Consider the following 118,996-nt stretch of genomic DNA (forward strand, 5'->3'; position numbering starts at 1 on the left):
AGGTGGACTTCTCGAGATGATGAACGAGAGACCTTCAGTCAGAAAGGACTTTCCACTTACTCTCATTGAAAAGGATTATTTGTCCCGACCATTAATGCGGGAACATCGAAAATACTCAATCTGACCGTCATCACATTAATAAGGGTCTGAGTTTTCTTGCAAGCGGTACGATTTTACCAATCTGAGAGGTCTTTATTAGGATTGTAGTGCAGGCTTGGTCAATGGCTTAACAAAGGAGACTGTTCTAGTCAAAGCCATGAAAGAAAATATTCTGCAATATCTCCAGGTTTACAAGTCAAGAACCCTGCAAAATGAGATAGAAGTAGTCTTGCTCGCACTTCCATGAGCGATACTTATAAACATTTGAAATTTCACGTTAATTCAAGTACCCTAGTCAGAAGACACTTCATGAGGGATGTAATGTAGGCTCGGTTCACAGTTTGAGGAACGAAATGATTGTTGGGCTAAAAAATGTGTGTAAGGGTGAGAATTGGTGATCATCTTGGCATTGTCACCAGTCTTCTTCTCCACCATCAGGATCCTCTTGGAAAACTTCCTAGGCAATCCCGTATTTTTGCTTCTTGGACTTTTGTCCAACAATTGCAAATTCGCTTGGGGGTACAAATTCCTTCGCTCTTTTTTTTTATCGGCTTTTTCTTGAGGAGCTTCTATGTCAAGCATCTTCCTCGATACCATTCGATCTCTGTCCCAATTGCTTTCTCCAGAATAGGTTCGTCTTCATCTATCATGTGATAGATCTTTATCAAGACAGAGTTCTTAAAGGAGGGGTTTGTATCGAAGAAGAACTCAAGTTTAAACCCTTTGGAGTCGTCTATTCTACACCACTTAATATCTTTGAGGTATTTGAGAGCGCCTTCATCACGCTCAGAGATCTCCTCAGCTAAAACTTCATTATTTTTTATAGCAGCTACCCAGAAACTAAGGACTCCTTTCTCTTCATTTTTTTCATCGTTTTTCTTCTTCTTCTTTTTCTTTTTCTTTGTTTTTTATTGATGGGCATTGGCCTTGCTTTTACCAGGAACACTACTTTTTTATGCCCCTAATTTTCATTGATTTCATCATTTTTTGCTGTTCTTTTGGTGTTGTCAAGACTAGCTTAAACAAGTTTGAATAGAATAATATTATTAGGCTTTTGGACTCTTCATCTTTATTTGGTAGCTTGGACCACAATGCTCAAACTGTGATGACTTTTTCCTTGCCCCGGTATGGGAGATGATCACCAACTGGGTTCATACGAAATGAAATTGTCGGCTCAATTGGGCTAACAAGGGATATAAGTGTATGGGATTGAAGAAAAACTGCTCTTCGTCATCCTAGGGCACTTAAATTATTGTGAGAGTTCATCTGTAATAATAACACTCAAAGATTAATGCAAGTGAGAGCAAGAAAATTTTTATTCATATATTTTCACCTTGTGCGAGCTGTTGTGGCTGATGATTATAGAAAATTTTAGATATTATAAACTCCTCATCCTTTTTATCCTGATCAGTTCCTAGGTAAGAACATCACTGTTATCGATGATATGTTGGCATTTTGGACAGGCTCTAGTTAGTTTGCTGCTCCTCTCTTGACAAAGGCCTCTTAGCCTCGACCATCTTGCCATCGATGGTGTGCTTGTCCTGGAGGACCCTGTCGAGGACCGCCGGATCCGTGAAGATGATGAAGCCGAAGCCGAAGCCGCGGGGGCGGTGATTGAAAGGGAGGGACGCTCTTCTTGCTCCCTCTGAATTTGAATCCTCCCTGTGATGCCGAATTACCTCAAGCTGCCCTAGTGTGGGGTGGTTCTTAACGGGGGTAATTTAAAAGGAACCTCCAAGTGTATGGGCTCAAAATGGTCAAGCAAAGGATCAACGGTAGTGTATGAGGCAGAGAAATGAACTGCCTCTCATCATTTTGGCTACCGTACCTTATGCGAGAAATCCCTTTACCTTGCAGAAATGGAACCTTTTTGCTCATCTTGCTAGGGTTTGGTACGTGAGAATGTGTATAGACTAAGGATTGCCTCTCATCATCCTGACATCTCTCGTTCAATACATCGGAGTAGTTCGACACCATTTGTCGAATTGTCAAAATTTTCACAAGGAATTGGTGAATTAAACAGGTAAAATTACCATGCAAAATTTCTTTCCAAAAGACATGCGATGCATTTGGGGGAGGGTTAAGCATTCATTTGCTTTAACATGTTTCCTCTTTCTTTGTTTCTTTGTACTCTTATGAGAAAAGTTTTTAGGGAAAGAGATGCTTACCTATGCTGCAATAGTAAGGCAAACCTACAAGGTGATAAGAAAGACCGTGTTAATGAACGGCTCTTTGAGGGACAAGAATTGGGGACGATACAACATTACCCTTCGTGATTCCCTTCATTTGAGTTTAAATTGACAACTCCTTGAGTTTTCTCGGATGTTGACAATTTCTGTTGACAATAGCATGAGTTTATGTTAGAAATGAGATGACAAAGGGTAAATTGAGAACGATACGAAACTACCCCTTGTGTCTCCCTTTTGTCTTCAAAGTTAGTAGAGTCTTTTCTCCTCTCATGATTGGTCTCGAAGCTCAAATGAAATCCTCTATAATTAATGGTGCTTCCAAATAGACGGTCCTATTGTCAGCGCATGCTGTGTCAATACGGTCCCGGCATATTGAGGAGTTTCTCATAAATCCTCTTATTCCTGACTGCATAGGGCATGTGCAATTGCTTGCATGGGGATCTTCGCAGTAAAGCTAATTTCTGCTTTAAAGGTCTTTGACGGATATGGGCGTGACTACCATTGAAACTTCTGTGGTTGTCAAGATCGACCTTGATGCCATTTTGTCATGTGCGAAATCCCTTTTGGTCAGACTTGCCACCAAGAGTGTCCTTATCAATAACTTTTCTGCCAATTCCCTTGTTATCAATAGGAATATAAAAGTTATTTCAAGGGTAGTATTTCTTCATAGCATCAAAGTTGACCGGGTTGGAGAATTGACGCCCGTCCATCTCGGTCAAAATCAAAGCCTCTCCAGGGAGTGCCTTTTTCACAACATAGGGACCTTTGTAGTTTGGAGCGAACTTACCTCCAAGCTTAGGGGGTAGTGGTAGCACCTTTCTCAGGACAAGATCGCCTGCTTCGAAGTGTCTCGGGTGGACCTTTCGGTTGAATGATCTGGCTACCCTCTGTTGATAGCATTGCCCATGACAAAGAGCCTTCAGCCGCTTTTCATCAATCATATTCAGCTGCTCCAGTCTTTACTGTTTCCATTCTGCATCAGACAGTTTTACTTGGGACAATACCCGCAGCGAGGGGATTTCTACCTCAATAGGCAGGACTGCTTCCATGCCATACACCAAGGAAAAAGGGGTTGCCCGGTAGATGTCCGAATTGATGTTCGGTATGCCATTAATGCAAAAGGCAATCTTTCATGCCAATTTCGGTAGTTCTCAGTAGTTTTGGCTAAGATCTTCTTGATGTTTTTGTTGGCAGCCTCAATAGCTTCGTTCATTTGGGGATGGTAAGGAGACGAATTCAGATGAAGAATTTTGAAGTCACTGAATAAATCATCAACAAACTTGTTATTCAGATTTGTCCCGTTATCTGTAACAATGACTTCAGGGACGCCATAACGGGCGATTATATCTTGCCTGATGAATTTCATCACATTCCGAGCGGTGACATTGGTATACGACGTGGCCTCGATCCACTTGAAAAAATAATCAATTGCGACCAAGATGAAGCGATGCCTATTTGATGCTTTCGGATTAATTGGGCCGATCACATAGATGCCCCACATTGAAAATGGCCATGACTCGGACAACTGGTGTAATTCAGTTGGTGGGGCATTTATCTTGTTTCCATGGATCTGACAACGATGACAATTTCGAACATGTCGAATGCAATTGCCTTCTAGGGAAAGCCAATAATAACCCAATCTTGTTATTTTCCTAGCCAACATGTGTCCATTCATGTGTGGACCGCATACTCTTTCATGCAATTCTTGCATAATTCGAGTTGCTTCAGTTACGTCCACGCATCTTAGCAGAATAGAATCATAGGACCTCTTGTACAAGTTCTCACCATTGATGAAGAACTTCGTCGCCATCTTCATTATATACTTTCTGTCCGCAGGGGTAATCCCTTCAGGGAATTGTTGTTCTTTGATGTAGTTCATGATATCGTAATACCATGGTTTACCATCGAATTCCTCAGTCACGGCCATGCAATGGGCCGGTCTGGTCAGGACTTTAATCTTCAGAGATTCTATTTCCAAACCACTGGTAACCTGTAACATGGATGATAGCGTAGCCAATGTATCGGCGAATTGGTTATGAGATCTAGATAGGTAGTTGAACGAAATCTCATCGAATTCTGTCACCAATTCTTCCAAATAATCATGATAGGGTACTAACTTAGCATCCCTAGTCCTCCATTCACCCACAGTATGGAGGATGATTAAGGCAGAATCACTAAACACTTTTAGTTTGGTTATTTTCATGTCAACTGCTGCTTGTAGATCGAGAATACATGCTTCATACTCAGCTATATTGTTGATGTAAGGAAACACCAATTTCGCAGCTACAGGATAATGCTGCCCATCTGGGGATATCAAGACTGCCCCGGTGCCAGAGCCAGATAGGTTTATTGCTCCATCGAAGAACATAGTCCATGTGTGTTCTTCTGTTGATAAAATGCGATCATCTGGGAGATCATCTTCATGTGTTTCCCCAGGGCATTCAGCTAGCATATCAGCGATCACTCGACCTTTCACTGATTTTTGCGGTGATGTTTGGATGTCAAATTCTGAAATTAGAATTTGCCATTTGGTTAATTTTCCCACTAATGCTGGTCGGTTAAGCAAATACCGGATGGGATCATTTTCAGTTACGAGGAACGTCTGGTGGTGCAAAGTATATTGTCGGAGCCTATGCAACACCCACACATGTTTTTTCTAATTCGGAATAATTCTGTTCCGAAATGGTGAATTTCTTACTCAAATAATAGATGGCCCGTTCTTTTCCATCATAGGGGTTGCTCTGGGCTAACAGTGCTCCCAGCAATTCACTGTGGATCGTGAGATAGAGAGTCAGAGGATGTCTTGGGATTGGTGGAACTAGTACCGGGGGACTCATCAAATACTGCTTCAGCTTTTCAAATGCTTCCCGACAATCTTCATCTCAGTTGATCTGAGCGTCTTTCCTGAGAAGTTTGAAGAAAGGCTGCGCAGTCTCAAAGAGTTGGGAGATGAACCGAGCGATGTAGTTCAATCTTCCCAAAAGGCTTCTGACCTCCCTCACTGTGGACGGGGGTTACAGTTCACATATTGCTTTGACTTTCGAGGGGTCGACCTCGATCCCCTTGCTACTCACGATGAATCCGAGTAACTTACCAGAGGTCGCCCCGAACACGCACTTTGCAGGGTTCAAGGGTAATTTGAACTCGCGTAACCGGCTGAATAGCTTCTTTAAGGCTTCAATGTGGTTCTCTCCGCATCTGGTCTTGGCGATCATGTCATCGACATAGACTTCAATTTCTTTATGCATCATGTCATGGAAAAGAGTGACCATAGCACGTTGGTATGTTACCCCAGCATTTTTCAGACCAAAAGGCATAACCCTATAGTGAAAGGTCCCCCATTGAGTGATGAACGCCGTCTTCACCTTGTCTTCGTTGTTCATCCTTATCTAGTTGTACCCGGAGAATCCATCCATGAAAAAAAATAATTCAAATCCAGTAGTGCTATCCACAAGGACATCTATGTGGGGGAGCGGAAAGTCATCTTTTGGACTGGCCTTGTTCAAGTTGCGGTAATCAACACAAACTCGAATTCGACCGTCTTTCTTCTTCACTGGCACGATGTTTGCTACCCAATCAGGCTATTGCGAAACCTCGATGAACCCTACTTTCAAGAGCTTCATCACTTCTTCTTCGATTTTTTTCGACAGCTCGGGTTTGGTCCTTCGTAACCTTTGCTTCTTAGGAGGCATATCGGGATTGGTGGGCAAACTATGCTCGACAATCCGAGGGTCTAGTCCTGGCATATCAGAATAAGACCACGCGAAGACGTCTTGATAATCTTTGAGGAGAGCGATCAGACGTGTAGCCTTCTCTTTGGGAAGGTTGGCCGCAATCTTTACTTCTTTTGGATCTTGAGTACCACCCAAATTGATGGTAACAGTATCTTCGGTTGTAAGGGGCTTGATTTGTTCATATTGCTCACAATTTCTTTGGATTTAAGTGGTGTCATCACTTGAATCATCAGAATCGCTGTTGTCAGTATCTACATCGTCAGGCTGGACCGTACTAACTCCCTCGCAAGTCGCACGATTATGCCTAGAACACAGAGTAAATTGATCAGAAAAACAAATGGGGTTACGACCATATATATCCTTTCATTGTTTGTTTTCTCTTAAAACATATTTTTTGAAGAAACAGTGAAATGTCTTTGATTCTCGAAAATTTTTAGAAACGAGGAAGCATGAGATAGCCCGGGCCTCAGAATACTTTCCTTTTCGTGGCTGGATATCATCAGCGGGCCGGTTTAGGATACTACCTCATGCTCTCAAAACATTATTTATTTACAACACATGGATTTACAACCTCAAAAGAGGGAGAGTTCAAAAAGATATTTCTTCCGGCAGAAATGACGACAAAAAACAAAATACAAGGATAGCACCTTTTCCAGGGATTCATGTAGAAGAAAGGAGAGGAATTCTACTCAAGCGGGCTTGCGCCCATTCCCTCCACCGGTCCTTCGTCTATTGTGCCGATGAAGAAATCTTTGAAAGTATCGTTCCAGGAATCGAGCTCGTCGACTCCTCTCTTTACTGGTGTCAGCTTTTCCATGCCGTCCCATCCACTAGGAATGCTATTCTCATGGTCTTCATAAAAACTTGATGGCATCTGGTAGTCAACGTAATAGTCAAACTTACCACTGGGCTCGCCTAGGGTATCTATAATTGCCTTCCCCTTACGTGCCTTATCAGAAAGCTCAGGGGCAATGGCACAAATGCTAGGTATCACCAAGAGGTCATTCCTACCATGACACAGCCATGGGGCACGAAAAGTGAATGCCCTGACGTTCAGTAGGTCTTGAATTCTATTCTTCAAAGTATCGCAATCATCCAGCGAGTGCCCGATCTCTCCCAAATGATAGTCACAAGATCTGGAGAATTATAGTTAATGAAGTACTCAGGAGTATGGTGTTTTGGCATCCTTGTGATCAGCCCCTTCTGCAAGAGGATAAGGAATATCACATCTATAGATTTAGGGACTGGCGAGTATCGTCGTACGTTGCCCTGCCACTGTAAGAGTTGGATATCACGCCAAGTCATGTCGGGAAGGACTCCCGACGGCAGGTTTTCTTCGGGACCATTCAATTGAGTCAGTTTTTCTTGATCGGAAAGCAGTAGTGACATGTCCGGGATGTGGCCAATGATATCCATTAAGGATGTGAGCAAATCTCGTAGTTCGCCTAACTGATACTGCAAACGTGCAAACAAGTCAAGTGGGTTTACACTCATTTCTGGGGTCGAGTCTTCGTGTATGGCTCCTACGAAGATATCGTCAAATAGGGTGACCACGCTATCCAACGTTTCTTCTCGTCCATAATCTTTCTCAATCGGTAGCTTGTCTAAGTTTTCTTGTTGATCAACAGCAACATTTACAGGAAGCGTCGAGGAGCTCGAGTGACTTGAACATTCGGCAGGATGCTTGAACCCATCACCAGATTATCCTGAGAGGTTAAGATAAATTTTTTCATCCTGCAACAATTTAGTAGGTGGCGGAAAAGTCTTCCGGATATGGAGAAGTAGCAAACTAGCTTGACCCCTCTCGAGCCCCTTGTTGGCTTGTGGGTTTCCTCCGCGATACCCTAGACCAGCGGTACGGTGATTCCTAGCGGCCTGGATAGGCTCTCGGATGCCATGGCCTTCTCTGCCGAGTCCTCGACCTGGGGTGAAACCATTCCCAACCATAACCTTCCCTATCATGATTGTGGCTTTTGACATATCAGGGATGAGAGGAGAAGTTCCTCGATATTCGTGCACGGTTGACATGAGCTCGATAGACTGATAACTGGATTCTACCTCGCCACTTGGCTCGACATACGAGATGGCAGTTTCTTGATAGATTCGATGGTCTTCTTCTCTAACGACTCTGATTAGCTTCCCTTGGGCTACAAACTTCATACTTTGGTGAAGGCTTGAAGGTACGGCTTCAGCAGAGTGAATCTAGGGACGGCCCAGCAGAAAGCTAAACGCAGTGGGGATATCCATTACCTGAAATAAAATGCTGAACACGATTGGGCCAATCTGGACATTAAGGTCGATCTTACCAACAGTGTCTTTCTTCATCCCGTCAAATGCTCGGACGGATGTTTTAAAGGCACGGAGCTTAGACGTGTCTACATTGAGACGGTGTAAGGTTGCCAACGGGAAAATATTCAAAGCGGACCCATTGTCTATCAGAACTCGAGCCACATGGGAGTTTCTACATTTAACAGAGATGTAGAGACCCTTGGTATGCCCCCTACCTTCGGCAGGAAAATCATCCTCCGAGAATGTTATCTGGTCCTTCAACAGGATGGACCCCACGAATGCTTCTAACTTGTCATGCTCAATTGTCCCTAGGATGTTTACTTTGTTGAGTACTTTCATCAGAGATTTCTGATGCTTCACGGACGTTTGAAGTAGCTCTAACAAAGAAATCTGGGCGGGCAACTTGCGTAGTTGATCCACCACGTTGTATTCACTGGCTTTGATGATGGCCAGGAATTCCTTGGCTTCTTCATCGGTAACAGGCTTCGGAGGCTGCGCGTTAGCTTGGGCATACGTTCGACCTGACCTGGTGATTAGGTCAACATCCAGTTCGTAGGATCATGGGACTGCTTTGTCGTTCTCGTACTGGTAAGGCTGAGGTATCTCGATCACTAGTGCTCCTCGGTTAGGGGTACTTTAATCGTCAGTTCCTCCTCCTCGTCTGGGTTGTCAGTCAAAGGTTCGTTCACAAGTGTGGGGATGGATTCACTTGTTTCGGCATTCAATGCTGAGAGTTCTTTGTCTCAGTCGATGATAACCTCGGAGATGGTGGCCACTATGCCGGTGTGGTCACATACACAATCAAACCTACTTTCGCCATGCTGGCAACCCTTTCTTTCATTAGGGACAAGGGCAGTACTTCACCAGTAGGATAATACCCTGCTTTCACTAGACTGTTATAAACGTCAATGGTGTATACCCTCACATTCTTAATTCGACCAACGTCGAAACTGAATATGGCATTAGTTTTGCTTTCATGTTCGGGTAGTGGGTTGTTTTAGATATTTGGCTTGGATGTCTGAAACGAGAAGGCTTTGGTGTCGAGCAAGTTTTGGACTCGGTGTTTGAGGGTATAGCAGTTGTCCGTCGAATGTCCTACCTCACCCATGTGATAGTCATATTTCTTTGACGGATCGTAATTCGAAAAGCTTTTTGAGTTGGGCTATTTTGGCTCGGTAGAAAGCAAGTGTTTCTTCTGGAGTATGGCCAGGACTTGAGAAAGGGATCTAGGCAGTGGAGTGAATTGCCTTTTCTTATATCTCTTCAGAGGCTGGCGACTTGAGGTCGGCTGCTGCTCACCGCTCACCTGGACTGTCTGGGAAGGATGAACAATCTGGGTGTATGCGATGTTCCCATCCGTCAGGGACTCCTTCTCCTTTCTCGTATTGAGTCTCTTGCTTGTGGAAGTGGGGTCTGTGAACCACCCGTCACGCAATCCCATTTCAATTCGTTCGCCCACAGGAACAAGACGATTAAGGGATTCAGCAGTGGCACCAACCAGGCGGTGTCTGTATTCGTAGGGAAGAGACTTAATGAACAACTTCATTTGTTCATGATCAGTAAGTTCTAGGGTAACCTGGGCGGCCAAGTTCCTCCATCTGGTGGCATACTTTTTGAAGGACTCACTCTTCTTCTTCTCAATGCGTTCCAGGTCGTCACGAGAAAAGGTGACATCGAGGTTGAATTGATACTGCTTGAGGAATGCATCAGCGACGTCATCCCAAGATTTAAAAGCATCCACATCTTTTGACATATACCATGTCAAAGCTGGCCCCGTCAAACTTGCTTGAAAGGTCTGAATCATGAGGGGTTCATTATCAACATACTGGGTCATCCGCACATGATACATGTGCAAATGGTGTCTGGGACATGAGGTGTCATCATATTTCTCAAATTCTGGCATCTTGAACTTTTCTGGTACTTTGACCCGTTTGTATAGAGACAGGTCAAGTGGGACAGCATGTTGCGGTCCTTGTAGCTGTTTTAGCGTCTCCTCGACCTTTGCAAGGCATTTGTCATGTTTTGTCATCGGTGCACTTTCAAGTTCAGTCTTCTTGATGGCAAGTGGAAGCGGATCGTCCTCTAGCAGGGGCATTTTGCTGTCGCTGGCGGAAGCTTTATCTTTTCCAATAGACGGTGGCGGTAACACCACCTCGATTACTGCAGGGGCAGACGTGAGCTTGCCATTGATAGATTCTATCTGCTTGGTGAGATTTTCAAGTGCATTGAAAACCATCTTCATTTCGTTTTCCATATTATTTATTGAGACGGACATGTTCTTCGGCCATTTTTATAACTACCTGTGAAGACGTTGAAATGAATGAGTATATGGCCTCGTAAAGAATCATGACCTAGTCATAATATTATATCTATTTATTACATATTTTCTTTATTTTCAAAGAAAAAAAATAGGCAAAAGTTTTTATTAATATTAACATTACAAACGGCGTCCCCGGGGTTCGAACCCCGGTCGCCTCAGACCGCTTCCGCTCATCCCCGGATACCACTAGGCTAACGCCACGATGGTGTAATTAAAGCGCAAAATATATTATTTATATAACAAAAAGTGATCTGACTTATATTAACATTAATACAACCCATAAACACTTAAGACTAGAAAGCATAAACTCCTAAACATAAATACTAGGAAAATCTAAAAGACAGGGGCTTTTAACAAAAGGGCGCCCTTCTCGGACACTCATTCTATAAACGATGGGGAGGTCACAGTCTCTCGGAGCCGCTTATTTTCACGAACAAGCTCCGCAATAAGCGTATCCCTCGTCCCCACAGTCCTTTAGAGATGGTCGATCCGTGCTTGGCGACTGGGCTTGTTGGTTACATCTGGGACCTTTGGCTGTAGAGCTACCGGGATTTGATGATGTAGAATGTAGAATAGAGAGGCATGGTGGTCCTTTTCTTGCCCTTTCAATAGTCTAGGCACGAGAATGTTCTCAAGCTGACATTCAGTCTACACCCCCTAGATGGCACGAATTTCGCCAACGTAATTGTAGTTCGAGCGAGTGAATCGAACTCGAAACAAGTCTGTCTTGAGAGGCGGCGGGATATCCTGAAGGGCTCTGTACTAGCGGGCTACCCGGTAGGGGTAGTACGAAGTGGCGCTAGATAAACCGAGCAGTGGAACAGGATTGTGAAACCTGTGAGCATAACGAGCCTGACCCTCATGGAACCATTTAGCGTGCCATAAGAATGCCTTGGGATCGGGGTTTTTCAAAAAGTTTATCCAACAAGAGTAATCTTTATAAGGGGAATTACTTTTTAAGACCTCGAATCTTTGTATCGGGTGCGTAAGGTCATCAATTTCAAAAAGCTGCATGAGGTGTCCAAATCCTTTTAAGTGGGATAAAAACCAAATTTGTAAAATTTCTAGGGCAGCCCGCATAATTTTCTCGTCATTTTGTTTAAAACGGTTAAGAGACAAAACTGTTTCTGCCAGAACCGAATTAACATAACCCAAGCCAGCGCAAATTTGTTTAGCCACATACGCAATCGAGGGGTTTATTGAATTTTTGCGATGAGGGAAAATGACACACCAGATAAAAGCAAGGACAAAAATCTTAGATTTTTGGCTCATGGGTTGATTTTCAAACCATTCATTTAAAAAAAACCAGGGGCATGCATTACAATGAGCTTTAACAACTCTTTTCACGGCATTGCTCTCGACTCACAAAAACTACGATAATTCGGGTAGAGGGGACACACCCAAAAGTGGTTTGATGAGCTCAGATCCCAAAGACTTTCCAATGACAACACTATATTCTTCCAGAGTCGGGGTCATTTCAAACTTACCAAATATGAAAGTGGATGTCTGTGGGCACCAAAAATGTGCTAATGCCTGCATCATGCCAGAATGGACATTGATCTTCAGCAGTGGAAGTAGGCAACCAATTCTTGCTTTGACATACTGTTGGCCATTCTGATCGAGTCGGTCCCACCATGCCAGAAGCTCTTTCTTAGGAGTGGGGATGAATTGGACATCAGCTCTTCCCATCGTATATAGAATGCAATCAACGGGTTGCCTAACAGTAACAAATCAAATGAATAAGTAGGCTGCATAATAAAATAAGAAGGGATAGAATATATACCTTTCCTTGAATCATGGCAATCACAATTACATGCACATGAGCAGTGAGGTTTAATTTCTATCTAGACTGGTTCAGCAAAATGAAGTTAAAAGGGTGCCTGACCGTTGCAGTCTCGCGTTGGTGTCTAGGCCTTTTAACCTCGGCCAAATTGAAAGGAATATCTTATAGTCACGCGAATAGCGGCTAAAGATATTTCTTTACGATTTTTTTAGAAATAAATTTTGGGGAAAAGAAAGGCAACCTCTACATCGCGGGCTCGCGTTCGAGGTCGTATCTTTCTTAACACCATCCTGAAATGCCCTATCGCAGCCCAGGTCCGGCAGCGTGATTGTGTGTGCAACAGGGTAGTGCTCAATCATGAAAGCATGCACAACAATTCATAAACAATCAATTTGAACCTGCAAAAACAAATAACACCTTAATATTAGGGTCATACTTGGAGTCCTCGCTGCCAAACAAAAATTATTTTTGAACAGGGTAAAAAAAAAATTTGGCTTAAGTCCACAAAAAAAAAACAAGTCCCCAGCGGAGTCGCCAGTCTGTCGCGACCGACCTCCGTTTTTTATCAACATACAAAAAGGGGGTCTCGCCTGGTATGCGCTAAGTCTAGGTTCGAGACTTAACTCGGGCTCTCCCAAGCCCATACCATATCGCGACTTAGGGTTTAGGTTTTTAACCTGCAAGTGGTTTATATCAAGGAGTCGCCACTAATCGATTTGGGGTGGGTCGATTAGAAATCCAAATAAAGTTATGGGAAAATCACCTTATTCCTACGAACCAGAGATTAAATGAGTTCGGGGACTTGGTTACACTAGTTGGATAACTAATGCCCTTTCGGTACCTTTTTACCCTGTTCATTTCTAAAAACATTTGTTAGGCAATTTGGATTGATTTTAGGACATTTCTCCTAACATGTGAGGTGATCAAGCGAGTGCATAATCATAAACGATTAGCAGTCAAGATAGATATGCAGCCTAAGGTTCTAATCCTAACTAAGGCGGACAACAATTAAAACATAACAGTTCATGCAATTATATTCTAATTAAAAATATGCACAATAATATCACAACAGTAGTAAAAATAACATGCAAAATAATACCGTACAACCCTATAGGGTTATTTACTTTAAACATGGCAATTTGTGCAATTAAAATTTAATTAAAAACATGCACAATAATATAACAATAATTTAAAACATTCAGATATGTCACATAATTTAGAAAAATATTAGACAATATTATATCTAAATTATAACCTAATTTTAAAAATAAAAATAAAATTTTTTAAATAATTTTTTTAAAAAAAATTAATAATATAATAATATAATATTAAAAACCAGGTCGGGTCAGCGGATCAGGGTCTGTCGGATCCGACCCAAAATGTTGACCGGGTCGGATCTCTAGATCCGGGTCAAGTGATTGGATTCAGGTCCGGTCGAGATCGACCCGGATCCATGAAACCAACCCGAATTGATAAATTCGGGTCGGGTAATTGGATCTGGGTCGGGTCTGATTGACTCGAATCGATGAACTGGCCCTAAACCGATTTTTTAACAGGACCGGGCCGGTTCAGCCGGTTCCCAAGCCTTAAACACCGGAGGCCATTGACCGAATGAAATTTCAGCGATTCGCCGGATGTTTCGTCCGGCCAGTGGCATCATTCTCCTCAGCCCATCAAGCTGAGGAGTATTTGATGCCTGGTCGCCGGAGAACCGGCCTGAATGATCACCGGCTAGGCCCCGATCGGAGTTCATCAACCCGAACGCCGATCGGAGCTTGGCCGACGCACCCAGATCACAATTCGGCTTCCTCTGGTCCCTAATGGTCTCCACAACACAAACTCGAGCTGACCTAGTCACTACCCGACCACCTGACGTCTGGCGAAGCTCGGAACTAAACGGCCTCATTGAGGCATTTTGTCGAACACCTGGAGTGCACAATCAAAAAAGGAAACTTTTGACCAGTTTCGGGGCCCTGCCGTCCTCCGGCGACCTGTACCTACCTTCAGCGATGACATACGGGCTACGAGGAACGACGGTATGGGCCGGGATTTGCGCGAAATGGTCGGCGCGAGTCCCGGCCAAACCAGACACCAAAATAGGGGAAAACAGAGGCGGTCATGACCCGGGGAGGCTCACCGGTCGACGGCGCATCTGGGTGGCTTTCCGGCTGCTCCGCGGGTGACAGCGAAGCTTCTAGCAGCCCTTAGTGACCTGTAAACACTATGGACTCACTCTTTCTCTCTCTTTTCTCTCTTTTCTCTCTTTTCTCTCTTTGTTCTCTATTTCTCTCTCTGTCTCTATTTCTCTCTCAAAACTGCCGACCGGGGCTCTCTCTCTCTCTCCGGCTTATAAAGCCGACGATGACATGCCCCCCTGCTCCATTACACATGCTGATGACGGCCTGCACCGACCTGCTCTGGCTCGTGACTTTCGTGGCCATTTAGGCCGGTGCAGGGGGGCCGGTTCAGTGTAGAAGAAGAGAGGAAGAAGGGGGGAGTGAGGGCCGGGTTTTCGGGGAGGACGGGACTGGCCATTAATGCCAGTCCCGTTGGCGTGCTCCTTTGGCCATCCTCTGGCTTGATAGGGACGGCGAGGCGGCGCTCCACCGTTGGTCACTCGACGGTCAGAAACAGAGGAGAGCAGAGCAAGTGGGAGGAGAGGGCCGGCGCAGGGGAGAAGAAGAAGAAGGAGGAAGGAGCTGGGCCGGGCCGGGCCCAGCTCGCACGAGGGCGGAGAAAAAAAGGAAAAAGAAGGTGGGCTGGGCCCGTGCGGGGAGAAAGAAAAAAGAAAAGGACCAGGTCTACCCGACCCCGACCCGGCCCAACTCGGATTTTTTTTTTAATTTGAAATTTTTTTAAATGTTCTAATAGACCCTATTAATACAAATGTACCTAATATCTATATGCAATGTAATTAAATAGAAATATTTTTTTTTTAGAAACTAAAAAAATTAATTCCTAAATTTTGTGCAATTAATTTTTTTTTGCAATTAAAAATAGGTGTCAACAAACCACAATTCTGTGTCTATTGGAGATTGAACCCACATCCATTAGGCTTTCCAATGAGGTATGATTGGCCTCGATACGATATCGAATGATGGTGAAAATTGGGTTACCTTTGTGGTAATAGATTCTAAAAAGTTTAGTTGTGAATAGCTTGGGTATGTTAATGAGACATCTAATTGTTTGGTGAGACATGGTATCATTTCATATGAAATGTGTGCTGAATGAAATGAGTTACATGGTATGTGAATGTCATGTCATTACATACGTGTGATATACCTAAAATGTGTGTGATAGAAAGATGTTATGTGATGCCTAAGGCCGATAAACCTTGGAAGTCCGGCCAGTAATCTAGAAGTGAATGCCTCGATGATGCTAGGTAGGGGGTCAGCAAGTTCGGCCAGTAAATTGAAAGTGAATGCCTTAGCTAAAAACCAAGATGCCTTGGAGTTGGGATGCCCGCAGCTAGCAAACCGTGGCAGTCCGGACAGTAAATCGGAATTAACCCGCACGGACCGGCCAGCAAACCGGTTGAACCGTGAGATAGGGGTGGACCCGATGATATGACATAAATGAGAAATAAAACGTGTGATGCATATAATGCATGCTGGCATTATACATGTGACTATGAATACTGCACTTAAATCATGTGCGTTTATTATAGTGTGACTCAATTGTTTCATGCTAGATGTGTCCTAGGAACCGAGAGTTAGTCCGATCGATAGGTTTATAAGTTAGTCGTTTCTCTTGTTGATATTCATTTTTATAGAGTTTTAGACATGCCGCCAATCCCTGCATCTCCCATAGCCCGTTACAATGTGACATTCTGAATTTCGACCCATTTTTGGGATTTATGAAATGATTATCTCATCGATGCACTTTCAGTTAAATCTCACTCTGAATTGATCACTCATGAGATGACTAACCGTTAGGGAATGGCCTGTTGGGAATTTAGTACACACGACCTAAGAACATGACCCTGGATTGACGAGGGGATATTTTGAGCCATTATAGACCGATCCAAGGATGGTTCTAGAATGCTTTGCCAATGTTATACAATGGGGTCGCGGGTGATTTCGTTTGGCCATTGTATGAATTACGAACATTCCTAAATCAATTTCTAACGATCGTGTCCTTCAGAGCTAATGATTAACCCTCGTAATTACATGACAATCGAGGTCACCATGGTTTGAGTAAACTTAAACGTGGCTTGATATCGAATCAACCACGGGTTGAATACGTGTAACACTTAAAAGCCGCCCGTTAGTTTGAGATACACTAAAGTCGCAATTGATCGATTTTGACCATGAATTAGAATTCGAACTTGGGTATCGAACTTTCAAGGATATCAAAATTATTATATTGGACGTTATCTCTTTAAGCTCGCGTAGTTATCGGTTTGCTCGGAAATTCTTGAAAAAGTGAATTTTGGCCCGGGAATTGGAAAAGACCCTTTCACCTCTTAGTGTTCTAGAACTTCTTGGTTGAATGGGAGGCGTGTTGGTCTTTGTACGCCCTAGTGATTCCGAATTCATGGACAGATTTGCCCTTCTTGCTTTGGTTATTTTCCTAATTACCCCTTCTAGAAACCTTTTCAAGAATCAACCCTAGGCTTTGGATCTTGACTTGGGGAGCAAGAAGTGATCTCAACCCTTCATTTGGATGATATTATTCAGCCATTCTCTCTCTCCCCATCATTTTTTCATATCAGCCATTTCTTCACTCACTTTCACTCTCACTCTCACTCTCACTCACACTCACACTCCACCATACCGACCAGCCACCACCGTCCACCACCAACACCATCACGCCACCACCCCTAGCCGCCATTCAAGCTGTGACCGGCCGCCGTGTCAGCCGCCGTTTGTGGTTTCGCCGTTTTGCCGTCCGCCATTCGCTGGAGTAGCTGCTGCACGCCGAGGGCTGTTGCAGCTGGTTTAGTGACACTTTGGGCTTAGGATTAGTGGTAAGTAACTTCCTAAACCTTGATTTGGTTGATGGGTGACGAATGGACTAGTTTAGGGGCTGATTAGTGGTTAATTGTGGGCTAATTAGGCTACGAATGATAACCATTATGTTTCTCTATTTCTGTTCCAGAAATAGGTTTGGAACAGAAATCCGTTTGGTAACGCAATTTTAATTTCTATTTCTGGAACAAATTTTTATTCCAGAAATAGATTTGAAAGAGAAATCAGAAGTTAAAATTTTTAGCTTCTCTATTTCTGGAACAGAAATGAGAAACAAAATTTTTTTGTTCTTCTCATCACTTTCCCTCACTACTAGTCGGTCGCTCACCCGCCGCCCATCGCCGGCCGCCGCCACCCGCCGACCGCCGCTACCCTTCATTAGCCGCCGCCACCGGCCACCGTCTCCTGCCACCGGTTGCCTCCCACCACCTCCGGCTGCCGACCACCGGCCACCTCCCTCCACCATCGGCCGCCAGCCGCCTTCCGCCGGCCAAAAAAAAATTCCAAAAAATCCTTAAAAATTGAAAAATTCCAGAAAAATTCATAAAAATTTCTAGAAAATAAAAAAAAGTCAGATTTCGGGAAAATAGGAAATTTGTTCATTTTTTCCAAAAAAATTAAAAAAATTCAAAATTTCACATAATGGCTTAGAATACTTGTGGCCACTCACTTTGAATGAAATTTAAATTTTTTGAAGTGCCCAAAAAAAATAAAAATAAAATCAAAAATTTCAAAACTTTACATAATGGCTTAGAATATATGTGGCCACCCACTTTGTGTGAAATTTAAATTTTTTGAGGTGCCCAAAAAAATCTAAAAATCAAAAATTTCAAAACTTCGCAGAATGACTTAGAAAATCTGTGGCCACCCACTTTGCGTAAAATTTAAATATTTTGAGGTGCCCAAAAAAATTTAAAAATAAAAAATTTCAAAACTTCACAGAATGGCTTAGAATACCTGTGGCCACCCACTTTGAGTAAAATTTAAATTTTTTGAGATGCCAAAAAAAAACCAAAAAATTTAAAACTTCACAGAATGACTTATAATACTTGTGGCCACCCGTTTTAAGTGAAATTTAAATTTTTTAGGTGCCAAAAAAATAAAAATAAAAAAAAAAATTAAATTTCACTCAAAGTGGGTGGCCACAGGTATTCTAAAGCCATTCTGTGAAGTTTTGAAATTTTTTATTTTTTGATTTTTTTTGGGCACTTCAAAAAATTTAAATTTCACTCAAAGTGGGTGGCCACAGGTATTCTAAGCCATTCTGTGAAGTTTTGAAATTTTTGATTTTTTTTGGAAAAAATGAACAAATTTCCTATTTTCCCGAAATCTGACTTTTTTTTATTTTCTGGAAAATTTTATGGATTTTCTGAATTTTTTTAGATTTTTAGGAATTTTCCAGATTTTCTAATTTTTTTATTCTATTTCTAAAAGAAATGAAGCGATTGTCCGCCGCCCGCCGTCCACTCGCCGGCCACATGAGAAGGAGAAATTTTGTGCCGTTATCAAACAAATTTCTGTTTCTGAAATAGAAATTTTGTGTCGTTATCAAACATGTTTTTTAGCTTAGAAACTCCTCCAGAAACAGAAATAGAAAAATCAATTTTCTGGCCAGAAATTGATTTCTGAAACAGAATGGTTATCATTCGCAGCCTTAATGGCTAATTGTGGGCTGATCTAGGGCTAATTAGTGTATGGCTGATTAGTGGTTAATCATGTGGTTTGGATTGGTTGATCATGTGATCATAGTTAATCGTGTGGCTTAGAATGGTTGATCATGTCCTAATTGTTTGATCATGTGGTTAATTAGTTTAATCATGGATGATTAAGTGATTAATGTTTGATCGCGTGGTTGTGATTGATGATCATGTGGTTAATTAGTTTAATCATGGCTAATTAACCACGGCTGATTAAGTGATTAATGTTTGATCATGTGGTTAATTAGTTTAATCATAGCTGATTAAGTGATAAATGTTTGATCATGTGGTTGTGATTAATGATCATGTGGTTAATTAGTTTAATCATGGCTGATTAAGTGATCAATATTTGATCGTGTGGTTGTGATGATAATCATGTGGCCGAAATAGATTATTAATGGTGAATCTTATGCTTTGACATTAATCTTGTGGCTTGATAATGGATCATGTGGTTAATCATGGCTAATATTGGTGTAGCATGGCAATTTGTGACAAGATAATGATATTTGATATGATTATGAGTGCGATTCATGACATGTTCGTTCGTAGGAAAATGCACGTCATAAACACTCTGCATTGGCTAATTAAGAAAGATGAAAATTGGCAATGAGTGATTATTTGTGTACATGGCCATGACAAGTTCCGTCTAGGCAGGAGTTCTAGACGATGCCCGGCGGGAGTTCGGATGCCGTCTAGGCGGGGGTTCTAGACGTTGTCGATCGCGGTGGAGGCCGGATCGATGCTCCTTATTGGAATGCCGTTGGGTACCCAGCTTACCGGGGGGGTTCGATCCCCAACGTTGCCGCACCTGAAGTAGCGGGGCGATGCCCAGCTAGACTGGAAGATGGGCAGGGGTTCGGTGTGGCCCGAGGTGATGTGGACATCGTGCCATATCGAGGAGGAGGTGCTAGGGACCCATTGTCCTATCCTCTTGGTCCGATTACTCAAGCAAGGGCGAAGCAATTCAAGCAAGTTGTTGGCATCATGGTTCGAGATCTTTGGAGTGGAATCGATCTTGGATCGGAACTTGAAGAGTCTTGGACCTCTTGGCGCAACACGATCAAATTTGGTTAGTTGCAAGGAAACGGGCCGCTGATTAATACTCACCGCTAATGCCGTGATCGATGTCGTTTTTTTCGCGCTTCGGAGTAGTTTAAGTTTTTTTTTTCTTTATTTAAGCGCTTTTATTAATTCTAGTGGCGTTTTCGTAATTTGCATTTAGGGTTAACACCATATAAAAAGGGTGTTTAGGGTTTCTTTGGAGACAGATGATTCACTTTAAAACAACGAGAGGTTCTTCTCTTCTTTGAGTTCTCTGTGGACTTGACCTTATCAAGGCCTTCCTTGTGGCGGTCGATTCGACTAATCGAGCAGGATAGCGAATTCTCTTGTTCGTGGCGTCTATAACGTCGATTGGTTGACACAAGTTTGTCAACAGGTCACGTTTATACCGAGGTTACCAATCACAGGTTCGATTGGGGGTCAAGGTTTTGCGATTCGCACTTTCCAGATCTTCGTAGAACGATCAACTTCCGCTCAAATTCACTTCATCTGGTATCAAAGCCTAGGTTCTACAAGGTCTAGTTATCCTAATTTTGTTACTTTCATTCGGCAAATTGAGAATTATTGAACTAGGATCTCAGATTTTAATCGAATTAGGGATCCAAATCGTTCTTGCTGCATTTTTTTTTTCTTTTTGGTCCTAATGTGTCTTGATTGTATTTGAGTTCGTAAAAAGAAAAATTCAGCAAAAAAAAATTTCGGCCAAAAAAAAAAAGAGCAAGCCGAACAAAAAAAAATATCAGCCGAAAATAATCGAGAAGACGACTCGTTTGTTAGTTGGACCGAGTTGAATTAAAAAAAGTATCAAAAATTAAGTTTGAATTTGACAATTAGTGAGAGGTTGACGAATTATTTTGATCCTGCTTGGTGGTTTGGTCGATTGTTGTGAGGCGGGTGAGAAAACGGTTTTTAGTCCGATAAAGAGCTTGTGAGAAGGGAATACAAGAGGTAAAAGGCAAGAGTATGTGAGCTTAATTGAAAAAAAAAACCGACATTGAGTTTGAGTTAAACACGAGGGGGAGCGACAAATACCTTGAGCAAAACACGTGAGGGAGTGTTTGGTGAGATTTCTTTTATTTCTAACATTTTCTTGCAGGTAAATCATGTCACACGACCAAGAAAGCGTAAATCAAAAGGAGGAAGCTTCCAAATAAAGGGATGATGTAATTTTGGAATGCATTCAACAGTTGAGATTGCAACTTGAAGTACTTAGTACCCGAGTTATGGGATGTGAGACGAGGCTTGACGGAGATCGAGAGCCACCACAGGGGAGGCCGCGAAATCAGCGAGATGAATCTAGAACACGACCTAGATGGCAGCGGCAATTTGATGATGAGTTTGAGGCCGACATGGAGGAAGACCGAGATGGCCGGTTTGGAAGGTGGAACGGAGGACGAGGCCAAGAGGTTAGACATCGAGAAGATGATGAGCTTGGCAACATCAAGATGAAGATTCCATCTTTTCAAGGAAAGAATGATCATGATGCATATCTAGAGTGCGAAAAAAGAATAGAATTGGTATTTGACTGCCAACGATATTCCAAGCTTAAGAAGGTAAAAATCGTAGCTGTTGAATTCACTGATTATGCTATAATTTGGTGGGATCAGCTTGTGACTAGCAGGAGGCACAATGGTGAGAAGCCAATAGACACGCGGGATGAGATGAAAACAGTTATGAGGAGGCGTTTTGTACCGAGCCATTACCACCGAGACTTGTTCCATAAGCTACAAAATCTCACACAAGGCAATAGGAGCGTAGAAGAGTACCATAAGGAGATGGAGATTACCTTGATCCGTGCTAATGTGGTAGAAGACCATGAAGCCACGATGTCACGATTTTTGAGTGGTTTAAGCCGAGATATAGCGAGGGTGGTAGAGCTGCAACATTATGTTGAGTTGGAGAAATTGGTGGAAAAGGCCATCAAAGTTGAGAGGCAATTGAAGTTGGACCGAAATCACAAGAGTAGTAGAGGTTCAAGCTCGAATTGGAAGTCCCATTGGAAGAGAGATGAGAAGTCGAATTGGAAGGGAAACAACCCCAAGGCCGAAACTTTGAAGGAGAAAGAGAAGGATGGCAAAGTTGGTTTGAATTCGACTTCAAGTAAAATTGAAAACCCTAACACTAAGACTCGTGATATTAAATGTTTCAAGTGTTTGGGCAGGGGTCATATGGCAAATCAGTGCCCTAATAGGAGGGTGATGATCATGACTGGGCATAATGATGTTGAATCAGAAAGTGAGAGAGAGGAAGAGGATGATGACATGCCACCATTAGAGGATTATAGTGATGTTGAGATGCCAGTAAAGGGTGAATTGATGGTGGTTAGGCGTTATCTTAGTGTTCAAGCCAAGGAGGAGGATCAACACCAGCAACGTGACAATTTGTTCCATACACGATGCGTGGTGAATGGCAAGATTTGTAGTTTAATTATTGATGGGGGCAGTTGTGCGAATGTGGCAAGTTGTACCATGGTGGAGAAATTGGGGTTAAAAACTGCAAAACACCCTAGACCATATAGACTTCAATGGTTGAATGATAGTGGTGAGGTGAAGGTGTCGAAGTAAGTCCGAGTTCCATTTGAGATAGAAAGATATAAGGACGAGGTGATGTGTGATGTTGTACCTATGCAAGCGGGCCATGTTTTACTTGGTAGGCCATGGCAATATGATCGGAAGGTACATCATGATGGGTACACTAACCGATATTCATTGATAATGAATCAGAAGACCTATACCTTGGTGCCAATGACACCTAGTGAGGTGTATGAGGATCAATTGAAACTAAAACGTGAGGCTAAGAGGGAGAGAAAAGGTGAGAGAACCGAGGGTTTACGAGGAGAGACTGAGACGCAAGGAAAAGGAGAGATCGAGGAAAGAAGAGTGGTAAAAGCCAAGGGAAAAGGAGAGAGAAAAGAAGAGAGGCAAAAGAATTTCTATGCAAAAACCAGCGAAGTGAGGAGAGCTTTAATTCTGGATCGACCGATGCTTGTACTTTTGTATAAGGAGGCACTATTTACTACTAACGATCTTAACCCGAGTTTGCCTAGCTTTGTTGTGTCTTTATTGCAAGAATTTGAAGATGTCTTTCCCGATGAGCTTCTTGGAGTGTTACCCCCAATTCGAGGCATAGAACATCAAATCGATTTGATACCTGGTGCGCCACTACCTAACCGACCCGCATATCGAAGCAATCCCGATGAGACAAAGGAACTTCAACGGCAAGTTAGTGAACTATTGGAACGCGGGTATGTGCGAGAGAGACTTAGCTCGTGCGCCGTCCCTGTTTTGTTGGTGCCAAAGAAGGATGGGTCATGGCAAATGTGTGTTGATTGCCGAGCAATCAACAACATTACGGTAAAATATCGACACCCTATTCCTAGGTTAGATGACATGTTGGATGAATTGCATGGTGCTAGCATATTTACTAAGATCGATTTGAGAAGTGGTTATCATCAAATTAGGATGAAAGAAGGGGATGAATGGAAAACTGCATTTAAAACCAAGTATGGATTGTATGAGTGGTTAGTCATGCCATTTGGACTAACTAATGCACCTAGCACGTTTATGCGACTTATGAATCATATATTGCGTGCTTTTATTGGTCAATTTGTAGTTGTCTATTTTGATGATATCTTAATATATAGCCGAAGCCTTGATGACCATATTGAACATGTCCGAGCTGCTTTGCAGATTTTAAGGACCGAGCAATTATATGCTAACCTAAAGAAATGCTCTTTTGTGACTAACAAATTAGTATTTCTAGGGTTTGTTGTTAGTGCTGATGGTATACAGGTTGATGAGAAAAAGGTGAAAGCAATCCGTGAGTGGCCGACACCTAAGACTGTGGGTGAGGTGCGCAGCTTTCATGGCTTAGCAAGTTTTTATCGACGATTCGTGAAATACTTCAGCACCATTGCTGCACCTTTGACCGAAGTTATCAAGAAGCACGTGGATTTCACATGGGGAGAAGAGCAAGAGAGAGCATTCAATCTGTTAAAAGATAAGTTGACTAACACTCCTTTGTTATCTTTGCCGAATTTCGGTGCTGCTTTTGAGATAGAGTGTGACGCTTCTGGTACAGGAATTGGAGCCGTGTTAATGCAAGGAGGACGTCCCATAGCTTATTTCAGCGAGAAATTAAGTGGAGCAACATTGAATTATCCTACTTACGATAAGGAGATGTATGCTTTGGTGCGAGCCTTGGAGACTTGGCAATATTACCTATGGCCAAAGGAGTTTGTGATCCACACTGACCACGAGACCTTAAAATACTTGAAGGGACAGTAAAAATTGAATAAAAGACATGCCAAATGGATGGAGTTCATCGAGACTTTTCCATATGCGATCAAGTACAAGAAAGGTAAGGAAAATGTAGTAGCTGATGCACTTTCTCGAAGGTACGCAATTCTAACTACTCTAGGAGCAAAATGTCTAGGTTTTGAGCATATCAAGGACTTCTATACTGATGATGAAGACTTTGGAAGAGTGTTTGAAGCTTGTGAACATGCTGCATTTGAAAAATTCTATAGGCATGACGGCTATCTCTTTCGTGAGAACAAGTTATGTTTGCCTAAATGTTCTATGCGTGAGTTGTTAGTGCGAGAGGTGCATGGTGGTGGCTTAATGGGACATTTTGGCATTAATAAAACTTATGAAGTGCTGTATGAACATTTTTATTGGCCACACATGAAGAGAGATGTCACACGTGTATGTGAGAGATGTATTGCATGTAAGCAAGCTAAGTCTACAACTAAACCACATGGCTTGTATACGCCTTTACCTATTCCGAAGCATCCTTGGGTTGATATTTCAATGGATTTTGTGTTAGGATTGCCTAGGTCTAAGCATGTTCGGGATTCTATTTATGTGGTTGTTGATTGGTTTTCAAAGATGGCTCATTTTATACCCTGTCATAAAACCGATGACGCATCGCATGTTGCTGATTTGTTCTTTCGTGAGATTGTGCGTTTGCATGGCATGCCTAGGTCCATTGTTTATGATCGAGACACTAAATTTCTTAGCTACTTTTGGAAAACATTGTGGAAGAAGTTAGGCACACAGCTTTTATTTTCTACTACTTGTCATCTACAAACTGCTGATCAAACTGAGGTAGTTAATAGAACTTTAGGGGTATTGTTGCGTGCTATAATTAAAAAGAACATAAAGTCTTGGGAAGATTGTTTGCCACATGTTGAGTTTGCATATAACAGGAGCATGTATTCTGCTACTAAATTTACACCGTTTGAGATTGTTCATGGCTTTAATCCTTTAACTCCATTGGATTTAACCCCTTTGCCTGTTGATGAGCGTATGGACTTAGATGGTTCTAGGAAGGTCGAATTTTTCAAGGCATTGCATGAGAAGACGCAGTTGAATATTGAGCACAAGACTAAGCAATATGCAAAGCAAGCCAACAAAGGGCGCAAGAAAATAGTGTTTGAGCCCAGCGATTGGGTTTGGGTTCATATGGGCAAGGAGTGTTTTCCCGAACGGCGACTTTCTAAGTTACAACCGCGAGGGGATGGACCGTTTATGGTATTGGAGAGGGTTAACGATAATGCCTACAAGCTTGACCTTCCAGGTGAGTATGGTATTAGTGCTACTTTCAATGTTTCTGACTTAACTTTTTTCGATGCAGGAGATGATTTGAGGGCAAATCCTTTGCACGGGGGAGGGAATGATGTGGACATCGTGCCATATCGAGGAGGAGGTGCTAGGGACCCATTGTCCTATCCTCTTGGTCTGATTACTCAAGCAAAGGTGAAGTAATTCAAGCAAGCTATTGGCATCATGGTTCGAGATCTTTGGAGTGGAAGCGATCTTGGATCGGAACTTGAAGAATCTTGGACCTCTTGGCGCAACACGATCAAATTTGGTCAGTTGCAAGGAAACGGGCCGCTGATTAATACTCACCGCTAATGCCGTAACCGATGTCGTTTTTTTCCCGTTTCGGAGTAGTTTAAGTTTTTTTTTTCTTTATTTAAGCGCTTTTATTAATTCTAGTGGCGTTTTCGTAATTTGCATTTAGGGTTAACACCATATAAAAAGGGTGTTTAGGGTTTCTTTTGAGACAGATGATTCACTTTAAAACAATGAGAGGTTCTTCTCTTCTTTGAGTTCTCTGTGGACTTGACCTTATCAAGGCCTTTCTTATGGCGGTCGATTCGACTAATCGAGTAGGATAGCGAATTCTCTTGTTCGTGACGTCTATAACGTCGATTGATTGACACAAGTTCGTCAATAGGTCACGTTTATACCGAGGTTACTAATCACAGGTTCGATTGGGGGTCGAGGTTTTGCGATTCGCACTTTCCAGATCCTCGTAGAACGATCAACTTCCGCTCAGATTCACTTCACGAGGGGTCGTTAATAATCTGGACAACTACGAGTGTTAATTGCATTGGGGAATGCTTTGTGTTCAAGAGTGATATTTGAGCATGTCTGGATTATTAACTATCGATATGTATGTTTATGCAATGCCATGACTTGTTTGTGTTTGGTGACAATGTGTGGTATGGTGAGACCATTGAGTGTTTGTTAGAACATATATATATTTTGCAAGTTGGTTGTTCTAAGGAAAGGTTTTACTATTGAGTTACCCTGATAGATAGGATTGCATGATTAGGGTGATCCGGAGGTACGTGCTACCCTAAACGAGGCTTAGGGAGTTTACTTATTGAGATTTATTCTCATTATTGCAATTCAAACCTTTCATACCCTCGACCATGAACATGAATGGCCCTCCGCAACGTTTTGGGGTCCCAATGGATATGGAGCATATGTTGGCGAAGTTTTCGGTAGGTAAAGATAGGGATCCTTTCTTTTGGATGCCGTCTTTTGATAGAGAAGTTAGGTAGATCGACCACCCAATCCTTTTTGAGTATGTGTGTGGTTTGTAGTGGAGGCCTCTAGTAAGGCTTGTTTGGTATGCCGTTGTAAGTAACGTTATGTTTATAAAGTGGTTTGTTATTCTGTTTCATTTATCTCTTTACTATCCTGTTTAATTGAATGTTGAATGGAGTGTTCGAGTTGCTTCCGCATATATTACTCTTAGTTCGTTTGTATCGGGTCGGCAACTAGTCCTGGGTAGTCGTATTCTTAACGACCAAGCGGGGTGTTGCGAGCTCGTAGGGTGCGGGGCGTGACATCCCTGTTTAATTGGTATCAGAGCAAGGTTAGCTCGATCCAAGTTCAGTCGAGACCTGGAGTGATAAGGAGCGATGGCTTTTGGGATAGTTAGTTAGGGAGACTTGCCTTGATCACAAGTTTAGAATGTTTAATGCATGTCCTGAGAGCATGTGCTTGTGATTGCTGGGTGTTTTTGTGTTATTATTCTGGATTACTAACGTGCAGGCGCAAAAAGTTAAGAGCTAGAACCTTGCTAATTGTGTACTTGTGATACTTGTTTTGGTGATTACTTGCTTGTGATTACTTATTGAGGTTTGCTGCTTAGAGTTGTTTAAGCTCAAGTAGTTGGTTTAGGTCTCTAATTCCTCGGTGGAATTATAGTAGGCTGTGTGAGATTGGAATAGGATGAACAACCGGGGTAAAGGGACTAGAGGTCAGTCAAGTTCTCAAGCAAGACCAATGGAGGATCCCAGAGTGAATGGAGTCTTGAGAGCCCTTGAGGCGATTGGACAGTTAATGGGACAACAGGCTCAAGAACGAGTTGCTGCTGCGATTGTTGCTGCCGAGGCTGCTGCCGTTGCCGCTCAAGATAATCCGGGGAATGGGAATGGAAATTGTCAGATGCATCAAGTGGTAGAACAGTTTCTGAAACTTAAGCCACCCAAGTTCAATGGAAAGGGTGATCCCGAGCCTGCCACCCTTTGGGTTGAGGAGTTGGAAAAGGCTTTTGAACTTCTAGGGTGCACGGAGGAGGAAAAGGTGGCAGTGTATCAACTCCAAGGTAATGCAAGTGACTGGTGGAAGGCCACCAGAGGTAGAATCTTTCCGGAAGGCATGGTTCAGAACTGGGATGCCTTTGTCGAGGCCTTTAACGTGAAGTACTTCTCTAAGAATGCACAAGAAAAGAAAATGGCAGAATTTATACGGCTTCGTAAGAATCAGATGACCGTGGATCAGTATGAGGCAGAGTTTGCAAGGCTGTCTAAGTTCGCACCAAGAATGGTCGAGAACCATGTAGACAAGGCAAGGAGATTCCGGGATGGTCTGAAACCGAAGCTCCGTAGTCAGTTGATACTCCTAAACCTAAGGGATTACAATGAACTTTATGAGAGGGCTCAAATTGTTGAGAGGGATATGACTGAAAGGGCTGCCGCATCTGGATCGCGGTACGCACAGACTAGAGACAATCGTAATTTTGGAAAGAAGCCTATGGTTGGCAATAGACGATTTGTCCCTCCTATTAGAAAGAATATTGGGAAGTCGACATTCTACTCTAGTGCCCCGTGTCGATCTTGCGAGAGGAGGCATGAGAATGGCCCTTGCCTTGGCAGGAATGGAGCGTGTTATGGATGTGGCCAACATGGTCACCAAGTGAAGGGTTGCTCGAATTGACAAGTTAGACCACAAATGCAATCGCAACAACCCAGAGTGGGACCAACTGGGAATTCTCCGCAAAATAATCAGAATAGACCGCAGGCGCAAGGAAGAGTATATGTGATGGCAAAGGAAGGAGGCGGAGGATGCGTCTAGCGTGATCACAGATACGATCTCTTTGTGTGATCATGCTGTCTATGCTTTATTTGATCCAGGAGCATCGCATTCATTTGTGTCAAAACAGTTTGTTAGATTGACTGGAATTGAACCGAAATCGTTAGGAGTACTTCTGCATGTTACCACCCCTCTAAAGGATGAAGTGCTAATTTCAGTAGGATGTTCCGAATTGTAAGATAGTTATTGGTGGTAGGGAGGAAAGGATAGATTTGGCAGTTTTGACTATGTTTGATTTTGATGTTATTATTGGGATGGATTGGCTTGTTAAGCAGAAAGCTGTGATGGACTGTAGTAGCAGGGTGATCCAATTTAATCCGATTGGTCATCCTAGATATGAGTTTGTGGGAAATCGAGGAGGAACCTCGATTCCTTGGATTTCATCGCTTGAGGTGACTAAACTGCTGGATGAAAGATGCCAAGGTTACTTAGCGACTATAGTTGACTCGTTGGCTGAGGAGCCAAGGCTAAAGGACATAGCCGAGGTGTGTAACTTTCCCTTTGTATATCCTTAGGAATTGCCGGGATTACCACCTAAAAGGGAAGTGGAATTTGTAATTGAGTTGGCCTCAGGGACGGAGCCAATCTCTAGAGCGCCCTACAGAATGGCATTGTCAGAATTAAAGGAATTGAAGGTTCAGATGAGCTGCTTGATAAGGGATTCATTCGTCCGAGTGCATCACCATGGAGAGCACCAGTGTTGTTCGTAAGAAAGAAAGATGGGTCATTGCGTTTATGCATTGACTATCGGCAGTTGAACCAGGTAACCATCAAGAACAAATATCCATTACCAAGAATAGATGACTTGTTCGATCAACTGCAAGGGGCATCGGTATTTTCCAAGATAGACTTAAAAATGGGCTACCATCAACTAAGGATCAAGAAGAAAGATATACCGAAGACGGCATTTCATACAAAATATGGACATTACGAGTTTACCGTTATGCCGTTTGGATTGACTAACGCCCCAGCTGCTTTTATGGATTTGATGAATTGGGTATTCAAGGAGTTCTTAGATCAGTTTGCCATCGTGTTCATCGACGACATTTTGGTATACTTGAAGAGCTTTGAAGAGCATGAACAACATTTGAGAATGGTTCTACGGATCTTGAGAGAACACCCACTCTACGCCAAGTTTAGTAAGTGCGGGTTCTGGCTCAATCGGGTAGCATTTCTTAGACATATGATCTCCGGGGATGGAATCTCGGTGGATCCAACTAAGATTGAAGCAGTTACGAATTGGCTAAGACCTACGACAGTGACGGAAGTTCAGAGTTTCCTAGGACTTGCAGGCTATTATAGACGATTCGTGGAAAGGTTCTCTACGATAGCCACTCCTTTGACTCGTTTACTAAATAAGGAAACAAGGTTTGAGTAGACGGATAAGTGTAAGAGGAGTTTCCAAGAGCTTAAGCATAAGTTGACGACCGCCCCTGTATTGACAATACCATCAAGTCCTGGAGGATACTAGATTTATAGCGATGCATCGCTAAAGGGATTAGGAAGTGTTTTAATGCAGCATGGAAGAGTTGTTGCATACGCATCGTGACAGTTGAGACCTCACGAGCTAAACTACCCGACTCGAGATTTGGAACTAGCGGCTATCATCTTTGCTCTGAAAATTTGGAGGCACTGCTTATGCGGAAAAAAGGTTTCAAATCTACACAGACCATCAGAGTTTGAAATATTTGTTTTCCCAAAAGGAGTTGAACATGAGACAGCGCCGGTGGATGGAACTTCTGAAGGGTTAGGACTGCGACATTTTGTATCACCCTGGGAAGGCTAACAAAGTAGCAGATGCACTTAGTCGGAAATCGAGCATCGCATAGATGATGGTTAAGGAATGGATTCTACTGAAAGGAGTACGTGATTCAGAGTTTAAATTTAAGGTAGGTCACCTCTCGAGCTTGTTAGCCACCTTAAGGATCGAAGCGGAGATTCAAGCTAAGATTAAGGCATTACAATCTACGGACCCTGAAATTCAAAAGATTATGAGTATGGATACAAGTAAGAGAAAATCCGACTTTCAAGTATCCGAGGATGGAATTTTGAAGTTTCGTGGACGATTATGCGTTCCCAATGACGTTGAGCTTAAGGACGAAATCTTGGTTGAAGCTCATCATAGTAACTACAGTATTCATCCGGGCAATACCAAGATGTATCAGAACTTACGCGAGCACTATTGGTGGAACGGAATGAAAGTGGATATAGCCAAGAACGTAGTTAAGTGCCTAACGTGCCAACAAGTGAAGGCGCAACATTGTAAGCCTGGTGGACTGTTGTGACCATTGGAAATCCCAGAATGGAAATGGGAATATATCACTATGGACTTTGTTATGGGTTTGCCAAGGAGCCAGAGAGGCCATGATTCTATTTGGGTTATAGTCGACAGGTTGACTAAGTCAGCACATCTTCTGGCAGTGTGAAAGGATTTCGCAATGGATAGGTATGCCGAGCTGTATATGCGACAAATAGTTCGTCTTCATGGAGTACCAGTTACGATCACGTCAGACAAAGACCCCAAGTTTACCGCAACCTTTTGGAGAAGTCTTCAAACGGCTATGGGGGCGAAGCTGCAATATAGCACAGCCTATCATCCGCAGACAGATGGCCAATCTAAAAGAACAATTCAGACGCTCGAGGACATGTTACGAGCTTGTGTGATAGACTTTAAAGGAAGTTGGGAAGAATAGTTACACTTGGTAGAATTTGCATACAACAACAGTTATCAATAGAGTATCAGAATGGCACCATTTGAAGTATTGTATGGCAGAACTTGCAGAACTCCAGTGTGCTGGGATGAAGTTGGGGAACGGAGTATAACGGGTCCGGAATTGGTACAACAGCCAGTCGAGGCAGTTAAGATCATTTGAGAAAGGCTTAAGACCGCTCAGAGTCGTCAAAAAAGTTATGCAGATAAGCGACGTAAGCCTTTGGAATTTCAAGTGGGAGATCATGTCTTCCTCAAGGTGTCACCAATGCAAGGAACCTCTCGATTTGGTAAGAAAGGAAAGTTAAGTCCAAGGTACGTAGGTCCATTTGAGATCTTAGAACGAATTGGAATTCTAGCCTATCGACTCGCTTTACCGCCGAATTTGTCTCAAGTTCACAACGTCTTCCACGTATCCAAGCTAAAGAAGTATGAGCCGGATCCAACCCACGTGCTGAACTATGAAGAATTAGACATGGACAACAGGGTGTCATATGTGGAGAGACCTATTCGGATAAAGGACAGAAAAGATTAGGTTTTATGAAACAAGACGATTCCGTTAGTTAAGGTAATCTGGCAGCATCACGGAACAGAAGGAGCCACGTGGGAAAGCGAAGAAATCATGAGGCGTCAGCACCCCCATTTATTTGAATGGTTTGAGTTGGTTGTAAATTTCGAGGACGAAATTTTTGTAAGGGGGAAAGAGTTGTGACATTCTGAATTTCGACCCATTTTCGGGATTTATGAAATGATTATCTCATCGATGCACTTTCAGTTAAATCTCACTCTGAATTGATCACTCATGAGATGACTAACCGTTAGGGAATGGCTAGTTAGGAATTTAGTACACACGACCTAAGGACTCAACCCTGGATTGACACTTCGACCATAAGGATTGACGAGGGGATATTTTGGGCCATTATAAACCGATCCAAGGATGGTTATGGAATGCTTTGCAACGTTATACAATGGGGTCGCGGGTGATTCCGTTTGGCCATTGTATGAATTACGAACATTCCTAAATCAATTTATAACGATCGTGTCCTTCAAAGCTAACGATTGATCCTCGCAATTACATGACAATCGAGGTCACCATGGTTTGAGTAAACTTAAACGTGGCTTGATATTGAATCAACCACGGGTTGAATACGCGTAACACCTAAAAGCCGCCCGTTAGTTTGAGATACACTAAAGTTGCAATTGATCGATTTTGGCCATGAATTGGAATCCGAACTTGGGTATCGAACTTTCGAGGATATCAAAATTATTATATTGGACATTACCTCTTTAAGCTCGCATAGTTATCGGTTTGCTCGGAAATTCTTGAAAAAGTGAATTTTGGCTCAGGAATTGGAAAATACCCTTTCACCCCTTAGTGTTCTAGAACTTCTTGGTTGAGTGGGAGGGCATGTTGGTCTTTGTACCCCCTAGTGATTCCAAATTTCACGGACAGATTTGCCCTTCTTGCTTTGGTTATTTTCCTAATTGCCCCTTCTAGAAACCTTTCCAAGAATCAACCCTAGCCTTTGGATCTTGACTTGGGGAGCAAGAAGTGATTTCAACCCTTCATTTGGATGATATTATTTAGCCATTCTCTCTCTCCCCATCATTTTTTCAGATCAGCCATTTCTTCACTCACTTTCACTCTCACTCTCACTCTCACTCACACTCCACCACACCGACCAGCCACCACCGTCCACCACCAGCACCATCACGCCACCACCCCTAGCCGCCGTTCAAGCCGTGACCAGCCGCCGTTCGTGGTTTCGCCGTTTCGCCGCCCGCCGTTCGCCGGAGTAGCTGCTGTATGCCGGGGGCTGTTACAGCTGGTTTAGTGACACTTTGGGCTTAGGATTAGTGGTAAGTAACTTCCTAAACCTTGATTAGGTTGATGGGTGACTAATGGACTAGTTTAGGGGCTGATTTGTGGTTAATTGTGGGCTAATTAGTGGCTAATTATGGGCTGATCTAGGGTTGATTAGTGTATGGCTGATTAGTGGTTAATCATGTGGTTTGGATTGGTTGATCATGTGATCATAGTTAATCGTGTGGCTTAGAATGGTTGATCATGTCCTAATTGTTTGATCATGTGGTTAATTAGTTTAATCATGGCTGATTAAGTGATTAATGTTTGATCGTGTGGTTGTGATTGATGATCATGTGGTTAATTAGTTTAATCATGGCTGATTAAGTGATTAATGTTTGATCGTGTGGTTGTGATTGATGATCATGTGGTTAATTAGTTTAATCATGGTTGATTAAGTGATAAATGTTTGATCGTGTGGTTGTGATTGATGATTATGTGGTTAATTAGTTTAATCATGGCTGATTAAGTTATCAATGTTTGATCGTGTGGTTGTGATTGATGATTATGTGGTTAATTAGTTTAATCATGGCTGATTAAGTGATCAATGTTTGATCGTGTGGTTGTAATGACAATCATGTGGCCGAAATAGATTATCAATGGTGAATCTTATGCTTTGACATTAATCTTGTGGCTTAATAATGGATCGTGTGGTTAATCATGGCTAATCTTTGTGTATCACGGCAATTTGTGACAAGATAATGATGTTTGATATGGTTAAGAGTGCGATTCATGACATGTTCGTTCGTAGGAGAATGCATGTCATAAACACTCTGCATTGGCTAATTAAGAAAGATGAAAATTGGCAATGAGTGATTGTTTACGTGCATGGCCATGACAAGTTCCGTCTAGGCGGGAGTTCTAGACGATGCCCGGCGGGAGTTCGGATGCCGTCTAAGCGGGGGTTCTAGACGTTGCCGATCGCGGTGGAGGCCGGATCGATGCTTCTTATTGGAATGTCGTTGGGTACCTGGCTTGTCGGGGGGGCGGGGGTTTGATCCCCAATGTTGTCGCGCCCGAAGTAGCGGGGCGATGCCCGGCTAGACCGGAAAACCGGCGGGAGTTCGGTGTGGCCCGAGGGGTCGTTAATAATCTGGACAACTACGAGTGTTAATTGCATTGGGGAATGCTTTGTGTTCAAGAGTGATATTTGAGCATGTCTGAATTATTAACTATTGATATGCATGTTTATGCAATGCCATGACTTGTTTATGTTTGGTGACAACGTGTGGTATGGTGATACCGTTGAGTGTTTGTTAGAACATATATATATTTTGCAAGTTGGTTGTTCTAAGGAAAGGTTTTGCTATTGAGTTACCCTGATAGATAGGATTGCATGATTAGGGTGATCCGGAGGTACGTGCTACCCTAAGCGAGGCTTAGGGAGTTTACTTATTGAGATTTATTCTCATTGTTGCAATTCAAACCTTTCAGACCCTCGACCATGAACATGAATGGCCCTCCGCAACGTTTTGGGGTCCCAATGGATATGGAGCATATGTTAGCGGAGTTTCCGGTAGTTGAAGATAGGGATCCTTTCTTTTGGATGCCGTCTTTTGATAGAGAAGTTAGGTAGATCGACCACCCAATCCTTTTTGAGTATGTGTGTGGTTTGTAGTGGAGGCCTCTAGTAAGGCTTGTTTGGTATGCCGTTATAAGTAACGTTATGTTTATAAAGTGGTTTGTTATTATGTTTCATTTATTTCTTTACTATCCTATTTAATTGAATGTTGAATGGAGTGTTCGAGTTGCTTCCGCATGTGTTACTCTTAGTTCGTTTGTATCAAGTCGGCGACTAATCCTGGGAAGTCGCATTCTTAATGACCAAGCGGGGTGTTGTGAGCTCGTAGGGTGCGGGGCGTGACATACAGTGTGCCCATTGACTTCGAGGGCAAGCTTTTCCAGTTCACTGATCCAGCATTTCCCTCTGTAGTGTTTGTGCATTATACTGCGATGCTGTGGGTTGATGTAGGTGCCTCGGGAGGCCATATACCCTACCGCTTTGTATCGATCTTCGTTCTTGTAGATGGACGATTGATGGGACAAATCCCTTATCCTGCATGTGGCAGCAGTAATGATGTTGGTGCCGGCAAGTAGTGGTCATTAGGGGACAATGTAGGATGTATTGGGGATCTATTTCGGATTACCACGGTTGTTACTTTTTGGCTTAAACTGTGAAGACAGGTGTTGTGTAGTGCCACTTAGTGGCGGTCAGGGAGAAATATATCTTTTTGATTCTCCCAGAAATAGTAACTTTCTTATTTGATATCACTCGTGTATATAAATAAGACAAGATGAAATGGAAATAAGATGTCCCCCTTTTAGCTAGAATGGATGTGTTTGTTTATGAATAATTCATGTTATAAATGTTTAAGTTAAATATTATCTTCCGTTTGCGTGATAACATAAAAGAGAATAAAGAACCGCGCTAGTAAGTGGCATACTAGGACGCTACAGAGAAAGGTGGGTGATATGTCTCTGGTGAGGCGTGGTTTGATGATGAGCGTTGGACTTTTGTCTTTGCTGGTAAATTAAATGGGCTGAAAGTGGGTTTCTTTCTGACTCATTAAAATCAGCAAAAGAATACTACAAGTGCCATAACTTGTGTACGGCGCTCACTTTGGTGCCATAAGTTTTTTTTGGATCACTTTAGTGCTAAAATTTTTGAAAAACGATCATTTAAGTGCTAAAATTTTTGAAAAACGATCACTTAAGTGTCAACTCCGGTGCCGTACACAATTTTTCGCCGGAAATCCGACGTGGCATTTTTTTTATTAATTTCTGAAGCTGACGTGGCTCGCCGGAGATTGGCACTTAAGCGATCGTTTTTCAAAAATTTTAGAACTTAAATGATCGGTTTTAAAAAATTTTAGCACTTAAATGATCGTTTTTCAAAAATTTTAGCACTGAAGTGATCCAAAAAAAACTTATAACACTTAAGTGATCATTTTTCCTCCGACTTGGCACCAAAGTAATCCGAAAAAAAGTTATGGCACCAAAGTGATCTCCGTACACAAGTTATGGCACTTATAGTGTCCTTTTGCCCATTAAAATCCATTATTAGTTCGAATTTGCTCCTTTGGACTCATTTAAATCCATATATTGAATTTTAACCAATTCATATATGACTCATTTTGTTAAATGTGAGTTAAAATATGGGTGCAAAACTCATTTTGACAGCTCTACCTACAACTCTGATTGGAAGGATGAGAAAAGTCCCTTCAACAATCTCTTTGATTGGTGGATTACAAGCATGCATTTCGTCGACAATTAGAGGTATGATTGGCAGGTGTTTCCTCTAGCCAGGGTATGAAAAATGAAGTATGATTGGCAGTATTTTTCTCTAACGGGGGTTTTAAAAATGCGAATTTCTGCACAAAGATGGCGTATGACTTAGCTACTGGCAAAGATCCCAACAGAGAAATACCAAATGATTGGTCTTGGATTTGGCGAACAAGAGATTTATCTAAAACCCAGAACTTCATTTGACTCCGTTGTCATAACATTATTGCTTGTAAGAGTAACCTTGCACACAGAGGTATTCCATTCTAATGATTCTTCCAGGCTGTGTTGCAGCGAAATCTCTCTGGGAGATGTTCTGATTTTTCTTGGGGAATCATATTCTCGCAAAACTATTTGGGCTTTGTGGGTACAAAGAGATGACAGAACAGTTAGAGAAAACTCTTCTGACAAAGATTTAGCTCTTCCTTGAATCAACAGAGCTTCTCTTTATGGACCAAACTTAAAGTGACTGAGGTGCCTCCCTTCTAGTCAAAGAAACGACCACCAAAATGTTCTTGGCCCTATTCTTGGACAGGTGATCGTCCACCATCTCTGCATATCTCCTGAAGAGCTCGTCCATCACCACCAAAATGCCTCCACCGAAGTGAGACTCCAGCATCGACTCCACCACCGCCCGCACCATCTTCGCCACTCTCTCCCCGCTAAACGGCACATACTCCTCTCCGCAACCGAAATAGTCCCAACTGGCTTCAAATGTCTCGAGGTAATCTATGGTAAACGACCCTTCTCGTGTTATCTCGCTTTTCAATTCTTCGGTGGATGGAGCGTAGTATGGCGCATTGAAGGAATCCACTTTCGTTTCTTCGACCAGTCCCTACATCAAGGCGGCCATCCGTCAGTTATTATTGCCCGAACTCATTCGAATGGACTCAACTTCGTCAATATTGGCATTAGCCCAGAAGCATTTTAATGACATTACCATAATCATGTCATTTGTCTTGATTTATGTGTTTCTGTAGGCAGGAAATGATCTATTGAATGTAAATGGTTACTTAGGGCCCGTTTGGTAACGTGCCAAATAGTGAAAATTTCTGTTCTTTTGTTCCCAGAAATAGTTTGGGAACAGAAATGCGTTTGGTAAATTTTTTGTTCCTGGGCACATTTTTGCAGAAATTTGTGCCGAGAAACAGTTTTGGAAGAGAAACAAGAAGTAAAAAAAAGTTGCTTCTTGTTTCTCGGCACAATTTTGAGAATCAGTTTTTTTTCTTCTTTTTCTTTTTTTTCTTTTCTTATTTTTGTGTTGTTCTTCCCTGGGCTGGGCCGGCCGCCGACGACCGGCCACAGCCCAGGGCCGGCGAGGGCGTCACGCCCTCGCCGGCCGTCGCGCGGAGCGAGGGTCGCCCTCGCCGGCGAGGGCGAGGCCTGGACCCCGTCGCCGGGCGAGGCGGCCTTGCCCGAGATCGAGCGAGGCCGAGCCTCGCCGTCGGTCGAGACGGCGAGGTCGACCTCGCCCGCAGACTGGCGAGGCTCGGCCTCGCCAGATCTGGGCGAGGCCGAGCCTCGCAGTCTCTGGGCGAGGCCGCCTCGCCCAGGTGGCGAGGGCCGTGACGCCCTCGCCGGCCCTGGGCTGTGGCCGGTCGCCGGCGACCGGCCATGGCCAAAGAAGAAAATGGGTAGAAAGAAAAAAAAATTAAACAATTCAAAATATTATTAAAATATTATTTGGGAACATAAATTTTGTGTAGTTACCAAACGCATTTCTGTTTTTTTCTACTCTAGGAATAGAAATTTTGGACAGTTTATCAAACGCCTTCAAATACTCAGAAATTGTTTCCGGGCACAGAATCAGAAATAGCTCCCGGGCACAGAATGGTATTCATGCGCACCCTTAGAGTGATCCACCCGTTGAGTGTATAACGTGTTTCGTCAAATAACATTTTTTAGTTTACTCTCACAAGGGGTGAGTGGTTTCAGGTTTCATTCAAGTTCCATCGGAAATCTAGAATCTACCTGTTAGAACAGGTTCCTCATTTTTTGGAACTTGTAACCTACCCTGCATATCCTAGAACTTGGAATCTACCATTAGGGTTGGTTATAAGGTCTACCCAAGTTCCACATATATTATTAATTGAACGATTGTAGTAAATTATCACCTTTAATGACCACCATTTGCTGCTACAATTCATTGACCACGACTTATATTTAGATACCTAAAGAATATGAAACATTAACAAAGTAAAAGTCTCGGTCATAAAATGAAAACTCAGACTAGTGATTCCAAATTATACATTCATCATCGGATGCCATGGAATACCACAAGATCACAGGAAAACATAGACAAAAAAAAATACAAAAACTTGTTTCAGGTTCCACCTACCTAGAACCTGGAACCTACTCGTCAAAACAGATTCCCAATTTTTAGAATTTGAAACCTACCCTGATACCCTGGAATAGAACATATTCCCAAAGGTCCGGTTCTCTGACCTTGGAACCATACTCGCCCCAAACCCTCACAAGAAAAATGTTCTATATCCAGAAGGTGGGGCCTTAGGGTTGGGCTTAGGCTGAGGGCACAATGTTGTCCGTCCCCTTAATTAATATTGTGGATACAAAATGAGGGATGGACCATTTATTTCAAAGGTCGCCATCTTGCTGGACCATGCGGCTCGGTCCCCTCAATTTCTGTGAGAGAGAGAGAGAGAGAGAGAGAGAGAGAGAGAGGTGAATACCTTGGATGCCATGGCCATGAGGACAAGGGAAAGGAGCTCCCACAAGAAGGCACTCTCAGCGCTGGGGTCATTGGAGATCCTGCCCATTAAGGACAGGACCATGCGCCCACCGGTTACCATTTCCGCGGACCTCGACTCCAGATACAGCACAAAGTCGCGCTTGAATTGATCCGCGTAGGCTCGAGCCACGCACTCGGGGCTGGTCTTGGATATGTATAACTTCCCCTTGTTCAATGTGGGTCCCGCCTTGCCGTCCAAACCTGATGGAACCTATACATGCATATCAAATTGGGACCATATTTGTCATCCCATCAAAGACCGAGTAGGAGCATTCGTAGTGATTGCGATTGGACCACAATGTATGGATCGTTTCAAGCAAATAGTAAGTTTGAAATGGCCTTGTAGACATGGTATCTTCATGGAAGGCATGGCCAGTGCCGCGCCCAATTTATCAAAATCGGTACTTATTTTTCTTTCGGAAAATATAGAAGTTACTAGAAATAATTTTCGCTCAATCGTTTTCAAGAGAACCTTCCAAAAATAAGTGCAAACGTGGGAGATAAATCACTTGTAGTTATTTACCTTCAGGGAATGTTACCGCATATCATTTCCACATTTCATCTTATTGCCGCTAACCTTCCTCTACTTTTAGAAACACCGGTTAACATCTTGAATTTTTGTCATCGGATACCACTTTGCATTTTTCACGTTTTGCCTTACTTACAAAAAACGTCATTTCCTTTAGAAACACCAATTAGCATCTTGAGTTTTGTCATTGGATACCATTTTGCATTTTCATGTTTTGCCTTGCTTACAAAGACGCTATATCCTTTCCGAAAATGACCACCAAAGTTCTAAATTTCCTTCCATACCTAAAACTTAACCACCAAACCTTAAACTCAGCATCACTGGTGTGTTGCCGTAGCCTTCTACCGTGGTGGCGGCAGACGGAGGGGGTAACGGAGACTAGGGTTGTGAGAGACTTAAAAGATTGGAAACTCTAAATAGAAGCAATTGAGCATTTCTAACAATGAAATTTGTTAGACAGAAAATGGTAGATGGCATTTTTTGAAAATAGAGGGAAAGTGGTAATGGAATGAAAAGTGTGGCTAGCATCGCCACATCGTTTCTGTCGACCAGTATCGGTGCAAGATGGACCACACATTTTATTTAGTATAGGATAGGCAACAAGCATTAATTTTAGAATTTCATATTCATGTAGATATTATGTAGTTTTTGGTTTTACAATGGGAGAAACGTAACCTGGTGACACTATTCAACCGGGGAAAAAAACACTTTAGGAAATTTTGTAGTAACTTTTAGGCAGATATTGCAAAAAGAAAGAACAAGGATACAATAAAATTTAACAATTGAGAATTACGAGTAGTAAATCTCCTATACATGAATGATAAACTGTGGGCTTTTAATTTTTTTTGAACTTTTCCTGATCATATACACAACAACTATGATTTCAGTTGTTGTTTATCGATATATCTTTATTTTTGCTTGAATTAAATACGCTTAAACCATTTTTTTGTAATTTGTTGTCGACATGGAGTTCCTTTTATAGTAATTAGATTAATGAAAATATATTACAAGAAAGGTGAGCCAATTATTTAATTAAAGATGCTAATGATGAAGAATTATGACAATAAAGAACAAGGAATCTGTGTTATCTTATATGGGCATAGAGTTTAATTCTTATAAGTTCATACATTTTAATACCTTTAGTAGAAAGCTGAATTTGGCGTTAGAGTTCTAAATTTGTATAAAAGGAAAAATAGTAATGAAAGTATAATTCTTTGGAATGTGATAGGAAGATTCATATCGTAAACAAAACAAAACAAAACAAATTCAAATTAAGATGTAAATATGAATTAGATAAAAAAAAATGTCATTTCATACTCGTCACTATCTAATCATTAATCATTTTAGGTGGGATTTGTAGTGGGATTCTTGATTTCCCAAGGAAACAATTACCTTAAGAAGTATATATATAGAAAAGTAGTAAACTAAGAAGTGTTCAATAAAGAATTTATATATATATATATATATATATGATGGAAACTGCACCGTTCCTCTTTCAAAAGTAACGATGTGGTCAATTTCTCATTTTCCTTCTTTTAATAATTAGTAAATTTATAAGTGGCTATTGCTCGTGTGTGGTTGCGCCTCGTGGCTCAAGCACGTGCGAGCATTATGTATAAAGTATTATGTTTTCTCTTTGTTAAATTGGTGATGACATTTGGACCCAATTTCGGTTATCTTATAAAATGAAACTCCGGGAAAAAAAAAACTTTAAGGTTGCTATTTAAAGATATTACGAATGATATGAGGCAAGCATGTTTCTTCCCTGTGCAAGTAGTTTTAGATGTTTAACTTAGCCGTCAACACTGTTGTAGAATCTACGTGATCTGTCAATTCTGCGAAGGTTAGTACAGCAATATATCGAGGAAAAGTCTCATATAGGTTCAATAGGTTGTCGGCGCGACGAGGAAAGTCAAACATTAGTTTAAAGAAATGATTAATACTTCGAAAAACTCCAAACTGATACATATATGACAGATTTATTTCAAATTAATTTTTTTACCACAAAAAACCTCAAACTGGTACACTTGTGATAAATTTATCCTCCGTAAAATTGGATTAATATCACAAAACATCACAAATTGATAAACTTGTGACAAACGGAGGGGTAAAACTCCAAACTGGTACATCCATTAACTGTTACGTGTCATCCAACTCAGCAAATCAACGGTACAATTTAATGGAAACTAACGAAGGGTAAATTTGTCACAGGTTTATCAGTTTAGGGTTTTTCGTGATATTAACCCTTAAAGAAATTGCATAAGTTTCCCATTCACTTTCGAATTTCTTATGAGTTATAATTGCATGACTTGACTATGAATGTAAAATATAAGGACAAACCTAGTTTTAAATAAAAGCTAAATCCAGCTTTTAAATCTCTAGTCGAATTATAAACCTCCATCAAAATTCCATTACTCAATCATAGGAGCTTAAGATCATGGATAGTTGCTCTTCAGTATTTATTTATATTTGAAGCTCCAGGGTTTTTAGTAACCAAATTATACTTATTCAAATTTATGGATTTTTCAATTTTGTTGAAAATAAACACTAGAAATCTCACTATTCCAATGAATCTCAATTCCAATCGATAGTTAAAATTTATGGATTTTATGAATGATTAGCTTTTGATAAACTTTTCATGGCTCAAATGGAGATTCAAGATTTGGTTCTGATTTCTTTTTTTTGGAAATAGGATTTTCACTTGATTCTGCATAGATTTTGAATTTCAATTCCAATTGATAGTTAAAATCAATTTATACTCCAAGACTGACAAAGCCCGCACATTTTGTTATTGGACTATGATTGAAATGATACTTGATCTCGTCAGAAATCCAATGATCCAAAGTTCTAGTGACTGGATGCCATGGCCGGCGAAGTTAGGACTCTGATTTCCCGAACTTCAAAACGCTTAGAATGTAATTATACTTTGCAAACATGTAGAAATTGACTATGCTTTGTACAAAATGTCTAGAGCTTTTGCTGTCAGTATATCATTTATATTACTATTTTATTCAAACTAATAAAAATATAGTTTGTCGGGTTAGATCATGATAGCTTGGACCCTCCATTGAAAGCCCAACTCGGGTTTGTGATAGGTTCGGGGCATAGCTACCAACATCTTCAGCTCTACAACTATGAGTGTGATGTGTCAGTTATGAAGATCCGACCAATCACTCTATCAAGAAAGCGTGAGTACTTAGCAATAAAACTAGTGGGGAGGCGTCTTTAATTGATGAGTAAAAGGCCATGCGGTTCAAACCTGAGAGAGCCAGTGCAGACTAGACGAAGAGTGCACAAAATGCAAGCTTTTTCTTGGAAATAGCCGGCCATAGAACGAGCCGGGCATGCCTGAGACGAAGCAGGGCCCAAACCCGGCGCCCTTATCAACCTTCAACTTCTTGTGGAATTCGGGTAGCGACATGAAAATGTTGTTGAAGTCGTTGCCGGGGAGATCGTTCAAGTAAACTCTAATCTCGGGGGACAAACGTCTCATATTCACGCACTTGGCATGGACGATGTCGATCACCTCGGATATTACTGACAGAGTATTGGGTCCCGATGAGCACCCTAAATCTGCGATTCCTAGACTTTCGGGAATGTTGGAGCACAAGACCTCCAGGATGGCTTCTTCCACGAATGGTTTGGCAACTGATATGATCTTGCTCTACAAAAAAAGAAGAAGAAGGAAATTGGTACGCAAAGTACTTTTGTGATGGACTACTAAATGAATGTGTGACTCTATGATCTACGCTTATGTCTTAGCATTCCATGCATGAGCATAATTATTATAAGATGAATGAGAGAAGTACCTGAAGTGTGGAGTTCTTTGCATAACTAGTCTCACCAGTACCTTTGTTCATGTGAAGTACTGTCATGACTTCCATCTCTCTCTCTCTCTCTCTCTCTCTCTCTCTCTCTCTCTCTCTCTCTCTCTCTCTCTCTCTCTCTCTCAACTATATGCTTAGAAAGACAGTATTGGGCATGGAAGGTTGGAGAGAGCTGAAGTTCTATATATAGAAGGAAGAGGGATCTGCGAACCTTATTCAATATGTTAGGGAAGCTAGAAAGAGACTTTTGTATCTTTTTGTGCGGGGCTACCATCATGAGAATCGCAAGAGAATGAAAGCTGTTTGCTCGAGAGCAAAATATGGTCCTCAATCCCCTTAGTAGGATTTAGACAAGCTAAACTTCTTTTTCTTTTTCTCTTGTTTTTGGATTTTTATTCTTGTCCACATAAAATGTCAAGCTCTTACTATACATGCAGTTGAAATTTACTCTTGGAATATTTCACACTTCCATTGTAAGATTTTAATATTGCATGTAAAATTTCGTTGTGGATCAAATTATTGTAGTGGTATGCAAAACGGACTGCCCAAACTGGGAACTGCTTGGACTGGATCGAACCGGCCAATTAGGTCCAGTTCCCGAGAGTCTCAGTCCGGTTTCTAGTTCCTAAAATTGTAATCGGTGTCCGGACAGTCCAGTTCTTGTTTTCAATAGGGAACCGGACTGAACCGGATCAATCATACCGGACTGATTATATATACTTTTTTTTTATTTCTTCAAAAAAATTAGTAAAATATAAACTAAACCTTAAGTGAACTTCATTGACATAAATTCATTGACAAAAATTAGTAAAATGTGGACTAAACCCTAAGTGAACTTTATTGACATAAATTCACTGACAAAAATTAGTAAAATGTGAACTGAACGCTAAGTGACCGGTTCCATTGGACCCGAACGATGGACCGGTCTGGTTCCTTGTCCTAGGACCAACCTGTCTGGTCCTCACACTACAAAAAAACATCTAATTTGCGACAGAAATTTTTCGTCGCAAATTTTGCGACGGAAATAAACCGTCACTAATTTGCGACGGAATTTGCGACCGATGAAAAATCCGTCGGAAATTTGCGACGGAATTTTTATACGTCGCAATTTGCGACGGAAATAAAAAACCGTCGCTAATTCCGTCGCAAATATGCGACGGAAAAAAGTTCGTCGCAAATTTGCGACGGGAAAAAAAACCGTCGCAAAATCTGTTGCAAATTCGCGACGGAAATAAGTTCGTCGCAAATTTGCAACGGAAAATAAATCCGTCGCAAAATTTTCGTCGCAAATTTCCGACGGAAAAAAAAAACCGTCGTCAAATCCGTCGCAAATTTGCGACGAAAACGCACATCCATCGCAAATTTGTAGTTTATTAGCCCGTGATATTCCAGCCCTATCTCTCTCTCTCGCTCTCTCTCGCTGTCTCTCACTTTTCTCCCTCTTTCATATGTCTGAAATCAGCAAAATTCGCGCACGCACGTATTAATCTCGGTGAAGCTTTTGTACCGGTAAGTATCATTAGCTAGCTTCGTGACTATTCATCGTTGAATTGTAATTTCTTTTATTTTATATATGTTTATGTTTATTTTTTTTTCGTATCTGCATCACCGATTGAACGACCGTCGACACCTCGCTGGCCTTTGGATGAGGCAGAACGGCCATTTCCGTCGCAAATTTGCGACGAATAAGTGAAAATTCCGTCGCAAATTTGCGACGGATGAATTCCATTTCCATCGCACATTAAAAATTATTAAAAAATGATTCTTCAGTGATTATTCTTTTTGGGTATGTGTCTAATTGAAGGTCTCGCAATCCAAGTGGACGTTGCAATTCTCATCAAATTGACCACTTTCTCCTATCAATATTTCAGTCAAATATTTGGGTAAGTCTTCTTTACATGGTAATTTTTTCTATTTTTGCAATTTCATATTAATTGTTGCGTGAATAACAAAAATTATAATTTCAAAAATTTTATGGTTTTAATTAAGAAAAATAGATATGATATTTTAAATATTTTACCATAATTTTTTATTTTAATACAGACACAATGCAAAGAGAAAGGGCTTGGATGTATAATAAGAACTTACCTGGACGTCAAGGATTGACGAGATGAGTTTAAATCTTGGGTTGGAACTATTTTTAGACTTTGCTAGTAGTAAATATGAGTTCATGGATGGAAATAAGTTAAGGTGTCCGTGTAAAAAGTGCGGTAATGATAAATTTCTTGTGTGTGATCAAGTTAGAGAACACCTTACTAGATTTGGGTTTAGTCCGAACTATTATAATTGGACTTCCCATGGTAAACCATTTATATCTGATGAAGGATATGGAAGAAGTGACCAATTTTCAGTTAGGGAAGAATGTGGCTATTATGAGCAATTGAAGCCATACGAGAGGATGGTGATTGATGCAGCTAGTTATAATTTTGTCACAGAATCAAATCATGCAAGTACTAGTTTTACTCCTATACGTAAACAAGTGGGTACTAGTCATGCTTCACAATTGGAAGATATAGGAGTAACGGGTTTTGATGAGAATGTCTATAATGAAACTTTTCAATCTAATCAGTTCCGGGATGTGTTGAAAGCAGCAGATGAACCTTTATGGCCAGGTTGTGAGGACCACACTAAGTTATCGGTGACAGCCCGACTATTAAATATTAAGGCAGAGCATAATGTGTCTGCGGATTGCTTCAACTCTTTTGTTGAAGTAATGCGGGAATCATTGCCTCGTGATAACATCATGCCAAGTGATTTTTATGATATGAAAAAGCTAGTGGATAACTTAGGTCTTCCGGTTGTAAGGATTGATGTATGTAGTAGGGGTTGTATGATATATTGGAGAGATGATGAAAATGCAGAATCTTGCAAATTCTGTAGCCAACCTAGGTACAAGATTAACAGGAGATCGGGTCGTAATCAGAAGCGTAGACCATGCAAGCAAATATTTTATCTGTCCTTAATCCCTAGATTGCAAAGGCTTTATGCGTCTAAAGCCACTGCTAAACACATGACTTGGCATGCAAATCATGAAACAGAAGAGGGTCTAATGTGTCATCCTTCAGATGCGGAGGCATGGCAACATTTTGATAGAACACACCCTGAGTTTGCGATGGAGCCTCGGAACATCAGGTTAGGTCTCTGTGCTGATGGATTTGCTCCATTTGGGAAAACAGGAAAAAGTTATTCATGTTGGCCAGTTATCTTAACGCCGTACAATCTTCCACCTGGTATGTGCATGAAGACACCTTATATGTTTTTGACATTGATCGTGACAGGGCCGCAAAATCCGAAAAAGTTGATAGATGTTTATATGCAACCATTGATTGAGGAGTTACAACGGCTATGGGTTGAAGGTGTCCCTACGTATGACGTTTCTACCGATCAAATATTTGTAATGAAGGCTGGCCTTCTTTGGACGATAAATGACTTTCCAGCTTACGAAATGTTATCTGGATGGAGTACAGCTGGGATCTTAGGATGTCCGATATGTTTGGAGAGGTCAAAGTCATTTAGATTAAAACATGGAAAGAAGCCCAGCTATTTTGACTGTCACAGACAATTTTTACTGCCAAGTCATCTTTTCAGAAGGAATAAGAAAGAGTTCACCAATAATAGGACTGAAAGAACGCGTCCACCAATGAGGTTGACCGGCGATCAAATTTGGGAGCGTGTGCAGGACTTTCCAACTGTTATTGAGAACCCGCACGGCACGACTTTTGCGTACGGAAGTACACATAAGTGGACAAAACGCAGTATATTTTGGGATCTACCATATTGGAAGGCTCATCTTATTCATCATAATCTTGACGTCATGCACATAGAAAAGAATGTTTTCGACAATGTCATAAATACTGTGATGGATGTCGCCAGAAAAACAAAAAACAACTTGAACGCAAGAAAAGATATGAGAGATATTTGCGATTGGCCAATACTAGCTGTGGATACAAGCAGCAGGGGACCAAAATCGAAAGCAGTTTATACATTGGATAAGCAGCAGAGGCGAGTTGTTTGTCAATGGTTGAAATCTGTGCGGTTTCCTGATGGATATGCTTCGAACCTCGAGAGATGTGTTGATTTAAATGAATGCAAGTTCACAGGTTTGAAGAGTCATGATTGTCACATCCTGATGGAAAGACTAATTCCAATAGCTTTGAAGGAAGTTCTACCGAACTTTGTATGGGGCGCCATTACAGAGTTAAGCAATTTCCTCCATGATATTTGCTCGACAGTGTTAAAAGCATCGCACATGGAAAAACTAGAGAGAGATATTCCAATTATTCTTTGCAACTTAGAAAGGATATTTCCTCCAGCGTTTTTTGATTCGATAGAGCATCTCTTAGTTCACTTGTCTTATGAAGCCAAAGTTGCAGGTCCAGTCCAATTTCGATGGATGTATCCATTTGAGAGGTAATGTTTTTTTTAAAATACAGTTCAAATTAGTTTATCATATAATATGTTCCGATAAGCTTCTTTCTATTTCAACTAGATTCTTATATTATTTGAAGAAAAAAGTGAAGAATAAGGCACGTGTTGAAGCTTCAGTTTGTAATGCATATATTGTGGAAGAAGTGACAACATTTGCATCGTACTATTTTGAGCCACACGTTCAGTGCAAGAGGCAGAGAACAGGCAGAAATGATGAGGGCCCCATTGATCCCAATTGCACAGCGTTCTCTATTTTCAATTATCTGGGTCGACCAAGCGGCGCATGTCAGTTTCGTTACTTATCAGGCGAAGAATTTCATGCAGCCCGTACTTATATTTTACTGAACTGCCCAGAAGTCGAGCTATACTTCAAGTAAGTGTAAATTTGCAAATATATGTTTTGTGTGTCAAATATTTGCTAATATTTATATGGTTTTTAATATTAGGATTTTCCAATCTGAAATGTTTAGACTACAACCAAATGAGTTTGACCATTTGTGCGATGAACAATTTGCAGCATGATTCAAGACATATGTAAGTTGCCTATGGACCAAAACAAAGTTATTAAAATTATATACATCATTTAGTATAATATATATTATTGACTTTGCATGTGTAACCTTAGGTTCACAGTAATTATGATGAAATTGGAGGGCAAGGATTGCTATATCATCTGTCATGGGGTCCACAGTTAAGAGTTCGAAGTTGGCCAGCATATTTCATAAATGGATATAATTTTCATACTCAAGAATATGGAATGGGAAAATCCACAATGAATAGTGGTGTGTCTGTTCGGTCATCCAATAGTAGCAGTTCAGAAGATGATTTTTATGGCTTGTTGGATGAAATCATAGAGATAGAGTACCCTGGACCATTAATGATGCGGGTTGTGTTATTTAAGTGCACGTGGTTCGACCCGGTCAAAGGAATGAAGGTACATACGAAGTTCAATTTGGTTGAAATAAATCACAAGAAAAGGTATATGAAGTATGAACCATTTATCTTGGCACAATAAGCAATTCAAGTATGTTATGCATCATATCCTAGTTTGAAACGTGACAAAGCTGATTGGTGGGCTGTATGTAAAATCAAAGCACAGAGCAAAATCGAGGAACACTGGAAGGATAGAGCCTACCAACAAGAGGAAGTGTGTAACACGGTTGAAATTGAGGAATATAACATACCAACTTTACGAGATCCGTGTGGAGCAATGATAGATGTGGATCCAACTAAAATTTGCGAATTAAATGTACAAGAATATTCAGAATCTGATTTTCAGACAGATGATGAAGACAAAGACGAAGACGAAGACGAAGATGAAGATTAAAATTTTTGTCACAAAACACTATAGATGTGTAATTATTAACGCTACAAATACTATTTTGGTTATTATCATTATTGTTCTTGTTATTATTGTTATTGTGCTTTTTTAGTATTGTTATTGTCGATTATTCTTTTTATTTTAATTGATCATCCGAAATTTTGTCCCTAAATGCCGACAAGTCAAATATTATTAACGTGCCCTAACATTTTCGATATTCTAATTTCCATTGCAAAATTTGAGATGCTAAAATTTTGGACTGACAAAAAGATGTGGCAAATTTAGGACCCAAATAAATGAGATGCTAAATTTTTGACCGAAAAAAAGACGTCATAAATTTACAACGATATGTAGTATGTCCATATTTGTGACGGACCAGTATATTCCGTCGCAAATTTGCGACGGAATCAAGCTGTTCGTCGCAAATTTTCGCAAATTTTGGGAGGAAAATTTTACCGTTCGAAATTTGCGACGGATAATTTAATCCGTCGCAAATTTGCGACGGATTTTTATTTCCGTTGCAAATTTGCCACGGATTTTTTTTTACGTAGTAAATTTTTTGTCGGTCGAAAATTTGCGACGGACATACTTTAATCCGTCGCAAATTTGCGACGGAAAGTGGAGTTCCGTCGCAAATTTGCGACGGATCAGTATAGTCCGTCGCAAATTTGCGACGGATTAAATTATGTCCGCCGCAAATTTGGTGACGAAACTCAACCTATCCGTCGCAGATTTTGCGATGGACTATACTGATCCGTCGCAAATTTGCGACGGACTATCCTGATCCGTCGCAAATTTTGCGAGAGAATTTTTATGGTTCGAAATTGCGAACGGATTTTTTTTTACGTTGCTTGCGACGGATTTTTTTTTCCGTCGGAAATTTTTGTCGGTGGAAAATTTGCGACAGACATTCAAAGTCCGTCGCAAATTTGCGACGGAAGGAGGAGTTCTGTCGCAAATTTGCGACAGACATAGAAAGTCCGTCGTAAATTTGCGACGGAACTCCTCCTTCCGTCGCAAATTTGCGACGGACACTCCAATTTCCATCGGAAATTGCGATATTATTACCCCCTTCCCCGACGCCGCCCAAGCCCGATCTGCGCTGCTCCCCCGCCGCCGTCGCCGTCGCAGCCCATCGCCGTCGCCGCCCAGCCTCGCAGCCGCCCCCGCAGCTCCCGCGCGTCGCTGTCACCCCGCAGCCTCCCGCCCGTCGGCGTTCGCCGCCAGTGCCCATGACCCCCGCCCGTCGTCGCCCCCTCCCCCCTCCCACCGGTCGCGCCCTCGCCGTCGCAGCCGTCGCCGTTCTTGTCGCCGCCCGGCCTCGCATGCTGCCCCGCAGCTCCCCCGCTGTCGCCCGGTCGTGGGCCAGCCGCCCTGCCCCCGCCGTCACCCGCGGGTCGCACCCTCGCCCGCCTCGCCTCGCCGCCTCGCCGCGTCCAGAGCAACGGCCCGAAGCCTCGCCGTCGCGGCCTAGCCTCGCCGCCCTTGCCCGTCCGCCGGGAGCCACCCACTGTTGTCCGCCACGGCCGCCGCCGTCGCGTCGCCGCCCACCATCGGGCGGCCGAGGCTCTCGCCGGAGCAGCCCCCCGCCCGTTGCCGCCCTCGCCGGAGCTCACGGCCCACCGTCGTCGCCGGCCCGGCCGCCGCCGGCGCGACGCCGTCGTCACCGTCGCCGCCGCCCGGCCGCCTCGCCGCCGCCGGCCACCCGCCTCCTAGTCGCCGGCCGACGCCGTCGCCGCCGAGCCGTCGCCCGACGCCGTCGCCGCCGAGCCGTCGCCCGACGCCATCGCCGCCGAGTTCCGTCGTTGTTTGCCCGGTCGTGGCCGATCACCTGGCCGACTAGTCACCATTTAGGCCCACGCCCCCGTCGGGACTACAACTGTTCAATCGGCCGGTTTTTGTTGTCCTTGAACCAAGTAAGCAACTCCCTAAACCCAAGTTAGTATAATTAGGTAATTAGTCGGACTTGTTTAGGGATTATTTATGATCACTTTTCGTTGGCTAAGTTACGGGTCGATTTCAGGATTGCATGTGGCTTTGATCGATGGTCGACTGGTTAATTTGTCTATTATGTGAATGATTAAGTGTTAAATGACGATAGGGTGATTGATTAAGAGTTTTCACAGAAAATGCTTGAAAATTGAACAATTCTATAAAAAATCATGTAAAATTACGGAAAATTAAAAAAACGGTATATGTTGACAACAAATATGAAATTTGACCGTAAAAGTTTTTTAAAATTTTTAAAAAACTAAAATTTCATAATATCACAAAATAGCAAAAATTAATAGTGACCACCCATTTTGAGTGAAATTTAGAGTTTCTAACGTTCCAGGACAAAAAATATTAAAATATTAAAAATTTTCATAACCTTATAAAATGGCTTAAAATAAATGTGGTCACCCATTGTGAGGGAAATTTTTATTTTTTTTGGGTGAAAAAAAAATTAAAAATATATAAATTTTCAAAATTGCATAGAATTGCCTAGAAAACATGTGGCCATCAACTTGCAGTGAAATTTAAATTTTTTTAGGTGGCCAAAAAAAAATTAGAATTTAAAAAATTTTAAAACTTCGCGGAATGGCTTATAATACTTGTGGCCACCCACTTTTAGTTATATTTAATTTTTTTAACGTGCCCTAAAAATATTTAAAATAAAGAAGGACAAAAATTTTGGAAACTTTACCTAATAGCTTATACTACCTGTGGCCACCCAATTTTAGTATGGAAATTTTTTTTTATTTCACGGGAAAAATTTTATATTAAAAAATAATAATTTAAAAATTCTACAAATTTTTAAATTTCAAACCTTTACAGAATATCTTAGAATATCAGTGGCCACCAACTTTTAGTGAAATTTATTTTTTTTAGGTCCCAAAAAAAATTTAACAATAATAACAATTATTCTCTTACAAAACTTTACAGAATGACTTAGAATACCTGTGGCCACCCACTTTCAGTGAAATTTAAATTGTTGTACGTGATCAAAAAAAATTTAATCAAAATGAATGCGATTCATATAGTGATGTTTGATACCTGTGGCCACCCATATCGTGCTCATATATTGATGTTTCATATCAAATGAATGGGATTCATAGTATATTTGTTCGTAGGAAATTGCACGTCATAAGCAATCGACATTGACTCATTTCAAGGAAACATTTTCTCAATCTTTCCATCAAAATGGTAAGCTTCGTCATGTACATCATTATGTGTCCGTAATACGTGTCAATAGTTCTTTACATATTCGCATAACCTTCCTACTTGTCAGTATAAACGTGGAGGTCATTCGTATAGAAGACAAGCATCTTCCTCGTCCTCGTCCCCGGCCCTTTCCTCTTCCCCTGTCCCATCATCTAACCCTCAACCACAATATGGTCCATCACAATATGGACACGTTGGCCCTTCCTCCAATACTCAACAACATGTTACGGGACTTGGCCACATGCGAACTGAATCTCCTCCAGTTCAATCTCCTTTAGATCCCTCTCCTTCCGTTCCACCCCATTATTCGGCGGAACAATCGAATATTGACAGAAACACAGGTCAAGAAGATAACCGATTCTTCATATGCCCATTTGGAGATTCGTAAGTACTTCATTTTTATTTTAGTATATGTAATATTTAGGGCTTTAGATATTGATGTCAACTGAATTGTCGATGTTGCACAATATCCGTATGATTGCGAGATTCACGGATGCTCGTCTGCATTGTGAGGGAATTGAACAAAATAGTAAGAAACTTTTGGATGGGAGAGTATATTAATTACAGAAGTGTTCCACAAGAAGTGAAAGAAATGTGGTGGAATGAGTTCAAGGTAAGTTTTACATATTTTATTTTCTCACCAATTAAGTTTGGTGTAGTATATTGATGGTCAAGAATGATGTAAAGGGACCGAACAACTCGTAGTTTTCGATACCTAAAGGACCGAGATATTTTTCCCGACATGAACTTTACAAAATCTGTCTATATTTGTCTGGTGCATGGTTATGGATATGTGATCATCATAATAACTTTCAATTTGTGTTTTTATTCATTGTAGCGGAAGTTCAAGTGGGAGGAAGCGGAAGACAATGAAGTGAGAAGAATTTTCGATAAGAAAAACAATGATTTTATGCGAAATGTCATGAATAGAGCGAAGATCAAGCAAGTGAAGCCGTCTTTCTTTACAGCTGACAATTGGGCGGCAATTAACATATTTTGGGCATCTGAACAGAGTCGGCAACTCTATGAGCAGAATAAGAAGAATCGATCTTCTAGCTCTAGTGATGGGTCAGCCACATATGCTGGGGGTTCTATCAACATTGCGGAGCATCGCAAACGACTGGTAAGTCTGTTAAATGAGTTATAAGTTAATTTAATTCAATTACTCATGTTTACATTTTGTAGGCACAAGAATTGGGGACGGAACCCACATTTGCAACTACATTTGAATGCACATTTCAAAAGAAAGATAAGACATGGACTGGCGATCGAGCAAAAGCTGTTAAGGTATGTAAGGTTACACTTTGGCTTATATGTAAATTATAATGAAAACCGTGAATGCTTTCAATATTTATGGTAGATATATGTATATATATATAGTGATTTTATTTTCATCTACATTATTAATGTAGGAAAAATATGATGAACTTTTAATGAGCAGTGCTAGTGGTAGTGATGATTGTCCTGAGTCTGGGCCACCAGTTGATAATATGGCATTATGGATGGAGGCAGCGGGTGGGGTGAAAAAAGGGAAAATATTTGGGATGGGATCGTTGTCAAGGATGTACATGCCGAATAATCCTGGAAGTTCATCATCCACTGCGACTGGTCAAAGGAAGCCACGACAAGACGAGCAATTGACCCAAGAAGTGCATCGTCTGAATAATTTACTTGTTCAAAAGGACGAACAAATAAATAACTTAGAACAACAAATGAGACTCGTTATGCAACACCTTAACCTCAATCGCTACGACGATCCTCCTGTACCTCCAGCCAATCCAGTAGGTGATGGGCACAATGATGACCAACACATTGATGCCGAGAATGCTAATGATGATGATGATGATGATTTTCTCCAGTCTTTCTAGTTAAAATTCTCAAAATCGGGGGTAAGCTTGCTTCATAATCTTGGTTTTTCATAATTTCACTCATATTCATAAGTAAGAACATTTATGTTCGTCCTGAAACGTATTTTTGTTAACCCTCTTGTTATTTTACACCTAGTTCCACATCCATGCATAAACGCTTCTTTTATATTCTGGACTGATTTATGTATCGACATTTCCTCAGGTCTCGACAAAAGTGACTACTTTTGGTGTCCTGCCATCGTACCAAAGCTGCGTCTTCTTGTGTATGGTTTTTCTGCGTCTTCTATGGTTGTCCCGTCTCTTAGTTCATGTTTTGAATGTATTATAAGATTGAATATCCAATAGCATCATGTCAGACTCTGTAACTTTCCTTCAGTTATTTGTTTCAATTATATGTCATTGTGGCTTGTTTATCAGAATTTATGATTTGTTCGTTTTTCTGTTTCAATTATATGTCATTGTCTCCTTTGTTTGATATGGACAAGAATTTATGGCCGAAATGATGTAAACATAGCGACGAATATTTTAAGCCGAATTTTGCGATCATTACAGTTCGTCGCTAATTTGCGACGAATACATTTTTCAACGAATTTTTGCGACGAACTTTGAGACGAATTTTGCGACGAAATTGCAACGAAATTTGCAATGTAATTTGCGACGAATTTTGCAACGAAATATTTGCGACGGATTGTATTCGTCGCTAATTTTGCGACGAATTTTGCGACGATTTTGCGACGACATTTGCGACAAAATTTGCGACGAATTTTGCGACGAATTTTGCGACCATTTTGCGACGAAATTTGCAACAAATTTTGCGACGAATTTCCGACGAAATTTGCAACGAATTTTGCGACGACTTTGCGACGAATTTTTGCGACGAATTTGTGACGAATTTCCGACGAAATTTGCGTCGAATTTTGCGACGGATAGAGTTCGTCGCAAATTTGCGACGAAATATTTGCGACGGATTGTATTCGTGGCTAATTTGTGACGAATTTTGCGACGAATTTATGTTCGTCGCAATTTTGCGACGAACTTTTAAATTTTCCGTCGCAAAATTTTGCGACGACCTAGTAGCGACGGAATTTTTTAATTGCGACGAACTTTTAAATTTTCCGTCGCAAAATTTTGCGACGACCTAGTAGCGACGGAATTTTTTCCGTCGCAAATTCGATTTGCGACGGATTTTTCCAAATTTTCCGTCGCAAATTTCGTCGCTAATTCGGTGTTTTTTTGTAGTGTCAGTTTTCAATCTTAAAAATCGGATCGAGAATCAATCACTCCTAAATTATTGCTTCCTCTTGTTTTTCTCTTTCTGGGAAAGAAGGAAGCCACAAATTCTATATAACGTGGACATGCTGAGAGCCAATGCCCTCGTCGGCCAAGACTGTCATACTTTGTAATAAAGTCGCCATTCCATACTCATGGTCGATTTCATGCCTAACTTGACTGTTCCAACTTGGGATTGACATACAATGGTACGGTTGTTGAATGTTAGATACACGCACAAGATCTTGTTAATGACTGTCATTGAAACTCTTGTTAGATACGTTAATGAGGAATATTTCAATTTGCAAGAAAAATTGGACATTGAAAGATTGCTTACTCTGATGGGGCATTCACAATCTTTAGAAAGATTATAATCATCCAGTATTGGAGATGATCCAATTGCATGTCCATTATAAACCTTGTTATTAACTCAACTACTCTTAAACCTAAACATGTCCTTAAAAGGTTCAAGGAGAGATATGGGAAGCACTTTCCAATATGGTGGAGGGATCTCCTAATAACTTCTTTCCGTATTCTTTTTTTCTGGAAAGAAAAATAACGAGAGGGAACTTGAGGGCCTTCTGAGTAAAAAGGGTATACTCAACGTCAATTTTAGCTGGTTACTTTCTAGATAAGCTGGTATAGTAGCCACATATGCCCGGATGTGACAAGGGAGGAGTTTTGACTCTTGCTAGTTGGCTTGTGCTTTGCACGGTGTCTAATAATCGGCTTGCCAACTAATATTCCCGGTTATTAGATACTGTGCATTTGTAGAGAGAGATGGGCAAATGCAACGTGTGATGGTGGGTAGAACCAGGTGTTGCTTTGATGTGGTGTGAGAACTTTTCTAGCGGTGGTTGGCTCTATGAAGAACAAACAGGACACGTGGGTGATTTGGGGCCAGTTTATTTTCAAGATTGATACATTGGATATTGAATCTTGAGCTTCAATTATAAGAATGGGAAATCGTACCAACAGTTTTGACCAGTTTCTCTGATATGAAATCAAGTTTGAAAAATGATTCAGATCAGTTTGTATCAATTTTATGGGATTTGAACAATGAGTTGGAAATCATGGAGAACTATTAGAGATTAAGTCAGTCAAAAGAGAGGAGAGCTGCTCCGACGCGGTTGAGGACTGGCTCCAACGCGGTTGCCCCGATCTGTGCCGCCTCCATCCCCGACGACGAACTGTGTTGCTGCTACCTTCTCGAGCGGGGCCTGCTGTTGCTGCACAGAGCGTCGACTCAGCCACTCCGCCCTGCATCAAAAGCCTGATCGCAACAACTTTGCTGTTGATCCTCCCAGAAATTGGTGGCTGTTTGCTGTGGGACTCTGTTCTAGGTTGCTGAGTTGTTGAATTTCTGGGGATGCTGAGTTGCTGTTTGCTGAAGGTGATGTCCACGAGCAGCAGAATAGAGAATGCATACTAGGTGTTCGACAAAATTCCTCAAAGAAGGAATGTTGTCCACCTGACTTGCGAAGTGCAACCTTCCTCGGGCATGCGTCTCCAGGACCACGACCGAACTCCTCCAACTCCACGACCTGTCACTGCTCCTCTGCCACGAGTTTGACGCCGGCTCCGACGTTGTTGCCCCAGTCTATGCTGCTCTGGATTGCTAGAGGTGATGTCCAGTGTTCAACAAAATTCCTCAAAGAAGGGAAATTGTCCTTTAGCTGTGGCTGGACTGGTTGGTTGGTTCTGGTCGTGATCCATGGTTCAGGCCCTTGATCGCGTCGACCCAGACGCCTCTCCATGCAGGATTCGACGCACCTCCTCTCTAAAAAATATTGCTCCATCAGCGATGGTCCAAACTCGTAGCAGCAAATCTAGTGTTCTGAAAACCTCAATATCCAAGAAGTTGAAGAACCAAGCTACTTCAGCTGAGATTAAAAGCAGCCTTTTCAAATCTTTAAAGGAGAAAGAGGTTGAGACTTTGAACTCAATTGCTCCGAAAACTTGTTCCAACTGTGCCAATATAGTTCAAAATTGTAATCTTAATGCTGGATGTGGCTGTGGTAATCTCGATTGTAATTTGGCTATTGATATCGGTGGTGTCAAGCCTGCTTCTATGAGTCCAAATTGTGTTGCTGAACCCGAAGTTGAAGCCTCCATTAAGGAAGATGGTATTATGTGCAATAGTAGCATGACTGGATCCATCTTTGCTGAGTCACTTCCTAGCCAAGATCCACCTTCACCGAACCCTGCTGCTGCTCCAAATCCATCTTGGAAAAGTATTACCATGGTGAAGATCTCCCAAACAGCAAAATTGGATTTCATCCCTCCAAACAAACACGGCAATAAGCTAGGTGCCCCCCCCCCCCCCCCCCCTCCCCCGGAGATTATTGAAGAAGGGAAGGCACACTTTGAGAACTGTCTTGTTGGTCACTTTCTCATTGCTAATGTCTCATTTTACCGGGTGAGAGGTATCGTTGAAAAACTCTGGGGCAAAGAAAATCTTTTAGAAGTTTTGGCTACGGAAGACGGTTTTTTCTTTTTCCGATTCTCTAACGTCCAAAAGCTAGTCGAGGTTATGGAGATGGGGATATGGGACATAGCTGGCAAACCATTATTTTTACAGAAATGGCATCCCCAAATCAGACTGGAAAAGGCAAAGATTACTTCCGTGCCAATTTGGGTACGTCTCTATAATATACCCCATGTCCTTTGGACCAAAACCGGTCTAAGCTATGTGTGCAGCTTTCTTGGTAGACCTTTGTACATGGATAAGGCTATCGAGGAAAAACGACGACTAACATTTGCTCGTGTATGCATTCTCATGGACTTTGATAGCTCATTCCCGGAAAATTTTGATCTTGATATGGGAAACGAGGAAACCTTTGGGATTACTGTTGATTATAGCTGGATTCCGCTAAAATGCAAAAAATGTAACTGCTTTGGTCATAAGGATTGCAATGTGCCGAACAAGACAATATGGGTTCCTAAATCCCAATCGGTGGCAAGACCACCGGAAAATAATGCTTCTATTGCTCCCATCCCACCTGGAGCGATTACCAAAGTGCTGCCAAATAAAAATTCCTCGGCCATACTATCGAAAGCTCCTGCTCCTGTCACTGATACTGGTATTTCCATGGTCAATCAGCCGAAGAATCTTGTTCGTGATGCTTCACAGTCAGGTTTTTCCTATACAAATGTCAAACATGGTGGAAGTCAGAAGTCAGGCTCCATTAACAAAAGTAGAGATACTTTCAATTCTTTGAATCTATCTCCAAATAGATTTGCGTTATTGGACGAGGGCGATCATTCTGCTATTTCTGATTGGCCCGTTGCTCTACTTGGGGATGTGGGGAGTGGAGCGGAACCCCCTGACCAATGAATATCCTCTCATGGAACGTACGGGGCCTTAACAGTAGCCCCAAACAAAAGGAAATTGTAGATTTTGCTTTATCTCAAGATCCTTCTATTCTTATTTTGATTGAGCATAAAATAAAAGAGGGAAATGCGGAATTTGTCATCAATAGTAAGTTTCGAGGCTGGAAATTTATCCATAACTATCAGAACAGCAGTCTGGGTAGAATATGGGTATTATGGAAACCATCTATTTTAAACTTGACTATGATGGAAGGTTCGGCTCAAGTCATTCACTGCCTTGTTGAAAAACCAGGAGATGACTCATTTCTCCTATCTGCAGTTTATGGAGGCAATTCTGAAACTGAAAGGAGATCCCTATGGCATAATGTTAATACATTCTCCACTGGTAATACAGGAAATATGCCTTGGTTACTTATAGGTGATTTCAATGAAACGAGAGATACAATTGAACGGATCGGATCTAATACCCGATGGACTTCTGGAATGGATGAGCTAAACACAATGATTGAGGAGCTGGCGCTGATTGAGCCTAATTCCACAGGCCCATTTTTCACATGGACAAATAAAAGGTCCAATGATGATCTTAGAGCAAGCAAGATTGACAGGGTCTTCATTAATGCAAATTGGCAGAACAGGTACTCTCATTATTCGGTAGAATTTTTACTGCCGGGTGTTTCAGATCACTCTCCATGCCTAGTGCGTCTTAACACCACTGATAGGAGAAGGAAGCCCTCTTTTAAATTCTTCAATTTCTGGACTGAAAGTCCCGATTTTCTACCGATTGTCTACGCTGGCTGGCAACTGGATTTTAGAGGATCCAAAATGTTTATTCTGGTGAACAAGCTCAAAGCATTGAAACAAAAACTCAATCACTTGAATAAATCTCAATTTAGTGACCTATGTCGTAAGGTCAAAGATGCTAGAGCGAATCTACAGCGAATACAACGAGATCTTGCATTGGACCCGTACAACATAAACACCCGGGATGAAGAAAAGGCACAATTGGAGCAACTATTGACCCATAGCAAACATGAAGAAGTCCTCCTAAAGCAAAAATCTAGAAATCTATGGTTGAAGGAGGAGGACAACAACAGCAGGATTTTCTTTGCCTCCATGATGCGTAGAAGTGCTCAGAACAGAATTAACCAGCTCTCACTCGATGATGGCACTACTATAACAGATGAAGGAGTTCTTAGGGATGCAATTGTATCTTATTATCATCGTGTACTTGGTAGCTCCAGGCACACTCATTTCCCTTACGAACGATTTGCTTCCCTATTCCCTGAAGATGTCAGTACCGCCATCATTTTACCAGACTTTCAACGTACTGAGATCATTAAAGTGCTCAAAGGCCTAAATAATTTCAAAGCCCCGGGTCCAGATGGATACAATAGTTTATTCTTTAAAAAAGCCTGGCCCATCATAGGGCGTGATATAGAGGATGCTATCATGGACTTCTTCTCCTCTAGAAGACTGCTGAAAAAATGATATGCTCTTAAAAATTCGAAACTTCCATGATTAAAATTGCAATTAGAGAAAGTCATCAAGGCTGTAAGGTCCAATTGTGATGATGAGTACTATGGTAAATATGATACAATTGGACAACAAATGGGGCCATTTGCCAACTGTTTGCAAGATTGGGGGATGATTGCCCAATATGCTATGCCATGTAGTCCTGAAGAAAACATTATGGTCAAATCGCACTCTTACGGATATGGTGAGGAGTATGATGAGTAAGTGTAACTTACCGGATTATCTTTGGGGTGAAGCTCTTAGGGCTGCCATGTATATCCTAAACAGACTCCCTAGAAAATCTGCACCTAAAACACCTTGCATAATTTGGACCGACAGAAAACCTTCCCCTAACCATACTTGCATTTGGGGCTGCACAGCTGAGGTAAAAATCTATGACCCTTGCAAGAAAGAGAATGATCATAGGATTACCTGCTGCTTCTAGGGGTGTCAAAAATCGATCCGAACCGAAATTTCGTGCATTTTCGATTCGGTTCAAGTTTCAAATCGGATGAGCTGCCAGTGAACTGGAGGCTGAACTGAGACGAATTGGTTAACTGCAGCAGGGGGGCTTTTTGCGAGGAAAACACTGATCGGGGGCCTTTTTCGGAGAAACGGAGACTTGGGGGGGCTTTGTGAAAATTTCTCCTGGAAAAAGTTAACTCGATCGTGATATATATTGTTTTGAATTGTTTGGAATATTTAGGTCTGTATCCAATTGCGCGACAGAATCAAACGACTCGTGACACCGATGATCTCTCTCTCTCTCTCTCTCTCGCTCTGGCTCTGTGTGGACTGTACAGAGTGACTGATTTCCTTCCTTCCCACCACCCAACTTACGCTCAGCATCTCCCCCACTTCCCTCGCATCCTTTGAAGTCTCTCTCTCTCTCTCTCTCTCTCCCCACTTCGGTTCTCACAACCTCTGCACTTCTCTCTCCAACCGCCTCCCGCCCTCTCTCAATTCTTCCTCCGCCGGTTTTCCATCAAACAGGTGGGTCGCGCCATCATAATGCGCGCGTTCTGAAGTTCGCAAGCGCAACCGGAGCGCACCCTTTTGGTTTTTTTTTTGTCTTCACAATCTGCATGTCTGAGCTTTCTCGCTTCCCTTCGGGCTGTGCAGCGGAAATTTGAAGTGACCCAATTGCGGGGCGTTCGGAAATGGACCTGATTCTCCTGGAGGAAAAGGATGCTGCCGATTGGGTTTACAGAGGCGAAGGAGCTGCGAACATCGTCCTCGCTTACGCTGGATCCGCTCCACATCTCGTGAGTAGTTTGTTTGTGCTTCGAATTTCGGCGCATTAAGTTAAAGATTGCGCCCTGTGAAAATTTGGAACTCTGTTCTCGAGAGATGGAGTGAAATTCTGTCGAATGAGTTGTTATGATTGCTGCTGCAACTTCTTTTTTAGTTTCGGAACGGAGGAGGGAAATACGGTGCTTGAAAAGTCCGAGGACGTTGTTCTAGGGATGTTTTCAGGGAAGGATAATGCTTGGAAAGTCCGAGAAATTTGTTCTGGGAATCTTCTTTCCTGACCACTACAATCTTTTATCCCCGAAAATAGCACTAATTGGAATGAACCCCCTTTCCTGTACCCATGTGGCCACTGACGTCAATGTCATTGCTGTTGTTGTGTATTGCATTCTTGCTTTGCTTTTGCTTATCCCAACAAAGAAAAAAAAAGAATCTTTGGGTTTGCTTTCTCTCCTGGTAAATGAGTGAAGGATAGTAAAACTGTCGTGCTGAATCTTCACGTAAATGGATGTGCCTTCACCTTTTCCACTAATGAGGTCTCAGGAATTTGATCTTAAAGTCCTTTTTAGTATCTTTTTCTTTTGGATGATGAAGAGATGTGTGATTAACTGGGGCAAATTAGTGTGATTGCTGCTCTACTGTTTGTCTAGGTTGGAAAAGTTTTGCGGATACACAAGGCTCCCGAAAATGGAACACATTGCTCCAATGGTTCCTTGAGCTTTTCCAAGCACGAACGTCTCTTGTGGAAAGATTTTGAAGAACTTGTACAGTCCCCGACTAAAGAAATTGCAGCCCAGCAATATGCACAACATGTGATTAGCCCGTTGTTAGGTTCAAAACATGTAGATGCCGGGGTATGTGCGCTTGTCCTTGTTTTGTTCTTTTCCCGAGTTGATTCTCAGAATTTATACTGTTGCATCGGTGTTGATCTTTGAGAACGATTAATATATTACTCCTAAGCCTTTGAATAGTTTAAATCGATTAATTTTTTAAAGACCTTGATTTTAACTCTTAGTCTAAGGCCATTAAATTGGTGGCTTTATAAGTTGCCTTGTTATCTTTGAGCCTTCCAGAATATTTGCTTGATGGTATGTCGAGATATATGCTTACACCCCCCTAGAAAGCTACTCCGGACCATTCAATCAGTACAGTATTGTATGCTTTCGTATACATCAAAGCTCGTACTTGTTTGCTGGTTGGATAATGAATGTTTACAATGGCATTATCGAAGTACAAAATTTCATACAACAATCATATCTCTAGCTGCTCTAAGACATATTCCTTACGCTTTAGTTTCTGTTCATATTGCCGAAAAAAAAAAATTGATACACAGCATAAAATATCTTTTTCCCTCTCTGCCATCATTTCTTTCACACTGCAGATTCAAGTCCTTGTATCTAGGGAATTTCTTGAGGAAATTGAGAGAAATATTAAGAGTCATCGTCCTGATTGGCGAATCGATGCTGCCAAGGTTGATACACTTAACGAATCTGCACTTCTAATTTCTGACCATTCCCTTTTCCCTCATGGTGAGTACTTCTGTCCAATCTTTACCCTCATTTCGGGACTTTGTAGTTGACTAACTTCCTCCTATTCAATATGTACACAGTAATACTTTGACGTTTTGAAGTAAGACTTCTCTATTAACTGAATATATTCCATCAGCTAAATAAAATATCTTCACCAATAAATGTCATTTTGTTGGACCCCACGATTGGCTTCTGTAAGCTTTAGGTGTAAAAGGAAAGATGCATACAATGAAATTGCCCAGACTGTGTACATGTCCTCCCCTGTTGCTAGGATCCTTCACAGAGATTATTCAAAAGTTTGCTATTTTACTGCTCCATTGATTTTCATCATTGGGCAAAGGGACACTGTATGAACTCAATTTTAAGATGTCAGACTTATCCCAAGAAGCAAATAGCCTTGTTCATTAACTGGGTCTTGCAAATATAAGCTCGAATGAAGATTGTAAATGAATTTTTTGCATGATCTCCAAGATAGAGTATTTGCTTATTATATCTATTTTGTTTCAGGTATCTTCAAAGGCAATGCCTGCATATCTGTAGAGATAAAGGTGCATCACTTTAGCTACTTCTTCTTTCTGCAATGATTCATTTGTTGCATCTTTTTTATCCTCGAGTTTGTGAAAGTTGTTCATTTTTTTGCATGCTTTTTTTCCGTTTTGGAGTTTAGCCCAAATGTGGATTTCTACCATTCTCCAAACACATTGCCAGGCAGAATGCAATTAAGAGGAGCACTACTCGTTTTAAAATGCACCAAGTCCTGAAGTTCCGTCAACAAAAGGTAATAGTTTAAGATTCTTTTTGAATCACAAAGATTACTTTCCTTATACCGGTGCCAAATAGTAGTGCTACCTTGCAAAACCGCTCAAATGGTGTAGCCACTTGTATACAAGAAAGGAAACAAAACTAATTGGATCTGTCAACCTATTGGATCCCATATATGAAGTTGCGCTTTGCTATTGTACCAAAATACATAGGTGGAAAATATTTTCTCATTTTGCCAAGAAGACTCTGTACCTTTAAGAGCTCCTGGTTTTCGTTCCAAAGATCAGCCAAAGAGCAGCTAGAGGAGTTATTTAAGTCATTTCTTTCCCTTGTAGGAAGAGTCATCCATTCCCAGTCTACCTTAGTTTCTTCTCCAAGGAGCCCATCTTACAATTATAATAATCACAGACAAAGCACTCATCCCCTTCTATCTCATTTAGCTGCAATGCAGTAATTGTAAAAAGAGGTCCCATCTCGCTTTGTGAGTTTACTTCAGTAGTTTAGCTTAAAGTCACTCTTAACAGATTTGAGCTATGATTCCCTTTCTCTTGGTATTAGAAAGCGTGCAGGCTTTTTATTTTGAGTGGGTATGCCATGGTATGTAATTAAGTCTGACCAGTACCTTTTGCATTTTTTGTCCAGATACCAAATCTAAGTGAATATGATCCGTTGGATCTGTTCTCTGGATCCAAGGAAAGAATACATGAAGCTTTAAAAGCTTTGTGCAACAACCCGCAGAACAATTTCCGCGTGTTCTTGAATGGTTCTCTCATTTTGGGTGGGTTTGGTGGTGTTGCAGACAATTCTACCACAACTGCTGAAGCACTTGAAGATGTATTTAAATATGTCATCGAGGCAGATGATGGTTTACGAATGACAAGTTTTCTTGAGCTTCTCACCGAGACAGTTTATAAATCTGGAGTATTGGACCGTCTTCTTGATGTTCAGAAGCTCGATAATTATGATGTAGAAGGAGCAATTCATGCATACTATAATTTTATATCTCAACCTTGTTCAGTATGTAGACAGCTGGGTGAAGACAAAGTCTCGCCCATATCTACCTTTTTGCATGCGCTTCCTCCCAACGAGAGCTTGGAGATTGTGAAAAAATTTTTGATAGCTGCAACTGCAAAAGATTGCAGTTTAATGTTTTGTTTCAGACGAAGGGAAGATGGTGGTTCAGATTCTCCATATGACCGGGTTTACCTAGAGTCAACTAACCAAGTGTTTGATTATAAGGTAAAACATATCTTTTGTAGTTAAAAGCAATGGTATCTTGATTTGATCTTTTGTTGAAGATTCTGCTCGTCGTAAGGGATTTAGTCTTTCTATCTTTAATGCGCCTAGAAGTGAACTATATTGAATATCACATTGATCACTTTGTGGTAAAAAGGAAATTATACAATGATATGTTTCTTAAAAGTTTGCAGAAATTTTCTTGCTATCTGGCGTTTTATCATGTTGCTAGTGTATTTCATGCAATAAGGTTCATCTATACGATAAAGTATTATGATTTTGGTGCCAAATAGTTCCTGTATTCTGGTCAATGCTGCTTTATAATTATCCATCTAGCTACAACCCAAAAAGAAGATAAACCATCTGCTAGTATTGCAGTAGTTTCAGCATGAATTTTGAGTTTCTTGTTTCATGTAAGTTCTTCCGGAAGTAATGACTTATGTAAGATGCAATCACGTAGGTGCATTTCATTGACCTGGATTTGAAGCCTTTGGAGAAGATGGAGTACTACTATGAACTAGATCAGAAGATTGTGAGCGCCTACACTGAGGCCCTGCAAAATGGACCGGGAACAGAGAACAATCATACCGTCAAATTGTATGAAAGTATACAATGATGGAGGACATACTGTATAGCCTAGGGATTACAGTTGTTGATGATTCTGTGGTAAGTGTTACATGTGTACCATTGAATGGTTGGAGTAGTATTTGAAGGTTTTCTGTAAAAGCTCTCCAAAGGTTTGGATAGAGACTTGACCTATGGGCAGAGATTTTGGTGTAAACTTAATTGTCAGTCCCTTCAAGATGGAAAACATTTTACACTCTACATCGATGGTAGCTCTTTTTAGCAAACGTTAGCAGCTACGAGTAAGCAGTATCGTGCTTTGATTATTACTTCTACTTCGCTGTTACATTTATTAATAAATGGCTAAAGCTGCCGCACGAACTAATTCTTGCTCCAGATTCCTGGTTTCAAGGACTTTTAAATTACAATGGTCACAGGTACTTTATGATTTTGTTGTCAAATAGTTTTGCTCTACAAGGTTTGAAAGACCTTTATGTCTTTCAAGGAACCAGAGCTATGAGAGTCCATACGCTTCCAGAAGCAGCTGCTGCTATATGCTTAACCAGATATTCTTTATGTGAAGGCCGGTCCTGGTACAGATGTGTATTAGTTCTTGCATCATCTAGATACATATACGCATCTATCTGCACATATTAATTCGATATTCTTTCCTTCTTATGCGGAGGCTCATGCAGCTTTGACAAGTTAGGTGAACAACTGAGTGTCCAAAAGGAAATAAATAATAAAAGAAAGATGATATGGACGGGACAGAGTTTTTGGCCATGGCCGCAGAGCCCAATAGAAAGTGATGGATTAACTACTTAAAGGGTCATACCATCCCATACCACATGGCTTATTAATTCATCCAGCTGGATCTTGATTTTTTGCATTTTTCTTTTCTTCTTGTTCTTTAGCTGTATGCTAAATGTGCTGGATGAAGTGTTGCCCTGTCCATCCCTCAGTACACTAATAACTGCAAGTTTTTGGTGTTTCTGGCGCAATATATGTGACATAACCTTTTAAGATTAATTTCTATATCGGATGAAATTTAGCAATCTATTTTCTAGGTTCTGAGGATGTTGTGTAGTTGGAAATGAATGAGCTGCCTGTCTTCTTAATGAGCTCATTAAGCAAACCGACAATCTGGGTGGTCAAGATGTACAAGTAGTTGTAGTCGTCTATTTGGAGATGCAAACAGTCCTTATGAACCCGATGGAACCAAATGCAAGGTGTATATCCTGTGCTTTTGATATCCGTGGGGCTCCATTGTCTCTGTCTCTTTGTACCTTTTTTAAGGAAAAGCTTTCCAATGTGGCGTCAAGACATGCACCTCTTGCGCTAACATTATTCATTATCAGAGTTGTACTGAGAAGCTGATCCCTTCTATGACTGTCTAATTAGCACTCTTTAAGGATCTGATTCTTTACTTGAGTGGGATTTGCTGCAGATGGTTGCAGAACTGTCCGCAAGCCAATATCGGCGTGATAGCAAAGCAACCATTCCACGGACAAAACATTGCCAGTTCGTCTTACCTTCATCTTTTGAAAGACCGGATCTGATGAACAAACTCCAAGTGCTTATAGCTATCTTACTATTTCCTAGAGGATGTTCAGGTAATCTGGTGCAAGTAGCCTAAGATATTCAGAGGACGTTCTTGATTGGCAATTAATACTGTTCCGACACACATTTACTTCCAGTTACCAACCCACCCTGCCACTCCATTTAGTTTTCAACCAATGGGGCCCATTAGCAACGAGAGAGAGAGAGAGAATTCCTGTTACAACCCAATAGATTAAATTCGTGTTTCCTTAGTAAATTACACTGATGTATTAGTTATATATATAGCAGATTCTCTAGCTTTAGTATCTTGCTCCATTTGTCAATAACCATGTCAAAGGTTTTTCCTTTTCTCCCCTAGTTTCTAATCTTGTGATCTTGCTGCTATAAGTAATGCTTTTAGTTGTGCATGTGATTCCTGAGTGGCTCATTTTCCTATGCAATTCTCTGCTCACTCTGACACAGCAGTACTTTTTCCAGCTCTTAGATGCTCTGTTTCTGCAAGTTCAGAGTCTGAGCAACTTCTGACTGCACTTTCTCTGTTGTAGAAAACCATAGTGTCAGTGGAGCTGCTGTGTTCAAAGTGCAGGCTCAAGGTTATGAAATTGGTGGCCACCATTGAAGGCATTACTTCCATTGTCCTTGACCCATCAAAGAACACTGTGACAGTGATTGGTGAAGCTGATCCAGCAAAGATCATAAAGAAGGTGAGGAAGTTCAGAAAGTCTGCACACTTTGTGAGCATCGGGCCTCCAAAAGAAGACAAGAAAGATGAAAAGAAATATAGTATGATTCCTCAGACACCCAAGACTTGTCAGAGATGTGTTTGGTATGTAGTTGCAGAAGATCGCTACCACAATTACTGTTCGATAATGTAAGCAGGTGCCATTTTCTTCATCGTTCGAGGGGCAATAAGAGCAATGTTTTGTCGGGGAAAACATGGAAAAGAATTGTGTTCATTGCTTGCGCCTTCCCTGGGTCTTGCTTCAACATTGGACATGATATAACATGAAGACTACGACTATCTATCCAACCGTGATTATTCTTTCAGAACACATTTAGAAGTGTTTCGTTTATTTCTTTAGAATTTTAACTGTGACGTGCAATGGAAATTACGTCAAGAATCCCTTTTCCCCCTTCCAATGGTAGCTTGTTTTTAGCTGGGCCTCAGTTATGTTTTCGACTTGAGTGTATGATTTGCCTCGAGCTCTTCTAAGAGGATAACAAGCTCACTCCGTTCAAGCTCTTATAAAGAGTGTAAGGAGCTCACTCCGTATTACGAGGCATTCTTTGGTCCACCGGTTGCATCTCAATCTTTAAATCACATAGATCCCATGAGAAACTTACCAACATTAAAAGCTTAGGTACATTGAATTTAGTTACGCTCAGATCACCTACGAATTTTCCTGTACAATTGGTGGTACTTGTAAAAAGGCGTGTTGAGAATTCTCCTTTATTTTGGACGTTTTATTATACCTTTAAAGTTTCCACAAAAGATGATTTAAAGTCGCGTCATTTGATCACAAGATACCCAAGTGACTTTGTAACCATGCAATATACAAATATAAAACATGAGAAAAGAACACTCAGTCCGCAACCCAATGCCGATCTCTTTCACAGTGAAGCGACCAAGGCTGTGTTGACAAGAACTTGAAATAACAGAACATCTTTGATCAGGATGAAAACAAACGACGATCTTACGTAGATCACTCCATCCAGGTCGATTTCTTTTGCTTTCTCCTCGATTCTCCCGCCTATAACTCTCTAAACATGAGTAGTTGCAAGAAAGGAGGTTGCAGATTAAATTGAGTAGTAATGGAAGTACTCTCCCTCCTGGTGGCCGTAAATGGATATCAACCAGGAGTCTTCACTACCAGAATCAAGCAAGCAACTCACGGACGTGCCAACACGTACGCCAGTTGAATAATGTTACCAAACCACTCAGCATTCTCTCCACCAGTAGATCCCATATCTTCACCAGCACTTCTTCTGCCGCACAGACAAGAATGAGACAAACAACTGCCATTTTCAGATTGCAGGCAACAATAATCTTCGGCATCAAAATATACACAAATTGTATGCCCACAACCTGACCCCAACCCAGCAATGTCCAACTAGGTAAAGAAAAGAAAATCAACACATGCCAAATTCGTAGATGCAGCTCAGACCTTATGTTTGGCCGCATCGATATATGCAATAATTTCTTCTTGCCTCATCAAAGATTCAAACAGCGCCTGCTCACGTGAAAGGACATCATTACAATAAAAAGATAAATGCCAGAATTAGCACGCAATGAAGAGGGGAAAAGTGTCAAAAAAGTCTTAAACCTTTTTTTTTGTGCCAATTCAGTTATTTCGACTAATTTTGGCCTGATTTTTTTAACGTGGACGCCGACCGGTCTACATGGCACCGCCAACAATGACATGGACAACTTTCAATAATATTTTAATATTTTTTGAATTTTATTTTATTTTATTTCTTTTTTCTCTTTTTTTTTTTTTTTTTTTGTTCCCTTTCTTCTTCCTCCGGCCGGTCGCTGGTCCGGCGACCAGCTGGAGGCCAGGGCTAGCAAACCTCGCTAGCCTTTGGTGGAGCCCCACCCGGCCAGCCACTAGCGAGGGCGGCGAGGCTCGACCCTCGCCGGATGGCCGCGACGGTGGCCTTGCGCTAGGCTGGGTGAGGCTCGCTCTCATCGGATCTAGCGAGGGTTGCCTCGCCGACCATGGGGGAGGCTCGCCCTCGCCAGCGACAGCGAAGGCTAGCCTCGCTAGCGGCTGGGCGAGGCTTGCCCTTGCCAGATCTAGCGAGGGTCAAGCCTTGCCAGCCATGGGTGAGGCCCAACCTTGCCAAATCCGGCGAGGGCAAGCCTCGCCAGTGGCCGCCGGGGCTTGCTGCCCTGGCCTCCAGCCGGTCGCCTGAGCGGCGACGGGCTGGAGGAAGAAGAAAGGGAAAGAAAAATAAGACAAAATAATTTAAACAAATAAAAAAAATATTAAAATATTATTAAAAGTTGTCCACGTGATCGCCGGCAGTGTCATGTAGGCCGTCTGGTGTCCACGTTAGCAAAATTCGGCCAAAATTAGCCGGAAGGACCGAATTGGTATAAAGACAAAATGTTTAGGACCGAATTGGCACAAAAAAAAGGTTTAGAACTAAATTGGCACCAATGCAAAAAGTTTAGAACTTTTCTACACTTTTCCCCAATGAAGAGCCCATTCAACTCAGAAATCCTGAATGAATTTTAGTCTTTACCTTTTTAGTGGCAATTAGGTCTGCCTCTAATGCATCTAGGCGGCAAATAGCAGCATTCAGCAACTCTTCCTTCTCACGTGGAATTGCAGCAGGCCTTTCATGTTGCATTCCTACCTTCTTTTCAAGTTCATCCAGCCTTCTCCAAATAGATGAGGAAAGATCCCCCTCTTTATGCTTAGCAACAGTGGAAGGCAGATGGGACTCCTCAACAGGATCCATGACAGATTCAGGATTATGACGAGTGGAATTGAGCATAGAGCTGCTGACCTTCTCAATCAAATGGTATGCGACTGAACGGACAAAAGCCAGGACGAGCATAAAGCAGGCCACTAGCGCAGCATCGAAACGAGTATAGGTTCCTCCTCCATGTATATCAATGCCAGGCACAGGAAACATCCCTGAAACACATATCACATGACCCAAGCTACCTCAAATTATTTGTACCATCTAGCTGGTGCCAGAAACATATGCTCTCGAGACATTGTTACATGCCCACAAAATTGGACAGTATTCAACCAATCTCTTTACAAGGGTGCAAGAGGTTCAGTGTCCAACTACCATCATGTCATCGTCTCACATATGCTCCTATAATATGATCTATGTGAAGTGACCCCTCCATGTGTAATGACACTGAATGAATAGTAATATGTGACATAAGTGACATTGACTAATAAAATAAGGGTCATAGTTTATTCCACTTCGTATCCAACTTGTTTATGGACTGCTTAATTCCGTATTGTAGAGGATGAGTATGTTACTAAAGGCAACAAGGTCCAAGCTCAACTTTCTCGCATGCCCCCAACAACCAAGAAAATAAGGGCATTGATGATCACCCAGTAAATTTATTGAAATTGCTGACCTCCAGGAAGGCTGTCTGTCATCCCCGAACCCTGGTCTACAGCCTCGTCAATCATAGAACTACTTTCAACATATCCAGATAAGTTACCCACAGAAGTTCCGTTACTTGTCATCTTTGCCTAGAATAAGGAATCCCATGAATACCACTTGTAGACATTGCATATATAACTATCATTCTGATGTCAAATTAACTTACTTCTTCAGAGAAAGAAGTCACATCTGGGACAATATAGCTCCTTTCTGTTCTGGGAGAAGCTATATCATCCACCTCAGATCCTGATGCTGCCGCAGCTGACGTACCTTTATTTATCTAACTCAACAGTGAACACAAACAATAAACAAATGATAAACTTAAAGCAGGATAAAACCTTAGTTTAACATTGAGAAAACTTTATCACTGATAAACTTATATAAAACTCTTAGAGAGCATGAACGAAAATTTGTGAAACGATTGTCAGCGTCCAATTGTCTAGATAAGACCTCACTTTAGCAAGAACATACCAGGGGACGGGCCAGGGTATCACAAGAAGCAACTTCCTCATTGATGTTCCTGCCCATCGTTGTATGTCTGTCAGGTAGTGCTTGGCCATCAAGCACTATCTACAATAGTTCACACATGCAATGATAAAGTTCATTAGCATAGTAATATTAAAAAATATGCCTTCTCTTTCCCGCCGGAGTTAAGAATAAGGACTATCGTGTCTCACCTTTAGTATGTCGGGATCTTTCCATGGACCCTTGTCCGATCTCATGCAGCCACCCTGGTTGGCACAAGTACAGCTACCACCAAGAAATTCTGGCAGCTCACTGCAAACCTAGAATGTCTTAATGCCTTAGAAGTACACAGCCAGCTTAGAATTACCGTTACAATCACAATAAACGCAATGTCTAACCTTGCATCAATTACTTCAAGTAATTTGCTTCGATATTTGTTACCAAGAACCTGCATAGAAATTCTGTTAATTTATATAAGGCGGAGCAGAATTTTCCGTCAAATGCTCAACTGGACATTGAACTTTTACATGAATCTTTGAAATCGTCGTGGGATCAAGAAAAGACTTCACTGTGTTCCAGAGAAGCTTGAAACCAGGACCAGCGTTGATGATGAACATCCTGGAGAGTGTCTGTACAGATGTCATTTACTTATTACAATACTTTGTATCTGAAAACTCCATTCAGCCAAAATCATAACCATAACTGATCAAGACAGCAACTGCCAGAGAACAAGAGTATCAGGGGAACAGATTGATTTACGTACTTCGGGGTAATAATCACTATCAATCTTCTGTAACCGCATGACGAGTTCACGTGCTTGTTTTGTAAAGTTCTTAAGACCCTGGTGTTATGTATAATAACCAAAGATGATTATTTTAAGGCCATAATAGCTCTAGATAGAGATCAAAGGAACTGCCAATAAAGTATCAATCAACGTACCACGCCCTTAACATCCAAAATGGTTGTACTTGAATTTATTTGCTTCTTTGCAGCAACAGAGCAAGCTGGGAACTTAAAGGCAACAGTTTTCTCAAACTCCTGAACATGGTATCTAACATAGCGATCCAAAGTAGTCACTTGCATAAGCTTGTCAGGATTGACTTTCCCGAGTCTCTCAATATAAATAGGTCTTCCGTCTTTATCTATCCCATGATACCCCTGAGGGTAGTACTGAAGAACTTCATTTCTCTCTCTGAACTGAAAATCCTGAAGAAAGAAGAAAAAGAAGAGGGTCCAGCATCGTACAAGACTAAAACAGCGGCGAGCAAGCAATTTGATGCAGAATTAGCTACAAAGTGATATGCACTACATGCAAGAAAGAAAAAGATTTTGAAGCAATCAACTCCTGAAAACAGCCACATAAGCAGGCCAGTTCTAAAGAAGTTTCTAGAGATAAGCAGTATCACTCTTTAGCCCAATATTCAAACTCTCAATATGCAAGAGAAATATCGAAGTACCTCCAAAATCGTGTCAGTGCCAAAGTCCTTCCTCCATTGAATCATTTCAGCCCACAAATGTCTTGCTTTCTCGATGTCAAATTTCCTTGCTTTCAGAAATCTAAAGAAAAATATGACGTAAGTCTTGATGTACAGAAGTTAAGAACAAGCTCAACCTAAAAAGCTTGTTTAGTAGAACCAAAAGAATAAGTTTCGAAGGATGACATTAAAACAGAACAAATAACAAATTGAAAAGCCACTGCTGAAGGAGCTCAAGCTGAATGAGTTTTGACAAAATGCAGCAGATGCGCTAAGTTCATTTTACTGCCAGCCATTCGCAACAAAACTTGGAAGAAAAAATTGAGTTCTCTTTAGCATATTAACGAATTTCACATGATTTAGCGCTACATAATGGAACACCATTTAGCCAGACATTCCACTTCAGAAGACAAATCCACAGCAGGTAATGTCTAAACTTCAGTTTCTACCACATAATTGCCTGAAGACTAAGTCTGGTACTACTTAAGACAAATACATGTATAAACATGATAAAGTTTTATGTCGGCAGCCCATTCTTAGGTTGGGTCAAACACTTCCCAATATTCCAATTGCAACATAAAGGAGAAGAGAGAGATGACATGCAGCCCATCACGTGTGCATGATAAATAATCATGCATTGGTCGAATGTTGACTTAAAGAGAGGGGAATGAGAAAGTTGACAAAGAAGATCACCTCAAAAGTATATGATAATCGTCGTGTCTTGGAGGTAGAAACCCATCTGAAATCAGCGTTTGCCGAAATTCATCAACAATCTTTTGCTCCTCAACATCCCGGACATCCTCGATTGGGGAGTTTATAACTTGGCTATCGCTCTTCCTGTGGCCCCTTCTCTTGACAGAGAGCGAGCTTCTGAACTTCTGTGATGCATTGATCGCTTTCTTTTTCAGACTCCCCATCCTTGTCCGCCGCTCCTCTCCAAAACTTTCGAGTTCCCATTTTAGTTCTCTTTTTTCCTCATGGGAATCGGAGATCCCCTCATAACCTTAAAATATGTTTTAAGTCCAATTAAAGCTCCCATTACTTGCACCCCTCTTTCAAACAGTCATGAATATTGGAACAATTTCTTCACCCGTGATACAACGTTGCGCTATGCCCTGTTCCAGTTCTTTCACTATCTATTTTTGCAACAGATTAGAATTTAAGCAAGCATATCTCCAGTCAACTTTTGACGCACAGTATTCCATTAAAATTTTCCTTTTCTATGGAATGAGTCACAAGTCCTCCCTGTCTTATATTGTTCACGACCAGCAGCTGCAACTACAAGTTCAACCTCAGACTAATGGTGACATTTGCCTTCATTAATTTTCCAAGCATAACTGTCTCTGAAACCGATTCAGAGGTCCGAGCTTTAGCAAAAACCATAGAAAGCAGAAGCCACCGGAGACTTCATTTACGAAAAACGATTGCATACAACACCTGTCTATAGTCCGACGTTTCACAAAGACCACACATGCCCAAAACCAGAAAAGGTGCAGTCCAGAAGCCCAATTTATGCAAGAAATTACCCTTTTTACAATCCAATCAGAATTATCTAAATATAGGATGAACCGCCAACGAACAAGACAAGATAAAAGCCAGTCCAACAAGGTACACACAAATTCAAAAACGGTCCACACAGCAGTTAACAAAAGAATTCCATCTCAAGAATGCCATCTTTCCTGACAGAAAAGTCCAAACACATGCTCAAAAGTGGTGCAAACAAGCAGTTCATGAACAGACCGAACGAGCTCGGACAACTCAGGAGAACGTGAAGTTGCTGGGAGAAGGTGGGACTTACCACGCTCGAGGGAGCCGGACATGGCATGCGTGTGGAAGTTTCAAGGGAGCCAATTCCTAATGGACTCGAAGCTTGAAGGGGTTGGGTTTCATGGCGGATCTATGTAAATTCCGGTTGTGTGTCGTGTGACGGAGACCAGTTGTTCGATCTAAACACGCCAAAGCAATCGAGAGGGAGCGTCATGAGAGAGATTCTTGAAGAGGAGCGAATATGTGAATTTCGGCGGGTCCCTCTGGGTCTGCCACGTGGCGGATGTGTGGCTCGCCTGGTGTTATCTAGTGTGGCGGCAGTGACGCTACCTCCTCGCAGTGGGAGGAGAAAAGGCTGTCATGTCACCATCCGTTCATTTAACCACAAGAAATGCACTTCTAAATTATAAAATATTAAGAAGCGTTGCTTTTTCGACTCTTAGGCTGTGTTCGTGCCTTGAAAAATATTTTTTCGGAAAATATTTTTTGCGTTTTTCAATGTTCGGGGGCGGAAAATATTTTCCTTCCCCACCCCCAAATCCTTTATTGTTTTGAAGAAAATGACTTCCGCTTTTGAGAAGCGGAAGTCATTTTCCGGAAGTCTGAAGCTCTGCTTTGCTTCAGACTTCTTCCTATTTTCTTTTTTTTTTTTTGTTGCTTCTGCTTCTTCTACCTCAGCCAGTCGGCGGCCGGCGACCGGCGAGCTCGGCCTCGCCAGAGCCTCTTCGATGACCTCGGGCGAGGTTCGCCGACGTCCGGCGATGCCCCAGCTCGCACGGCCGGCGAGCTCGGGCCTCACTAGATCCGGCGACCTGGGCGAGGGTCGAGCTCACCCGAGGTCGCCGGATTGGGCGACCTCGGGCGAGGCCGATCTTGCGAGGTCCGAGCTCGCCGGCGGGGAGAGCTAGGGGCCTCGCCGGCCTGTGGCGAGGCTTGAGCTCGCCGGCGGGGAGAGCTAGGGGCCTCGCCGGCCTGTGGCGAGGCTTGAGCTCGCCTCTTGCCGGTCGCCGGACGTCGGCCGTGGCCGTGGCCGGCGCCCTGCCAGAGAAGAAGAAGGAAAAAGAACACAGCCGGCGCCGATCGTTGCCGAACGCCGGAAAATATTTTTCGAAACTTTTTCATATTTCAGCCGAACACCGGAAAATTGTGTTCCGGAAAAATATTTTCTAGGAAAATGATTTCCGGGAAAACATTTTCCAAAAACACAATATTTTCCGCCAAACGAACGGAGCCTTAAAGTACATTTGTTTCACGAAAAATATAACGCTTTTGGAAAATATTTTTCAAGAAATCATTTTCCAGGAAAACGGTTAGTTTTTCCTTTATTTGGTAATATGTGATTGAAAACGTTTTATGGGGTTTATATATTATTTGAAAAATGATTTTAATCTCATGACTTTATCTCGAGCAAAAAAAAATCGAATTTTTTTTAAAAGATTCAAATTTTATATTTTATATATTTTCTTTTATTTTTTTAAAAATATCGAATTTTAATTATTTTTCTTTTTCTTTTCTTTTTTAAAATTTGAATTTTAAATTTTTTTCTTTTTTTCTCTTTTCTTTTTCTTTTCTTTCCTTCTTTTTTCCTCTTCCTCCGCCGCAACCGGCCGGCGACGGCCACAGACGAACTTGAGGCTCACCCGACGACTGCCATAGGTGAGCTCGAGCTCGAGGCTCGCCCAAGCTCAGGCTCACCGGCCTTGACAGAGCTCGGGCTAATGAGCTCGCAGCTCGCCGGCCTCAGCCGAGCTAAGGCTCGACGCGGCGAGGCCAGCCCGCGATTGTGGCTGATCGCCAGCCGTCATCGAGGCCGGCGACTGGCGGAAGAAGGAAAATAGAAAAAGAAAAGGAAAGGAAAAAAAAAGAAAGAATAGAAAAAAGAAAAAGGAAATAAAAGAAAAGAAAAGAAAAAAAAATTCAAGACAGCAATTCTGGAAAGCGATTTTATCTTTTTACATCTCAGAATTCATTTTTCTAAATTTATGCATGAATATTTTCATAAAATATTTTCGATTGACTAGTCATTTTCCCGTAACCAAATGGATAAAAGTCCGGAAAATCAATTTTTGAAAAATATTTTTCCCCAGACAAACGCACTTTTAGTGTCCTTTTTTCAGTTTCTTCTTTTGCAGGTCTAACTTTCCTTCATCTTCGTCCTTCTTTCTTTCTCTCTCTTGCAGGCAATTGTTTTCTCGTGAGGTAGTTACCTTGCCCCTGCGATCTGAGACGGAGAGGATCCATCAGTAACAATCTGGCGGAGCCAATACAGTACTTGTTCATCAAGATCGTCAAGTCGCGAGGTCTCGCTCGCAACGACAGCCCTACGTAAACATCTACCTGTCGACTCACTATGTCTGTTTGAAGCCGACGATTCCTCACCCTGGCAAGCCGACCCACTCGTTGGAGTGGCACCAGTTCTTTACACTCGGCCGCAACAAGCGTGAGTTGGCAAGCTCCATACTGGAGATCTTCGTCTAGGACTCACTATCGGAGACCTTCCTTGACAGTGTATGCTTCTACCTCTCCGATCAAGCAGCGAGCCCGATGGAGCAATGAATAGATGAGAGGCACGTGGTAATCAAGTGGTTTGCGCTAAAGAGCAGTACCGGCGGAGGTGGGTCTTACCGTGGCTGATTGTATTTGAGGCCGTGCTTGGAACGCGATTATCACATGCTTGATGAGGCGGCGCACATGTCTTCTGGCCCATTGTTGTCCTAGTCCACATCTTGTGCTCGGTGCTCATGTGCTACTCGGATTTGATCATGCCGATGTTTGATCGTGCCCATCGGATTCTTATACATGTTCTTGAGTAGAGCGTGGTACTATAAATTCAGGCTGAGATACCGGCAAGGATGGACACTAGTTCTTTTGTATGCCAGTTCTTCTTATATGCTCGCTTGGATATTCCATGCTTACTTAAGTACTAGAAATTGAATGATGTGTTGCAATGATATTGCAAGATCTCAACTTACTGAACAATTCGATATATTCATGCTCATAAGATGTGCATCTTTTTTTGAATAGATTTTGTTATTATGCTTCTCTATAAGTTATGCTGCTCTATTGTTTCATTGAGACCAATTTAAACTTTTTCAACTTGTTAACAAATGTACAAATTGCAAACTCTGCTGGATTTGAAATGATGGGTTCAAAGGGAAATATTGAGGAGTCAAGATTGATGGAGTTTGAAGGTTTGTGCTTGACGGATGGATCCTCTCTGTATCGAAGGAAAATCTCAAGTGCGATAATAGCTAACTCATAGCTAACTCAGCAAGAAATCGGCGCTCGGAGGCCACCTCACAATCCTATCTCTCTCTGATTATCGCGCTCTGCATCCTCCTCAACTCCGCAGGAGGACACCAGGGTTTACAAAAAAGAGTGAAAGTGGGAGCCACAACCAAACAGAAAGATGATTGTATGCTAGGGAGAGAAAAAGAGAATGATGAAGATGAAAAAAAGTGGGACTCACAAAAGAAATAATAAAAAAATAATATCAAGAGAATGCTTAAGATGCTGAAAGGTGAGACTCACAATAAACGAAATGATCATAACACCTTATTGGAGAGTGTTTTAGCCAAATTAAGAGTGGAAAGAGTGCGGTTCAATATTAATATATACTAGAAAGAGGACACATGCTTTGCGAGCAAAAAGTAACAATGAATAAAATTATATGAGTAAAGAAAATAGATTTATCCATATAATTCATTCAATTTCATCCTTGTACCCATTTTTTCCGACGATGTGATCTATAAATTATATGCCTTTTACTAAAATCAGTCTTTCTATTAAATATGGAAATGAAAATGTTAACGTAGATCACCACATGAGTGCAACATCAGTTTTAGCCCAATAAAATAAAGGACATGATTTTTTAGTGCTGACTTAATGAAAATAAGTTTATAGTTTTATGAAAAATCTCAAAACCTCTGAGAGAGAGAGAGGATGGTGGCGGAGGCTCCTCCAAGCCACTGGCGAGGGACACCACCGCAGGGTTGTGTGACCTCGGTGAGATAGATCTCATCTAGGGTCGTTGGACCCCGATTAGTAGTTACCAAGGTTGTGCAACCCCACCTCGGAGATGCGTCATTAGGCCCTCGTCACACAACGATCGCCAGCGGTATGAGCCACAACCCCCCCGCAAGTTGCGTCGATGCTGGACCAATGTCTTCCTTTTTTCCTTTTAATTTTTCTTTTCTATAGTATTTATTGTTCTGATTTATTCGAAAAACATATAAAAGACACGTAAATTAGAACGTTAGCATGTGTATTTATATATCTAATGGAAGAAATAATTTAGACGAAAGAGTATTATTTTTTTTTTAGTGTATAGCTTAGGGACAACCAAATTGACAAAAATGAAGCACATGAACGATATTGAATAAATTTAAAAGTCAAGAATTATTGGTGTTATTATCCCAAGAACAACTATTATGGAAGATATGGACCAACTTTTTTATGTAATCTAGATTGTCGTAAAAGGAAAGACAAATTTTATTTATGAAATATTGTACAATTATCTTGAGTTCCAATTTAAAGGGTAAGGTATTCATGATTACTCCTCTAAAATCTTGATTATCACAAATTACGATTTTATCCATTTATAGTTATGTATGGTCATAATATATTTAAATGGATGCATGGGCTTTTTTATGAGATTTTTAGATAAAATTTTGAAATTGAAATGGCCATTGGATTTACTCAATTACACTTACTGGAAATTAAATCATATATACATAAGAGACCGAGCAAAACTGTTCTTCCATTTTAACCTCCTAGCCTCTTATATGAATTTTGGCTAATTTTTCAATCCAAGAGATATTGTCCAATTCTTGCTAAACCTATTATACAAATGCTAATTCAATCATATAAATTTTAATTTTCCTAATTGAGTCTTAAACATGTTCACAAAATTTCAATGTAATCCTTTCGGATAATTTTTGCCGGAAATTACTGACATGGCGGTGTGTTATCACCAGTCATCCTACGTAACACACCGCCACGTCAATGATTTCCAGCAAAAATTAATCGAAAGGACTACATTGAAGTTTCACGCAAAAATTTAAGACTCAATTGGTAAAATTGAAATATTTATAATTAAATTGACATTTATATAATAAGTTTAGAATTGATTGGGTAATTTTTGCTTTCAATTCATATGGCAAGTTTCGGTGTTCCCGTTTGATGTGATTGTGACATTGTTCTTTTAACGACTAGATTTGACGTTTTGAGATAGATAAAGAGTCACTTCAAAAGAAAAGAGAGTGAAAGCAAATAGGATCCAATTCGATTCCGTCATCCAATTAATTGGTTTGATATGGTTTAAATGAAAGTGAACCATACTCACCACCTATGACATTTGTCCATTTCTCTTGTAATAGAGAGAGATTAGTCAGTGCTCTTCAGTGCTCAAAAAGAGCACTGAAAAGTTCATTTTCAGCCAAAAAAAAAATTGATTAATTAGGCTGAGGTTGACTCTTCATCATTGCGATTATGATATCTGCTTTCTGCATGACTGTAGGAACATGTGTAGCCCCATGTTACATGTGAAGAGAAGGGAGTGGTATTTAAGACTCCATCTTTCAGAACAAGAGTCATTCATACATATTGAAGGATGTTTCTGGTCTACAAATCCATCCATTTGCATTAGATTACTTCAGATAATGGTAAAACATGGTAACATAAAAGGGCAACTATGTGAGATAATTGTCCAGAAAATTCTAAGTCTAATGTACGAAAGCCATTTTAATTTTAAACTTTTCAGTTTGGTCAATTTGTTTATGAACATTTTGACGATTTGTTAATACAGTCATTTTGATCAATTTTGATCGGAAATCGCTGATGTGGATGCCGATCTTCCTACGTTGCACACGCTGATATAGATAAGTTTCGTAATTTAAAAAAATTCTATTTTTTTCCTTCTTTTCTTTCCTCTTTCTTTTTCTTTTTCCACTTCACTCCGCCGGTCCGTAGCCTTGGCGATGGCCAACGGAGGTCTCCAGCCATAGGCGAGGGCCGTAATGCCCTCAACGGCCACTAAGCTAGGGGCTACAAGCCATCACTGTGCTAGTGAGGGTGTTGCAACCGTCGCCCAAGCCCTCGCTAACCATAGCAAAGGCGTCGCAGCCCTCACCACTTGGCCCAATTCTAATGAGGACCGCGATGTCCTCATCATATCTAAGCCAGGCAAAGGCATCATGACCCTTTAGTAGATCTAGGCAAGGCCACAATGCCCTCGCCTGTGGCAGATGAACTCAACTGACCATCACCAAGGCCATGGACCAACAAATGATAATAAGAAGAAACCAAAAAAGAAGAAAGGAAAGGAAAGGGAAAAAAGAAAACGATTCAAAAAATTGTAAAAATTGTCCACATAAGTGATTTCCAGCCAAAATTGGCCAAAAAAAATTTTGGTCTAGAAATTGGCCAAATTGAAAAGTTTAAGATTAAATTTGCTACCATACAATAAAATTATGACTTTTGGATAATTTTTCCAATCTATGGTGCTCGAGGAATTGTGCTACTAATGAAAGTTGGCCATTGTACATTAGTGCATATAGTTGTAATTCGATATAACGTCTGGTAAATAACTATGCTATAGTAAAAGAAAATAGTGATTTTTGAGATTCCATGTTTGCTTTAAATAAAATGGACATGCTTACGATAAGATCACTGTAAGACTATATAATGTTTGCAATTTATGATCCTATATATTGGATTACAATTGCTAGCAAATGTTCGAAAAGTCAACCGATTGACAAACGGTCGAGTGAACTTTGATAGATGATTAGAATGGTCCAAAGTGCGTTTCCCTCGTCAAGACCTTTTCTTCGACAGCCACATATACCCATAAGTCCAATGATCAATCTCTTTATACCTAAGTTAGGTGGCCTGATTCTAGCACGGTGGGGGAAGCTGGAGACTCGTTTGATTTTGAGCGTATACCTCGAAATTAGCAATCGGAAGGTTTCTAATGCATCAAAAATCAAAGTGAATCGGACTGCAGATGAAGAAGAAATCATTTATCAAAGCTGTGTTTGTAAGACTTGATTCAACTCTCAAGTGCACGTTGCCATCCCAAGAGATATTTTCAACGAGCTCAATATTTTCAAGTGAAATCGCGAAATCACAAAGTCGAGATTTCAAACCATACAAGACTTGGGATTATGAATTAAGCGTCGTTTCGGTGACTCATCATTTTGAGAGAAACTATTATTTATCATGAATAGGGCGTTGAAGAGTTTCATCCGATTCTGAATCCCTTCAGTAGAGTTTTGTTTGACCAAAAAACAGAAGTACAGTTTTGGGCTACCGAGACCTTTCTTTCTTTCTTTCGAATATCGAAAGGTTTGACCGGCGATTACTCCCTCATCCCATTTCTGTTCCACCCGATTTTGGTTGCATTGGGATGCTTGTGATCTTTAGTTTCGGGATGTTCAATCGAAATTGGGGATATTGCAAACTTCGTAATACTGCAAATAACAAGTGACTGATCCCAAATAAAAAAAAAATTGACCATCGGATTCAAATGGTAATATGAGTATCAAAAACTCGTTTTGATGCATAGAACCCATTTTTTATGTTTAAAATGTGTTTTGAGCCTTGTATCTCGCCGGTTAATCTTTGGTCAAGTCTCGGTCAACCCCTGATCAAACTTATTGACTTTATTAGAATAGAGGCAAAAAGATGAGGTGACAATAACGTCGGAGAAGGGCTCACAGTTTTTTGCTTATAAATATTCTGCTGTATTTTTTGTCTCATTTGCATAGTGAGTATGCCTAATATGTCTAAAAACTTTTGAGAGACACGAAGAGTATCGAGAGCCATCATTCAAGAAAATTGGGAGAGTGAAAAAATTCATTTCTTATGAGTTGTGATTGATTCTCGAGGGTTTGGGTTCAATCTAGAATTGGAAAACACTTAGAAGTGGGTGTCATTGACTGATTGTAATATCATCTTTGCCGATTATAGTGAAACCATCTCGTTCATCTAATAGTTGAGCATAAATCTAGCACTCTTCCTTAAAGGAAATCGCGCGATAAAATGCAAACATCCAAGTGAAATAACTCTGCAACTTCTATGGATTTTCTTATAGATGTACTAAACTGCACTTTCTGCAATTTACTCAAGTCATAGTGCCTACATATATTCAGTTCATTCAGGACATCGCATAGCAGATTTTTTCACTCAGAACCTTCGGACTTCTCTCGCCAATGTGCCGCAAATGGAAATGTTCAGAATTTCGAACAGATACATCCGATGTCTCCACAACGAATTGCACATAAATCCGTTGTATTCAGGTTTTATTTTAATAATTTATTTCTTACTGAAATTATTTTTGTTTGTTCACGCTTCTGCTTTGGTCATAATAACATACATTTTATGCTTTTCAAAAATCACACACGTGAATGAAATAAGGACAGTACTTTAAAAAGTGTTGTTCATAGATAGATTCACCGCATGATGATTTTGGGAAAATCTTTCTTCCGTTTCAAAACTAAAATTTGCCTTGCACTGTGCTTGAGAAACCCATTGGCTAATGAATGCAGAACTTAACCAAGTAAAGGTCAGGATGTCGAAAGGGTATCGTGCTAAACAAAACTCACGGCAACTAAATCCCTAGACCTATGACCCTAGGTTTCTTACTCAAAATGGATACTAAAAGTGAGACAACTTTTGTACTACGCTTATTTCAGTACCAAAACTTTTCAAGCGATTATTTGAGTGCTACTTCTATAAAAAAGTGATCTCTTAAGTGTCTACTTCGGCTATTCATCCTACTAATTAACTCATCAATTTACCTTCTCTTATTCTTCATCTTCTTCGTCTTCATCTTCAACTTCTTCGTTTGCATCTTCATCTTCGTACGAAGAAACGCAGTCACAACAACCAATTCGTTCAAATAACTATGTTGCTCCCTCTCCTTCTCAGCTCTTATTCGATCGATTCTTGACTAGAGCAAGCTTAACTTGGCAATATTGCAAATTTTAATACCTAATTTTTCCCTAATTTCTCCATTGAAAAACGCAACGAAGAAGAAAAAGAATTTAGCCTCACTCTACCCTAATTCGCAAATTTGGGGCAAATAACACATAGATGATGTTGTTTAGGCCAATTCATGCTAACTCACTTTGCGAGCAAGCCATGTTGATCGAAAAAACATTAAACAATTGCCATGTTGAATTTTCCGGCAACCCAAATCAACGATAGCATTGAAGTGGTCATTTATTTTTAAAAAAAAAGTGACACTCAAATGATCACTCGAAAAGTTTTAACACTAAAGTAAGTGCCGTACAAAAGTTATGACAATTCTAGTGTCCTTTTTCGCATTTTGACCTAGGCGGTTAGATGGATTCTCTCTAATACCCCAATATTTAGAGTTCATATCAACTCAACAAACCTGATTAATGGCGACTCTATAATACATATTTAAGATGCTAATCATTTTGGAATCTTACGTAAACCTTGAGGTGGCAAATGGGTGGATTGGATTGGGTTTGTGTGGATTATTATTGGGTTTGACCCAAATCTACCCATCGAACTCATATTAGCCCATTTATTTTCTAAAAAATTTAGATAGCCCAAATCCAACCCAAACCCACCCACATAACCCACCCAATAAATAGAGAAAAAAGCTCAAAAAAATTCCAAAAATAAATAAACAAAAAATAAAAAAATATTTGCAAAATGAAATGAAAATCGCGAGTAATGTGAGAACAAAACAAAGTATGGAGATATGCAGAAAAGAAGATAGAGAATATAGAAGATATAGGAATTGTTTCTTTTGATTTCTGAATTGTGTACTTTACAGTCAGTGATGACTTTTATATATATACACTTTAGAAAGAATCTCAAAAAATAATTATGAACAACAAAATCGATAACTACCGATGGAGATATTGAAATAATCTCGGATTGCTAATTATGCGGATATTTTGATTGTGCTCTGATTTTGGTGCAAGTTGGAGATAATGTTGGAATCAATCTCAGATTGCTTATCATGCGGATATTCCGATTGTGTTTTGATCTTGGGGCAAGCTGGAGATAATGTTTGATTCTGGTGTGAGTTGGAACAACTAGCAGTCGACTGGGTCAACATCCCCCCACAAGCTGATGGGGCAGAACAAACCGTCAACTTGGAACGTAAGATATGAAATTGAGTAGATGACAAGCTAAGAATGTCCCTAGGCTGATCAGCAGAGGATATAAATTGAACATAAAGTTGTCTGCCAGAGAGACACTCACAAATGCAGTGATAATCAATCTCCACATGTTTTGTACGAGCATGAAAAACCAGATTTGCCTTAAGATAAATGGCTGAAAGGTTGTCACACCAGAGTGCGGGTGGATGAGGTGGTAGAGCATGGAGATCATGAAGAAGATACTCAATCCACATTACTTCAACCGTCGTGTCGGCAAGGCACTTATATTCGGCCTTAGTACTGGAGCATGCGACAATTCGCTGTTTGCGTGAACCCCAAGAGAAAAGATTATGATCGAGAAAAACACAGTATCCACTAATAGAGAGACGATCATCCCGATCACCAGTCTAGCTAGCATCAAAAAATGCATAAAGAGCCAATGAAGAATTGGGAGTGAAGATAAGTCCATGACGAGGAGTATCCACAAGATATCGAATAATGCGTTTCATAGCCTGCCAATGCGCGGTGGTAGGAGCATGAAGGAACTGACAAGCAGTATTCACTGAGTATGCAATGTCAGGTCTAGTTAGAGTTAAATGTTGGAGGGCACCCACAATACTACTGTAGAGGAGAGGATCAGGTAACAGCCCCCCTTGATGAATGGACAACGATTCATCGGTGGTAGATGAGGTGGAAACAGCACGAGAATCATACATCTTTGCATGATCCAGAATCTCAAGAGTGAACTTGGCTTGATGTAGATGAAGTCCGTCGAAGGTAGATTGTACCTCAATACGCAGAAAATAACGAATAAGTTCGAGATCCTTGATAGCAAGTTCACCATGTAGAGCATGCAGAAGAGCTGACAGTGGAGCATTGGGCGAGCCGATAAGAATTATGTCATCCACATAAACTAACAAAAAAATGTTGTAGGATGTAGAATGATGAATGAACAAGGATGAGTTGGCAGTTGAGATAAGAAAACCAATGTTGGTGAGATAGGAGCTAAGCCATTGATACCAAGCACGAGGAGCTTGCTTCAGACCATAGAGAGAGCGACGGAGACGGCAAACGTGATGAGGTCGTTCAGAGTCAACAAATCCCTGAGATTGGACCATACACCTCTTCAAATAAATATCCATGGAGAACGGCAATGGAGACATCAAGCTATCGGATCGACCATCCTCGTGAGTAAGCTAGTGCAAGAACAATACGGATGGTGATTGCTTTAGCCACGGGGCCAAATGTCTCGTTGTAGTCAATGCCAGCCTGCTGATAAAATCTCTTAGCAACAAGTCAAGCTTTGTAGAGTTCTAGTGTACCGTCGGAGAGAAGTTTGACTTTGAAGACCCATTTATAACCAATAGGGTGAGCATGAGAAGGTAGAGGAACCAATTCCCAAGTGTTGTTCTAGATAAGTGCAGTGTACTCAGCGGTCACGGCAGCCTGCCATTTAGGATCTCTTGATGCTTGGGAAAAACACGTAGGCACAGAGTGAGGATGAGCAGTGGCCGTAAGAGCAAACATGTGATTTCAATTAAGGATTCTACGAGATATGATGCCATTATGGAGACGAGTAACCATATGGTGAGAAGATACCTATGAAGATGTCGCCAATGATGGTGGAGACTGTGAGTCAGCTACTTGAGCTGGAGATGGTGATGATGAAGTTGAGGATAGTGGAGCTGGCGAAGCGGAGTCCATTGATCATGAGTGCTCAACAGAAGCGATCGTGTGGTGGCGGTAGTGGTAATTGGATTGGCAACACAACATGTAGTGATGGTGTAACTGCAGATGTAGTCACTTGAAACGGGAACACTTTCTCATCAAAGATAGCATTGGCAGTGATGTAGGTACACCAGGTCTGAGGACAATAGTAGCGGTAGCCTCGGCAACCTGGAGGGTAACCAAGAAATATGCAAGCTCGAGAGCGAGGAGCTAGCCTGTGTGAAGCATACAGTCATAAGTATGGAAATGCTACACAACCGAACACTCGTAAGTGAGATATATCAGGAATGGTACGGAAAAGAACCTGCCAAGGAGACAAATTGTCAAGAACATGAGTTGGGAGTCGGTTAATCAGAATTGCAGTCTCAAAGGTAAATTCCCAAAAATGAGTTGGAACAGCAGCTTGGGTCATGAGAGTAAGGCCAGTCTCCACTATATGTCGATGCTTGCATTCTGCGGTCCCATTCTGAAAAAGAGAGTACGAACAAGAGATGCGCTGATGAATACCATGACTGAGAAAGTGAGAGCGCAGGCAGAGGATTAGAACTCAGGTGCTCCATCACACTGAATCATCTGAAGTTGAGTCTCCGCAAAGTGCATGAAAGGCTTTAAAAATGTTGAAAAATTGATCTTGAGATGTGAAAGGATAAAGCCAAGTGAATTGAGAAAAGTCATCAATAAAAAAGACGAAATATTTATAACAAGAAAGAAAAGACACAGGAGACGGATCCCAAACATCAAAATGAACCAGCTAAAGAGAGGAACTAGCCCTAGAATGGGTAGGAGGGTGGGGATGTCGATGGCTTTTACTAAGAGCGCATGCCGTACATATGGAAGAGAGAGAATGTGAAAAGCTAGTTTTTGTTGAATTTAAAAGACGAATTACAATATTCGAGGAGGCATGTCCGAAACGGTGATGCCCAGTAGCGAGTGAACTGGTGAAGGAAGACACAAAAGCATATGGAGAAGTTGTCGAGTTGGGAGGCGAGACATAGTAGAGGCCGAAATCAAGGCTGCCTTGAAGAAGGATCCGACTCGCACGTAAGCACACCACAAGAAAATATGTAGGGTAAAATAAGAAAATATAGTTATTATCGAAGGAAAGTTGAGAAACAGATAATAACTTTTTGATGGGATAATGACACTAGGAGTGCCATAACTTTCGTACGGCGCTCACTTGAGTGCCACATCGGAGTAAAATAGATCATTTGAGTGCCACTTTCGGCGAAAATAGATCACTTGAGTGCCATTTCCGACAAATGAGCTGACGTGGATTTTTTAATTAATTTCTCATCTGATATGGATTTTTTAATGTTATTTTATTTTATTTTATTGATTTTTTAATTTTTATTTTCCTTTATCTTTTTATTTATTTTTTTCAAGGTTGGCGAGGGTCGCCGGTGACCCTCGCCGGCGGCCACCTCGCCTGCGGCCGCAAAGGCTCTCGCCAAATCAGGCGAGGTCGCCTTGCCCGCGGCCGCGAACGCCCTTGGCGAGGCCATCGCGGCCTCACCGGCCGCGGGCGCAGCAGCGAGGCTCTCGCCAGATCCGGCGAGGCCGCCTTGCCCACGGCCGCGAAAGACCTTGGCGAGGCCATCGCGGCCTCGCCGGCGCGGGCAAGGTGGCAAAGGCCTCACCTGCGGCAGTGAAGGCTTTCGCCAGATCTGGCGAGGCCACCTCGCTCGCGGCCGGCAAGACGGCCTCGCCCTCCGCCAGGGAGGCCGCGATGGCCTCGCCGAGGGCCTTTGTGGCCAAGGGCATGGTGGCCCTCGCCCAATCTAGGCAAGGCCTTCACAGTCGGCGAGGGTCGCCGGTGACCCTCGTCGGCATTGAAAAAAAATTTTGCAAAAATAATAAAAAAATTCAAAAAAATATTAAAATATTGTCTATGTCAGCTTCGGCGAAACCACGTCAGATTTTCCAGCTGCCAAATGACATTTGGCACTCAAATGATCACTTTTTCAAATTTTTGGCACTCAAGTGAGTCAAAAAAAAAGTTATGCACTCATGTGAGCGCCGTACAAAAGTTAAGGCACTCCTAGGTTGCGCATGGCAACTTGCCAAATAGTGTTTCATTCTGTTCTTTTGTTCCCAGAATCAGTTTGGGAATAGAAATCCGTTTGTTTAATTTTTTTATTCTGGGCACAAATTCTTGCAAATTTGTGCCCATAATCAGTTTTGGAGCAAAATCAAGAATAGAAAAAAAAGTAGATTCTTGATTCTGGGAACAAAAATGAGAATCAGTTTTTTTTTCTTCTTCTTTTTCTTGGTTTTTAATATAGCTTCTAATGTCCGGCGCGAGGGCCACCCTCGCCGTATCTGGCGAGATTAAAATATTTTAATAAAAAAATATTATTAATAAAAAATACTATCAATAAAAAAATTTTACCGGCCATGGCCAGCGACCAAGCCATGGCAAAAAAAATAAAAAATATATATTATTAATAAAAAAAATTTTACCGGCCATGGCCAGCGACTAGGCCATGGCAAAAAAAAATTAAAAATATATTATTAATAAAAAAAATTTTACCGACCATGGCCAGCGACCAGGCAATGGCGAAAAAAATAAAAAAACTATTTTCAATAAATTTTTTTTATTAAAATATTATTAATAAAAAAATTATTTATAAAAAAATATTTTACCAGCCATGGCCAGCGACCAGGCCATGGCAAAAAAAATAAAAAATAATTTCAATTAAAAAAAATTTTTATTAAAATATTATTAATAAAAAAATATTTTACAGGCCATGGCCAGCGACCAGGCAATGGAGAAAAAAATAAAAAAATATTTTCAATAAAAATATTTTTTAGTAAAATATTTTTAAAAAAATTATTTATAAGAAAATTTTTTACTGGCCATGGCCAAAAAAATAAAAAATTATTTTTAATAAAAATATTATTAATTAAAAAATATTTTACCGGCCATGGCCAAGAAGGAGGAGAAGAAAAAAAGAAAAGAAAGAAATATTAAAATATTTAAAATGTTATTAAAATATTATTAATAAAAAGAAATTTTATGCTGTTACCAAACGCATTTCTGTTCTTTTACTATTTCAGGAATAGAAATTTTGGGCCGTTACCAAACGTCTTCAAATGCTCAGAATCAGTTCCCAGGCACAGAATAAAAAAGAATTATTTCTGACCAGAATCTGTTCCCGGATACAGATTGGTTGCCATGCGCAACCCTAGTGTCCTTATCCCCTTTTTGGTGATATTAGGAACAACTAAAACATTCTTAAGGGTAAAGATAAGAGAATTGGAAGACACAAAAGTACTTATGTGAGTGATGGGAAGAGAGACGCCATCACCCACGATAAGTTTTTGCGAGCCTGTATAAGGAGTGACATTGGTAAGACCAATAGTACTATCAGTGACATGATGGGTAGCGCTGGAATCAAGGAACCAACTAGTAGCAACATGGGCAGAGAGAGGTTGAGGTGGAGGAATTGAGGGGTACTGGGCTATAGGTGGTGGTAAGGAGCTGTAATATGCTTATGGAGGTGGAGAAATGGCACAATACTAAGGTGGGTAAGTAGGAGCAAAAATAATGGATTTATGGAGCATGTGCAGCATAATAAGCTTGAAGAAGAGGTGTGGCCATAAATTGAGAATTATATCATTCACGGCAGGTTGTAGCATAATGACGCCGACAACAACAAATATGACAAAAGGGAGCTCCCCGGCGACGACCCCTACCGCCCGACGATTGGTATGTGATCGGCGACGGCAGGGTAGGTAGAAGACCAGTAGATGACGAGTTATAGGCGGGTGCTGGTTGGTGCGGCTATAAGCCCAAAAATTGTTGATTTGACCCAGATGGTGCAAAGTTGGTGATGTACCATGGACAACAAATGCAATCGAAGGTGATTGACCAGTGTCTAAAGCCGAAAGCTCTAAACGGCCCTCGTGAGATGGCAACAAACTATGTAGCTCATTTCTGGAGAGAGTGGAGGACTGGATATGAGCCGAAATAGCCGAGAGGGCAGTGGCCAAAGTTGAGTATTTCGAACGTAAACCTCGAAAGAGGTGGGTTTGGTATTCTCTAGCAGAAATAGATTCCCCAATAGCTAGTAATTGATCGGCAATTTGGGTAGCCTCCTGCATATATTCAGTCACACTCCTATTGCCTTTTCTCATGGATTGGAGTTGCATCCAGAGGGAGGAGGAGCAAGCACTGGACTGAGAAGCATATGCATCGGCCAGATAGGACTAAACTGATGTAGAAGTTTTGTGACCGGTGAGTAGGGGTGATCGGTTCCCGGTCCGATCCGGTTCCGAGTGGAACCGTGAACCGGACCGGGAGAACCGGTTCCCAATTTTGGGAACCGTGGACCGGACCGTTTGGTCCTAGGACCGGGAACCGGACCGGACCGTCGGTCCGGTCCGGTCCAATAGAACCGGTCACTTAGGATTTAGTTTTTTTTTTGGTCAAATACTTAGGGTTTAGTTCACATTTTACTAATTTTTATCAATGAATTTATATCAATGAAGTTCACTTAGAGTTTAGTTTACATTTTACTAATTTTTATAAAAGAATTTATGTCAATAAAGTTCACTTAGGATTTAGTTTACATTTTATTAATTTTTTTGAAGAAAAAATATGTCGGTCCGGTCCGGTCGGTCCGGTTCCCCCTTGGAACCGGGAACCGGACCGCCCGGACACCGGTTCCACTTTTAGGAACCGGGAACCGGACCGGCACCCCTTAGAACCGCCCAAATAGTGTCGGTTCGGTCCGGTCCGGGCGGTTCCCGGTTCGGGCGGTTCCGTTTGCACACCCCTACCGGTGAGTTGTGCTACTATGGGACTTGTCGCTGTATTTAGGATCCAGCCAAGGGTTGTTTGATCTCGAATGCGCCAGGTTTTGTAAGCGGAGTTGGGAGTGTGTATGGTTTTGCCAAGATTTTGTGGGACTGATTGAGAAATGTGGATAGATGGTGCTGGTACGGTGCCATCTACCATAGGAATTAGCTCAAAGGCTTGAAAATATGGTAGGATCCGTGTGCGCCAAATCACATAATTTGTTCCATCTAGGCGTTCTCCGAAGGATGGAGAAGAGATAAGACCGAAAATAGCAGTGGCCGGAGTTGTGGGTGTGCTTGTAATTGTAGTCAGGGCTAGAGTTGTTAAACGGCAGTTGGTTCAGGAGAGGAGGAATTTGAGTCACTCATATTTGGATCGATGGGCTTTCACATTTATTTCTTCTCTGATACCAAGATAGAAAAAGAGATGCAGAAAAGAAAACATAGAATATAGAAGATATAAGAATTGTTTCTTTTGATATATGAATTGTGTATTTTACGGTCAGTGATGACTTCTATATATATACACTTTAGAAAGAATCTCAAAAATAATTATGAACAACAAAATCGGTAACTACCGACGGAGATATTGAAATAATCTTGGATTGCTAATTATGCGGATATTTTGATTGTGCTCTGATTTTGGTGCGAGTTGGAGATTACGTTGGAATCAATCTCAAATTGCTTATAATGCGGATATTCCGATTGTGTTTTGATCTTGGGGCGAGCTAGAGATAATGTTTGATTCTGGTGCGAGTTAGAACAACTAGCAGTGGACTGGGTCAACATATGGAGTTCCTGCCGCAGTTGTTGAGGCCATGGTAGCAACGAAGGCGACAACCTAGACGAGCAAGGAGAGGGAGACGATCCAAGTGTCACCTTGCCGCCAAGAGATTCTCGAAGACTTGGATGAGAAACTTCAACCAAAACAAAAATCGAGTCCACAGAGGCCTCGATCCGGGCCAAGAAGAGGGATGAGCGACAAAGGTGGTCAACAAGCTCACTTAGGCACTAGAGCGAGGAGGCGGACGCGCTCAAGCAGGAGATCGACGAGGGGCGGAAGGTGAGGCAGAAGCTCAAGCAGATCCTGCGCGTGAAGCAGAAGAGTTTCCGATATCAAGTGAGGGTGAGAGAGCGAGACCGAAGAGATAGCAGAAAGAATCGTTGGGCTTGCATCTCTTCAACCTCTATTTTGCCAAATGGAGCTTAATGAGAATGAAACAATTTCCCCAGAGCATCTAATTTGACAACAAAGTTATATTTTGAAAAGTCGAAGCTCTGCCATCAAGGACCTCCTCATGGAACCATTTCCCACTCCCAGACGCCTCCTTGAGCTTCAGGAACCCTCCTTCCTCTGCTCTAAGCTTAGCCTAGTGGAAACACAGCCTCGTGGAATCCCCCGCCGCCGAGGGTGGATATGTTACCGGAGCCATCGCTGGAGGCGATTGGGAGCATCATCAGAGTGGCCGTGGTCATGGACAAGCCACTATCGTCGCATGGAGCCAAGCAGGACTCCGTGGCGGCTAAGTTTGGGAGGTCGAGGAGATGCTCTAGGAACTCATCAGCGGGACCTTCATTTGGATTGTTCGCCATGAGCGAGTGAGAAGAGCATCTATGTCCAACCACAGAGAGGTAGAAAGAGGCTGTGGAAAATTTTGGGGAAATGGGAAGTGGGTTGAGTTAAGTAGGTTAGAGATAGGTTCATAACGTAATCTATTTAAATCCATTTGTTTTGGGCTTTCATTTTAAAATCCATTATGACTAAGCTCGTCAAAAGTGAGGTGACTCGTATATGACCAATTTCAATATATTTTGGTTAATAAATGTGTTTGAAACCCATTTTGATGGGTCTACGTTAACCCAAAATGTCAGATTGGTAATTTTAGGGTCGCAAGAATTTAGGTACCCTTACAATATAAATGAGCTAATTCATAGTAGCTCACAAGATGGGTGTACCCTTAAAAGCAAATCTAGTGAGAGATGTGACTCAATTACTCTCATGTTTTTTTTTTCTTTTGATAACTCACAATCAAGAATTTTTTCATAAATGTATTAGGTTCTCTAAAACGGCATATCATCTTATGGTCATCCAATTTGTGAATATTCGATAATCCACTAGATATTATCTCCTCTTTGTACGGTTTGCCATTTGAAATCATGGAGGAATATATTACGCCACCAAACACAATATAATAATAGTTTTGCTTCCTCTGGGGTCAATCTCAAATTTCATGCCCCTTCACTATCATATACATATATGTGATGAGAATCGTTCGCTAACTTGTGGTCCGCCTTCAACTAAAATGACAGCCCACCTACCTAAATACATCTAGACTAAGTAGACAAGCCAATAACTGGGACGAGTTTTGTGGCCTATTATAAACTTATGATATAACTTTTTGATATTTTCGTTTGACAGTTCATGGTTATGCGGCGCTCGTGTCAAATTTACACTAGATTGAATTCCCATTCTTCCTAACAGGCCAAAGGGTTGAAGCTTTTGATAAATAAATAAAAAAAAAAGAAGAAAATTTCGATTGAATTCCCATTCTTCCTAACCGGCCAAAGCGTTGAAGCTTTTGATAATATAAAAAAAATTCAGAAATTTTTATAAAAATTGTAGAAATTGTCCATGTTAGCGCCAGCCGTGCCACGTAAGATGGCTGACGTCCACGTCAGTGGCTAGAAAGACTAAATTGGAAAGTCGTCAAAAGGTATAAGACTAAATTGGCAAAAATGAAAAGTTTAGAACTGAATTAGCCAAGAAAAATTACCAAAAAAGTCTTTATACCCGTTGCAATTGTGCAAATTTATCCCTAAATTGTTTTTTTCTATTTGCCAATTAAGCCATAAACATTTTCATTTGTACCATTTTAGTCCATCCGGCTAATTTTGGCCGGCTGGCAATGACATGGCACAATCGATGTTGACATAATACGGTCGGCGCTGATGTGTAAAATTTTTAATAATATTTTTTCGAATTTTTTAATTATTTATCTATTTTCCTTTTATTCTTTTCTTTCTTTTTCTTTTTTTTCCTTCCTTCTTCCATTGGCCAGCGAGGTTGACCACTGGTGAGGGTGAGCCTCGTCTGCCCCTAGTGAGGCTCACCCTCGCCGAATCTGGCAGGGGTTCGCCCAATGACAGCAAGGTCTCGCCGGCTAGAGGAAGAAGGAAGAAAAAAAAAGAGAAATAAAGGAAAAAAAAAAGGAAAAGAATATTAAAAAATTAATTAATTAAAAATTTTGGATAAATATTAAAATATTATAAAAAATTATCCACATCAACGCCGGCTGGACAAAATTGGTCGGATGGACTAAAATGACACAAATGTAAAAGGTTTATAACTCAATTGGCCAAAAAAAAAGTCTAGGACTAAATTTGCATAATTGCAATAGGTTTATGACATTTTTGGTAATTCTCCCGAATTGATCGTCGTACAATAAATTTATGACTTCTTGGATAATTATTCCGATACTCGAGTCAATTCTACACTAGATTAAATTCTCATTCTTCCTATCCGGTTAGAGCATTAAAGCATATTGGCCAGGCCAAATTGTCCAAGATTTGCTCCGATTTGACACGATGAGCGAAACTAGAGCTTATGACAAAATTTCTCGAGAGATCATGAGAAAGTTGTCTACAATAGTATAGCGAAAGGCGTGATAGGAATTCAACTCGTCTTAACATGATTTCTGCAACAAATCTATGATTAGGTAGTGTTTCTCTTATACCAATGAAGAAAGCATGTAATAACTCAACTAAAAAGACAGAATTTCGCATGATTATCTACATTGTTCTATTTGACTTATCGGCATTATATGCCAACATTGATTGAACTAGATCTTCAATTCAGTTTCAGACAAGATAAGCCACAATTGTGAACGGGGCACCACTTTATCATCCTATTCACTATCAACATTTTAAGCATACGTATCTGTGTAAGTATGCCATCTACAATACATACATATGCACACATGTGCACATGTACCTGGTACAGATCCCGCACGTGTTGAACGCGCACATGTTATTCGATTGACATAGTTCATGCAAAATAGCCCGAGAATCGGCGACGGAACAGATCTAAACATTAATCGCGCGGGTCATAAACTAGTTGATTTATTTTCAGATTCCCTTCGATGATGATTGCTCATCACGAACCGAATGTGCATGGCAAAAAAAAGAAAATTCCTGAAGTTACATTATCATCAGGGGGAAAAAAATCGATGGATCAAACTTGGTCTCCGCTGAAGTCGAGGTTATTTCAGAATGACCAAATTTGCTCCACAAATGATGGACGAGGAGAGAACCTAGATGATTAACTCAAGCTATCCAAGCGGAGATGAACAACTTGTGAAGTCTCTCTACTGAGGTAATTGGGCGGCAGGTGATGGCCAAATGCCACCTCCGCTGCCTCCCTCGGCGGCGACATAAGACATGCACGATAGCGGCACGAGACATAGCCCCCGGCTTTTAAGATTTTGGGTTGTCTGTTCGTCATCTTCATCCTCTCTCGGACCCTGAAATTTTGGTATGTGGCTACGATTAATGAAGGGTCTGGTGTGAAATGGTTTGATTCACCAGCTAAATAGGCCGACAAAGTTCATTAGAATAAAACCTAGCTAGAGAAGCTTGAATGAATACAGCTAATTGATGAAGTTCCTAACAAAGTGATAAAAGATCTACAAATGGAATTGATTTCTTATGTCTTACCCGTTGCCTCGATCGGTTGGCCTCCTTGCGGGAAGACTTCATGTAAGGAACGCTTAGCGTCTGACGAAAACAAATTGTCGGGTTAGCTTTTAATTAAGAAAATCATTTAACAGAGAACAATTCTATTTTTTGGACAGTGTAGCATGTAACATTTGCAATTGATGCAATCGAGTCATTTTCGTACAACCGCCATCAAATCATTGGCATGACATTATATAGGTCATAAAATTTAGACACACGATACTGATGTGACTTCACATCTAGAAAATATATATATATAAATGGTAGAATAGATCAAGATCCTTCTTTCGGAGGTAAGTTGAAGTGGATGACAAACCGAGAGATCTTAATTCAATAAGGTCAGTCCGAATCGTGTAGCTAGATAAAGAAATTACCTAAATCATCTCTCTATATGTGTGCTCTCTCTCCTCTTGTCCCTCGCCCATGCAACCCATCCACCATCACCAAGATTGCCGAACCCCACCACCAGCTATTGTGATAGCACATGGTTGAAGCGGAGGTTGTAATGATGAGGGGTCGGCATGGTGGAGAGGGTCAATGAAGTGGAGGTTGCAATAGACTGATCGGCCTTTTCCCAACCCTCTCTTGCTTATAGAAAATTATAAGTACTCAATACTTAAATATGTGAATGATTCTTCGAATATATTTAACCAAATATATACATCATGGGTGAGCTTAATGACTAAGACATAGAAATATATGTGTAGATTAGGTGCGCGACACAGATTCGATTTTCCAGACCTTCATTAAGTTTAAACAATTCCATGTATGAACCATCTATCTAGACTTTGGCCCATGTCTCTCTTGGATTTATAGGGTATTTTGCGAGTCTGGAATTTACCAATTTGAGATTGGTTCTCCAGTTATTTTACAAAAGTGAAAAATATTGGAATACCCATTTGATGTCCTGTCAATTTGTGGATGAACTTTATAGACCAGTCTAGTTTCTCTATCTACAACATTTGTTGAGAGAGAGAGAGAGAGAGAGTTATAAACAAGACATCACGTTGTGAGAGTAACATTCTAGACCAGCCTAGCTTATCTACCAACATTTTTTATTGAGAGAGAGAGAGAGAAGAGAAAGAAAATAGTCTCCACTTAATATGCAAAACAACACGGAAAGTCTCCTTGGACGCTGATTCCGATGAATGGAGTAAGAAATGAATAAGACAGAATGACAAGGTGGACAGAGGAAAGAGGATGGGGAAGTAAGTACCTGAACCTGGTTTTGTAGGAATTTGATGTAACCAATAGCCTCCATCAGTACTGATGCTGTGTCTGTCTGAAATATTCTCCATCCCCCCGACCAACATGCACCAAAAACGCACGCCGTTTCACGCTAAAACTCGAATAGAAAAATAGAGCTAGTATGTCTCGCTCTTGCCCTACAAATATGCTCTTTCCTTTCCTTGTGCTGTGCTTAATTTTTCCCTTGAATTTTGTAGATTTTCGGGTCTGAATGCCCATATGGGAACTGACTACGCTTGGAAGCTGGAACTCAGTTCATTTCATATGTTCCTCATGAGTTACTTATCAGTTTTGTGTTTTTGGCTAGCTCATTATTTATTCATTTTCTTTTGGCAGCACTTTGCTGTGCAACTCCAAGTTGGCTATAATAACCCGAATGAAAACTTCATTCTTCTAAAGAATATCGTTTTATGTAGCCAACATTTTCCCGTCTTTTCAAAAAAAAATTATGTCGAATGCAGTCGAATAAGATATGGCTTTGGTACAACCTAGATTAACTTTTGATTCACACAACCCCTCCCATATGTTGTTACTTTGGTGGAGACAAACATTACCAGCTGTTGCTTCGCCATCAGGCGCCACGATACGTAAAGACGACTGGCAAGGACCAGCGACCCCTTGCCAGCAAAATTGTTCTGAGTATTTACGGGTTATGTACGATACAATACACACACTCATATAAGTATGTGTATCTGTGAAGTTTCAGGCAAAATTTGCATTGTTGATCAATCCTATTCAGAGTTCTCTAGGTCCACCACAATGATCTAAATACAAGCAGAAACGTACACACTAACCTTGCCAAAGGGTGCTACTAACTGCTGCAGAGCTGCTATCCTGTCCCCTAGTTTCTCTTTCCTAACCTGGTCCATATTGTTGCCGCACAAAATAGTATAAGCTTTCTAGAAATGAAAACGGACAAACCTCATTGGGAAAATCTACCATCATTAATTTGGAAACCTTGAAAGGTGCAGAAGCAGCTCTTGTTGACTGATCCACTCTTGTTTTCTTGGGAGCAACCTGATGATGAGGGCCACTAGTCTTGCTAGGCTCCAGTGAACTGCTGGGTCTCTTTGCCTCTGTTGTCTTTGCGGAGAAAGCCGGCGATATCTTCATCTAAAAGAATTGCAAAAGCATGATAAAATCGTTCGAATTCGTAACTGGAATTGACAATTCTATACAGTGAAAGGGCATAGTAGTTCTGACCCAAACAGAAAAAAAAAAGGAAAAAAGAAAAAAAAATGGCTGTCCAATGTGTAATAGCATACATCACCGAAGTGAAATTTTCTATTTCTTTCCAATGAAGCCAGTAGGACTAAATTATTAATCCCGTTGTGATCAGTGCTTGCTTTCTACGAAAGGCTTCCCCCAAGTGCGGTAAGTGAATGATGATTCCTAGAATCGAGGCTTTTCAGTTTTATTTCTCATGAGTAGTGTTATGGATGTTTACATTGATAATCCATGCATGCACACAGATATAGCAGTGCGTATATAGCTATGCAAGCTACACAATTATTGTAGTTTAAGTATAAAGTCACCATTTACTTTTGGGTTGGGAAAAGTCCTTTTAGCTGACTTTCAGCACGAGAGGATGATAGAGGTGTAAGCGGGCTCTGTCGCCGACAATCATTCTGTGTATGTTATTTAGTTTAGTCAGAAGGTGAGATTGTCAACATGTTATTCGTAATCAAATGAGTTATTTTATCCATACTCTTAGTTCGTTGAAGTTTGGTAAAGGACATGCAATTTTGCAGGAAGAATGCCGTGCAAATTTAGTGTTTATTTGACCTAACCAAGTGCAGAATCGCTTTAGATGGTAACAATCAGTTCCATGGAGAGAGCATTTGATTTTGCTAGAAGTACTGAAAGTATGACATGCATAACCTTTATTTGCATTTAGAGCCCAGTAAGAAAGGACCACACTTGAGCTTTTTAAAGTAAATGAGGTCAGTTAGATGATTTTGATGGCTTTCAATCTAACTTATTATTTACAATGAACTTAACAAGAACCTCATAGGACGACAAGATTTTTATAAATACTAACATATACAATGTGAAATAACCATTAAGAAAGTAAAATAATGCTAGGTATAACAAAACGGTACATAAAAAGGAAAATTCATGGCTAATTTATTTCCGCATGGCAGAAAACACAAGAAGTGAGATATGTACTGACTTACTCGATCGTGATGTTGCGCTGATTGCCGCATTCGTTGAAGGCCAAAAGCAAGGCTTTCTCTATGCATTCCAAGATTAGTCCCTTGCGTAGTGTTTGCAATACTGCCACTAAATCTTCCGTTTAGGAGATCAAATGCTGGAGAATTTATGTCCAAGGAGCTTGACACCGAACCCCGCGACTGACTCAAATTCGAAACATCAATGCTTGGATGAATCTGGCTGAAAATCCCTGGCCGAACATAGTGTTGAGCGCTTGGATAGAAGAAATCTTGGCCGGGCAAGTACGCGTTGAGGTTAATTTGGCAAGTGGAGGTCAAAGTCTTGAGCATGAGCTTCTGGCTGAGTTCGCTCAAGTCATCACTCTCCTCATCAGTGTTCTTCACGTGACTTGTGCTGTGATATAGATGCAAATCTTCAATGCCAGATTGAGTACTGTTGAGCAGGTCAGTAAATCTTGAAGAGCCCGAGAGCTCTTCCTTGACACCGTATGTGAGGTCTACGTTATTGCCGAACGGTTCGACTGATGAGTTGTTTCTTGTCCAGTGAGATCCAAGGTCGATTTGGACCGAGGAACTTTGGAGAAGAGGACTGAGGATGCCATGTTTCGGAGTCGGATCAGTTCTAGAGTTTGCTACTATGACATTGGAGTTCGAGAAGTTTCCACCAGCATTCCTGCGCATATAAGCATCCCAAAACAAAGTACATTAAGCGCTCGCTAATCATTAAAACTTGTTAGCATGCCGAGAAATTCCCAATTATTTTGTCTAAGATTGGATTGTTATGCAAAAGAAAGTGAAAATGGAACAGAAATGAAGCATGTGTTACTGCTTGTTTTGGAGTAGAAGTGTCATTATGCCAAAGAAATAGTATTAAAGTTCTTTTCTTTTTACTGAGAATCACAAGCTAAACAAGGAAGTAGGAACCCCACTATCAAAAATTTCTCCAATACAATCTCGATCGTTGCATCAAATAAAGGGAAAAAAAGAGAGAAAAGGAAGACATTCCAAGAAGATTAAGCTGTACCAATTTCATGATGGCACAGATGTCACTAACCAAAAGTTGTTTGTGTGTGTGTGAGAGAGAGAGAGAGTGAGAGAGAGAGAAAGAGAAAGAGAGAGGTTGTGTACTTACAAGAAGCTGGTGTTGGGTGTCCAAGAATGGGAGTTATCAACTGATCCATAGCAAGAAGGGCTGTCTAAAGAAGATGAAGAAGAAGACCCAGCATGGTGATCTTGGAATTGATCGTATTGGTGATGGAGATTTGCAGATTCCATGGGCTTCAAGAATTTCTTTTTTCTTAAATAAGTTCTTGAGAATCCCCAGGATGAGTAATTAATACACTTACAAGTATCTCAGATGTAAGGGGAATCTCTTGCTGATCAACACAGTCTCTCAGGTGACACCCTTGATGCTTGTCCTCCACTCTCTCTGTCTCTCCCACTTTACTCTATCAGAGAGATTTCATGTAAAGTATGGAACTTGAAAAGAAAGAAACAAAGAAAGTGTAGATGTAGTCCATCTACAACTTTAATTATAGGGGTTTGTTTTTTTCAGGAAGACTTTTTATCTGTTTCTCAGCGTGAGCTTGACGAGACCACCCCACCCCCTCTCTCTCTCAAACACAGCTTTGGTTTCTGGCACACTGCAATTACAGGGAGATGATTATGCTGGACTAATGCCATGATTGAGATCCATGCCTTCAATCCCAAGGCTTTCAACCCAGTCTGCGAACGGAAATGATGGCATCGACTCTCTCTCTCTCTCTCTCTCTCTCTCTCTCTCTCTCTCTCTCTCTCTCTCTCTCTCTCTCTCATCCCCACCTGTCGATGGAGGCCCTTTATATAATTACCTTATTCTCTCTCCTCTCTCTTTCTCTATCAGTGTATTAAGGGTGGTGATCTGTACAATACCCTTCTCCATGTTTATCATGACAAGTTAGAATGCAATCACAACTCATTTTCGGCAAGAGTGCATCTAACTTGATCAGAATATAATCCCAAGGCTTCACCCTAAATAAGCTAGTTACATGGGCCTTACCGGACGAGAAGCGGTGATTTGATCGATGTGATTAATGTCTATAGAAAGAGATTGGCCAAAAGTTTTCAAGATCACCAAAGATTAGACACTCAATTATATACTCTCGAGCTCAATCCCAAATTATGCCTAACAGGACATGGATTACTATAGTGTAGAAACAAGCTTCATTGAAACATGACAACCTCCAATTACCGTAACCATGAAACCATCATGAAGGAAAAGAATCGTGTCAAACGCCCAAACAAACTAATGATTGTGCTCATTTTTGTGAGCAAGTAAATTACAATAAGATGTTTTGTCCACAAACATGCCTTGTGTATGCTTTATTTATACGACCAGTGTTCATAACAAGCAATTATTCTGGGTCACAAGATTCCAAACTTTATCCATAGTTTTCTTCTAAGGACTTCCCATTTGCTCACCAAAATGTCTTCCCCTCCTTTTTAAATGGAGCCATTGTTAATTAGTAATTTGCATTATAACCTGTTAAAGTCTTGGTGGAGGGCCAATTCCATTCTATCTGATGCAACCATAGTTATCTTTAGGAAAGGCGCTTGTACGATGATATATTGTAAGTTTAATTAGCAGAAGCGGGTTAACTAATTAAACATGTTCAATATCAAATGACAGACTAAAAGACAACCGTTTTATATTGTATGCATAAGAATTCCGAGAGCTCTTGACCGAATATTATGGCAAAGACATGTAACTTGATTAGGTAATGCATGACCACATTTATGCCGGGATATCATCTAAATCTGATTTCCTTTTGTTCTTAATTTGCAGTTTTCTCATTAGAATTTTTGGTGATGATGTTACTTTTCTATTGTTTGTCTGATTAGGAGACTATTTTCAGTGATTACATGATAAATATTGGTGTTATTTGCTTATGAATTGATAGAGTCTACTTGCAGCCATGAATTGGCGTCTCCTTCCCCTTTCCCCTCTCTATCTGTTTCCTGATTTCCTCCTTTGCATGCTATAAATTTTCCCTCTCCTTTCCACGATACTTAACCTATTTTGCTGCGCATTATCGTCCTACATCATTTGGATAGTAGGTTAATCCCATCTAGGATTTTTCTTTCGCACAAAATTTGCGTTCACGGTCCCTTCTATTTGTATCATCTTGTCTCAACAGCCCATTTTCACGCAAAACTTGAAACGAAGACTGAAATAGATTTTGGTGGAAAACCTCTGTCTGGTGCTCAAAAGGAAACAGTTGAAATGGAGTAGATAATTCAATTCGAATCAACTAAAGGGGCTCAGACACTCAATCCTTTTGTGATTCACGTGTGCGCTACATATACATTCATACATTCACAATGGAGGAAGGTCGAGTGGAAATTATCCGTTTCATAGATATATCTCCATGAAGTTATTTAAGTATCAAATAACGCATTCATCTAACAGTTTAAACTTTTCAAATAATTGACAATAGTCTTGCAAAATTTCACAATCTCTTAACAAAGTTCTTCGTCACCTTGCTAATTCTCCTTCTTTCTTACCGGACGCTTCCATCGAGTCTATAGGTATCAAAGGCCCATCTCATTGATTTAGATCATCTCAACAACTGTCTTTCTTATTACTAATTGGGGGGGTGTTACGGTATAGAAATCGTCGTTACTTATGAGCTTCTGAAGCGATTTGAAGAACAGTAAATTTGGCGAACACACTCATGGAAAAAAATATTGAATACTAAATTTTCTCAATCGAACTCAATTAGGGGGTGAACAAGTGCTGGTAGGGACCTACCAAAACTGTGTTCAAGCTTTGAGGTTATTTTCGGCACTTCTTTTGCCTATTTCAAGCATGCCTCTCTAAAGTAAACCCAATAGAGAACTCTATTTCAGCCCAACTTTTACTTTTTGGACTCTCTTTGTATTGCATAATCTATGTTTCTTCCTTCCAGCATACTATACATATTTCTAGGGTTTGGTGCTTAAAAATATGTACCCTCTTCTGCTCTTTGTCATGCAATGCAACAAAGCTCAAGCAAAATGGCGAGACTTCTCCTTGTCTCTGCAATTTATACCAAAAAATGCTTAATCAACATCCGATGGTGAAAAAGAGAGTGCCTCATCCTTCATATACTCTTTGAGGTCAATATCTTAAACACACTTACTACCATCTTTCACATGATTCATATGTTATGATCTTCTTAGTATCTTATCATTACGACTGTAAAGGTATAGGACCGTCAATGGCTAGATTCGCACAGCAAGATGCTTTCTTTTCTGCTTTTCTGTGATCGCTTTTAGTTCATGTGCTCAGTACACTCGTGTGAAACAAAAAATAACGATAGTAACATTAAAGCTCCTTTAACCCTTTAACCCTTTTTCCTTTAACTACATTTTCAAACAACCCATTATGGTGATGCTTCAGAGTTCTGTGAGTGCACATTTTCGTGTCATTTCTCTTTCACAGTCTCCAGCGGCACGAGTAAAGGTTCTTTACCATAAAAATGAAAACCACACAAAGAAACGGGATGGCCCATGTATTATCTTACAAAGTTCCATGAATCGGTTGAGTCCATTTTTTTTTGCATGCTGCTTGATCTTGAATAATCGGCACACAGTTAACGGGATTTGAACAGTTGAGCTCCAGGAACTGAATTGAAATTTCCCTCGTGCCCTGACCAAGTGGATCAACTCTAGAGGATTACTTCTCTCTCTCTTTTTACATACATACATGCATACTATCTTTAAGATGCTAATAAACAGTGAGCATACGGAAGTGAGTGGCGAAAAGATTGAATGATTTGTACTCAGTTGTGTACGCCGAGTTGAACCTATGTTGCATTCCTAATCCACACACCTGCTTCAGCACGTTCCATGCTCGCTATGCCAACCCCGCGCTTTGTGTTTACATTTCACAACTCTCCTTCGCACTTCAAGCCATCGTTCGTCTTTCTCGCTCAAGACGTGAGTTTGAAGCATGATGATATCCGGGTATTCTTTTTGAAGCATCTCTAGAGATTATTAAACTTAAACAGGATCGCAACTTCTGGCAAAATGTTCGATGGAGTGAATAATTATTGAAAACTTGGGGAGGCCCCCACCAAAGTTTGAGGTCAGATGAAAAGATAATTGGAGAATGTGAGCGTCAGAAGAGTATGGGCACAGCTTCACTCTGCTTTTTAGCACTTTCTCCTTTTACCCTAACATCATCCCCACCATTCTCTATTACTTTATTCATTTCGATCGCTGTTCTGTCTTTCTTTTTCTTTTCTTTTATTTTCATTTGCCTTTCTCAAATCTTTTTCAATGCCTTTCTTTCATTTCTTTTCCATTCTTTTTCAGCTCTCCCATATTATCTAGTCTCACTACCTTCCAAGATTCAGGTCACTAAAGCTGGTTCTACATCATGCTCTGCAATTCTTGCATATGCTAAAGTTAAATGTGTAATCCCTCGGTCTCATGAATCTTCTTTGGAGACTCGCTTCTACTGAATAAAGTTTCGTCAACAGCCTCTCTAATACTAGGATTTTTACTGAAATTTTGCAAGTGTGCACAACTTCTTATACAGCAGATTTGAAAAGAACTTTGATTCCTCTAGAGAATGAATGCAGCTACCCAAATAATAATAAAAAATTGCATATGTGTGGAGTGTCTTAATCTTGCTATTGTAATCATTGTTTTTTCTGGAGAAAATTACATTTTTTTGCTCGTATAGTACGGGGGGATTTCGCTTTTGGTTCTTATACTTTGTTCAGTTATGATTTTAGTTCCCGTATTATTCTGTGGTCCCTCCATCAAATTTCCGTTCAAAATATGTCGGAAGCACCAGCAACTGACACATAACGCCTACATGTACGAGCCTCTAAAATAAGTTACACTTTTTTATCCTTATACTTGTTGAAGTGTTTAAGTTTGGTCCCCGTATTTTGGTTTTGCAACAATACTAGTCTCGTACCATTGATTGATGAGATTTTAAGTATGATTTTTTACATTTTTTATTCTAAATGAGACTTGAATGACGCTGGCCATTATTTTTACTTGATATATGTATAGGTTGTCATAGTAAATGTCCACGTTTTCATGAGTAATTAGTGAAGAAACTTTTTTTAAAGCCGTTTAATAGTCAAGTGTAAGAAGAATTCCAATAAACTGTCGAAAATACTTTGCCTATTAGACAGTGAGTTAAAGTTCTGGTTAGAATATATAAAATTTATTTACGTTTTTTTCTAAAAGTAGTCCTAGATACAGCTATACTGATCAAAACTAAAATGAGAATACCATTGTTGAGTATATTACTCTTGATAGAATTGTCAATCAGATTGAGCACACTTTCAAATGTAAGAACCACCTATCTTGATTTGGCATTTTTATAGGATTTTGGATGGAAATACGATGAAAGTAGTGAGAAGTAAAACGGGAGTCAGTCTTGTCTCTAAAAAAAGTACGAGAACTAGAATTGATCGTTCCTAAAAGTACATGGACCAAAATTATGATTTGTATAAAAGCCTGTACATCTAGGTGCCACATGTGTAGCCGGTGTTGCCTCAACAATTTCCGGTGAATTGTGAACGTTTTGATAGAAGGACTTATATGGTAACCGGAGAATAGTATATGAGGACTAGAATTGTAATCAAACAAAGTATAAGGACCAAAAGTAAGATCGGCTAGAACAACAGGACTAGAAGTACAAATTTCCCTTCTTCTTTTTTTAAACCATCAGTTTATCATATAGAAGTTGTTTTTGTTGATTTGGAAAATTGGTGTTTTCGATATGACTTGTATGTTAAATTTTAGCTTAACATGATTTTAGCATTATAGATTTGATTTCTGGTTAATATTTAACACTTGAGTAATTTACAATATGCACACGTTAACATCTAAATCATTTGAAATCAATTATAAAAAGGTAATTTAAAGTAATGCGAATGTTCTTTTTCATAATTTCTATGAAATCAAACTACATTTGGTTTGAGGAGAACTCAATAAGTAATTTTTGACAAAGGAAAATTCGCCCTAAACACACCTTGACGTACCATTTCATATCAAAGCACCTAAGTTCCTCTTATTTCCCCCCTAGTCACTAGGAAGTTTAGGCTGACAATGCATCCTTGATTGTCTTGAACATGTTAGATATATCCCGATGTTTGCTTAGTTACGTGGTCGATTATAATGTGCCTCATATAGATATATAATCTCCCTTCACCTAGCACTGGTCAAGGGTTCAAATCCTAGGACTCCTTATCAAACTTGCCCACGTTGGGTTCGCAACTTGCTCATTTGATATAGGAGCATTGCCGATTTCATAATATAGAGTCGAGTCATGCGCGTATAATGAACCGGCTTATGCAAGAGGGAGTGTTACATATAATCTCACATTACGTGATTTCAATGTATCTTCTATTAACGTGATCTCTCTCTACTTAACAATTATAATAAGTTAATAGAACTAATCATATGCACTGGATATACATGACTCAGCATTTAACCTCCATTTTTCACGAAATGACTGGGAGATCTCTCGTATTTTCGTGAAAATGTCGTGACACTCCCTCTGTACTTAACCATCTCAGCAGACACTTACTAGTGGATTAGCAATAATGCTGTCAAGGTAAGTTTGATGAGTTTAATATACTTCAAGTATTTCAAGCTAAGCTTTCACAGTTGTACTATTTTTCTGTATTTTTAGATACTTACTGACGAGGATGTCATTATAGTTTCTAAAAAAACGATACAAAGAGGGTATCTTTTTAGAGTAATTTATAAATAATACAGAGCGTGGTGTCTGCCGAGACCAATATATCACACACAAATTATGTATGAGGGCTAATAGCTTTAGCCTGCAAATTTCTAGCTTGTCTCCCTCAGGAAAAACTAACATTGACTAAGCAAAACTCTTGCTTGTATAGGATCACGAGCACTAAAAAGTTTCTTATGCATCAATTGTACTTCTAATATGGAGAAGCAGGCCAGTACATTTTCAGTATAGTGATACTTGGCCTGGTCTAGCTTTGCTTGTCTGGGTCAAGCAACTATGTTCGGAATTTTCGTTGTGTTGGTGTACATGAGTAATTTCTACGTATAAACATTGTACGAAACCAAGCAAATTACAAATAAAAAAGAAACACAGATTATCGTATGTTTCGATGTGCTTCATAAAATGTAATTCGTGTTGTCCATCAAATCGCCAAAAAGCAAAGTTAGATGACATTGTTGAGCTTCTCAAAAAGATGACATTTTCTCCTTGATTGTTACATGCCAATACAAATAAGCAGTCAAAGAGATTTGATGTGAAAAGTAAATCCATTTCAGACAGAAAATTTGGTGATATGTGTTGATATGAGAGATCCAGCTTTATTGAGGAGGGGGACTTGGAAAGGGTTTTTGCCTTTGGTGTCAAAGCATCTCAAAAGAGAATTAAATAGATGTAAATGTATACTTAAATAGATATCGACTATGAAAATAACTTACGCATATGAATCATGGGGTATAAAAAATTGGAACAAATTAAAGAACATATAGTAGAGACAAAACCCTAAAGGGAGGGAGGACAATAGACCACATCATCGCGAGAGAGGGCTAGCCACCATTAGTGCTTCTCCTTATTAGAATTGATCTATTCAAGTGATTCTAAAAGTCTCTTTTATAAACTAGAATTTCTAACCAAAAGCAATCTGCCATCATCGATAACTTTAGGGTCCCATCATCATCATGAAGTCGAAACTTTCGAATTGTTTAAAGGCCTAGCTTTCAGCTAGCTTGGTCATAGATGGAGCCGAATAGCCAACTCCATTGTTGACCCATCTTTTTATTTTATTTTATTATCTTTTGGGTATTGGGGATTAAGTGATTAGAATTTTGCATAGTTTGAGTAAGTACATAAGGTACTGCTTTCATATTAAATATTGATTTTTCCCTGCAAGTAGCTAGATTAGAGTAATTCAGAAGGTTCTCAACTCTGATTGCTATTGCGGCACATGATTTGGGGCCAAAGAAAAGTTACCGCTCACATTATTGTTCCTCTCCTTTGTTTCAAGTTTTCCCTTCAAATCAACTGCATTGAAACTGTACTTCAATTATGCGGCTTAACTTAGGCCTCTAGAACAGCTTTTGACATAATTGCTCCTGGCAACAATATAGCTTTGTAAGGGGGAAACTTTATAAATCTATTGTACGGATATTGATTCAGTCTTAAATCTTTGCGGGAAATTTCAATATAGTACTTCTAGCCAATTTTTTTCGAAATTCGCAGACATGGCGGTGTGCCACGTAGGACGGCCGGCGATGACTTGACCATTGTGTCATCGAATTCTGGCGAAATTAACTAGAAGGACTACATTGAAATTTCACGCAAAGGTTTCGAACTAAATTGGCAAAATCAAAAAGTTTATGATTGAATTAACATTTATACAAAAATTTTATTATCGATTGGGTAATTTTTCCGCTTTATAGAGGTCGAATATAAAGGAAGAAATCATTGCTTTTTCTTCACCATCTTTGTGCATCCATTCAAAGATTCCAAAGAACACTGAAACGTTCAAAAAGTATGCATCACAAAAAAAATGACTTGGAAGAAAGGAGCGTTCTTCGGTTCCCTTGTCTCTCGGATGTTCTTGCCTTGTTAATGCTTTCCCTCGTGAATGTGTATGCAATCAGAAATCTCAGACATGGCAAAACAATCCCAAAAGGACGACTTAAAGTAGCACCCACTTGTAATTTTTTGGTTCAAAAGTAGACAAGGCATCAAACCAAAGAATATGTGCTTTCTTCAAAAGCTCAAGGCAAATTAAACCTAACATTGACCGTGCTGGTCTTTGTCTCTTCAATCACTCATATTTTGATATTTCAAAGCTTTCATGGAGATTTATATAGTCTTCAAAGCCTGAGAGGGAAGTAGTCAGCAATGCAGGAGTAGTAAAAAGGGATAAAATTCGATCATCGGGCTCGGGAAAGGATCTTCCTCTATGATATTGAACCTCAAAGTTTTATGGTTTTATGTGATCACAGCATCAAAAAGAAAGTCTTAAATGGATTTCTTAAAATTATTTTTGATTTTTTATTTTGAGAAACCATTTTGTTTATTGCAAGCGGAGGAGCCGACAAATTCCAAGTTGACATTTCACCTTTCTAATTATTAATGCGGAAACTCGTTTATATTTAACTCCTTTAGATGACTATACTGAAAAGGTCAAAACATTTTAGAAAATAACAGTGTACTTTTTTTTAAAAATATTTGGAGATTCATCTTCGATGAAACCGTCAAATTTAGTTAGGTTTTGATACAATGCTAATGATGTTGAATCTAAACGGTTAACATCTAAAAGTTAGCACGACCTAGAATTTCACCTCATATTTTAATATGATTGAGGGAAAATATCGAAAATATTCCTGAGATTTCACCTCATGATAAAAACATACCTCAAAATTACAAGTTATATATCTCACTTCAACCAAATTATCGACCTATTTACAAGTTTTCTATTTCACTTTCCAAAAAATACTCTCTCCTCTCTTCCACACAAACCCACACCCACACCCACACCTTGTCTCTTTCTCTCTCCTCTTCTCCATTGGTGAAGGACACGACCATGGGTTCGCCATTGGAGAGTGAGCCTGAGCATAAGTGTTAGAGTAATTAAATATTAAACCACGTCTTCATCTAACGGTTTAAGTTTTTAAAACAGCTAGTAGTGGTCCCACAAAATCTCGCATGGTATCAGAGTTTGAGAACCTGAGTTCAAATCTTTTCAGGCCCCTATTTGCCTCTTCAATTATATATTTCGACGCCTAGGCTTAGGCCAAAGTCCAGCCTACGCATGAGAGGAGTGTTAGAGTAATTAAATATTAATTCACACATTCATCTAGCTTAAACTTTTCGAATGGTTGGCAGTGATCCCACAAAATTTTACAATAAGAAATTCCTCTGCATGCATGGGCTTTAAACAAGAAGACAATCGAGTGAACGAGATTCGTTGTGATGTCTTGGGCCATGCGCCATGACCGTTGGAAGTTGTTGCAGCTTGGACTCGCAACAATGGCCATGCCAAATTTGAGCTTGTGGCCATCGCCACCAATATGGCGTCTCTCTGGTGAGGGGACTCAACCACAATTGCGGCATGGTAGGAGCTTTCTAGTGGCCATGGCCGCGCCACATTTGAGCTCACGACCTTGGCCACACCAAATCTGACGTCACGACTAAGGGAGAGGTCAACGACATCAGTAAAGAGGGGAGTCAACTACGACAACGGCTGCGGCAGGGTTGGAGGTTGACTGCAACATCGGAGAATAGTGTGTGTGGTAAAGGGAGACAGAGGTTTGCGGGAGAGCATTTTCGAAATCCTTTAAATTACTAGTGGGATCACTTAGAGGGAGTGAATAGGTGATTTTAAGAAACTTGGCATTCTTATGCGGAATTATAAAAGCCAAGTTGGATATAAGCAAAATAACTTGACGTATGCATAAGCAAGTTAATATAAGCAAGAAGAGGTGATTATATCAAGTGTGTTGCAACCCAACCTTTATCAGGTTTTCTTTTGGGGAAACACAGAAATGATAAGTTTAGGGGTATTGCCTAATTTGGGCCAACCCTTGATTAGACGCAGACTCTCCCAAGGCCATACCTCACTTGATGTTGAAATTTGTTTTAAATTATTTTCACCTAAAAGATTTGTAGGAGTCGCTACTAGCCATGTAGGTTGGCTAGAGACCAAACAATACGCAGGAGGTTTGTCTCGTTTTTTACGCAAACAGAGATTCTAGTTTCGGTGACTTGATTACGCTAAAGATATATTAACACTCTTTCGGTACCACTAAATTGGAAGGTTGTTCATCTAAGAGGTCACACCATTTTTTACTATTTATCAACCTAAATGTATTGATATTGCTAAGTGATCATGCAAATGTTCTTGAGGGGGTTTAGTATGTTCCTAAGATTTGTCTTAACAATTATAGATTGGAAAATAACAACTAACTTATTGAAAGTGCCAAAATGAATCAAAAGCTTGAAATAAAGTGCAAAAACGAAAATCCGATAGCAATCTGGTAAAGACAATCATATCATCAAATGAGAACCCGATACTAAATTGGGCAAAGAATAGACATGGCCTTGTTATAAGCCTTGGGACATGATCCCCATAAGCTTGCTTAGAAACTAAGTCTAATGCTAAATTTGAGTTAGATTAGGTTGAGCCTAACTTCTACTCAATTTTATTGAAAATGATTATGCTAATCTAGACTAAGCTAACCAATTGTTAAATGAATGATCCTAAGTTTAATTGACTTTTATTTGTTAACTATTCTAGCAAAAACCTAAGCTAGTTCAATTACTAACTCCTAAAGTTTATTACCTAAGCTAGTCTAATTAACACTACACTAAACTTATACTAAACTAAACTACAAGCCTCCATTAGGCACCACCATGGACCACCTCATGGAATTTATGGCTCCCTGCTCCAAGTTTCCAACCGCCATTCCATTCAATTATTCATGCAACTACTCAAATCGAATGATTAGCAAGCTCATACAATGAACAAATAATCAAGCAATTTGGAATCAGGTTCGGGAATTTGATATCAGCCATGCGAATCAATTACCCATCCACTTCATATAATTAGGGAATGATTAATTATTGTTATGTGATCACTAACCCCCACTTGACGTTCATATCACGGGAAGCTAAGTCATAAAGCATCTAATTGAGCTCTAATCTTCAATCCTAACCTACACGCCGAATCATCCATCACTAATCGCAATTGAACTTAAGATACATCTAATCAATCACACACGGGATTAATTAAACATGCAATTAGGCTAATTAGCCTTAGGAATAAAGCAAACAATTAGTGACCCAAGAGGGGCACTTCCTTGTTTTTTGCCCCGTTCTGCCCAATTATATTTTAATTCAATTGCCTAACCTAATGAAGTCGAAATTAAATTATTCTAGCCGCAAATGAAAGCTTAAGAAGTGTATTTTAATGTTCATTCAAACCATTTTCCCTAATTATTAGCCGAATTACCTGGATTTTCAACTTTAGCCCGCCCACTCGGGATCGGGTTAGATCCTAGTTTTTGAAAAATACGAGAAAAATAGTAAATAAATGCTAACCTATACCAATCCTAGGACTAGTTAACATCAAAATGAACATCAAAATTACCTAACGAAATCGGCTAGTCTTTAATTCTAAAGGAAATTGAGCATGCAAATCATCTAATCAACTATCATTTGATCTAGTTCTAGGAATCAACTATCCTAAACATGCAAACTAGTCTCAATTAACAACATAACCTCAAAATCAACATCAACATGTCACTAGAGAAGTTCGGCTAAGGCAAAACTAAAATCCTAGACTCTTCTAAACATGCAATTATCTAATGACTTTATTGGACAATCCTAAACTCTAGTCCAATTTTTGTTTCAGTTTCACTTAATTCCATCACATCCTAGCCTTCATTGACCATAGATTGAAGTTATACTTCAATTTTAGACTATGATCAAGTTGAGCATCCTTGGATGATCATGTGGAGCAATCAATCAAAATTAGGAACTCCTACCTTGATTAATTGGAGTTGGTGGACATCAAGCAAAATAGGCCAAGACGGAGGAGGTCCGGCAACAATATAAGGAGGTGCTGATCACATCTACACCAAGGGGACACCTGGGAGGCCGATCATAAGTCTCGGCCGGCGGAGGAAAGTCAGTAATCGGCTGGAATTGGAAAAGAATCCGACAAAGGGGGTGAGTGAACAAGCGGCGAGAGAGGGAAATTAGAGAGACTTAGAGAGAATTTTGTGTAGAATTTCTAGTGAGAGAGTCGTGAGAAAATGCTTATTGGCAGAGAGAGAGAGAGAGAGAGAGAGAGAGAGAGAGAGAGAGAGAGAGAGAGAGAGAGAGAGAGAGAGGGAGGGAGGGAATTTTGTTCTTAGAATTTGAAGTGAAAATTTAAATTTCCTCTTAATCCTAACCCTGGATTAATCCAATGGTTGATATTACTTCCTTAAGGGTTAAGGTAGCTCCTTATCGACTAAATTTTTGTCAGATGGATTGATGACTTAGCAATCTTGACGGCTAAGATTGGAATGGAATTAATGGTCATAATTTGCTCTTTCATGGATTTATGACATGGCAAGGGAAATTTGGTAATGGCAATTTGGTTATTCTCGAGGTGTGAGGGAGAAAGGGCTGGTCTTGCTTAATATGGGTCTATACATTTGGCCATTGGGCCGAATGACTCAGTTAGGCTTTGGCCTAGTAGGCTGAGCCCAATCAAGTCAGACCGTTGACCAGGTTGGCCCGGGATCCTGCAAACATTAACTTGTGTTTTAATTTTGCTAATTAGGCTTGGTGTCTCGGCTCAGTGAGCCAAATGAGCCCAATTGAGGTTAGGCCAAATGGGCCGGTTCGATTTCAATCCAATCGTGCTAGTCAGGGTTGATCGAGTCGGCCCGAGACTTTCCAATTGTCTCTAATTAGTCACATGGGTTTGGCCATCACTCTTAGTTAGATCCAATTGGTCGAACTGGGCTTCAGCTCAAGTGGGCCGAACCGAGTTAGGTCAATCGGGTTGACCTGGTATGACCTTGTCAGTCTCGATTCGTCATTTCAGTCAAGCTACGCCAAATTACCATGATTTTGCCCAAATGATATTGAAATTAAGTTAATTTGGCTTAATCGGGTTCAAATTGGGCTACTATGCACTATTTTCGAAGAACCAATTGGGGCCTAAATTTGCACTCGAAAATTGGCCAACCCACCTCAAGCTCAATCTCTTATAATTCAAATGCATCATGACCCCTGGATCAAATCTCAACAAGGAAATTATTCTAAAAAATGACTAGAAATAAATGAATTTTGAAATTTGCCAACCAAGGGTCAAAATTCTCGATTTGATCAAAAAGTCAACTCTCGAACGTTTTCACAAAAATTAAGAATTGGAAGTCTAATTAAGTTTGCAAAGAATTGAATTGATGATTTTTCAATTTTTTTAAAGTTTCAAAAAAATGTTAACCAAGAGTTGAGTTTAGGGGTTGACTAAAAGTCAACTCTAAAGTCAAACTTGGATTACTGAGGAAATCAATGACTAAATTTAGACATAATGTAATGGAAATTGGAAAACACTTAAATGACTCTTTTTTGCCGAGAAACAAGCCTTGTGGCAATCAGGAACCCTGATTTCGAGTTTTTATCTTTATCGGACTTGTCGACTAAAAATCAAGTATCAACAAAGTACGATGCACTTCTATCATGCAGTAATAAAAATACACAAAGAGATATAAATTAATGCATGCAATGCTTTAAAGCGATTCGACTTGGTATAAGCCTACGTTTACTCTTTCAAACTAATAGCTTACTAGCTGAATTCCACTATCAATCTTCTGAGTAGTTATAGTAGTATGTGCTGCTTATATTCAAAGCAATTCATTATGAAGTTGGTAATGCTTATACCGGGATAAAAACAGCAACCTAATATCAATTTAATGAGTGATTATTTAAATATTTGGGAAAATTATCAATTTAGTCATCAACCTATTATACAGATGTCAATTTAATTTCAACTTTCAAATTTTGTCAATAAAGTCATACACATTTGCATAATATTTAAATGTAGTCTTTCCTACCAATTGTTGTCGGAAATTACGACATGGAAATCAACAAATTGCCCACGTCAGCATGCCACTTAGTACGGACGGTGATGACTAGGCGCCATGTCAACAATTTTTATGGCAATTGGCAGGAAAGACTACATTGAAATATCGCCCAAAAGTTTAGGACTACATTGACAAAACTGAAAGTAGGGCTGATTAAGTGAAATAATTAGTTATTGATAAGAAAATTATGACAATTGTAATTGCATTATAAGACAATCCAATCAAACCATTGGCAAATATATATTTTTCATCAATTCTAAATGCATCAGAATTTCTAAAGAAAGAAAAGAAAAAAAGGGTAAGAAATAATCTTAAATCTGGGACCCGCAAGAGATATTGTGGTCAATTTAAAGTAAGAAGAGGCGTCCGAAGTCAAAAAATGGTTGGAAAAAGGCCTTTATGCGTTTATCATTTTCACATAATTGCTCATTTAAATGTTAAACCTAACCTACTTATTTATATTTGAGCTGATGCGAGTAAAATAAGGAGAGTATGATGGGTTTCTAGAGTCAAGGGTCGCACGGTGGTTGGAAAAAAGGTGAAGCGAATGAGGTAATTTATAATTAATACTAATTATGTGTTAGTACATAATAATTGTTTTGATGATATTTTAATTTCGATCTTTGTTGAAAATTAAATTTAAATATTTTGGATTTTATATGCAATGAGCCTCATTCATGCCAACCTTTTCACTTATACATAAAAATGTTTGGGATAAGGACAACAAGAGTGCCATAACTTTCGTACAGCGTTCACTTGAGTATCACATCGAAGTAAAATCGATCATTTGAGTGTCATTCCCGGCAAATCGTCCTACATGGATTTTTTTATTAATTTTTCATTCCGAAGTGGATTTTTTTTTTGAATTTTTTATTAATTGTCCACGTTAGCTCTAGCGATGCCTGTCCACATTAGTGCTAGCAATGCCATGTAGGACGACCGGCATACACGTCAAATTTTCTAGCGAGGCAAATCGCTGATGGCACCTAAGCGATCGTTTTTTTTAATTTGTGGTACTTAAGTGAGCGAAAAAAAAAATTATGGCACTTAAGTAAGCACCATATAAAAGTTATGCCACTCTTAGTATACTTATCCCTGCTTATACCTAAGTAGATAAATCTCACTATCTCACACCTAAGCACAAATTATAACGTTGATACACTTCCCAAGAAATTACACTTTCAGTACATCATGAAAATAATTAGTATGTAAAGCTTTTTCTGTAAAATAAATTGCTTGACACTATTGATCATCTCTCCGTTTATACTTTTCAGTGTTTAATCTTCCCATTGGACAATCTTCACGAAGATCAATCTCCAAGCTATCCATTGGACAATTGTTGAGCAGATCAATTTGGCCATTGAAATCAATCAATCTGAGTTTATGGAGATTTGGTCACCTATACAATCAAATCTTCTAGTTTTCATGAACAGAGTAGCTTCAAACTATGGAAAGTAGTTAATTTCCTTGATAATTGTCAATCAATCAAGTTATAACGCGTAATTAAAATTTTCTGCGCAGATATATCACAAGATTGATAATCAATCCAAAATCTTCATTTAAGAATCCAAGCCAGACCACTAGCTATCATAAGTATTCAAATACAATTCGTCATGATATATTTAATGCTGAGCATTTGCGAAGGAGCTCAAGGGACACTGGTGTCGTCTCCCCTGGGGTCGCACAACACCAGCATCGCCTTGCCTGGGGTCGTACAACATCAGCAGCCTGTTGCCTAGGTTCGGGGAGGATCGAGGGTCGTGTGACGAGAGCCGAGGGGCGGCAATTGATCGAGGGTTGACAATCAAGGGTCGATGATCAAGGGTTGTCGAGTATCGCACAATAGGAGGGTTGAGGGGCGGCGGCAGCAGACAAAGGGATGTAGGAGATGGCTTCCTTGGAGTTCATTGATTGGTGTTCGTTGGCAGTGGAAGGGATATGACGAGATGGTATTAAGACAAAAGGAAGTTGAAGCTGAAATCCATTATCAAACACCATTTGCATTTTGTGAGAGCCCATGGAGTCAAAAGTCTTTTGTCTAGATGCGAAGTCATTTTCCCAAAACTCTCTCAAACGCTCCCTTTGAAGGGTTTGTAATTTACAAAAGGGTGATTTGGTCTTTTTAGAGGAGGGATTTTATCTAGAAGTAGCAAATTTTTTTTAAAAAAATAGAGGTATGAAACTGATTTATAAAAAACTGAGGAACGTATTTAGTATTTTCTCATTGATTGCTATATACTTCTAGCCTAGTTAATCTAAGACCCTTTTTAGTTTTGTTTGTGTTACAAAACACTATGCCAAAAGTGTGAGCGCTGGGGTGGACAAAGCTTGCTTGTGTTAATAACTTCACGCAAATCGTGTAGATCTTTCAACAAGATCAAGCTCGTTTCCCCAAATGCAACATTCTACTCGCGAGTCGAAGAGGCAATCACACAATCGAAGAATGCCCAGGTTTTCACAACCTTGATCCCTTACATGTTCATCGCCTGCTTACACTTGAAGATCACTTATCACTTATTTTTCTTTGGAATAACTGCATTAGAATTCATAAAATTTATCTCGAAAGTGCAATTGAGTCCTAAAACTTTTAAAAAATTCAATCAAGTTCTAAAATTTATCGCAAAATATAACCAAGTCGTAAAACTTTCAAAAAGTGCAATCAATAGAATGACTTTATTAGACCAGTTTGACAATTTTAGGTTTTGATTGCACTTTTTGAAAGTTTTACGACTCAATTGCACTGTTGCAACAAGTTTTAGGACTTGATTGCTTTTTTGAAAGTTTTAAGAGTCAATTGTACTTTTGTGACAAGTTTACGACTTCCAATGCACTTATTATCCCCTTTTCTTTCCTTGTTTCTCTCCGTTGCTTGACGAGAGCACTCGTGCATATAAGAACGCATTCTTTTCTGTTTTCTGCACCTGTAAACGTATGGCCTGTCCAAGCCCGTAATGGCCGGCCCAATCCAACTACAAAAACCCAACACATCATGCGCACGTATCATTAGATCGCTACCCTTGTGTAAACAATCGCTTGAGCAGTCAACTTGTACCATAAAAGCTAATTAAGATTATAAA

At 40.5% G+C, this 118,996-nt stretch overlaps 7 protein-coding genes and 1 pseudogene across 15 annotated transcripts; 5 read left to right on the forward strand and 3 right to left on the reverse strand.

Moving 5' to 3' along the window:
* The first annotated feature begins 21,366 nt into the window (after positions 1-21,366).
* LOC130136286 (uncharacterized) lies at positions 21,367-26,061 on the forward strand (annotated as a pseudogene).
* A 1,614-nt stretch (positions 26,062-27,675) lies between these two features.
* LOC115679593 (uncharacterized) lies at positions 27,676-28,662 on the forward strand. Its single transcript, XM_030603206.1, has one exon. It carries the CDS (start codon positions 27,676-27,678, stop codon positions 28,660-28,662), a length of 987 nt encoding a protein of 328 aa, XP_030459066.1.
* Positions 28,663-36,962: 8,300 nt separating this feature from the next.
* LOC115679684 (probable jasmonic acid carboxyl methyltransferase 2) lies at positions 36,963-44,008 on the reverse strand. The gene is made up of 4 exons (XM_030603343.2): positions 43,762-44,008; positions 43,212-43,616; positions 39,365-39,634; positions 36,963-37,509 (listed from the first exon to the last, which is right to left on the reverse strand). The coding sequence occupies exons 1-4, from the start codon at positions 43,834-43,836 to the stop codon at positions 37,135-37,137; spliced, it is 1,125 nt and encodes a 374-aa protein (XP_030459203.1). The 5' UTR covers positions 43,837-44,008; the 3' UTR covers positions 36,963-37,134.
* A 15,440-nt stretch (positions 44,009-59,448) lies between these two features.
* LOC115679592 (uncharacterized) lies at positions 59,449-60,690 on the forward strand. Its single transcript, XM_030603205.2, has one exon. It carries the CDS (start codon positions 59,449-59,451, stop codon positions 60,688-60,690), a length of 1,242 nt encoding a protein of 413 aa, XP_030459065.2.
* A 757-nt stretch (positions 60,691-61,447) lies between these two features.
* Positions 61,448-67,111, forward strand: LOC115679683 (inositol-pentakisphosphate 2-kinase-like). 8 transcript variants are annotated; one of them, XR_008815255.1, is made up of 10 exons: positions 61,450-61,707; positions 61,837-61,979; positions 62,616-62,819; positions 63,347-63,494; positions 64,002-64,042; positions 64,162-64,272; positions 64,899-65,495; positions 65,953-66,158; positions 66,562-66,659; positions 66,742-67,111. XR_008815255.1 is itself a non-coding variant. In XM_056306546.1 (8 exons), the coding sequence occupies exons 2-8, from the start codon at positions 61,875-61,877 to the stop codon at positions 66,106-66,108; spliced, it is 1,362 nt and encodes a 453-aa protein (XP_056162521.1). In that variant the 5' UTR covers positions 61,451-61,707; positions 61,837-61,874; the 3' UTR covers positions 66,109-66,343. The 8 variants fall into 8 exon arrangements, 2 of the variants coding, with proteins under 2 accessions (XP_056162523.1, XP_056162521.1); XR_008815256.1 differs by having other exon boundaries at positions 66,562-66,649; XR_008815259.1 differs by having other exon boundaries at positions 66,569-66,659.
* Positions 67,112-67,675: 564 nt separating this feature from the next.
* On the forward strand, positions 67,676-68,668 carry LOC115679591 (heavy metal-associated isoprenylated plant protein 2-like). The gene is made up of 2 exons (XM_056306549.1): positions 67,676-67,953; positions 68,162-68,668. Exons 1-2 carry the CDS (start codon positions 67,945-67,947, stop codon positions 68,489-68,491), a joined length of 339 nt encoding a protein of 112 aa, XP_056162524.1. The 5' UTR covers positions 67,676-67,944; the 3' UTR covers positions 68,492-68,668.
* Positions 68,669-69,149: 481 nt separating this feature from the next.
* On the reverse strand, positions 69,150-75,743 carry LOC115679700 (phosphatidylinositol/phosphatidylcholine transfer protein SFH6). 2 transcript variants are annotated; one of them, XM_030603365.2, is made up of 14 exons: positions 75,492-75,743; positions 74,387-74,696; positions 73,676-73,775; positions 73,158-73,424; positions 72,982-73,059; positions 72,746-72,847; positions 72,617-72,666; positions 72,431-72,530; positions 72,225-72,323; positions 71,920-72,033; positions 71,725-71,842; positions 70,866-71,263; positions 69,782-69,847; positions 69,150-69,602 (listed from the first exon to the last, which is right to left on the reverse strand). In XM_030603365.2, the coding sequence occupies exons 1-14, from the start codon at positions 75,511-75,513 to the stop codon at positions 69,588-69,590; spliced, it is 1,839 nt and encodes a 612-aa protein (XP_030459225.1). In that variant the 5' UTR covers positions 75,514-75,743; the 3' UTR covers positions 69,150-69,587. The 2 variants fall into 2 exon arrangements, with proteins under 2 accessions (XP_030459225.1, XP_030459224.1); XM_030603364.2 differs by having other exon boundaries at positions 69,150-69,605.
* Positions 75,744-96,227: 20,484 nt separating this feature from the next.
* Positions 96,228-101,881, reverse strand: LOC115679756 (transcription factor bHLH110). Its single transcript, XM_030603454.2, has 7 exons — positions 101,416-101,881; positions 100,287-100,956; positions 99,067-99,222; positions 98,904-98,969; positions 98,078-98,143; positions 96,841-96,900; positions 96,228-96,647 (listed from the first exon to the last, which is right to left on the reverse strand). Exons 1-7 carry the CDS (start codon positions 101,556-101,558, stop codon positions 96,492-96,494), a joined length of 1,317 nt encoding a protein of 438 aa, XP_030459314.1. The 5' UTR covers positions 101,559-101,881; the 3' UTR covers positions 96,228-96,491.
* Positions 101,882-118,996: the final 17,115 nt, after the last annotated feature.

Source organism: Syzygium oleosum, unplaced genomic scaffold (genome assembly GCF_021117445.2).
Source record: "Syzygium oleosum isolate NSW1041296 unplaced genomic scaffold, Sole_v2.1 Sole_v2.45, whole genome shotgun sequence".
NCBI classification, from domain to species: Eukaryota; Viridiplantae; Streptophyta; class Magnoliopsida; order Myrtales; family Myrtaceae; genus Syzygium; species Syzygium oleosum.

Bases quoted from the DNA above. Each gene is read 5' to 3' on its own strand.
- LOC115679593 (XM_030603206.1), top strand. From the start codon at position 27,676: ATGAACAACCGGGGTAAAGGGACTAGAGGTCAGTCAAGTTCTCAAGCA.
- LOC115679684 (XM_030603343.2), bottom strand. From the start codon at position 43,836: ATGGAAGTCATGACAGTACTTCACATGAACAAAGGTACTGGTGAGACT. The intron at 43,617-43,761 runs GTACTTCTCTCA...CTTTTTTTGTAG, and splicing joins CAAAGAACTCCACACTTCAG to AGCAAGATCATATCAGTTGC. The intron at 37,510-39,364 runs GTATTCACCTCT...GCCTTGATGTAG, and splicing joins TCATGGCCATGGCATCCAAG to GGACTGGTCGAAGAAACGAA.
- LOC115679592 (XM_030603205.2), top strand. From the start codon at position 59,449: ATGGAAGGTTCGGCTCAAGTCATTCACTGCCTTGTTGAAAAACCAGGA.
- LOC115679683 (XM_056306546.1), top strand. From the start codon at position 61,875: ATGGACCTGATTCTCCTGGAGGAAAAGGATGCTGCCGATTGGGTTTAC. The intron at 62,820-63,346 runs GTATGTGCGCTT...TTCACACTGCAG, and splicing joins CAAAACATGTAGATGCCGGG to ATTCAAGTCCTTGTATCTAG. The intron at 64,273-64,898 runs GTAATAGTTTAA...TTTTTTGTCCAG, and splicing joins TGAAGTTCCGTCAACAAAAG to ATACCAAATCTAAGTGAATA.
- LOC115679700 (XM_030603364.2), bottom strand. From the start codon at position 75,513: ATGTCCGGCTCCCTCGAGCGTG. The intron at 74,697-75,491 runs GTAAGTCCCACC...ACATATTTTAAG, and splicing joins GTCCGGCTCCCTCGAGCGTG to GTTATGAGGGGATCTCCGAT. The intron at 72,324-72,430 runs GTGAGACACGAT...GAACTATTGTAG, and splicing joins AAGATCCCGACATACTAAAG to ATAGTGCTTGATGGCCAAGC.
- LOC115679756 (XM_030603454.2), bottom strand. From the start codon at position 101,558: ATGGAATCTGCAAATCTCCATCACCAATACGATCAATTCCAAGATCAC. The intron at 96,901-98,077 runs GTACTTACTTCC...TGTTTTCGTCAG, and splicing joins TCCTACAAAACCAGGTTCAG to ACGCTAAGCGTTCCTTACAT. The intron at 96,648-96,840 runs GTAAGACATAAG...CCAAAATTTCAG, and splicing joins CCAACCGATCGAGGCAACGG to GGTCCGAGAGAGGATGAAGA.